The sequence below is a fragment of the Aquarana catesbeiana genome, linkage group LG08 (genome assembly GCF_042186555.1).
Source record: "Aquarana catesbeiana isolate 2022-GZ linkage group LG08, ASM4218655v1, whole genome shotgun sequence".
NCBI classification, from domain to species: Eukaryota; Metazoa; Chordata; class Amphibia; order Anura; family Ranidae; genus Aquarana; species Aquarana catesbeiana.
The window spans coordinates 46,994,277-47,120,088 of record NC_133331.1 but is presented as its reverse complement, the minus strand read 5'-3'; the positions used below and the strand labels follow the sequence as shown (position 1 = coordinate 47,120,088).

At 44.8% G+C, this 125,812-nt stretch overlaps 1 protein-coding gene across 1 annotated transcript; it reads right to left on the bottom strand.

The window, feature by feature from the left end:
• Positions 1 to 7,026: 7,026 nt before the first annotated feature.
• Positions 7,027 to 74,289, bottom strand: PDZD8 (PDZ domain containing 8). The gene is made up of 5 exons (XM_073595791.1): positions 73,516 to 74,289; positions 62,745 to 62,870; positions 38,633 to 38,735; positions 14,146 to 14,302; positions 7,027 to 10,148 (listed from the first exon to the last, which is right to left on the bottom strand). The coding sequence occupies exons 1-5, from the start codon at positions 74,217 to 74,219 to the stop codon at positions 8,020 to 8,022; spliced, it is 3,219 nt and encodes a 1,072-aa protein (XP_073451892.1). The 5' UTR covers positions 74,220 to 74,289; the 3' UTR covers positions 7,027 to 8,019.
• Positions 74,290 to 125,812: the final 51,523 nt, after the last annotated feature.

Sequence of the window (125,812 nt, the reverse complement as noted above, 5' to 3'; positions counted from 1 at the left end):
CATTTCTGATTTTCAGTCCTCAAGAACCTGAACAGGTACTGCTTTCATCTGCCCAATCATGGTCTGGTGAATGAAAGGAGTTCCCGTCACAACGTCACCATCTGCTGAGGAGCTATGAGGCCTGGGCATCAGAAACATTACCAGAGACTAGAAGCTCATGTATCAAACTAGTCAGCCCAACTGAACTCCACTTTGCTTTTAGCTTTATTGGGAAAGGGTGAGATCATGTTTTAACTGCCAATTGTGTCCCAGTTTCAGAGGTTCCATCTCGCTTCCTGCTGGGTGTCACCAGGACTGAAGAAAAGAGAATCCAAATGGGATACTTGGCAAAAAAAAAAAGTTCTAATCTTTCTCCTTTCCATCAAAACTGAGGAAACAAAATATCTTGGCTAGAGGTGGGCTTTGGCATGAACACATTTGTACAACATAAATGTCTAGAGACTCTTCCAAAAGTGTTTCTTAAAAAATAAAGGAAATGTGGTGTAGTCGAGAAGATTCCAGTTTTGAAGGCATGTGTAATGAAAACATCATCACAAATATAATACAGTAGTGACAGATGTTAGCAGTGGAAAGAAGATGAAGTGTAAAGAACTTTTAACTATCCACCACATAGGAGCGAGGAGGACAGAAAGAGTGAGGGAGAGAGGAGAGAAAGCGAGCGTGGGAGAGCGAGAGGGGGAGAGAGAGCGAGAGGGGGAGAGAGAGCGAGAGGGGGGGAGAGAGAGCGAGAGGGGGAGAGAGAGAGCGAGAGGGGGAGAGAGAGAGCGAGAGGGGGAGAGAGAGAGCGAGAGGGGGAGAGAGAGAGCGAGAGGGCCGGAGAGAGAGCGTGAGTGGGAGAGAAAACGAGTGAAAGCGAGCTGGGGTTTGGAGAAGAAGAAGAGAAAGCAAACGCGGGAGAAAGAAAGAAAAAGTGGAGCGAGAGAGAGAGAAAGAAAAATAAAGATAAAAGACAGAAAGGGAAGGGTGGGTGGGGGACTTGAAGAAATAGAACAGAGAGGAAGGGAAAAAGAGATGGAGAGAGAAGGAGAGTAAGTGGGGGGGAGACCGAGAGAGGAAAGACAGAAATGGAGACAGGCAGGAGAGGAAGAGTAAAAATCTGACCATAGACGGATCAAAATTTGGCAAGTGCAGCAGGGGCTGACTGAATTTAATCTATGTGTGTCTGTCTCTCGACTGCTGGCAAACGGTAAAGCCGGAAAACTTGGGCCACTGATAGGTGTATTCTGATGGTGGAGAGCCTCGCTGTCAGATTACAATGTCCATGTGGGGAACAGTTTCTCCCATCAACCTCACTTGCGTGGATGGAGGAAGTAAAATGAACCATCTATGGTCAACTTTAGAGAATGCATAGGGAGAGGCAAGGGATAAGTTGGGGGAGAAAATGAGAAAGAAAGGAGGTACCCTGTTTCCCCGAAAATAAGACCTAGCGTGATTGTCGGTGATGGCTGCAATATAAGCCCTACCCCCCAAATAAGCCCTACCCTGAAATAAGACCTACAAGGACTTTAACTAGGGCTTATTTGGGGGGTAGGGCTTATATTGCAGCCATCACCGACAATCATGCTAGGTCTTATTTTCAGAGGAAACAGTCTGACATGTGTAGAAGAGACACAGAAATTGTGGTAGTGAGATTTCTTTCTTTTTAGTGTTTTGACACACGCAGTGTAAGGTTTTTAAAGTGGTGTATGTATATATATATATATATATATATATATATATATATATATATATAAATTCTAAAAAACAGATCTTCATTTCTTTTCATGCAAAATTGAACTAAAACACAATTTTCTACTACCTCACCCATTAGAATTAAATCTGCCAAATAACAGTATAAAATGCATTGTTTTTTATGGCAGTTTTTATAAAGCAGTAAAAGTGACTTTCTGCAAACACTCACTTGTGGCGAATTAATCACCCTCATTTAAAACACATGCGCCTAGAAGATTTACCTGCAGTAATTGTTTGGTGAATTTCAGTCTCACTGCTATATAAGTATGTCTCTTAGTGTGAAGGTATTTTTCACCAATTTGTAAAACACCAGATGACCCTCCTTATAGTGCGCAGAAAATTACTCCATTGTGACAAAGACAGCCCAGCTCATAGTGACCGATTCTGATCATCAAACTACAATCGTTACAGCAGCTGCGGATGGGACTGGAGACACAGTATTGTCAAACCACTCAGACACAACAATATGAAAATAAAGATTAAAGTGCAAGAAATTAAATAATGTACAGTAGATTGTTACAAATTATGAAAACTAATAAAATGATGTATTATAAAACTAAAAATTAAAACACAAAATTATAAAAAAGAATCACATCCACCCATACATAAAGTATTACGCAGCTGTATATATCTGCAGTGTTTTCTGCCTCTACCGTAAAATGTATAATGACAGTGCCAGAGGGGACACCGACCTGTTATATTAGTAAAATCGGTAGAGATGTAGTATGATCTTTTTTTTAGTTTTCTGCATCAAGTACAGCAGACCTCAGAGAAGTTGGACATTCTGCTCTTAGAAACATGAGTATACCTCAAAGCAAGAAGAGACAAGCCCCAAAAGCCAAGTCCACCTTTCCAGAAAATAGCCAATGCAGGTAAGGGGCCCCAGTAGATATTAAGAAACAGTGAGGCTTTGTAAAATGTTCAATAATATTATTGCTATACCTGATGGCCATTTGGGTTCCTTCAGAAGCCTGGCGGAAACACCCCCAGTTAGCAACCCCCATGTCATGTCTTGCTTCTAGGATGTGAAAACCACTGGATGCTCAATGCCAGCATTACATGAGTGAAACCCAATGGTTTTCACGTACAAGCAACAAACCAGGACATGGGGGTTGCTATCTGGGAGTTTTTAAGCCAGGGGTCCCAAATGGCCTACTGATATGATAACATTGCTACTGAACATTTTACAAAGCTGCACTGTTTTTCAATAACTACTGGGACACCTTGAGGATATAGTATATTTTCAGGAAAAGGTGAACTAAGTCTTGAAGGTCTTTCAAGCATAAGGCAGCAGAAGTCATAAGTTGTCCCATAAAATATTTGTTATAAGTAGTCCCAAATTACTATGCTGTAGTAACCCCCCCCCCCCCCCCCCGAATGCCCTGGAATTGTTAGTGGGACTATACGTAGTAAAGTGGCTGATTATTTGTGCATAGGTTTCATTTCGGCAAAAACAAGAGGATTAACCAACTACCTCTATATCTATATATTGTATGTGCATAACAAGGGCTCCTTGGCTCCTTGGAAGGTGACAGACAGCCCTCCAAGTCTCCTTCATGGGGAGTGCTTGGTCTGTATGTGACGTAGATTGAGCAGCAATAAACAATTCAGCCTCATCCAATTACTGGATTCAGAAGCCAAAATTTAAGCAGAAGTTTTAGTTTTTCCAAGGAATTGGAAATATACAATCTATTGCTTTCATTGAATGGTAAATTTCAAAAGAAGAGAACAGGAAAATTTAGATGCATCTACAGGAAATTACTGTATTCGCAGGCAGGAGAGGCAGAAAAAAACCATCATACAGTCTTCTACCTTCTCCTGAACTGCCCCAGAACATCACTGCAAAACATCATTGACACCACAATAGTACCATCTTTCATGAGGAGTCGGAGTACACAGTGGGCTACTCACCCTGAAATGGGAACCTTGATAAGAAATGTAAAAAATCTATGAAAAGAAAAAACAAAATTTGTGCTACCCCCGTGAAGTTTTCAAGGAGTTTGGGGTTATATAGGATAAGAATTACTTTTACAGCTAAGGATTTGGTGGGTCGAAAATACAATATATGGCCAAAAGTTTGTGGACACCTAACCATCACTCCTACCTATATGGCTAAAAGAATGAAGACACCCCTTCACTTTCAAATTAGGAGTTCGGATGTCTCCAGTGAAGGGTAAATGTTAAGACATACAAAAAGCTTTTTTAGATAATTATGTACTTTCAACCTTGTGGTAGTAGATTGGTGAAGGCCCTTTACTGTTCCAGCAAGACTGGGTTCCTGTGCACAAAGCTAGCTACATAAAAACATGGTTTGTCCAGTTTGGTGTGAAGGAACTTGAATGTCCTGCACAGAGCCCTGACCTCAACCCTACTAAACACCTCTGTGATGAATTGGAACATGGATTGTGAGCCAGGTCTTCTAATCCAACATCATTACCTGAGGTCACAAATGGGCACCAAGACACATTTCAAAATCTTGTGGAAAGTCTTCCCAGAAAAATGGAAGCATTTAAAGCCACAAGGGGTGGCTGCTCCATATTAATGACCATGGGTATGGAATTGGACTTCCAACAAACTTATATAGGTCTAATGGTCCACAAACTTTTGGCCACATAGTGCAAGATAAGAATTACATTTACATGTAAGAGGTTAGGTGGAGCTTCAATAGAGGTTCTCACTTCTGTGGGACCCACTTGAAGAGCTTTAAAGGGAACCTGTAATAATGAAAGTGGACTGTGCAGATTGCTTTTTAAAGGTTCAGGCTCCAGGGCTGCGATTGTAAGGCAAGCTCCTGTATTCTGTGACTGGTTCCCTTGAATGATCCCACTCTGGTCACTCCAGACTTTTCCAGTTCATGTGAAGAGGACATGTGCAGTACAGTAAAACACAGCTATTAAAGGGGATTCTCGACTGGCTACTTTTTCTCATAGCACCACCCACATCACATTATTACTTGTGCGTTATACCTAAACGAGGTGCAATTTCTGCCCACGTTACAGCAGAGTTCTGGTCTAAACAAAAACCTATAGTTTGTAATGATGCAGCTGTTTGGATGTCCAAATAAAACCTATTAAAAAGGCTAATATTCTGAAGTTGACAGAAGTGATAATATTCAAAATTAGCTGATGTCCTGGACCATAAATCCAGAATAATGGTCCTGTCGCACATTGAACATCTCTGACACACTGAGGAGGGAGTGGTAGGGTGGGGGAGCTCTGAATATTTAATTTTTTAACATAAAAATTTCAAAGTGTTGTTTTTGTTAGTTTAGAGGGATCTTTAATGTGAGATTAATGGCAGTAAAGTGCACCTGTCATACTAGTAATGCAAGGATCTGTGGTAGGCTTATTTTCCTGTCCTATTTACATGTTCCCTGTGGAAGGCCACCACTGTACTGAAGGCTTAATGCACTTCTGTCTAGCATCTGCCCAGCTGAATAGGAGAGTTCTCTGCCTATAAAGCTGCGCAGTGCAAAGAAACAAAAAAGGCAAGCTAAGGAACAGAAGACTCCGCTCTCTTCATAAACCTCCATCTTCTGAAGACCTGCCTGATAAGGACCTCTCACACAGCAGGAATAAAGAACCAGAAATATCTGACACCAACAAACGAATACCACAAATGCCAAATCAAACATTCTTGAATACAAAAATGTATCAAAACAGTATGTAACAAAGTGTAACGTGCAAAAAGTGCCAAGTATAAAAACATTAATGGTTACAACGTTCATAAAGCAACTAAAAAAGTCCAAAGAAAAAACATAAGGATCCCAATGCAATCACAGTGATCGAAAGTAGCAGTACCACCTTCCGTGCATCAATCACCAGTATGTGACAATCCACCACTGAAGGGGATAATGAGCTTACCGGAGCATGCAGCCTCGGATACCGTAGCACCGCTTGAGTGTAACTAGAGTATGACGTTCAGAAGGCAGATCTAAGGGTCTCCCGATCATCTGGGAATGTCTTTGAGGATGAAACGCGTCAAATTTTCACGCTAGTAAAGCCATTCCAATCCATAGATTATGTCTTGCTGGATCTTGGAAAAAGACGTTTTTATCTTTGATATGATGAAAGTGTTCTACCTTTTTAAAAAAATCTACAGTTACAGTTTTACACTTTGTGGTGGCTTTCTTTGTTTATATAGTCCAACGAAATGCATGATACAACATTGTGAACGGTGGTCCTGTCGTGAGGCAAGGACATCATACTCTGCTTCCACTCAAGCGTTACTGACTCGGTGCTCCAGGTATCTGAGTCCACATGCTCCGGTAAGCACATTATCCCCTTCGGTGGTGGATTGTCACATATTGGTGATACTACTACTTTCGATCACTGTGATTGCACCAGGATCCTCATCTCTTTCCTTTGGACTTTTTTAGTTGCTTTATGGACTTTGTAACCATTAATGTTTTTATACTTTACACTTTATTTGTTACATACTGTTTTGATATATTTTGTATTCAACAATTTTTTGCATTCTTTAGCACTGCACTTTCACTTTATATATGCTTTCACAACGTTTTGTCGATTGTAGTGTGAGCACCTTCTTATATATTTAGATTTAGCGCGGTATTCCTTTCACATTTGATCAAATCAAACATTGCCATATTACAGTCACCTACCAGTTCAGAAGAGGCCTGGAAACTCAACTCCATACAACATTTTGTTTGGCTCTAGATACAACGAGGAAGGGATATAACCTCCTCATAAAAGAAAGGTCTTTTCTCTTACTGTCACATGTGTCACCTGAACAGGAAGTGTAGAAAAATCTCACTCACTCATGGTGACAGCAATATACTTCCGACCAAGATTCCTCACTCTTCCTCAATCGGTTAGAAATGTAATTGAAATGCATTAAATCTGTGTCACCTCACTGCCTGCTTTGTAACCCATCAAATCTTCTAAATGGGGACACAAATGGTAATAAAAAAAGTATAATTAGATAAGCTTCTCCATATGCTGCCTTTCAAGGGTGGATTGGGTGATGATGTAGCATCTGGTAGATTGGTGGAGGACATGACAATCCCAAATCAGTGCTTTTGGAGGACCAATGATTGGCAGCTTAAAATCTTTGCCCAATCACTACACATGGCCTCCCCTTTCACATCAATGTGACCACATCATTTAAAATATGTGGAGAGACCAGCCAAGGAGACATGGTGACCATCCCGTCATATCTGACCATGCAGCCAGTCTCTAATATCTATGGAAAGCTTTATTCTAAAAGCAGCCAATCATAAACCAGCTTTTAACTGATCTGACTACCTTCACATGAAATGGGATTGGTTTTTATGGGTTCATTTGGTCTTACATAGACTGCTCTCTTTACTGAACAGGCTGGTACTTCTCTAACCAGCCAGGGGAATACATACAGAATGACTCAATTGGAGTGGAACTATAACAAATCTCACATTATCCTAAATAAGAGCAGACTACTTTGCACATACCGTCTCATCTAAACTCCTCTTTTCTGACACAGAATCTGATTGGTGATCATGAGAAAAGGTTTAGATAACGAATAGCTACTGGGCAACAGGCCGCTTTCTGCATCTTTCTATGGAATGAGTTTTATATTAAATTGTCACTGGCCATCACACAGTGTGTAACATATCTGGGGCAGAATAGTTTGAGATGTCCCAGGAGATGAACACATATCAAATATTGAATATTTTCCCTTTTATAAGCCAACATATATGTGTATATATATATATATATATATATATATATATATATATATATATATATATATATATTTTGCCTTGTACAATCTCAGGGGGGTTTCCGTTCAGCTTCCTCCACAAACAAGTTATCTTTGGCGTTTGTGAGTGAAGAATGGGGAAGCATGGCATCACACAAAGCTCCTTGTGTCCCAACAGCCTCCAATATATCCTCCTCTGCCAGCAAAGGTTAATATATTGTAGAAAGTGTCCAATTCTCCCCTAAAATACATTTTTCTGAAGACATGGACAGACAGGCAGACATAGTAAAAAATGGCAGCTGCAATGTAAAGGATACATTTATCAGCTCTGGACAAACAGTGTCTAAATCGGCTTCCATCATCCTCCCTTTTGCCTAAAGTTGGCCTTGGGGCCATCAGTCTTCTAGCACCTGCATAACCCGGACAGCAGGCTGGATGAGCCTTCGCCGAATAGCTAGTGGTGTCAACGTCCTTCTTTAAGTCCTTCAATTCAGTGTAAGTGAAAGCAGGTCAAGGTGCAGATCTATTCTTCCTCTCGGGTTTTACAGTGTACAAGCAGTGAGAAGATGCAATTTTTTTGGCCAAGTTTAACTACTCTGTCTCAAGGGCTTCTGGCAGGTTATCCTCAGTAGGGTCACTAAAAGTTGCCTTCATCTCCAGTGGTACATCATCCTCCTCATTATCAGCAGCTTCAGACACCACCACAGAGTCTTCCTCATATTTTGCTGTTTTTCTAGGCTGAGCTAAAGACGAGTTCTCCAGAGACTCAATGTCCTCAATTCCCGCCCGATAATGAATCATGAGCAACGTGAGGGCCTGTAGTCTCTCACCAGACTTGGACAGTGCCGCAGACAAAAGGGCTTTCCTCCTGGCTTCTGTAGACTCTCGGTCTTCTTTAACAAGAGAATTGTTATGTTCCAGTTCCTGATCAATTTCGTTCTGGAGTTTATCCAACATGAACTCTAACTTTTGCATCCTTTCATCAGTTGGCAAACCACGATAGAGATCGCGGCCTATCTCCTTGACAGCTATAAAAACACTGTCATCCAATCCTCCCTCTTTGCGAGCTAATTTTGATGAGCTGCCACTAGACCGCTTGGAAGGACTGTTTGTCCCACCAGTCTCTGTGTCACTGCTTTCATTGTCTGAAGTGTTCGGCGTTTGCTTTGGAGAAGGCTCAACCAAATCACATCCTTGTTCTGGCTGTCTCGTTTTAGGTCCCGGTCTTAGGTTCAAGAGCCGGGAACTGGTGTTGATGATATGTCTGGTAATGCCTGCTGTTCTGTTCCCTACAGATTTGGACTCCAGGTCGCATCTTTTCTCTAGAGACACACAGAATGGGTTTTCAGTAAGACACTTTTCTTGACATTTCTTATGGCAGACATAACCACAGTTCATGCACTGTGATGCAGCTTTGGTCCACACCTTCCTCTTACAGTGATCACACAAGGTGGAATTCTGAAACTGAGTGTCTTGGAAATTATGCTTTGATTCAGAAAATTTCACAATGGGGGGAGGAAACTCTTCTTTCGGCAGCATGGTCACATCTTCTGTAAAAATGGCATCTTTCTCTTTCTCCAGCAGAAGGCTTGAGTTCTCAGACTCGCCTTCCATCAGATATTTGAAGTTCAAAGTGACATCACCATAGCACAGTTTCTCATTGAACCCCTTGTGCATGCTCAAACTCCTCAATGCAGTTCTGCTGACATTGGCTTTGGGTTCTGGAGCATTTAACCGGAATCGCGTATGGTACTCCAGAGATGAGGTGGAAAGGCATTCTAAGGAAATGTCTTCTAATTTAATGCTAACATGCCCGACACAACACAGGCTGCCAGTTTTAAATGTGTCCCGGCACCAAAGAGCTACATTCAAATATCTGTGGTGGTTTTCTATATCAAAAATGCAAGATGCCCTTGTCCATCGACCTTGCCGATTCCTGTACAAGGTCTCTGGAGATTCCCACACATACTGGTCTTCTAAGCTCTCCCTGGTACTGGTAGAACCTTCGGAGGTCCTGTCCTTTGCAGCCTCTGGCTTCAGGGAGCTTGGTTTCTGAATGGAGAGCTCTTCACCAACCTCTGTTTGTTTCCCAGACTTTTCAGATGGTTTGTCACCATTCACAGAGGGTGGAGGAACTTTATCCACTTTATCAATAGAGGGCTCAACAGGCTCCACAGTACTCTGAGTATCACATGTAGTTAGGGTTAGCTTAACTTGAGGTCTCGGGGGTACCGGTGGCTTGATGCCAGATCCTGATGAAGTTCTGTTGAGTTGGGTAGTTTCTTGGTTCTCTGGCGGACTTGCTTTCCCCGATTTTGCTGGAGCTTTTGCCGCTGTTTGGTTACTTGCTGTATTTGGTTTGCGGCTTAGAATAGGTGAGATAGACCCCAGAGATTTTGTTGAAAGGTTTCCTACAATCTGTTTTGGACTTTGATTTACTGACAGGAAATTGTCATCTTTAGTCTCCCCAGGAGGTCTCACTTCACTCGCCAGGTCTTCAAACTCAGAATCCAATTCTTTGTTTTCTGCATCTAACAAAAGACCTGCTGCATCATCATCAAAGGTCTGCGGGAAAGCTGACTCTTCCAATGTTCCCATGTTCTCCTGAAGGTTGCCTCCACCTTGGTTCTGACCGGCTGGCCTCTCGTAGAAGAGTTGCACTCTGTCCCCTGCTTGTTTGATGAGCTTGAATGCATGCACTGAGGAGGTAACCTTAATATCTGCGAGACAAAACAAGGAAAATGATTGGAGTAGCTTGGTAAAACAATTCTAGACAGCACTTATAACCATAACACTCATTTCACATGGAGGCATTTTTCAGGTGCTAAAGGGCTAAAAATAGCACCTGTAAAGCGCCTGAAAAACGCCTCCCCTGCAGCCCTAGTGCGAGAGCCCGAGTGCTTTCACACTGGAGCGGTACGCTTGCAGGACATTAGAAAAAGTCCTGCAAGAAGCATCTTTCGGGCGGTGCGGGAGCGGTGTATACACTGCTCCTCCACTGCCCCGCCATTAAAATCAATGGGCACCACTGCTAAAGCTCTTTGCAAGTGCTTTTAACCCTTTATTTGGCCGCTAGAGGGGGGTTAAAAGCGGCCCACTAGCGGCCGAAAATCTCCGCTATAACATCGGTAAAGCGCCGCTTTACCGCTAACGCCCCCCGTTCCAGTGTTAAAGTAGGTTTAATGAAACTGCCAATTACAACCGCAATTCCAAAAAAGTTGAAACACTGTAAGATCAACAAAAAACAGAATGCAATGATTTGCAAATCTCATAAACCCATATTTTTTTCACAACAGAAAACATATGAAATGTTTAAATGGAGAAAATGTACCATGACAGCCTCTTCCCACCGACAGTATGCAGATATGTGGCCTCACAGAAGTGGGTCTTTATCCATGAGGCTGCATGTATGTATGTATGTATGTATGTGTATATATATATATATGTGAATGTATGTACCACAGAGACCGGGCCCTCACAGAGAGTCCCGGGTCTCGTACTAACGATCGGAACCCCAGTTCCTTGTCACATGATCGCTGTGATAGCCTATGATTGGCTATCACAGCGAATGTATAGGCCGCCCATGTGTTTTCTCTCTCTTCTGAATGGAGAGAAAGATACATTGCATCTTTCTCTCCTTACAGGGGTGAAAGATTTAAACAAACAAAAGTGTGTAAAAAAATAAAGTATGATCATCCAAATTACATCCAAATTATGTCTTTTTAAGAGAAGGCCGAAATGCATACTGCATCTATGACAACAGCATGGCTTCCTAGTAGAAGAATCCGGGTGCTTAACTGGCCTGTCTGCAGGCCAGACCTTTCACCAATTGGAAATATTTGGCGCATCTTAAAACTAAAAAATGACAAAGACAACCCAGGACTGTTGAGCAGTTAGAATCCTAACTCTCCAGTAACCGGTCTCCTCAGTTTCCAGATGTTTACAGAGTGTTATTAAAATAAGGGGGGGGGGTGCTACACTGTGGTAAACATGGCCCTGTCCCAACTTTTTGGAGACGTGTTGCTGCTATCAATTTCAAAATGACCTTATTTTTTTTTCTTAAAATGGTACATAATCTCAGTTTAAACATTTGATATATTTTCTATTGTGAATAAATATGGGTTTATGAGTTTTGCAAATCATTGCCTTCTGTTTTTCTGAAGACTTTACACTGCGTCCCAACATTTTTGGAATTGTGGTGATTGTATCTCATTGCCACAATGCAGCAGTAAGTAATATCACTCAGCACTAGATTATAATTAAAGGATGAAACTCAAATTTGACCCAAATAGAAATACTGTATATACTCCAGTATAAGTCGACCCGAATATAAGCCGAGGCACCTAATTTTACCCCAAAAAACTGGGAAAACTTATTGACCCGAGTATAAGACGAGGGTGAGAAATGCGCAGCTACTGTAAGTGGAAAAGAGGGTCAACAATGCCCATTTGCAGCCTCACTGTGCCCATTTGCAGCCATAGGTCCCCCGAACTTCAAACTCAGTAGTTAAGAGTTCCTAGATGCCCCCTAGCTGCAGTCAAAATTTGGAGTCTCTGGACCCAAAGGGTCCCGAAATGACATTGCTGCAGATGGACACAGTTGACCAACTTTGAGGTCCCGTATCCCGGGGCCACTTAGTGCTAGGAACCCCAAATTTGGCACCAAGTGGGCCCAAGATACAGGGCCCCAAATATCAGTTCAGAAAATGTCAAGCACTGTTCTGCAGCAGAGAATGACATTTTCCGAACCGACTTTTGGGCCCCGTATCTCGGGGCCACTTGGTGCTAGGAACCCTACATCACCTTTATATAATGTTTTACATTTACGTGAGTAAAAGGCAAGAACATATTTTTTATAATATTTGTCCTAACTATAAGAAATAAAACAAATACAAATTCCCTATACATTCCCTATGAATAATAACTATGGATGTGTATAACTAGAATGGGACAGTTCTGGGGTGTAGGTATCTAGAGTATCCTCAGGGGAGTGGAGTACAACATTGAAACAATCAGGACGCAAATGCACTACCGCTAGTAAATACACTATATTACCAAAAGTATTGGGACACCTGCCTTTACACACATGAACTTTAATGGCATCCCAGTCTTAGTCCGTAGGGTTCAATATTGAGTTGGCCCACCCTTTGCAGCTATAACAGCTTCAACTCTTCTGGGAAGGCTGTCCACAAGGTTTAGGAGTGTGTCTATGGGAATGTTTGACTATTCTTCCAAAAGGCGCATTTGTGAGGTCAGGCACTGATGATGGCTGAGAAAGTCTGGCTCACAGTCTCCGCTCTAATTCATCCCAAAGGTGTTCTATCGGGCTGAGGTCAGGACTCTGTGCAGGCCAATCAAGCTCCTCCACCCCAAACTCTCTCATCCATGTCCTTATGGACCTTGCTTTGTGCACTGGTCCAAATCATTTGGTGGAGGGGGATTATGGTGTGGGGTTGTTTTTCAGGGGTTCCCTTTACTGGCCCCTTAGTTCCAGTGAAGGGAACTCTTAAGGTGTCAGCATACCAAGACATTTTGGACAATTTCATGCTCCCAACTTTGTGGGAACAGTTTGGGGATGGCCCCTTCCTGTTCCAACATGACAGCGCACCAGTGCACAAAGCAAGGTCCATAAAGCCAATAGCTGAGAGCTGACTGGAGTGTTCTAGCGGAGGGGCTGTCCCCCTGTCAAAACACAAAAGCACAGCAGGGGAGATTGCTGTGCTAACATCAGATTGTTAATACAGCGGCTCCAACTGGAGCGGTCAGTTAATTTTCAGGTTGAACGAAAAAAAAAATTGTGGTGTGTACTAGGCTTTAGACTGGGAACTGAGCGATCAAAGACCACTGATCACTCAGTTCTTGGTTTTCAGTGAGCAGAGAGCTGATGACTGTCAGTCACTGCCTCTCTGCTCTGTAGCGTCTGGCTATAGAGGAGGCAGGAGTGGCTGAGCCAGGTGCTACTCAGGCATCTGGATGGATCCTGAAATTCAAGTCGGGATCACGGCAGAGCAGCGTCAGCCAATAGACTTTAGCCCACTGTCTGAATACTTATCACATGAGCGCAAAACGAAATGCACTCCTGTGCCCACAGGAGAAGTATGGCCAACAGAGCTTTGGTCCTACTTCTCTTTTAAGTGGTTTGTACAGAGCCCTGACCTCAACCCTACTGAACACCTTTGGGATGACTTGGAATGTAGGTTGTGAGCCAGATTTCATCCAATATCAGTACCTGACCTCACAATGGGCACAATTTCCCACAAACACACTCCAAAATCTTGTGGAAAGCATTCTCAGAACAGTGGGGGCTGTTATAACCGCAAAGGAAGGCCAAATCCATATCAAGGATTATGGTTTTAGTATGGTTTGAGATATCCAACAAGGTCATACAGGTGTGTTGGTCAGTGATCTGCAGACTTCTGGTCATACAGTATGTATATAGTGACTAATTGATGCACCTTTTTTTTTTTCTCTGTCAGCAATCCAGAATATATGAAAGACAGACAGCCAGGAAATAGGCATTCCCAGCCAGGCCTCAGGTAGGGGTAGCTCCCAGTACCCAGGCAGGCAAAACATGACTACACTCATACGTCACCGGCAGAATAATGGTGGCATCTCCTACCTCGGCCTGTCCTCTGCTCTCTATGGGCTCAGACAGAAATTCAGGCCTACACTCAGAGGATAATTGACAGGACAATTGACAGCAACCTCCTTCTCATACCTCCAATTGCAATTATGCGATCGCCTTTCTTCAGGTCCACGCCCGCAGCGGGGGAATTTGGCATGACCGACTCCACACAGATATGTCCAGTGTCTCCATCTCTGGCCTGTACCAGGATCAGCCCAATGTTCTGTGATGTCCCTTTGATTAACACCACCTGGAACACGAACACAAAATGGAGAAGTCTTTTAAAGTGTTATAAATAAAAACCTGTAAATACTGAACACTACAACCAATCAGCAAAGTGAACGCTCCAAGAAAGGACTGAAACATAAAACAAATGCAGTGAAGGTTTTTAGGGCCATAGGAAAGACACGCAACAGGGACAGCAATCTGGATCGAGATCTTCCATCCAATCCAATTGCTGCCGGCTGATCTGACGACACAATATAAGAGTACCGATAGGTGGGGGCATGCTTCACCAAGAGTAACAGGTGGTTAGACCTCTGCCTTTTCCCAAGCCTGCCATGTCACGATCCTCTAGGAGGTTGTACTGTCATCGTGTGGCAAGGGTCTTCTTCCATTTCCTCTGAAGCAGGGGTCTCCAAACTTTCTAAGCAAAGGGCCGGTTTAGGGGGGCCGGACTGTGGACAGTGGGAGTAGAAAATGTCCGGACATCAGTGCCCCATCATTGATTTTAAATGGGAGGAATGGTGGCTTTATGTTGATAGCAATGAGAAGAAAAGTGTCCCATTGATGGTGTCAGTAGAGGGAACGGTGCTCCATCGTTGGTGGAATTGTACCCCAAGGGCCAGATTAAGGCAAGCAAAGGGCCACATCCGGCCCCCGGCACGCAGTTTGGAGACCACTGCTCTATAGAAAAAAGAAGAAAAGATGCTCCCTCACACTGAGATTTCCAATAACTGAACCAAATCTATGTTCCCAATTACTAGTGCTTCCACGGGTCAGAAGTACCGACTACCTCACTCTAGGGAAAGAGAAAGTTTTACAATGACCATACACAAGGATTGAAATGTTTGGTATCAATCGTTTGCATTGAGACAATCCTCTGCTTTCTCACCGATACCTGCAAACTGGGCCCTCTCCTAGATCTGTTGAGTGCAAATCCCCCCTCCCAGCACAAATCTTCTCCCCCCATGCAACTAATGGCTCATTCACAAGTGCAGCAGGCTCTGCTGCTGCCCGGAAAAGTGATCTGAGTGTGTTTGACGGGTGGTGAAGAAGCGATATGTTGCCTCCTCACCACCTGATGTAAACACATGATTGCTGTACAATGCATGCGATTGCAAAATGGTAGTACTGCAATTAGACGTTTAAATCAGGTGTGAGGTGGCAACACTGTGCCCGATGATCTTTGACTTCTCCTGTGTTGTGAAGGTAGATCTCCACCTTTTTAAGGTTGCCTACCTCTGACCTACACGATGCTGGACGTCCTCCAGCCATGAAACGAGGCGGACTCTATCTGGCTTGCTGCAGCTTTTTATGCACATTGTGAGAAGCTCACAGTGTGCAGTGAAATCAAGGAATTTCAGTACAGGAGGAGCCTGTACAAACTTGATTTTAATCATAATTTTTAAAAGGACAACTGTCATTTCTGTCCTGCAGCAGCTCCTCCTCCTGTGACCCGCTGTTGACTCACCAACAGTCCCATTGACTTTAATGGGAAGGCTGGTGAAGCGGCAGTGACACAACAAGGTGAGGGACGTGGCGGCAGTAGATGAGTGGACGCCCGCTAACAGGCTCTGCCATGATGGATCTGAAATGACAGGTGCTCTTTAAATGTAAGAACTCATTCTTGCTGGTAGTTAGAATCTTTCATTTCATTTTTACTGCTTGCCCTTCCTACTCACACTTAGAGCCTGGTACAGATGCATTTCTATTCAAACAATCATACAGTTTGTAGTGTACATAGATTTGCAAAACAATGGGACAAAGGAATATTCCTGAACTTTGCTTTATCTCATGGTTGCTGTGAAATTGTGTGAATGCATCAATGCAGTGCATGTTATCTCAGCTTGCAGAGCTTGGATTGAATGAGTTTACCAAAAATGTAAATAGTGCAGAATATACAGCCTTATGCTTAGGGCTGGGAATCAAAACGATTCAAAATTTAAGCAAATTGTTTTTTTTATATTTTTTTTTTCACCGCGCTGGTCCCGAGGCGCTGTGGGCATGAGTTTTTAGGCGAGGCCGCGGCTTCGGCCTAGTCCGCGGCTACGTCCGGACGCCGCGGACTAGGCCGAAGCCTCGCCTAAAAACTCATGCCCGCAGAGCCTCCGGAGCAGCGCGGACACCGCGCCGGGCCTGAAGAGTTGCGGGTAAGGAGTTTTTAGGTGAGGCCGCGGCTTCCGCTATTCGAATCGTGAATCGAGTTTTTTTTAAGAGAATCGAAGATTTTTTTTTTTTTTTTTAAGAAAATCTCCCAGCCCTACTCATGCTACATAACTAAGCTCCATTTCAGGCTGAATAAATGAAATGATTAATGTATCTTAAATAGAAACCTATCTTTAGATAAAAATTCTTTTGGAGTAAAAATCTATCAAACTAAATTTGATAAAAAAAAAATAAAAAAATAAATCAGGATTTAAAAAAAAAAAAAAAATCTGATTTAAATCCAAAAAAAAAATCAGAATTTTTTTGATTTGTTTTAAAAAAAATCATTGATTTTTATCCACCCCGATTTCCCCAACACCAGTCTGTTGATGGGGGAATCCCTTCTGTGGAGCCATTGTGTTCTACCCCCGGGGAAAACACAGAGATTAATGCTAGTGGCTACAGCCATTGGCAATAATCATATGTAAAAATCCCACATGCAAGTTGTACCCAAGCCAATCGATAGATAAATCGACTTGGGTGCAATTAGTCTGCCCATACACAGCTCAAATCTCGGTTGGTCCGTGCTGAACCAGTCGACTCTAACCATCTACGGCCACATTAAGTGTGCTGCAGTGACTTTAAAAATGAATTGCACTGAGATGCATGTAATGTGCGTTGCCAAACATTACTGAGATGCAGAAGTCTGAACTGGCCCTAAGAACGACCATAACGTCCACTGTCTGGACACCAGATTCTAGGAGCGGAGACTCCATCTACAGATTTCATATCAAAGGGATTTTCCTTCCACTAAAGTACATGAGACCGGCCATGGTCTTCCTGACGGTTTGCCGCGGAGGACGTAAGAGACGGACTCTGCCAGCCATTCTTGTTGCCGTATCACCAATTAACATCTTAAGAAATTGGAATTCTGGGAAATGAGAGCGAGGGTCCCGATCTGAGCACACGGGGAGTAATTATAGGGAGGATGCCCTGTATGAAGACAATCTGTCACTACACCCCCCCCCCCACCCAACCCGTACATAATTCACACCAAATCTTTTCCAGGAAGAGCCAGATCTCCGCCGCGTCCAATTCACTCAAGAAAACAACATCTACTTTACACAATTGCCACCAATCTCGTCTCCACACATGTCATGCTGCAGGAAAATGAAACGTTTAGCAATTATGAAGACATTTTAAATAAAAGCCAATTACAGGAGGCAAGTGAAAGGAAGCAGCTGGCATTTATCATGTTCAATAATCTGCAGACGGAGACCCTCCCCTCCCCCTTCTGCACTACGTGCCCCCATCCCAGAGAGAGCAATTTACAGAGCACTGCCAGCGGCTTCTAGAGGCCGGATCCTACAGGCAGCTAATGAGCGCACCGGCCACTTCCACCCAGAGCCGCGGAAGATATTGATCTCCGCTATATTGTGTCTGCATTCACATTACTCGTCAGTGGGAGGACAGAGGCACCAAATCGCCCTCCTCTGATGCAGCCAGGACTCCATCATCAAGGCGAGAAACAGGACTGTCATACATAAGGATGTGGTCACACCTGCTGGGAAGTGACACACAGAAACATACTATACATTCTATATGTACAAATGTATAGAACAGTCGGCAGGCCAGTGTGGTCAGGTGATGGGCCCAGAGGCGGCAGGTCAGTGTGGTCAGGTGACGGGCCCAGAGGCGGCGGGCCCAGAGGCGGCGGGCCAGGTGACGGGCCCAGAGGCGGCGGGCCAGCGGGGCCAGAGGCGGCGAGCCAGCGGGGCCAGGTGACGCGCCCAGAGGCGGCGGGCCAGCGGGGCCAGGTGACGCGCCCAGAGGCGGCGGGCCAGCGGGGCCAGGTGACGCGGCAGGCCAGCGGGGCCAGGTGACGCGCCCAGAGGCGGCAGGCCAGCGGGGCCAGGTGACGCGCCCAGAGGCGGCAGGCCAGCGGGGTCAGGTGACGCGCCCAGAGGCGGCAGGCCAGCGGGGTCAGGTGACGCGCCCAGAGGCGGCAGGCCAGCGGGGTCAGGTGACGCGCCCAGAGGCGGCAGGCCAGCGGGGTCAGGTGACGCGCCCAGAGGCGGCAGGCCAGCGGGGTCAGGTGACGTGCCCAGAGGCGGCAGGCCAGAGGCGGCAGGCCAGCGCGGTCAGGTGACGTGCCCAGAGGCGGCAGGCCAGCGTGGTCAGGTGACGTGCCCAGAAGCAGCAGGCCAGTGTGGTCAGGTGATGGGCCCCCAGAGGTTGTAGGCCAGAGCGGTCAGATGGCAGGCCCAGAGGCGACAGGCCATTGCGGTCAGGTAAAGTGCCCAAAGGCAGCAGGCCAGTGTGGTCAGGCGACATGAACAAAAGGCAGCAGGCCAGTGTGGTCAGGTGACATGAACAAAAGGCAGCAGGCCAGTGTGGTCAGGTGAAGTGCCCGGAGGCAGCAGGCCAGTGTGGTCAGGTCAAGTGCCCGGAGGCAGCAGGCCAGTGTGGTCAGGTGAAGTGCCCGGAGGCAGCAGGCCAGTGTGGTCAGGTGAAGTGCCCGGAGGCAGCAGGCCAGTGTGGTCAGGTGAAGTGCCCAGAGGCAGCAGGCCAGTGTGGTCAGGTGAAGTGCCCAGAGGCAGCAGGCCAGTGTGGTCAGGTGAAGTGCCCAGAGGCAGCAGGCCAGTGTGGTCAGGTGAAGTGCCCAGAGGCAGCAGGCCAGTGTGGTCAGGTGAAGTGCCCAGAGGCAGCAGGCCAGTGTGGTCAGGTGAAGTGCCCAGAGGCAGCAGGCCAGTGTGGTCAGGTAATATACACTGACAATCAACCTTCCACCAGGCACTTCAGCTGTGCCAAATGCCCAGTTGAAACACCCACATGTACCCAGCCTAAATGTTGGTCTGTCATCTCAAGTTTTCTAAAGGGCCAGTACATACCTACTACCAGGACCAGATTTAGGGTGGCATTACACTGACCTGCTGTGGTTTAGCCACAGCACAGTGTATCTGCGGTTTTCGTGCAGCTTTATCTTACAGTTTTACAGATAAGTAAATTTAAAAAACTGAACAATGAATTCATGAACGGAAATACTCTCTTCTCCATATAAAAAACAAAAACACCTCAAAACAACAAAACACCGGCCCTATGTGTTATAGATGAGGATAAGGCAATGCGTTCTATTGCCCCGTCCTAGGGAACGAACACTGATCCTCCACAGATACAATATAGTGTGTGTTGTCACCCTAGAACAGGAAGTGTGTTACTGGAAGGATCGTCAGGTAAAAATGAAAGTGGAAAAAGCCTATAAAAAGAATAACTTTGTTCTAGGGCTTAGTTATCTTTTAATGTGATTGTAACATTAATTTCTGGTGATGTCAGGGGCCGCAGTTGAGGCCTCCATAGCTCATAAGTTGACAGACACTGGCTTACATACTTACACGTGTATTGCATCCATCACAGACGTATTGCAGCATTATTACACACAATGCGGAGTTCCCCTGTGAGCTTCGGAGATCCTAGAGAACAAATTCCAAGCGAGGAGACACAAGGCAGAGCCACAGAGAGGTAAGTGGTCACATGACTCATATGTGAGCCATTGCAGGACTCAGGTCACGGTGTCAGTCCGAACAGCCGTAGGACAAAGACGAGGGAGCTCTGAGAACGGCTCGTGTCACCGTGGTCTGTCGATCGTTAAAGGGCAATGGTGGCTGGCAGCCAGGGGAGCAGCAGAGCCATGTCACGTCCACTTAGGAGAAACTGGCAGGAGATTGGCCCCAGGGTCCGGCTCACCATAATAGTATCAGTCACCTGACTAGAACACACAACCTCTAAACCAATTAGTTCAATTTCAGGAAATTGACAGTGAGCGCAGGACATGCGGATTTACACGATCGTCTCAGCCAGGGAGAAACAAAAGTTCTGGCAGGGAAAGGGTTACCGCACGGCCGAGGCACAACGGCCCCAACGCAGGAGTTGTGCACAGAAAACGCCAGTGCCTGTAATGACCCCCCTACATCCAGATGGCACAATATTCCAGTTTTTTTTTTTTTTTTTTTTTAAATAAAAGTAGGCACTTCTGACAATATCTATCTATAATCTGCTCCAGGCAATTTCTTCAGTTCTATTCAGCACAACTCACAGTAAATCCTTCACGGAAAATGTATTTATAGATATTCCCCCTCACTCCAGCATCATCCATTACCTTCCCTGGTGAGAAAAAGCTGAAGGAAGCATCAAATGTCACATTGTGTTATATTACAGGGGTTATGTAGGGTAGGGGGATCTCATATGGCGCCATATGGGAGATCCACCCAAATCACCCACATGTTACATACTGACCTTGAACATGTTTATACTAAAAGCCAGAGGATCAGCATGGCAGCTAAGCAACTTGTATTATCACTTATGGTAGCCTCAGTTTTATTTCTATAATGTGTGGCTGATGCACGGCACAGACACATTGGTGGCATTAGAGGAATCTGCTTCTCTCCCCCCAGGAGCACTGGTGGTATAAGTGGGCCCTTCTCTCTTCCCTCCTATAAAACTCCTCGGTTATTAGTGTGACCCGCTCCCCTCCCCCCTAGGAACACTGGTAGTAGTGTATGAGGAACCCTCTCTCTGGCCCCCTAAGGAATACCAATGGTATTAGGGGGACCCACCCCCTTCCCCCAAGAAACACCGGTGGTCTTAGAGGGACCCACTCCACTTCCCTCCCACAAGAAACACCGGTGGTCTTAGGAGGGACCCACTCCACTCCCCTCCCACAAGAAATACCGGTGGTATTAAAAGGGTCCCTTTCCCCATGCCCTAGGAACACTGGTAGTAGTGTACGAGGGATCCGCTCCCTTACCCCAAGGAATACCGGAGGTATTTGAGGGACCCACTCCCCTCCACCTAGGAACACTGGAATTAGTATACGAGGGTCACTCACCTTGGCCCCAAAAACACTGGTGGTATTAGAGGGACCCGCTCCCCTCCCCAAAAGAATACTGGTGGTATTGGAGGGACCTACTCTCCTCCCCCTAGGAACACTAGTATTCGAGAGACTCTCTTCCCGCCCCCAAGGAATACCAGTGGTATTAGAGGGATCTGCTCCTCTCTCCTCAAGAACACCAGTGGTATCAGGGGGACCTACTTTCCTCCTCTAAGGAAAACCAGCAACATTAAAAAGGACCTGCTTTTGTCCCCCAGGAGCACTGGAGGTATTATAGGGATCCACTCCTCCGCCTCAAGTCACTGGTGGTATTAGAGAGACCCACTCTTCTCTCCCCAAGAACACTGGTGGTATCGAAGCAACCCACTCCCCTCTCCTTAAGAACACTGGTGGTACCCGCTCCTCTTTCCCCAGCAACACTGGTGGTACTGGAGGGACCAGCGACTCTCTTCTCAAGAAGACAGGTGGTATTGGAGGCACCTACTTCCCTCCCTTTAGAACATCAGTGGCAATAGAGGGATCTGCTTGACTCCGCCAGGAACATTGATGGTATTATAGGGATCAGACTCCTCTCCTCAAAGAACAACGGTGGTATTCAATGTACTCCCCCCCCCCCCCCAGGAACACCAGTGGTATTAGTGGGATTGGCTCTCTTCCCTCCTATGGAACACCTCAGTTAGTAGCTGGTCCTGCTCCACTCCTCCCAGTAACACTGGTGGTATCAAAGGGATCCCTTCCCCCAAGAACACCAGCAGTATTAGCATTTGGCGGCGAGGAATGGACATATATTTGCGCCCGGAATCTGCCGCTCATCTATCCGACCCTGGTGAGACCTATTGGAAAAGCAATACTGGCTTCTGCAAGCTGCAGAGTAATTGTGTTACAGTATTGATTCCCAATAGCTCCGTCCGCCCAGCGCCATCACGACAAATGATGGCTGATCGTCCGGCCAGCGCCCTCTGCCAGCTGGCTGCCTGCGTAATGATCTGTGCCTGACAAGCCTTTAATTAGCCGCTAATTTCTGCCCTGCTCCTATTTACTTCACAAAACGAGTGTTTGAGGGGCTAAATATAGACGTTGCGTAGATTGTACGAACGCTAACCCTTTCCCAACCAGGAGAAAATCAGACCAGCTTACCAGTCACCCCTCAGACACCTGTTGGGCCCTGTCAGGTTATACTGCTGTCTCCCCGCTGGAAAGATTTCACTCCACTTCCGGTGAGGTCACTGCAACAGGAAGTAAAGGGATATCTTCCTAACATATGCAATACAAACCTAATAGAAGTTTTATTCTCTTCTCATTGCAACCAAAATAAAACTATTTTGGCTGCTGATTCTCTGCCACGCTTGTGCAAGAGATCCGACTCCACCCTAAATCTGTCCAGAGATTACTCCTGTAGGGGGCGCTCACCATGAACACAAGCATAGATTAAAGAGAACTTCAAAGAGAACTGTATTTCTTACTCATTATTACAAGGCAGAGAAGAGCGAAACCTGGAACCCCCCAGTGAAAAAGGGATATGGGCTACAGTGTTACCAGTTTAAAGGAGTGCTCTGAAAAAGCATAATATTGTTTTATTGGAAGGATACAGACAGTCATCTTCTCCAGAACTGGCAGAGAATGGGCGACACCCTCACATACTATGTATTTTGACCCCCCCCCCCCCAATGCATGCAAACTTGGTTCACTTTTGCCATGGTGAGAAAGAAGAGGAGGGGTGCACACTTGGCTCAGCTGTGCCATGCTGGAGATGAGGAAGGGTGCAAATGTGGCTACGCTCTGCCATGCTGCGTATGAGGGGTGCAAACTTGGCTCAGCTTTGGCATGCTGAGATGAGCGCACACTTGGTTCAGCTCTGCTCTGAGGATGAGGAGGGGCATATGCATGGATCAGGTCTGCCATGTTGAGTATGCGGAGAGCACAAATGCTTAGCTCATCTCTGCCATGCTAAGGAAGAGGAGGGGCACACACTTGGCTTAGCTCTGCCATGTTGGAGGTTGAAGAGGGGCACACACTTGGCTTAGCTCTGCCATGTTGGAGGCTGAAGAGGGGCACACACTTGGCTTAGCTCTGCCATGTTGGAGGATGAAGAGGGGCACACACTTGGCTTAGCTCTGCCATGTTGGAGGATGAAGAGGGGCACACACTTGGCTCAGCACTGCTATGCCGAGGATGAGGAGGGGGGGACACACTTGGCTAACCTCTCCCACGCTGAGAATGAGCACACACATGTGGCTAACCTCTCCCATGCTGAGGATGAGCACACACATGTGGCTCAGCTCTGCCATGCTGAGGATGAGCACACACGTGGCTCAGCTCTGCCATGCTGAGGATAAGGAGGGGCAGACACTTGGCTCAGCTCTGCCATGCCGGGGATGAGGAAGGGCACACATGGGGCTAAAATGTAAATCTATGTTGGTTTAATAACAGATCGAGATATGCGGCTCTACTAAAAACACAAATATTCTTACACCCATGAAAACAGAACACGGACAGTCCGGCAGAGAAGGAGACAGCGACCTTTCCATAGAGAAGTCTAATGAAAAGGAAGGCTGAGCATCACCAATGACAGGTCCTCAGCTGTAATCACATTCTGCTTCTCAATAATCGCTAATCATCAGATGACGCCAATAAAAATGCCACAAGTAGTTACAATTCTCTGCAGCAGATGGAAGGACGGAGAGAACCGAGACTCTCCATTAAAACACCTTCTGCCATCACTAAGCACTGAAATATCAGTAACCCCAACAGTACACCACATAGTTCACCAGATTCTTTGATGTTTTGTGAGGCCGCAGCATATGAAAAATGAAAGAAAACTGGACTGTGAAAAAGATTGTGCTATGTGTAGTGTAAAGAGAACCTGTATTATTGTATACTGTACGCTTGCCGCCTCGATCATTCTGGGAGCCCTTGTATGCCAGGCTCTTAAATGAAGAACGGCTGGGAAAAACCTGCCCATCTTGGGACCCACCACAATGTTCCAAGTTTATATAATGTAACAGGGACAGTAATGGTAATCAGCCACTTGTAGTCCTTGTACAGCAGAGCTCAGGTTGGGAGAGGAAGCAGCAGTATAAGGAACCAGTTAGTTCACGCTAACAAAGATTTGCTGATAGAAGAAAAGAGCAGACTGTCAAAGAGATGGGCTCATCAGTCTTCTGCTTCTCCTTTCACTGTCCAGTCACAGGTTTGGGAAGGAACAAGATCTGAAAGTGTTACTTAACTGCATAGAAATATCAGGCCCCCTGAGTTGACAGGGCCCCGCCCCAGTCGACCCGCACATCTGGGGGCTGAATATTAAAAATATACTGTAAATCCTCATATAGTCACTGCAAGAGGTTAATAGTATCTGGTAGATTGCCATCATGGCGGCCAGAAAGGGGTAGTGCCCCTATGTGCCATGTTAGCGGTTGAACAGAGGATGGGAATAGCCCAGGGGCACAGGCTTTGTATGCGGTTATCGGCTCAGTGAAACCGCCACATCCAGACCGACAGCAACAGCCGCTTCCCAGCAATGCTACAGGAGAGAATTATTCCGATGAATGATCAATCAGGAATCCATGTCAGGATCAATCTTGTCTGCCTGGGAGAAATATGAGGGGGAGATGCCAGAGTCACTAGACTTGGAGAGTAACATCGACACAGGAAGAAAGAACATTGCTGCACCGATCGGAGCGACTGATACTGGACTGAATGCTCTTGTATGTGTGCGACACCTGTGTGTGATGTCAGTGTATACCTGCCTGCATCTACAGAGAGATATCAATGTGTACACAGATATGGTATATTGGTGCTCTATACTGAAATACATACAGTATGTTGAACACAGCGGTGAAGGTGTTACAGTGAGGAATGGGTCTCGGCTCTCACTATATTGTAACGCAGTGGGCAGAAAGGTCCTAGTCAACAGTATTTAGTTAAGCAGCAGACAAATGGGCCTTAGCCAGCAGTGAATGGTAAAGCACCAGGTGGAGGGTCTCGGTCCTAGGTAGATGGTGAGACAGCAGTCAGAGGGGTCTTAGACCTAAGTAGATGGTGAAACAGCGGGCTGAGGGGTCTCAGTCCTTGGATAGTGAAGTGGTGGGGAGAAGGGTCTCAGTCCTCAGATGGCGAAGTGGTGGGCAGAAGGGTCCCAGTCCTCAGATGGCGAAGTGGTGGGCAGAAGGGTCCCAGTCCTCAGATGGCAAAGTGGGAGGCAGAAGGGTCCCAGTCCTCATATGGCGACGTGGTGGGCAAAAGGATCTCAGTCTTCAGATGGTGAAGCGGTGGGCAGAGGAGTTTCAGTTCTCAGATGGTGGGGTCTCAATCAGCAGTGGATAACGAAGTGGTGTGAGGTGGGCCTTAGTCCTCAGTCAAAACTAAAGTGGAAACCTGAGGGGTCTCAATCCTCAATAGATTGAGAAGCAGAGGACACTGGGTCTCAGTCAGCAATAGCTGGTAAAACAACGAGCAAAGGGGTTTTTGTCCACTGCAGTGAAGCAATGGGCAGAGGGGGCTTCAGTAGGCAGTACATGGTGAAGCAGTGGGCAGATGGGTTTCATTCGGGAGCAAACAATGATGCAATGTAGAAGTATTTAGGGGGAACAGAGGCCAGCCAGAAGTTAGACTTGGTCCTCATTAGATTGTGAAACAGAGGGCAGAGCAGTCACCTTTCTCAGCAGATGGTAAAGGGTGAGCAGAGGTCACCAGTAGATAATGGAGTGCGGAGGGGTCTCAGTCAACAGATAATGCAGCAGCAGGCGAAGATGGTAAAGCGGCAGGCTGAGGAGTCTTGGTCCTCAATATGTGGTGAAGTCGTTGGAAGATGGGTCCCAGTCAGCAGTAGTTGGTGAAACCACCAGCAGAAGGGTCTCTGTCAGCAGTAGATGGTGAAACTGTATGGGAAGGTCCCTTTCAGCAGTAGATGGTAAAGCGGTGGGCGGGAGGGTCTCGTCAGCACTAGATGGTGAAGCGGTGGGTGGAGGTGGTCTCAATCAGCAGTAGATGGTGAAGTTGTAGGTGGGAGGGTCTCGGTCAGCAGTAGATGGTGAAGAGGTAGGCGGGAGGGTCTTGGTTAGCAGTAGATGGTGAAGTGGTGGGCAGGAGGGTCTTGGTCAGCAGTAGATGGTGAAGCAGCAGGCTGAGAAGTTTCAGTCCTCAGTAAGTGGTGAAGTGGTTGATAGATCAGTCAGTAAATCGGTGAAACCACCAGCAGAAGTGTCTTGGTCAGCAGTAGATGATAAAGCAGCGGGCGCAGGGTTCTCAGTAAGCAGCTGGCGATGATGCAGCATAGAAATGGTATTTAGGGGGATCAGAGGCCATCCAGGGATTAGTCTCCCCCTCATACAGCACTGTGCGGACATTTCATACACTGACATTTAAAGATAGCGGAGATGTTTGATCAGGATTTCGCTACTGAAATTAAACACTTAAATGTCAGGATCTTCAAGTCTACACATCACAGAGGCGTCTAATACACTGCCGATTAACAGCATTCAGTAACACCCGCTGACTGCCATACAGAACATAGACTATTTCTATAATAACCCTCTAGGGCGATTCATCTGAGAAGGGTGGTGGGAGGGGGAGGAAAAAAAAAAAAAAAAAAAAAAAAGACAGTGTATGGGAGGAGAGAGAAAGAAATTGTGGACTTATAAATCCCCTACCTGGACTTAACTCCTATTCTCCTTTACATTATCCCTGAACTAGATAGAATTCCTGGACCCTGCACTCACCTCCTATCACATTTATATTACCTTATACCACAGACAATGTCCTCCCTAGAGTTATTCCTTCCACACCCTCCCTTCCCTCGGTACCCCCCTGACCTAATGACCTCCTACCCCCTTATATTATCTCTTACCCCTAAAATTGTCCCCGGGCACACCTTCTATCCACCTAATATTATCCCTTACCCCCAATGTCTCCGGGCACACCTTCTATCCACCTAATATTATCCCTTACCCATGATAATGTCAGCGGGCACGCCTTCTATCCACCTAATATTATCCCTTACCCCCAATGTCCCCGAGCACGCCTTCTATCCACCTAATATTATCCCTTACCCCTGATAATGTCCCTGGAATCACCAACTATTCCCTTTATAAAATAGGAGATATTCCTTACATGCGCGCCCCCCCAAATCCAACCGATCCTCCTCAATAGCTTTCGCAATGCCAAAATGTATTTGGCCCACAAATTTGGCTTATTTGAATTTCAGAGAGAAAAAGGGAGAGAGAAGCATTAAAGTGGTTCTAAAGCCAGAAGGTTTTTTACTCTCATGTATTCTCTGCATTAAAGGGAAAGTTCATCTTTAAAGAAACTCCTCCCTCCTCGCTGTACCGGATTCCCGCGATCCCCCCACTGGCAGACACCGGGACGCCGCTTCACTGGTCAGAGGAGTTGAAATCCTCCTGGATTGCTTAGTGCTGCCCAATTAGAATGCTTCCTATCCGTACACACAAAGGAACGGATAGGAGATTAAGCAGCAGGGATTTAAAATCCACGGACCAGTGAAGCGGCATCCCAGTATCTGACAGCGGTGGACATTGGTACAGCGGAACCAGGGGAGGGGGTCCAGAGTAAGTTCACCTTACAGATTTTCTGTAAAGGTGAACTTACACTTTAAGTTACAAAACCTTCTGCATGCAGTCCCCACCCCCTTATAGTTACCTGAGCCCAATCCAGCAATGTGCACGAGAACAGAGTCTCTCTTGGCTCTCTCCCTCCTCATTGGCTCAGAGACAGTAGTGAAAGCCATTGTCTCCTGCTGCTGTCAATCACAGCCAATAAAAAAAAAAGGAGAAGGGGCTGGGCCACATCCCGCTGTCTGTGTCAACAGATGCAGAAAGCGAGGCTCAAGAGTGAACCGTCTCAAGTGCCCCCATAGAAAGTGGCTTGCTATGGGGACACTTGGCAGAGCCAGTTCTCTCAGCGGGGGACCCCCAAAAGAGGAGGATCAGGGCTGCTCTGTGCAAAACTATTGCACAGAGCAGTTTGTGATTTTCAAGAAAAAAATTTAGTTTTAGAATCACTTTTGGGTCCAGAGGTGTCAAAACCCAGCCAGACCTCTGATGTCTCCTTAAAGAGAATTTGTCACCTGCACTATACTATTATATAGGGGGCTTGTCAGCTCTCTTGGAAAAGCCATAATATATATATATATTATATATATATATATATATATATATATATATATATATATATATATATATTAGTTTTTAAAGCACTCCCATTCCTCGCATGCACACATGCAAAAATGAGGAATGCGTCACACATATCAGCCTGAGCAAAAGCCCGAGCGGAAGTGGGAGCGGGTACCTGTTGAAACTGGGTACCACGCTACCCCCCCCCCCAAAAAAAAATTACGTGCCAAAAAGGGGGAGAGGAGTACTTAAAGCTGAACTTCCCCTTTTGGGTGGAGCCCTGCTTTAATTGCTCATTTAGGTTTAGGGGAACAATAAAGGATTTACTCAATCCTCCCTGCTGCTAGACCGGTCCCCACAGCACCCCCCCCCCCCCCCCCCAATGCTCCAGCAGTTCAGGATACTGATGTCACCAAGACCAAAGCAGGGTCCACAGCTCTGCACTGGATGTGATGATGGTGAAGGACAGTCCACCTCTGGAGCATGGGGGGAGCGCCATCTGCTGGGGGAGTGAAGGATCAGGTAAGTAAAATGTTCATCTTCTTCCCTAGACAAAACGAGCAATTAACCCTTGCATTGCGGGCACAGCCCCATTGCAAGGGATATCTTAGTTGGGCTTTAAGAGATGACATATTTGGTCTCTATTTACCTGGCAAACCTCATCTTTTATATTTTTTCAAATAATCTGGGTTTATACCATTTGCGTGGACTACAAATATGTGTGTGTTCATTAGCGATGCACTGAAATTTCAGCCATTGAAAATTAATTGGCTGAAAATAAGGTTTTCAATGTTGTGCCGAAATTAAAAAAAAAAAAAAAAAAAAAAAAAAAAAAAGTGCCGATAATGGCTGCTGAAAATGCCCTGGATTTTGCTGCGATTTTACCATGCTTATGGTGTTTTTTTTCATAGGGCATGCGACTCAAAAAAATGCAACATGGGTGCATTTTTGATGCGTTCTTGCTGCGTTTTTAATGCATTTCAATGGAGAGGTGCGTTTTTGGTGTTTTCCTTTTTCTAACTAACCAAATACGCACCAGAAATGCAGCAAGCAGGATTTTTAACACCACTTCAAATGTTGCTGATATAATGGCTGACAATAAATGATTGATAATTGAAAAGTCAAATAAATTTACTTACAAAACTACATATATGTTTTTTAAAAACCGTCAATTTGAGTTTCGGCCAAGTGCATCCTGAGATTTCAGTTTTGGCCCCGGAATTTTCATTTCGGTGCACCTCTAGTATTAATTACTGAACATGTACACTTTATAAAACAGCATTGCATTAATCATGTGACATAAACATTTACATTGGGGTTTTGTGCCATCTTCAGGCAAATAAAAAAGCTCCAGCAGCAAAAGAGTTAATGGCTGCGCTATTCTGTGTCTATTAGTTTAAATTGAATCTAAAAATAAAAATAAATGTGTTTCGTTCCTATCAAAAAAGAAAGTCATAAAGAATGGTCCACATCATAAAAATAAAAAGGTATGAGCAGAGCTGTATATACCATGTACGGTATATAGACAGAAAACCACTGGATACAGCTGAGTATTTTAGCATCAGCTGCCAGTGGATGAAGCGTGTGGTGAGGGCGCCCCCTGGTGTTCATGTTAGCTTGTTACATGTTAAGGAAGTTTGACCACTAAATAGAATTTTTAGGGCGCAGTGCAGAAGCGGATTCCCTCATGGGTGAAGGCTCTGGGCTAGGGTGTGGCAGAGGTGGAGTTACTGCAGAAAAGCTGAGATAAAGGTGGAGTGCAGTGACTTTTTGGGATTCATATGTAAAGTCTGAATTGTCTGACCGTCCCAAATTACACTAGCAGAATGAAAGGCAGAACACGATTGGCTGCTGTGGACACCACGCGCAGTTCCTTCTTTAGCCACTTTGAAAAAAAAAAACTCCCTGAATTATGCTCGTTATACTCACTGTGGAACCTAAAGGGGTTAATCCTTCACATTGTGTAAAAAGGCTGTTTGATTCTGCCTTCTCTTATCTTCCCCTTCTTCCACTGTCCCCAATCCATCTCCGGATAGAACAGAGCCTTTGCAATCACTCTGCATATGCTCAGTTTGGTATGTATTGCTTGGGTTTTTTTTTTTTTTTTTTTATTGGGATGGTGCATGTGATTGGCACAGGGTCAATCAGCACTGTCCAGACAGAGGGTCGGGGTCATGCAGCCTCATAGGACAGTCAAGAGTAAAATGAAAACTCCTCCTACAAGCTTTAACCAGACACTGATAGAAGTCACAAGACTGCTATATACTGCTGATGAGAAAGTGTACTCTGTGAAGAGAGGAGAACAACCATCTCTGTAGCACTCCACCAATCAGGCCTGTAAGGTAGAGTGGCCAGAAGGAAGCCACTCCTCAGTAAAAGGCACATGAAAGCCCACCTGGAGTTTGCCAAAAGGCACCTGAAGGACTCTCCAACCACGAGAAACCAAATTCTCTGGTCTGATGAAACAAAGATTGAACTCTTTGGCCCGAATGGCAAGCGAATGGCCTCATGTCTGGAGGAAACCAGGCACTGCTCATCACCTGGCCCATACCATTCCTACAGTGAAGCATGGTGGTGGCATCCTCAGGTGGGGATGTTTTTCTGCGGCAGGAACTGGGAAACTAGTCAGGATTGACGGAAAGATGAATGCAGCAATGTACAGAGACATTCTGATGCAAACCTGCCCAAGAGCACTCTGGACCTCAGACTGGGGCGAAGGTTCATCTTCCAACAGAACAACGACCCTAAGCACACAGCCAAGATATCAAAGGAGTGGCTACAGGACAACTCTGTGAAAGTCCTTGAGTGGCCCAACCAGAGCCCAGACATGAACCCGATTGAACATCTCTGGAGAGATCTGAACATGGCTGTGCACCGATGCTCCCCATCCAACCTGATGGAGCTTGAGAGGTCCTACAAAGAAGAATGGAAGAAACTGACCAAAAATAGGTGTGCCAAGCTTGTAGCATCATACTCAAAAAACACATGAGGCTGTAATTGGTGCCAAAAGTGCTTCACCAAAGTATTAAGCAAAGGCTGTGAATACTTATGTACATGGGATTTTTATTGGTTTTTATTTTTAATAAATTTGGAAAGATTTCAAACTTCTTTCACGTTGTCATTATGGGGTATTGTTTGCAGAATTTTGGGGAAAATTATGAATTTTATCCATTTTGGAATAAGTCTGTAACATAACAAAATGTTGAAAAAGTGAACCGCTGTGAATACTTTCCAGATGCAGTGTGTGTGTGTGTGTGTGTGTATGTATATATATATATATATATATATATATATATATATATATATATATATATATATATATATATCATTTCTGTCATATCGATGCATTTATAACCTGTTGTATTCCATTCTGTCCTTTGTGAGAGTGGAGTGGTTGTGTGTGACAAGTATAAGTTCAGACTGTAATGGAGTGAAAAGCAAAGAGCCCCCTTTTGTGCCCCTCTGATGTTCTTGCACTTTTCTACAATGGGCCCGATTTCCATCGCTTCCAAAATAAATTCCACCCAACCGTCTCCCCGCTTGTCCACTGAGAATTATTCACCGACCATCACTAGAATTGTGTCTACAGGTAGGTGGGTCTTGGCCCAGACATCAGGTCCCAAGGAACGAAGTGAAAGTAAAAACAGAGCGGTGCGCAGAGGGAGGGGCTTCTGGCTAATACAGGTAATACCAGACATGTACAGGTAATAGAGGTTATCTTGTCATGGGGGGGGGGGGTCACCTTTAAAAATGTACATGGTCTGACACATTCACTTATCTATAGCCCACATTTACCAAAATATCTGAAGGAAGAACTGGCTGTGACGTCCCCGAGCATTCTGATTTATACAGTTACACAACATAACAAAAACGCAGAATAAATACTTCGACTGATTGAGGAGATCCCATTTCCATCTAGTGGCGAGAGATGGAACTGCAGTCAATTAAACCACATATAAAATGCCTTAATACCTGATCACCCAAGAGCATTTTTATATCATCACCAAGGCGACTGGGATATTTCCAGCCCTGTTCGTCCCTCAAACGGTCATTGTGCAGTTTTGGATGTGATTGGTAGATGGGAGGCTCCACAGACCATTCTTATTTAGAGGTCCATGGGAAGTGAGTGGGTATAGCAGTGATGCAAAAGTGACCTTTGCTGCCCCCTGCTGACTGATGAAGTACCACATAGAAGATATGATTATTATTATTATTATTATTATTATTATTATACAGGATTTATATAGCGCCAACAGTTTACGCAGTGCTTTACAACATTAGGGCAGACAGTACAATTACAATACAATTCAATACAGGAGGAATCAGAGGGCCCTGCTCGTTAGAGCTTACAATCTAGGAGGGAGGGTCAAGTTATACAAAAGGGTAATAGCTGTGGGGGATGAGCTAATGGAGAAAATAGTGCAGTTGTTAGATGGAGGCAGGATAGGCTTCTTTGAAGAGGAAAGTTTTCAGGGATCGCCTAAAAGTGGATAAAGTTGGAGACTGACAGATTGGGGTAGGGAATTCCAGAGGATGGGCGAGGCTCGGGAGAAGTGCTGAAGGCAGATATGGGAGGAGGTGATGAGGGAGCTAGAGAGCAGGAGGTCTTGGGAGGAACGGAGAGGGCGATTAGGTTGGTATTTTGAGACTAGGTTAGTGATGTAGCTGGGGGCAGAGTTGTGGATGGCTTTGTAACTTATTGTTAGTATTTTGAATATGAATTTAATTCGTTGGGCGAGTGGTAGCCAATGGAGGGATTGGCAGAGAGGGGTAGCAGACACTGAACGGTTTGTAAGGTGGATGAGTCTGGCAGCAGCATTCATGATGGACTGAAGGGGGGATAGTCTGTTTAAAGGTAAGCCAATGAGGAGGGAGTTGCAGTAGTCAAGGCGAGAGATAACCAGGGAGTGACTCAGGAGCTTTGTGGTTTCATTGGTTAGAAAGGGACGTAGTTTAGAGATGTTGCGGAGGTTGAGGCGGCAAGCTTTGGAAAGTGATTGGATGTGGGGCCGCAAGGAGAGTTCAGAATCCAGGATAACACCTAACACCCTGACATGTGGGGACGGGTGGATGGTTTTGCCATTGCTGTTGACAGACAAGTCAGGGGAAGAGGCACGTGAGGGAGGAAATATTATAAGCCCGGTTTTGGACAAGTTGAGTTTGAGGAAGTGGTGTGACATCCATACAGATATGTCTGTTAGTAAGTTAGTGATACGGGAGGAGACTGATGGAGTGAGTTGAGGGGTGGAGAGAAAGATTTGTGTGTCATCAGCATAGAAATGATATTGAAAGCCATAAGAGGCTATCAGCTGACCCAGGGAAGAGGTGTAGACTGAAAATAAAAGAGGTCCAAGAACAGAACCTTGGGGGACCCCGACAGAGAAGGGAAGAGGAGTGGAGGAAGTAGAATTGTAAGTGACATGAAGGTGCGTTGGGATAGGTAGGATGAGAGCCACTGAAAAGCACAGTCACGGAGACCGAGGGAGTAAAGTTTTTTGAGGAGGAGGGGGTGGTCAACCGTGTCAAAGGCAGCTGAAAGATCCAGAAGTAGGAGTACAGAATAGTGTCCATTGGTTTTTGATGGATATGATGGCGAAAGGTGTCCACTAATCGCAGCCTCCCCTCCCTCCTAGTTCTATTCTTATAGATGTGGACAGACAGAACCAACACTGTACTGTAAGAAGTTCATAACCAACAGAGGAAAAATCATTCAGGCCCCTTTCACACTACCGCGACTTCAAAGTCGTGCGATTTTGCCACGATTTCAGGGAAAGCCTGTGTAATGCGCATCAAAGTCAGACCAAAGTAGTACAGGGACTACACTTTGAAGTCGGCACCACTTGAAGTCGCACATATATGAATGGTTATCATTGGAAATCAAAGGGAACGACTTGTCATGCAACTTTGCAGTTCCAAGTCGCAGGACAAGTCGCACAAGTGTGAAAGGGGCCTCAAGGCTACAATACATAGCACATAAACGATAAAAAAATTAATTTCCCTTCAGTCCCCTATTCAGCCACCAGCTAGGAGGACGTGTCTAATTCTTAAATACAGTGGATATAAAAAGTCTACACACCCCTGTTAAAACGTGATGTAAAAAAAATGAGCCAAAGATAAATCATTTCAGAGCTTTTTCCGCCTGTAGCCTCCCTGGCGGTTTTCCCGAGTGTGGCTCGAGGTTAAAATTCAGTACCATTAGCGGTAACCCTGAGCCACACTCGGGATCGCATCGCAGGATCCTGGTGTGGCTTTACTTACCTTGTCCCCGGGATCCTGCGATGTCCCCCGCAGTGTCCGTGGGCTCCGTCCTCCTCCAAAGCCTCTCCGTGCCAGGCTCCGTTCCCTGCGAGCAGCGCGACGCACGGGGGCGGAGCCTGGTGGCAAATTCAAAAAAGTGTAAAATCATAACACATACAGTACTGTAATCTTACAGATTACAGTACTGTATGAAATGATTTCACATCCCTTTTGTCCCCAGTGCTTTGGCCCATGCCCTGCATGCAGTTTTATGTTATATATACTGTTCTTTCTGCCTGGAAACTGGAGATTGTCCATAGCAACCAAAAAGTGTCCCTTTACATCAAAAGTGGCTTTAGATCAACTAGAAAACAGCGATAGTAAATTAGAACACTTGCAGAATTGAGCGATAGTGAATCGTGGGGAAATTTATTTTATTATTAATTTTTTTTTTTTTTTTAATTATTTATTTTTATTTATTATATTATAATTTATGTTTTTGTGTTTCAAACTTTATCAGACCCGGGATATCTACTAGACTCTTGTTTGGACAGATTTAAGTGTGTTATTGTTAAGAATTACAGGCCTGCAATATAAAACGCCAAATTTCCATGCAAAATAATTGTACCGCTTTCAGCACCTAAAATCCGAAATAATCATACCGCCAGGGAGGTTAATGTGACCTATAAACTGTACAACTCAATTGAAAAACAAACTGAAAACTTTTAGGTGGAAGTAAAAATAAAAATAAAACAAAATGATATTGCTGCATAAAAGTGTGCACACCTTACACTAATACTTTGTTGAAGCACCTTTTGATTTTTTTACAGCACTCAGTCTTTTTGGGTATGAGTCTGTCAGCAAGATGAAATTCCTCTTCATGTTCAGGTTTCTAGCAGAAGTCTGAAGGCTTTGTGACAATATTGACTGGTATTTGGAACGGTTCATAATTCCCTCTACCTTGACTAAGGCCCCTGTTCCAGATGAAGAAATACAGCCCCAAAGCATGCTGCTGCCACCACCATGCTTCACAGTGGGTATGGTGTTCTTTTGGTGATGTGCAGTGTTGTTTTTGCGCCAAACATATCTTTTGGAATTATGGCCAAAAAGTTCAACCTTGGTTTCATCAGACCAGAACACATTTTCCCACATGCTTTTGGGAGACTTCAGATGTGTTTTTGCAAAATTTAACCGGGGCTTGGATGTTTTTCTTCGTAAGAAAAGGCTTCCGTCTTGCCACTCTACCCCATAGTCCAGACATATGAAGAATACTGGAGATTGTGGTCATATGCACCACACAGCCAGTACTTGCCAGATATTCCTGCAGCTCCTTTAATGTTGCTGTAGGCCTCTTGGCAGTCTCCCTGACCAGTTTTTTTCTCGTCTTTTCATCAATTTCGGAGGGGCGTCCAGTTCTTGGTAATGTCACTGTTGTGCCATATTTTCTCCACTTGATGATGAATGTCTTCACTGTGTTCTATGGTATATCTAATGCCTTGGAAATTCTTTTGTACCCTTCTCCTGACTGATACCTTTAAGACCCCTTTCACACTGGGGCCGCCCATGCGTTAGTGGTAAAGTGCCGCTCGTTTTAGTGGCGCTTTACCGCTGTTTAAGCGGCGAGGTTTTAACCCCAAAAGAGGGGATAAAAACTTCTGTGTTGCGCACTTCCAAAGCGCTTTTCAGGCATTTCCGAAGCGCTGCCCAATCATTGCAATGGGCAGGGACGTTTTGGGAGCGCTGTATACAATGCTCCCAAACTGCCCTAAAGATGCTGCTTGCAGGACTTTTTCTTAACGTCCCGCAAGTGCACCGCCCGGGTGTGAAAGCACCCATTGCAATGAATGGGAGGCAGTTTTCAGGTGCTAGTGCTAAAACGCCTGAAAACTGCCTCAGTATGAAAGGGGTCTTAACAATGAGATCCCTCTGATGCTTTGGAAGCTCTCTGCGGACCATGGCTTTTGCTGTAGGATGCGACTAAGAAAATGTCAGGAAAGACCTACAGGAACAGCTGAACTTTATTTGGGGTTAATCAGAGGCACTTTAAATGATGGCAGGTGTGTACTGACTCCTATTTAACATGAGATTGAATGTGATTGCTTAATTCTGAACACAGCTACATCCCCAGTTATGCAACCACATTATTTGAATTTTTTTATTTTACTTATCCTTGTCTTACATCACAGAAACCTGACATTTTTATATCCATTGTAGGTGCCACTGCCGAAGCAAGGTTTGCTTTATGTACTATATAGATTACACACCAATCAGTCTGTGACATTCCAATCCATACTGCACTGCTATGAACATGGCTGTCCAAACAGGTCAGCAGACAGTTGTTTTTTCAGATTGTTAAAAGGCTCTCAGTGTCTTTATTGCTCCAGTTTTCTCTGTGTTTAATTATAATAGTGAGCAGGCTTTTAATTAACAATTCATGGAAACAGTCTGCCTAGCAGAATATTACACACTGATGAGAAGGGGAAGGGGGGCCACTGAAGCACCTCTCTCTCTGTACTCCAAAATATCCCATCTCCCCATGTCTCGTTCAATCATCTACATTTCTCCCCTGATCCCCCAAATCCCCCCCACCCCCATGTTTTTCTACTCCCCCCAGCTTCCCCATGTCCCTTCTGATGACCCCCCCAAGCTCCCTCTCATCTGATCCCCTAACTCACCCATGTCTCCTCCAAAACCCCCCTGGCTCCCCCGCATCTCCTCCAATCCCCCCAGCTCCCCCACGTCTTCTAAAACCCCCCCCCCCCCTCGGCTCCTCCATGTTTCCTCCAATCCCCCCTTGGCTCCCCACGTCTCCTCTAACCTCCCCATCCGCTCCCCCACGTCTCCTCTAACCCCCCCATCGGCTCTCCCACGTCTCCTCCAATCCCCCCCCCCCCCTCGGCTCCCCCACGTCTCCTCCAATCCCCCCCTCGGCTCCCCCACGTCACCTGCACCCCCCCCCCCCCTCGGCTCCCCCAAGTCTCCTCCAATCCCCCCCTCAGCTCCCCCACGTCTCGTCCAATTCTCCCCACGTCTTCTCCAATCCCCCCTTCGGCTCCCTCACATCTCCTCCAATTCCCCCCCCCCCCTCAGCTCCCCCACATCTCCTCCAATTCCCCCCCTCTCGGCTCCCCCACGTCTCCTCCAATCCCCCCCTCGGCTCCCCCACGTCACCTGCAACCCCCCCCTCAGCTCCCAAACGTCTCCTCCAATCCCCCTCCTCGGCTCCCCCAAGTCTCCTCCAATCCCCCCCCCTCAACTTCCCCACATCTCCTCCAATCCCCCCCCTCAGCTCCCCCACGTCTCGTCCAATCCTCCCCACGTCTCCTCCAATCCCCCCTTTCAGCTCCCCCACATCTCCTCCAATTCCCCCCCTCTCGGCTCCCCCACGTCTCGTCCAATCCCCCCCCCTTCTTCTCCAATCCCCCCTTCAGCTCCCCCACGTCTCGTCCAATCCTCCCCACGTCTTCTCCAATCCCCCCTTCGGCTCCCCCACATCTCCTCCAATTCCCCCCCTCTCGGCTCCCCCACGTCTCGTCCAATCCCCCCCACTTCTTCTCCAATCCCCCCTTCAGCTCCCCCACGTCTCCTCCAATCCTTCCTAGCTTCCCTGTGTTTCCTTCCAGCTCCTACACGTCTCCTGAGATTCCCCCAGATCCCCTGTGTGTCCTCTGCTCCCTTCAACTACTCCATGTCTCCTCCAATCTGCCAAAAGGACTGGAGTCTGTATAGCCCGATACATTCAACTGTCCCTCACCTCCAGACTGTAGATCCAAAACTATGGCTGCCACCTGCCAGGAACTGAGTGCAATACCCTGCGCTATACTTGGTAGCTTTATTAGAAAGTATGAGAGAGCCAAAGGGGGAGATGGAGAAGCTTTCCCACTCACTAGACACTCCAAGGAGCAGATGGGCAAACTGACATTTTTTTTCAATGACAAAAAGGGAACATAAGGACTCTTACCATTTTGATGGAAGTTCTGGTCTTCTCCTTCCAGGGGGCGCTGCTGATGTCCAGTGTGCATTGAATGTACGTTTCCTGGTCATAGGAGCCGAACATCAACAGCCTAAGGAAAGAATAAACTGCATGATCAGCACTATGCAGAATGCACTGAGGACATTGTACCAGCAGGTGGCAGCATCCTACATTACACACCATTATCCCCTATGATTATGAGAACTCATCTATTATTCATCTACAGTATTACACAGTTATATAGCTCTGACATATTCCATAGCGCTGTACAGAGAACACTGAGCCAGTCACATCAGTCTCTGCACCAGAGGAACTTACACTCTAATGTCCCACCACAGTCAAACACTATTGCTTATAATACATTTATATGGCTCTTACATATTCCACGGTGTTGTACAGAGAACACTGAGCCAATCACACTTCTACACTCATTTTATTAGGTACACCTTGCCAATACCGGGTTGGACCCCCTTTTGCCTTCATTCTTCGTGGCATAGATAACAAGGTGTTGGAAACATTCCTCAGAGATTTTGGTCCATAGTGACATGATAGCATCACACAGTTGCTGCAGATTTGTCGGCTGCACATCCATGGGGCAAATCTCCCGTTCCACCACATCCCAAAGGTGCTCTACTGGATGAGATCTGGTGAGTGTGGAGGCCATTGGAGTTCAGTGACCTCATTGTCATGTTGAAGAAACCAGTGGTGAGAGGATTGGAGCTTTGTGACATGGTGCATTATCCTGCTGGAAGGAGCCATCAGAAGATGTGTACACTGTAGTCATAAAGGGATGGACATGATCAGCAACAATACTCAGGTAGGTCGTGGTGTTTAAACGATGCTCAGTTGGTACTAAGGGGCCCAAAGTGTGCCGAGAAAATATCCTCCCCACACCATTGCACCACCACCAACCTGAACCATTGATACAAGGCAGGATGGATCCATGCTTTCATGTTGTTTACGAAAATTCTGACCCGACCATCTGATAGTCACAGCTGAAATCGAGACTCATCAGACCAGGCAACGTTTTTCCAATCTTCTATTGTCCATGTTTGGTGAGCCTGTGCCAATTGTAGCCTCAGTTTCCTGTTCTTATCTGACAGGAGTGGCACCCGGTGTGGTCTTCTGCTGCTGTAGCCCATCTACTTCAAGGTTCGATGTGTTGTGTGTTCAGAGATGGTATTCTGCATACCTTGGTTGTAACAAGTGGTTAGTTGAGTTACTGTTGTCTTTCTATCATTACAAACCAGTCTGCCCATTCTCCTCTGACATTAACCAGGCATTTTCCTCCACACAACTAGGGGTGCAACGGATCGAAAAACTCACGGTTCAGATCGTTCCTCGGATCAGGAGTCACGGTTCGGATCAACAAAAAAAAAAAAAAAAATCTCCCCCACTGTAATATCCACTATCTCCCCCACTGTAATAATATATTAGCAGGGCATGGCAGAGTATTGGCAGGGCATGGCAGAGTATTGGCAGGGCATGGCAGAGTATTGGCAGGGCATTGCAGAGTATTGGCAGGGCATGGCAGAGTATTGGCAGGGCATTGCAGAGTATTGGCAGGGCATTGCAGAGTATTGGCAGGGCATGGCAGAGTATTGGCAGGGCATGGCAGATTACTGGCAGGGCATGGCAGATTACTGGCAGGGCATGGCAGATTACTGGCAGGGCATGGCAGATTACTGGCAGGGCATGGCAGATTATTGGCACTGCTCCCTTCCGATCTCTCCCCTCCACTGTACAGATCTGTACACAGAAGGGAGAGAGGAACCAGTGTCATGACGCCGGTTTGTTACAAGTGATCGCTCCGTCATTTGATGGAGCGATCACGTGGTAAATGGCCGCCGGGTGTACCAACATGGCCGCCGCTTCAGAGCTAGGCCGAAGCCGCGGCCTTTCCTATGGCCGAGGCCACAGATCCGTACAGATCACAGATCGATGATGATCCGTTGCACCCCTACACACAACTGCCGCTCACTGGATATTTTCTCTTTTTCGGACCATTCTCTGTAAACCCGAGAGATGGTTGTGTGTGAAAATCCCAGTAGATCAGCAGTTCTTGAAAAACTCAGACCAGCCCGTTTGGCACCAATAACCATGTCACATTCAAAGTCACTTAAAGCGGAGTTCTGCCCACCGCTGCAAAAATTAAAAGCCAGCAGCTACACATACTGCACCTGCTGACTTTTAATAAATCGGACACTTATCTGTTCTGGAGTTCAGCGATGTCGGCACCACAGCTGATGTTTCCATCAGATGTCGGGTGCATGCCGCCTCTATTGCGAGTAAAGGAACCCGGAAGTAAAGCCTCATAGCGTCACGCTGGGAATCCTACTGTGCATGCGCGAGGCTCCACGCCTCTCTCCTACTGGCCCGGGGGCCGGGGAAGGAGGAGGGAGAAGGAGTGAGCCCAGGCGGTGTCATCAATACCCGAGGCTGAGGCTCCCGGAAGTGGAACAGGATACCTGGGAAAGACAGGTATCCAAGGGAGTACCACGAGCGGAAGTTCCACTTTTGGGTTGAACTCTGCTTTAAAGTGGACCTTCAGTCATTTCTTTCATCTTTCCATCTATTAAATCTTCTGCTCTTGTTGTTTTATCTTTGGATAGTAAAACATTTTTTTTCTGCCAGTAAATACCTTATACAGCCTACTTCATGTTTCCTGTCTGATCATTAGCCTAGGCTTATGACATCATGCACAGCTCTCTCTCTTTCTTCCCCATTCTGACGCTCAATTTGAATTTCAGCAAGTCATCTTCACCACATCTAGATGCCTAAATGCACCGAGTTACTGCCATGTGATTGGCTGATTAGCAATTTGTGTTACCAAGCAATTGAACAGACGTACCTAATAAAGTGGGCGGTGAGTGTAATGCCTAGCACAGACAAGCCGAATGTCTGGAGACATTGGCCGGATCAATAAAAACCGGCCGACATTCGGCTCGTGTGTATGTCAGCCAGTCCGACAAAAGTCGGCTTCTGTCTGACGGGCATGCTGAAAAACCAGCAGATGACTGGCTCCCAATCAGCACTCTCAGCCAATGGCTGAGATCGCTGATCGGAGTGTTCTGGTGGCGGGGGCGTCCGGACACAACAGCCTACCGGGGGAGATGGCTGTACTAACACCGGACTGTTAGTACAGCGGTTCAGACAAGAGCGTTCAGTTTTTGTTTTTTTTCATTTAACCCGCCGGGTAATTTTATTTTGCACTGTGGTGGTGGAATATGGAAGGTCGCTGGGACATATAGAATGGTGCCATACTTTGTGGTATGATGACATCAGGGAGGTGGAGATTTATTACATTGATAATATATGGTTATCTGTGCTGTACTTTGCTCTATTTAGAGATATTTTTGCAGACAAACATGACACTACACCGCACTTCTGTACACAAACCGCAGCTCCAATCTTCCCCGACGCACTTAGCGGGCAGGGCTGGGGGTCTGATATATATTAAAACAAATTGTAAAAACTCATTTAAAGATATTACAATAAAACGCTGTAAATTTCTAGAACACCACAGACTTGGGGACAAGGAAACAGAGAAAATTTACTGCAAAATCTGAGATAGTCAACATCCAATGTTAGCTCGCTTCCTTCTATGCATTGGGCAGTCACATGACCACTGAAATTTTGGGTTCCACGGGAATGTGGGATCTCCTTCTCAGAATCCTGGAATGTTGAAAGCTACTTCTGCTGAATACATATTAAGGAACAATTTGGTGTGCTGGTGATATGGGACCCGATGCCTTTATAGACCCAGGCCAACTCATGGGAACCCCTCGGATATCCACCCACATCCACACGCCAACCCTTCCGTCCCAGGTGCGGATGTGGGTGGGTATCTGGGGGGTTCTGGTGAGTTGGCCTGGGCCTAGAGAGGCGCCAATCCTTTTTGTGACTTATACTTTTTTTGCTATGACTGTTTTCAATAAATTATATTTTGGACGGTAGCTGGCGTGGTGTCTTTTTTGAACCATCTGATCCCTACAGCACTCCCAGTGATAAAACTAGGTCCCTGGTACTGTTTGCAGCTGGGGCTTCCAATATCCTTTTAGTGACACAAACCACATCCAGTAACATGTCCACCTGCAATTTCCTGAGCTCACTAACAGAAAAACACTGATCAGTCATAACATTATGATGAGCCACCTAATATTGAGTAGGTCCCCCTTTTGCTGCCAAAACGGTTCTGAACCATCGAGACATGGACACCACTAGACAAAGCATCACACCACCTCCGCCGGCTTGTCTTCTTCCTATAGTGCATCCAGGTACCATCTCTTCCCCAGGTAAACAATGCAGATTTGCTTGCAGTTAGTGTGTGTGTGTGTGTGTGTGTGTGTGTGTGTGTGTGTGTGTGTGTGTGTGTGTGTGTGTGTGTGTGTGTGTGTGTGTGTGTGTGTGTGTGTGTGTGTGTATGTATGTATGTATGTATATATATATAAGGTCAATGAGTTTCTGGACTCCTGACAGACCCTTGCATCTTTCATCCAGTGCTGCACTGACGTTTCTGGATTCTGAGTCATTGGGAAAGCAAAAGAATTGTCAAAAGATCTGCGGGAAAAGGTAGTTGAACTGTATAAAACAGGAAAGGGATATAAAAAGATATCCAAGGAATTGAGAATGCCAATCAGCAGTGTTCAAACTCTAATCAAGAAGTGGAAAATTAGGGGTTCTGTTAAAACCAAACCACGGTCAGGTAGACCAACTAAAATTTCAGCCACAACTGCCCGGAAAATTGTTCCGGATGTAAAGAAAAACCCACAAATAACTTCAGGTGAAATACAGGACTCTCTGAAAACATGTGGTGTCGCTGTTTCAAGATGCACAATAAGGAGGCACTTGAAGAAAGATGGGCTGCATGGTCGAGTCACCAGAAGAAAGCCATTACTACGCAAATGCCACAAAGTATCCCGCTTACAATACGCCAAACAGCACAAAGACAAGCCTCAAACCTTCTGGCACAAAGTCATTTGGAGTGATGAGACCAAAATTGAGCTTTTTCACCACAACCGTAAATGCTTCATTTGGAGAGGAGTCAACAAGGCCTATGATGAAAGGTACACCATTCCTACTGTGAAACATGGAGGTGAATCGCTGATGTTTTGGGGATGTGTGAGCTACAAAGGCAAAGGAAATTTGGTCAAAATTGATGGCAAGATGAATGCAGTATGTTATCAAAAAATACTGGAGAAACATTTGCATTCATCAGCCAGGAAGTTGCGCATGGGATGTACTTGGACATTCCAACATGCAATGATCCAAAACACAAGGCCAAGTTGACCTGTCATTGGCTACAGCAGAATAAAGTGAAGGTTCTGGAGTGGCCATCTCAGTCTTCTGACCTCAATATCATTGAGCCACTCTGGGGAGATCTCAAAACGTGCAGTTCATGCAAGACAGTCCAAGAATTTACAGGAACTGAATGATTTTTGCCAAGAGGAATGGACAGCTTTACCATCTGAGAAGATAAAGAGCCTCATCCACAAATAACACAAAGGACTTCAAGCTGTCATTGATGTTAAAGGGGGCAATACACGGTATTAAGAAGTGGGGTGTGTAAACTTTTGATCAGGGTCATTTGGGTAGATTCTGTTGCCATTATGATTTAAAAAGAGTAAACACAGATGATTGATAATAAATGGCTTCAGCCAAACACTAACCATGGGTGAAATAAATGTTTTTGTGTTATCATTCATATTCTCTGAAAAATTACCAAGAAATCATAAATTCTGCCAGGGTATGTAAACTTCTGAGCACAACTGTATGTTACTTATGTGCCCATTGTAGGTGCTTTTTGGCTGTGGACATGGGTCAGTATGGGCACCATGACTAGTCTGCAGCTATGCAGCCACACACACACACCAAACTGTAATACATTGTGTGTTTTGACACCTTTCTAGTGGAACCAACAAAAATCTTTTTGCAGCAATTTGGAGTTACAGAAGCTATTCTATTGGATCGGACTGCATGGGGGCAGCCTTCGCTCTCCACCTGCACCAATGAGCTTTGGCTTACCCCATCACTGGTTCACTGCTTTTCCTTCCTTGGACCACTTTCGGTCAGTCCCGACCGCTGCAGATCGGGAACATCCCACAAGAGCTGCAGTTTTGTTGTTGCTCTGACCCAGTCATCTACCCATTACAATTTGGTCCACCTCAAAGTCACTAAGATCATTTCGTTTGCCCATTTTTCCCGCTTTCAACAAGTCACCTTCGGGGAAAACATATTCACTTGCATCCTAATGTATCCCACCTAGTTTCAGCTGCCAGAGTCACTAAATAATCAATGTTATGGACTTGTCAGTGGTCATAATTTTATGGCTGCGTATGTTGGCGAAACGCTGAACCTCAGAGTGCACAGAGATTCAGGAGTCACAAAAATCTATTAGAGGCAGCTCTCAATCAACCAGAGTATTGCACGGGGTAGATTTACTAAAGGCAAATAGACTTTGCACTCTGCAAGTATAGCTGCACTCATTTTCCGCAGAGCTTAGTAAATGTGGTAAAAGCTCTGCCGTTTTGTATCATCCAATCATGTGCAAGCAAAAATGCTATTTTTTTTCTTTTATGTGTTTCTTGCAACTGAGTATTGGGTATTCTTTAAAAACTGAAGGGGCGTCGGCGGTAAAGCGCCGCTATCTTTAGCAGCGCTTTACCGTCACTTTTCGGCCGCTAGCTGGGCACTTTTAATCCCCACTAGCAGCGGAAAAAGGATTAAAAGCGCCAGCAAAAGTGGCAGCATTGGCCATTGATTTCAATGGCAGGGGCGTTTTAGAAGCGGTATATTCACCACTCCCGCAACGCCCTAAAGATGCTGCTTGCAGGGCTTTTCCCGTCCTGCAAACGCACCGCTCCAGTGTGGAAGCACTCGAGTTGTCACACTGGGGTGGCAGGGGAGGCGATTTTCAGGCACTATTTTTAGCCCTTTAGCATCAGTGAAAGTAGCCTTAGACCCCTTTTACACTAGAGGCATTTTTCAGGTGCTAAAGGACTAAAAATAGCACCTGTAAAATGTCTCCCCTGCCCCCCCAGTGTGAGAGCCCGCGGGCTTTCACACTGGAGCGGTGAGCTTGCAGGATGTTAGAAAAAGTCCTGCAGGCAGCATCTCTGGAGCGGTTTAGGAGCACTGTATACATCGCTCCTCCACTGCCCTGCCCATCAATTGGCAGCGCTGTCGTAGCACCTGTAAAGCGCTTCGGCAGCGGTGCTTTTTGGGTGCATTTAACCCTTTCTTCGGCCGCTAGCGGGGGGGGGGGGGGGGTTAAAAGCGCTAGTTAGCGGCCAAAAAGCGCCTCTAAGACTACAGTAAAGTGCTAAAACTAGAGTGTGAAGGGGGTCTTCGTAAATCCACCCCATAAAGTCCCTGGAGTAGTCTATAGAGCATTCGTATCGGATTATTAGTATTGGAGACCCACAAAGCTTCATTTAGTCCAGTAAGAATTCTATTTTTCACTGCATAGTAATCCAAATAACCGCGTTTGAGGGGGGTGAGAGCTCCCCCTTTCTTTATGGCAGATTCAAAAATTGTACTGGTGGCAAGAGATCTGGGCCACCAAACTGACAGCCACTGACATGCATATATAAGAAAAAAAAAAAAAAAGTCTAAAAAAGGTTTGGTATTGTGCAGTACAAATTTTGGGGTTTTCTGCTAGCACACAAGCCCTGACGAAGGGGGAGTTTTGAGCCCCTGAAGCACATTGACTTTTTAATTAACATTTGGGGGAAAAAAATACTACTTTTTACTTGACTGAATCGTACTATGTGGTCCTCCCAACCTTCTCATGTAAACTATCCCTGAGCTAACCCACGTGGACAATCTACGATGTCACTTCTCTACATGAAGGCTCAGCAAGTGGCCTTCATTCCATCAGTGATATTTCCATATGGCTTGAGGGATTGGCACCAAAACTTCATCTGTATCTAGCTGGATTAGAACACTTTTCTGAGAGTTTTCTAGAAGAAATTAAAACCTTCTAGTCCTCATCGTCATACTGCTTCATATTCATGCTGCCTATCTTGTAACGAAACTAAATCCAATCTGCTCATACAGCAAATGTCTTGTGCACCAAAATGACAGCCAAATAGAATAAATTAATTTTATCAAACCAATATTTCCTAAATTGTCTGCACAATGAACTTATAAATGCAATGATTGCTTCCATATACACTAGATTGTCAAAAGTATTGTGACGCCTTCCTTTACTTACACACACACACACACACACAATCTTTAATGACATCCCAGTCTTAGTCCGTGGGGTTCAATATTGAGTTGGCCCTCCCTTTACAGCTATAACAGCTTCAACTCTTCTGGGAAGGCTGTCCCCAAGGTTTAGGAGTGTGTCTATGGGAATGTATGACCATTCTTACAGAAGCGTATGTGAGGTCAGGCACTGATGTTGGACAAGAAGGCCTCTCAGTCTCCGCTCTTATTCATCCCAAAAGTGTTCTATTGTGTTGAGATCAGGACTCTGTGCACACCAGTCAATTTCCTCCACCCTAACCTCACTCATCCATGTCTTTGTGCACCAGTGCACAAAGCGAGGTCCATAGTCACGTTGGAAAAGGAAGGGGCCACCCCCAAACAGTTCCCACAAAGTTGGGAGCATGAAAATGTCCAAAATGTCTTGGTATGTTGATGCCTAAGAGTTCCCTTCACTGGAACTAAGGGGCCAAGCCCAACCCCTGAAATAACAACCCCACACCATAATCCCCCCTCCATCAAATGATTTGGACCAGTGCACAAAGCAAGATCCAAAAAGACATGGGTGAGTTTGGGGTGGAGGAACTTGATTGGCCTGCACAGAGTCCTGACCTCAACCCAAAAAAACACCTTTGGGATGAATTAATGCGGAGACTGTGAGCCAGGCCTTCTCGACAAACATCAGTTCCTGAACTCACAAATGCGCTTCTCGAAGAACAGTAAAACATTCCCATAGACACACTCCTAAACCTTGTGGAAAACCTTCCCAGAAGAGTTGAAGCTGTTATAGCTGCAAAGGGTGGGCCAACTCAATATTGAACCCTACAGACTAGGATGCTTTTAAAGTTCATGTGTGTAAAGGTAGGTGTCCCAATACTTTTGACAATATAGTGCATCTCTGAGGTCAGCCATGTGGACAATCTATGATGGCACTTTTCTACATGAAGGCATCCTCAGTAAGTGGCCTTCATTCTGGCACCGCTCCAGAGGGGCAGGGCCCTCCAACACCCCGTAGCAGCACCACTTTTCCCCCCCATTGGTAGACTCTTTCCCTTCAGGGCTTTCTGCAGCTCTAAAGGGAGTATCTCCCTGTCCAATTTTCATTGCCTAAACTCTTATCAGTAAATGGGGACACGTCCTTTAGTCCTATCTAGGACAAAACTCGTCAACATCATCTGATGCGCCACTCCCCTCTCAGCCACGTGGGATGGGCGCATGCCTCCCCCACTCGGATTGGAACACAGGACTGGGGTACATGCATCCTACTGATGGTGCTAAACTCGTATGGATACTGGGATTCAAGGCGACAGATTGCATTACACACACGAGACAAGTGAGCCATTCAAGTATAACCTCAATCACAACAGATTCTGGACTGTGAGTACATCCAACATACTGTGCGGGGCAGAGAAATATGCCGGGACCTGATTTACAGGTTCATGCCAGGTGCGGCGCGGCCTTCATTGTTCAACCATATTGCTATGCTGGAGTATTTGCTTTTCACTTCGCTGCTTTCCGTTTATCTATGTATACTGGATCAACTTCTGCTGCGGAGTTCTTATTGGGAATCTAATGGCCACTTCAACCATTCAATGTACAAGCACATGGCAAAGGTTGTTGTCATTTGGTTACTGGACCCTATGTGGGCCATTTGTCATGGTAGCCAGATCCGATATGCAGGTAGTCCGATCACGAGAGGCTAGGGGCCTGGGTGTGTGAGAACAATGCTGTTCCATTTTTATTGGCATGGGGGGGGGGGGGTGTACATTTGTTCAAATTAAATATATAAGGATGTGTTTCTGTATTTATTAAACTTTAATATATTATTATTATTATACAGAATTTATATAGCGCCGACAGTTTGCACAGTGCTTAACAAAATAAGGGCAGACATTACAGTTACATTACAATTTGGTACAAGAGGAATCAGAGGGCCTTGCTCAATAGAGCTTGCAATCTAGGAGGGAGGGTCAATTGATACAAAAGGTACTACCTGTGGGGGGTGAGCTAATGGAGAAAAGTAAAACAATGTATTAGTTAGAAGTAGGATGAGCTTCTTTAACCACTTGACAACTGGACACTTAAACCCCCTTCCTAACCAGACCAATTTTCAGCTTTTGGTGCTCTCACATTTTGAATGACAATTACTCAGTCATGCAACACTGTATCTATATGAAATTTTTGTCCTTTTTTTCACACAAATGGAGCTTTCTTTTGGTGGTATTTAATCACCGCTGGGTTCTTTATTTTTTGCGCCGTAAAAGAAAAAAGACTGAAAAATCTGTAAAAAAATACATTTTTCTTCATTTCTGTTATAATATTTTATTTCTTTCTTACATATCTTTGGTAAAATTAACCCAAATCGGTGGATATTATTTGGTCTTTGTGAAAGTTATAGAGTCCACAAGCTATGGTGCGAATATCTGAAAATTGATCACACCTGAAGTACTGACGGCCTATCTCATTTCTTGAGACCCTAACATTCCAGAAAAGTACAAATACCCCCCAAATGACCCCTTTTTGGAAAGAAGACATTCCAAGGGATTTAGAAAGATGCATGGTGAGTTTTTTGAAGTTGTCATTTTTTCCCACAATTCTTTGCAAAATCAAGGTTTTTTTTTTACTTTTTTTTTCCCACAAAATTGTCATATTAGCAGGGTATTTCTCACAGACCGAATATGCATAACACAGATTACACCCCAAAACACATTCTACTATTACTCCCGAGTACAGCGATACCACATGTGTGAGACTTTTACACAGTGTGGCCACATACAGAGGCCCAACATGCAGGGGGAGCACCTCCAGGCGTTCTGGAGCACCCAGGCCAATTCTGACATTTCTCTCCTACATGTAAAAATCATCATTTATTAGCTAGAAAATTACATAGAACCCTAAAACATTATATATGTTTTTCTAGCAAAGACCCTAGAGAATACAATGGCGGTCATTGCAACTTTTTATCTCGCACGGTATTTGCGCAGCAATTTTTTTAACGTGTTTTTTTTGGAAAAAAAACTGTTTTGTGCTTTACAAAAACCAAAACAGTAAAGTTAGCCCAATGTTTTTGCATAATGTGAAAGATGAAGTTACGCCGAGTAAATAGATACCCAACATGTCACCTTTCAAAATTGCACGCGCTTGTGGAATGGCGCCAAACTTTGCTACTCAAAAATCCCCATAGGCGACGCTTAAAAAATTTTTACTGGTTACATGTTTTGAGTTACAGAGGAGGTCTAGGGCCAAAATTATTGCTCTCGCTCTACCGATCGCAGTGATACCTCACATGTGTGGTTTGAACACCGTTTTCATATGTGGGCGGGACTTACATATGCGTTCGCTTCTGCATGTGAGCACACAGGGACAGGGGCGCTTTAAAAATTTTTTTTTTTTTTTATTGTTCATTTTACTTTATTTATTTTAGTTTGATGCTTTTTTCCAAAAAATATCCTTGTAATAGGAATATGGCATGACAGGTCCTCTTTACAGTGAGATATGGGGTCAATAAGACCCCACATCTCACCTCTAGGCTGGGAAGCCTGAAATTAAAAAAAAAAAAAAAAAAAAACAATCCTGGCTTCGATCGTAGCGGTGAGTCGGTAGAAGCGCGGGAGGGGGGGACATCCCCTCTCGCCTCCCGTAAGAACGATCAAGCAGTGGAACAGCTGCTATGATCATTCTCATGGTGTAGGGAATCGCCGGCTGAAAAAGCTGATATCTGAATGATGCCTGTAGCTGCAACCATCATTCCGATATCCCCGGAATATCCCCGGAATGAAGGACGTTGTATGACGGCCGGCGGGCGGGAAGTGGTTAAAACGCTTTTTTTTTTTTTTTAACACAAAGTTGTCCATTTATACAATATTTCTACCACATAACATGTACATACCAAAAATAACACCCCAAAATAGATTCTCATTCTCCTGCTCCTCCTGAGTACGGCGATACCACATGTGTGAGACTTCCACAGCCTGGCCACATACAGAGGGCGAGTACAGCTGAGCATGGCTCAGCATTGCAGGGTATTGCAGAGTATGGCGGGGGCATGGCAGAGTATGGCGGGGGCATGGCAGAGTATGGCGGGGGCATGGCAGAGTATGGCGGGGGCATGGCAGAGTATGGCGGGGGCATGGCAGAGTATGGCGGGGGCATGGCAGAGTATGGCGGGGGCATGGCAGAGTATGGCGGGGGCATGGCAGAGTATGGCGGGGGCATGGCAGAGTATGGCGGGGGCATGGCAGAGTATGGCGGGGGCATGGCAGAGTATGGCGGGGGCATGGCAGAGTATGGCGGGGGCATGGCAGAGTATGGCGGGGGCATGGCAGAGTATGGCGGGGGCATGGCAGAGTATGGCGGGGGCATGGCAGAGTATGGCCGGGGCATGGCAGAGTATGGCCGGGGCATGGCAGAGTATGGCCGGGGCATGGCAGAGTATGGCCGGGGCATGGCAGAGTATGGCGGGGGCATGGCAGAGTATTGCACCGCATTGCAGAGTATTGTGGGGGCATTGCAGAGTATTGCACAGCATTGCAGAGTATTGCACAGCATTGCAGAGTATTGTGGGGGCATTGCAGAGTATTGCACAGCATTGCATAGTAGTGAGGGATGGCTGAGCATGGATGGCTGGATGTCTCTGTGCAGCGATGTGGGCACTACACATACAGCCCACAGCGCTGCAGACATCCATCCATCTCCCTCCCCGCTCACTGTGTACCGATCGGTACACAGGAGGGGAGGAGAGGAACCGGCGTCATCAGATGACGCCGGTCTGTTTACATGTGATCGCGCCGTCATTTGACGGCGCGATCACATGGTAAACGGCCGCGATCAGCGGCCATTTACCGGGATCCGTGATGCGCTGGGTCCTCTGGACCCGGCGGTCACGGATGTGTTCGGGTGCGCGCCCCATAGTACGTCCTCCCAGAGTTATCCAACTGCCCTGCAGCCGTCATTCGGCTATGGGCCGGTTGGTAAGTGGTTAAAGAGATCGTCTAAAGATGGATTAGGGGAGAGTCGGACAGATTGGGGTAGAGAGTTCCAAAGGATGGGAGAAGCTCTGGAGAAATCCTGGGAGGTGAGCATGGGAGGAGGAAACAAGGGAGCTAGAGATCAGGAGGTATTGGGAGGACCAAAGAGAGCGGCTTGGTTGACATTTGAAGACCAGGTTAGTGATGTAGCTGGAGGCAGAGTTGTGGATGGCTTTGTAAATCATTGTTAGTACTTTGAATTTTATTCATTGGGCGAGTGGAAGCCAATGCAGGGAAGGTGGATGAGTCTTGCAGCAGCATTCATTATGGACTGAAGGGGGTATAGGGTATGTAAAGATAATCCAATGAGGAGGAGTGAGTTGCAGTAGTCGAGACGAGTGATAACCAGGGAGTGAATTAGAAGCTTGGTGGTGTCATTGGTTAAAAAGGAGCGTATTCTAAAGATGTTGCGGAGGTTGAGGCAGCATTATTTGGACAGGGATTGGCTTATGGGACTGAAAGGACAGTTCGGAGTCTAGGGTTACCCATAGCACCTTGGCATGTGGGGACGGACTGATAGTTGTGCCATTGATCTTGACACAAAAGTCAGGAGAAGAGGCACACGGGGGAGGAAATATGAGCTCAGTTTTAGATAGATTCAGTTTTAGGAAGTGGTGTGACATCCAGGCTGATATGTCTGTTAGTAAATCAGTGATGAGTGAGGAGACTGACTGGGTGAACTGAGGGGTAGAGAGATCGATTTGGGTGTCATCGGCATATAAATGGTAGTGGAAGCCATTGGAGGCCATCAGCTGACCCAGGGAGGACGTGTAGATCGACAATAGTTAGAGGTCGAAGGACAGAAACTTGGGGGACCCCCAATGGTAAGAGGTGTTGGAGAGGAGGAAGTGAAGTTGTAAGTGACACTGAAGGTGCGGTGAGATAGGCAAGATTCAAACCAACTGAGAGCACAGCCATGGGTACCAAGCAAATTGAGTTTTTTGAGGAGGAGGGGGTGATCAACTCTATCAAAGGCAGCAGAGAGGTCCAAGAGTAAGAGTACGGAATAACGACCGCTGGTTTTAGCTGTTAGTAAGTCGTTTGTGAGTTTTAGGGCACTTTCACACTGAGGCACTTGGCGCGTTAGCGGTAAAGCGTCACTAATTTTAGCGGCGCTTTACCATCGTCTTAGCTGCACTTTCCGGCTGCTAGTGGGGCATCTTTAACCTCCGCTAGCAGCCGAAAAAGGGTTAAAAGCGCCGCTGCCAAAGCGCTTTGGCAGCGCTGGCCATTGATTTCAATGGGAGGGGCAGTTTAGGAGCGCTAAATACAGTGCTCCCGCACCGCCCAAAAGATGCTGCTTGCAGGACTTTTTTCCTGTAATGCAAGCGCACCACCCCATTGTGAAGGCACTCTGGCTTTCACACTGGGGCTGTAGAAGAGGCAGTTTACAGGGGCTTTTCAGGTGCTATTTTTAGCGCAAAAGCGCCTGTAAAACACCTCAATGTGAAAGTGGCCTTAGGAGAGCAGTTTCTGTGGAGTGCTGTGGACGAAATAGACTGAAGGGGATCAAGAAGGTTATTCTTAATGAGGTGGTCGCTCAGTTGGTTGTAGACTAAATGTTCAAGGAGTTTGGAGGCAAAAAGAAGTAAGGAGATGGGTCTTAGGTTGTTAAAAAGTGGAACTTCCGCTCATCTGATTCCTCTCCCCCTCCGGTGCCACAATTGGCACCTTTCAGGGGGAGGGGGGTGCAGATACCTGTATTAGACTGGTATCTGCACCCACTTCCGGTAATAGACTCCTGTGGGAGTCACTCCCCCTCCCGCACCGCCCCGATGTCTCCTGGGAAACACACAGGTCCCAGGAGATAGCAGGGACCACTTAGGTCATGCAGCGCGACTCGCGCATGCGCAGTAGGGAACCGGGAAGTGAAGCCACGACGCTTCACTTCCTTATTCCCTCACCGAGAATGGCGGCAGCAGCAGCCGAGCTATTGCTCGGCTTCGGCATCGCCGGACTCCAGGACAGGTAAATGTCCGTTTATGAAAAGTCAACAGCTGCAGTATTTGTAGCCCGCTGGCTTTTAATATTTTTTTTTTCAGGTGGATTCCCTCTTTAAGATTGGTGGGGTCCACTGAGGCCTTTTTTGGTGTGGGAGTGACTAGTGCATGTTTGAGGGTTGGGGAAGATGCCAGTAGAGAGGGAGAGGTTGAAGATATGAGTTAAAGAGTGTAGGATAGAGTCAGAGGGCGACCATAGTATTTGAGAATGAACAGGGTCCAGCGGGCAAGGAGGTTAGGTAGGTGTTAGAAAAAAAGTTTATTGACTTCCTCTGTAGTAGCTGTGTTAAACATGAGGGAAGAACACTGTTCTCATGATCATTGAAACTCAATGAGGTGCGATCTTGCATGGAGCCCCAGACCGAGGGAGATTGACAATTATTTTGTGTCTCTTCCATTTGCGAATAATCGCACCAACTGTTGTCCCCCTCTCACCAAGCTACTTGGCGATGGTCTTGTAGCCCATTCCAGCCTTGTGTAGGTCTACAATCTTGTCCATGACATCATTGGACAGCTTTTTGGTCTTGGCCATGGTGGAGAGATTTGAGAAATTGGAATCCGATTGATCGATAGCTTCTGTGGACAGGTGTCTTTTATACAGGTAACAAGCTGAGATTAAGAGCACTCCCCTTAAGAGAGTGCTCCTAATCCCAGCTTGTTACCTGTATAGAAGACATCTGGGAGCCAGAAATCTTGCCAATTGATAGGGGATCAAATACTTATTTCACTCATTAAAATGCAAATCAGTTAATAACTTTTTTTGAAATGCATTTTCTGGATATTTTTGTTGTTATTCTGTCTCTCACTGTTAAAATAAACCTACCATTAAAATTATAGACCGATCATTTCTTTGTCAGTGAGCAAACGTACAATATATCGATATATCTACCAAATACTTTTTTCCCTCACTGTATATAGTTGGCACAGTGCGGATTTCTCTATTATCAATGTTAGAAAGAGTTTACATTTCCATTTCAATCTGCAGCCGCTGTGATTTTTTAGAACTGAACATTCAAACGTCCCGTCCCGGTATAACTGCAACCCAAACCACAGTTATAGATCCTCCAAAGATAATCTGGAGGACACCCTCCCAAGATAATCTGGAGGACACCCTCCCAAGATAATCTGGAGGACACCCTCCCAAGATAATCTGGAGGACACCCTCCCAAGATAATCTGGAGGACACCCTCCAAAGATAATCTGGAGGACACCCTCCAAAGATAATCTGGAGGACACCCTCCAAAGATAATCTGGAGGACACCCTCCAAAGATAATCTGGAGGACACCCTCCAAAGATAATCTGGAGGACACCCTCCAAAGATAATCTGGAGGACACCCTCCAAAGATAATCTGGAGGACACCCTCCAAAGATAATCTGGAGGACACCCTCCAAAGATAATCTGGAGGACACCCTCCAAAGATAATCTGGAGGACACCCTCCAAAGATAATCTGGAGGACACCCTCCAAAGAAAATCTGGAGGACACCCTCCAAAGAAAATCTGGAGGACACCCTCCAAAGAAAATCTGGAGGACACCCTCCAAAGAAAATCTGGAGGACACCCTCCAAAGAAAATCTGGAGGACACCCTCCAAAGAAAATCTGGAGGACACCCTCCAAAGAAAATCTGGAGGACACCCTCCAAAGAAAATCTGGAGGACACCCTCCAAAGAAAATCTGGAGGACACCCTCCAAAGAAAATCTGGAGGACACCCTCCAAAGAAAATCTGGAGGACACCCTCCAAAGAAAATCTGGAGGACACCCTCCAAAGAAAATCTGGAGGACACCCTCCAAAGAAAATCTGGAGGACACCCTCCAAAGAAAATCTGGAGGACACCCTCCAAAGAAAATCTGGAGGACACCCTCCAAAGAAAATCTGGAGGACACCCTCCAAAGAAAATCTGGAGGACACCCTCCAAAGAAAATCTGGAGGACACCCTCCAAAGAAAATCTGGAGGACACCCTCCAAAGAAAATCTGGAGGACACCCTCCAAAGAAAATCTGGAGGACACCCTCCAAAGAAAATCTGGAGGACACCCTCCAAAGAAAATCTGGAGGACACCCTCCAAAGAAAATCTGGAGGACACCCTCCAAAGAAAATCTGGAGGACACCCTCCAAAGAAAATCTGGAGAACACCCTCCAAAGAAAATCTCTCTTCTTGTTTGGGTGATTAGTTTATTGCTTTTTCCAGAAATGTACACAGTGCTTGAAGTCAAGCTACAGGCATCTTCTGCAAAATAATTTCATTTTTAGTGAGATACTTTCCTGTACACCTAAAGGAATGCCGGGGCTGATTGGTTTCTATTTACGAGATCAGGTGGCAATAACAAAGGCAGATCCTCAGCAGTTAGTTGAGTAAAGAAAAGCAAACAGCAATCTTTTCAGAACAGGAACTGGTACGGATAGGCAATTATGTTGTTAAAGCTGAACTTGGGGGAAGGTTATTAAAGTGATTGTAAAACTAGAAAGTTTTTCTTTTATGCATTCAGATAGGGTTTAACAAATGTGCTTGGAATCTAGGAGCCAGCTAAAGAAGTTAGGAGCTGGTTTATTTATTTATTTTTTTAAACAAATCTGAGGGGTGTTCCCGAAGGTGAACTTATCCTTTAACCCTTTCACAGCCAGAGCAGTTTTTGCATTTTTTGTAATCGTTTAAATAAAAAAAAAATCTTTTTAGGCCTGGAGATTACATAAAACCCCCAAACATTATATATTTTCTGAAAGCAGAGAATAAAATTGTAGTAGTTCCAATTTTTTTTAATATAAAAAACACAATATTACCTCAAAAAAATTCAGTAAAAAACACATTTAAAAAGTTAAAAGAAGTATGGTTTATTTTTTTTCAGATTCATACTTACCTAGTTGGATGCAGCATCGGTCCCCTGGCACCTCTAACACTGAGAACTGAGCGATCGAAAACAGCCGATCGTTCGGTTCTCACAGCTCCCCGAGCAGAGAACTGCTGACTGACGGTTACCGCTGCCCGTTCACTGGAGCGCTGGGCTGTTGGAGGGGGCGGGAGCGGCTCGCTGAGAGGCTGAGCCGGGTGTCGGTCCAGGGATCTGGGCGGATCCTGACTCCATGGTCGTGATGACAAAGATCCTGGACCAACTCTGACATCAGCAGAGAGCAGATTTCAGTCCGCTCTCTACTGAAAACGGGTCACAGGAGTGCAAAACAAACTGCACTCCTGTGATCCATAGGAAGTACAGCCAAACAAGCTTTGGCTGTACTACTTCTTGATTTTAGGGGGCATCAAAACTTATTAAAGTACAACATTTTTGGGTAAAATTGAAAACCTGGGGCTAGTAAATAGATACTCAACATGCCAATCCTTAAATTTGCATGCACTTGTGAAATGGTGACAAACTTAAGTACCTATATTTTTAATAGGCTACGCTTTAAAAAGCCCCCTTTAGGTCATCAGTTTAACATTACAAAGAAGGTCTGGTTCTAGAACTATTACTCTCACTGTGCAGTGATATGTAACGTGTATCGCAATAAATGTTTTCAGGCATAGGCACCCTGCCGCATGCGTTTATGTTTGTATGTGTGTATATGTGGGCCCCCCCATGTGCTTGGGTGTAACTTAAAATTTTTTTGCAATTAAAAAACTTTTTTTTTTCCCTTAACTGCTTGCTGACCAGCCACTGTCATTATACTGCGGCAAGGTGGCACAAGCCAATCAGCAGGTCTGGCGGACTCGATGTCCGCCGGCCACCCACGATTGTTCCCCACAGTGACAGAATGGGGATCTGCCTGTGGCAGATCTCCGTTCTGACAGGGGAGATCACGTAGATCCTGTCTTTCTGCTATGCAGAAAGATGGATCTGTGTGTTTGCCTAGGCAGCCCATCCCCCATACAGTTAGAAAACACACTGAGGGAACACATTTAACCCCTTGATCGCCCCTGATTTTAACCCCTTCCCTGCCAGTACAATAACAGTGCATATTTTTAGCACCGATTACTGTAATAATGTCACTGGTTCCCAATAAAGTGTCAAAAATGTCAGTTAGGGCCCTTTCACACTGGGGCGGGGTCGGCAGTAAAGCGCCGCTATTGTAAGCGGCGCTTTACCATCGGTATTTGGCCGCTAGCGGGGCGGTTTTACCCCCACTAGTGGCCGAAAAAGGGTTAAAAACCACCGCAAAGCGCCTCTGCAGAGGCGCTTTGCTGGCGGTACAGCCGTGCTGTCCCATTGATTTCAATGGGCAGGAGTGGGGAAGGAGCGGTATACACACCGCTCCTTCACCACTCCGAAGATGCTGCTAGCAGGACTTTTTTTCCCCTCCTGCTAGTGCACCACTCCAGTGTGAAAGCCCTCGGGGCTTTCACACTGGAGACAAAGCAGTGGCACTTTCGGGTCGATAGCGCCTGCAAACCACCCCAGTGTGAAAGGGCCCTTAGGTGTCCAATCTGTCCGCCGCAATTCTGCTAAAAATTGCTGACCACCGACATCACTAATAAAAAAACTAATAAATAAAAATGCCATAAATCTATCCCCTATTTTGTAGACTTTTGCGCAAACCAATCAATATACACCTATTGTGATTTTTTTTTTTACAAAAAATATGTAGCAGAATACATATCGGCCTAAACGGATGGATACATTTTTTTTTTTTACATGTACAGGAAATGTTTTACAGCAGAAAGTAAAAAAATATTTTTTTCCCCAAAATGTTCACTTTTTTTGTTTATAGCGCAAAAAATAAAAACCGCAGAGGTGATCAAATACCACCAAAAGAAAGCTCTATTTGTGGGAAAAAAAAGGACATGAATTTTGTTTGGGTGCAACGTCGCAGGACTGCGCAACTGTCAGTTAAAGCGACGCAGTGCCAAACCGCAAAAAATGGCCTGGTCAGGAAGTGGGTAAATCTTCCCGGGGCTGAAGTGGTTAACTGCATCCCTTTAGTCACGATTTCCTATAGGGAGTATCTCACCAAAAATTTTGTTGCAGGTGATGCCTGAAATCTGACTTGTATCTTAGTGCAGACTTCTGGGAAAATCAGTCAGCCAATCACACAAGCAGGAAACGACATTTCTAGGGAGCGTTCACTACATATTTTGTATACAGAACACTTCCAGGTTGCCATATTGCATTCTACAGAAAATAACAGCGGCTGCAGATTGAAAAGAAAAAAAGGTTTTTGTTTTTTAAATAACATTCAATTGCAATAGGACTTGATTTACAAATGTATACACTAAATTATTTTTTTTATTTGCTATTTTTTTCCCCCCTCTCAAAAGTGGAATTACCATTTAAGTCACGGTGGAGGAATTACGTGACACCGAGCCCTTATTATGCATGTTTCTGGCAATGATTCCACATTGGCCGCAGCAACTGGATTATTATTTGTTGAAGGTTAGCAATGTCATTTCTAAAGCAGATTTTAATTTTGTGGCCAGAGCTCAGCTGTAAAATCCTTGCAATGTATTTTGTTCATGAATAGGGAATTGCTTTTTTGACCCAACAAAACTGGAGTAATGCTTGAAGATGTCATGAGACTTTGTATGGCGCCCAGTCATGTGTGTATGATGCAGCTACCAAGCAATCGTCCATACAAGAGATGTTTGCACAGCACACACACACAGCCCGTGGATACAGGAAGGGAAACCACAATATTAGAGTGAAAACCCTCAAATATCCAGAAAAGAATCTCTGCGTGGGAAGAATTTTTATTTATGTGCATGAAGGTCACCATACATGACCCAGAACTGGCCTCTATCCTCCCTATGTGCAATCACTGGAGGAAGCCAGTATTTTCATTTTCTCCATCTCCTCCTGTTCTCCTCCTCTTCTATCAAGACTGCTGCTGCAGCAGTAGCAACTGCCGCCATGACCAAGAGCATAGAGGAGTTACAGAAATACCAGGAAGTCTACAGGAAGAGGACATCTGTTATGTTACAAATGACAGGAGTATCCATCGGCCAGAACAGAAATCACAGCTGCATCCAAACGATGTCCAAATTGCATCAAAGATCACATCAGAACCGCATCAAGCCACACTGCAACTGCCCCTTGAGGCTAGGTTCACACTGATGCGATGAAGGTTCACCCTGATGCGATGAAGGTTCACCCTGATGCGATGAAGGTTCACCCTGATGCGATGAAGGTTCACCCTGATGCGATGAAGGTTCACACTGATGCGATGAAGGTTCACACTGATGCGATGAAGGTTCACACTGATGCGATGAAGGTTCACACTGATGCGATGAAGGTTCACACTGATGCGATGCAGAAAAAGCACAGGAACCGCTGCGTTTCCTGCACAGCAACTGCTATGTTCATGCGATCTCCTTGGAACGCATGGTGCAGAGACCAGAGTGGAAAAAAAAAAAAAAAGGTGCCTGCACCCCTTTCATGCAGATGCGGTGCGATCTGAGCCATACAAAATGATGGCCTCAAATTGCATCGCACCTGATTTGCATAGAAATGCAAGTGCGAACCGGAGCTTAGGAATCGCACTGAAAAACGAATCGAAATCGCACTGTAATGCCCTGTACACACGATCGGACACTGATCGGACATTCCAACAACAAAATCCATGGATTTTTTTCCGACGGATGTTGGCTCAAACTTGTCTTGCATACACACGGTCACAAAAATGTTGCCGGAATTTCCGAACGTCAAGAACGCGGTGACGTACAACACATACGACGAGCCAAAAAAATGAAGTTCAATAGCCAGTGCGGCTCTTCTGCTTGATTCCGAGCATGCGGGGAACCTTGTGCGTCGGAATTGTGTACACACGATCGGAATTTGCGTGAACGGATTTTGTTGTCGGAAAATTTAAGAACCAGCTCTCAAATTTTGTGCGACGGAAATTCCGATGGAGCCTACACACGGTCGGAATTTCCAACAACAAGCTCCGATCGCACATTTTACGTCGGAAAGTCCAGCCGTGTGTACGCGGCATAACAGTGTGAACCGGGATTCACTCTGTCAATTTCTGTGGGGGCTTCAAAACAATTAGTCCCCAATCTGACCATAGCCATCTAGGTCATGCGACTGCAGTCTGCAGGAAAATTACATGGCGGATTCTCAGGTAATAAGGCAACTGACTTCAGGCAAGCAGCCTTGTATCGCCTCCTGAGACTGTGGTGCACATGTCTGCGGCACAGCGGTGTATTTTCTTTATCACAATCTAAGTGGTACAACCCAACTCACCTTCTCATTACTGCCTACATCATGAAAGGGTGTCGTGGGAGGGAGGGGGGGGGGTCAGAAACATTGATAGGCGATTTGTTTCCATCAGAACGACGGAACGCCATAAATCATATCACATATCAAATCGTAGGTGCACGCCACCCTTCTGTCTGAGGTCAGGGAGTGAATTATAAACGCTGTCCATGAAATTTTAATAACGCTGGAGACCAGACTCTACATGCAGGACAATGAGATCCCGCGCTCCGCCTGGGAGCAGATGGTAGCCGGCACGTGGCACCAGGTAACAGACACCGTTTGAAGAATAAGAGAGGCCTTATTAGCACAATGGATTGTGAAATCCCCCCCAAGCAACCGATACAAAAACACAAAAGGCGGTAATGACATTAGGAGCCATTATGGGAATGGCAACACTCTGCCAAAAATCAATATTAATCCTGTTACCTCCTGACACTCACCAGCTGAGGAGTTTACAGCCAGGCAGTGCTCTACAGTGTTTTAACTCCTACTGCACCATAAATCTGCCACCTCCACCCAAAACACCCGGGACTGAAGGATTCTTTTTACCTTTTGGAAACCCCAGTGTAAAGACTGTGCCCCTCCCACAATAGGGAGGTACCCTCACAGTAGTTTGTGTCTCTGCCCCTCCCACAATGGTGATATTTTTGCAGTAGTTTGTGTCTCTGCCCCTCCCACAATGGAGATTTCCTGCACTAGTTTGTGTCTCTGCCCCTCCCACACTGAGGAGATCTCCTGCAGTAGTTTGGGGCTCTTCCCCTCCCACAATGGTGAGATTGCCTGCAGTAGTTTGTGTCTCTGCCCCTCCCACAATGGATTTCCCACAGTTATGTCTCAGCTCCTCCTACAATGGTGAGATTTCCCCACAGTAGGTTGTGTGGTTCATATTAAGCCCCAGCCAATCCACATAAATCTGTTAGGAAGTTAGGCTGCGGGGCAGTTAGGTGTCGCTAACAGACAGGTTCTGAGCTTCGGATAGAACCCAGCAGGTGATCAGCCCCTTGTGTCACCTGCCCTGTCCAGTTTCTTCTTTCCCACTCAGCAGATGAGATGTACCCGTCTTACCCAACTGTCCCACATCCTAACCTCCTACAAGTGCCATAGTAACATGTATACAGGTAACCAATTTTGTAGGTCTACCGCCTCTCACAGCACAGATAAAATACGGGTGCTTAAAGTGTTACTAAACCCACAACAGTAAAATCAGTCTGTATATGCAGTAAAGAATGCTTGTTATACTCACTGTGGAACCTAAGGGGTTAATCCTCCACATTGTGTAAAAAGGCTCTTTGATCCTGTCTTCTCTGATCCTCCCCTTCTTCCACAGTCCCCAAGAGTTTTTTTTACTTTTCTGAGGAGTGCATTAGGTCAGCACAGGGGCCAATCAGCACTGTCCAGACAGAGGATCAGGGGTCCTGCAGCCTCATAGGACAGTCAGAAGAGAATAAAAACTCCTCCTACAAGCTTAAACCAGACACTGATAGGTCATATAAACTGCTAAATACCTTTTCTCATCATCAGTATATAGCAGTTTATATTTACTAAAATAATTGCATTTCCATGTTCTGTGTACTGTAGGAGACCAGATATAGTGAATGCAGGGTCCTGGGTTTAGTAACACTTTAATAGTGGAAGAACGTAATTGAATGTACCAGTGATGGGAGAAAGTGACACTTACCTGCTGCAGTCTATCACTGACACCTTCAGTCGCCCCTCTGCCAGCCCCAAATCCTGCAACGTCAGCGTTCGTTCCTCCGGTTCCTCTGTTACTGGATGTATCTGATACGGGAAAAACGGCTTGTACCTGTCAGAAGAAGCAAATTAGGAAGGTAGTCCAGGCAAAACGGTAACAAGACTTTATAGATAAATCTGATCTGTACAGTGCATCCAGAAAGTATTCACAGCACTTCACTTTTTCCACATTTTGTTATATTACAGCCTTATTCCAAATAGAATTAAATTCATTATTTTCCTCAAAATTCTACAAACAATACCTGATAATGACAACACGAAAGAAGTTTGTTTGAAATCTTTTATAATGTATTAAATATAAAAAATCCCATGTACATAAATAAGTATTCACAGCCTTTGCTCAATACTTTGTTGAAGCACCTTTGGTACCAACTACAGCCTCAAGTCTTTTTGAGTGAGTATGATGCCTAAAGCTTTTGCACCTGGCTGCAACCACCAATACTTTGGTGTGTGTGTGTCTAATATATTCACACACACACACATTTTATAGTTGCCCCCCTACTTTTGTCCCTGTCCCACCCCATGTGCCCCCCCAAATATGAAAGCTGGAGACGCCACTGTCTCTCACCGCCCCCCCCTGCATTTCTGCATCTAAAAGAAGACTGCCATTACTGTGCAGGCCTCACTCTGGGACAACAGGGACATTGTCACTGGCAGTGACAATCTGTATCTGATAACAGGCAAAGTAGCAAGTGACAAGCCCCATCTGAAGGCAGGCGACGGTGCAAAGCGACACGCACAGGACTCCCACTGATTCTGCATTATGGGGAGTTGAACTATTTCATTGTATATTACATAGGGCTGGGGAAAAATCGATTTGAATCTTAAATCGAGTTGAGAGGTCAAATTGATTCAAATTTTCAGCAAATCAATTTTTTAGATTTTTTTTCACCAGGACTGGCGCGGTGACACCGCGCCGGTCCTGAGGAGCATGCCAGCAGGAGTTTTTAGGCGAGGCCGCGGATTCAGCCTAGTCCGCGAGGCTGGACGCCGCGGACTAGGCCGAAGCCGTGGCCTCGCCTAAAAACTCCTGCCGGCAGCTCCTCTGGACCGGTGCGGTGTCCATCAAAAAAAAGAAACTCGATTCGAATTGTGAATCGAGTTTTTTTTTTTTTTGAGAAAATATTATTGAGAAATAACACGCTTCAATCATCCGGACACCATATTAACCATGGTGCCAGGATGATTGGAGCACCAACACCAGCCATTTCCCCTACAAATTGCCCGCAAAAATGTTGGCAGTGCCCCTCTCGAGATTAGACTCTGGATCCACCTCTGGCTCCAGAAGGCCTCTTTTGTACCTCTTGTGAATCAGTATCCTCTCTGCCCTCAAAAGAATCCTACCTTTTTCTAAATTGTGAAGGAAGAATATAGATCCACCTTCCTGTGTTGAGCAATCCCTTTGTTAATAGATTGTTTGGCATCCCCAATGTACAGGTCTTTGAATTTCTCAGTACACTTTACTACATATACCAAGTTACTTTGCTTGTGTCCGGGTGTTGGGTCTTTTGGATGTACAAGCTCGTGTCTCAGAGTCCTGCTGGACTTGAAGGACGCAGGCATGTACAATTTCCAGCTACACACAGATTGACATATTGCTCCATGAGGGAGATGTACTAAAATCGGAGCACTAAAAATCTGGTACAGCTGTACATGGCAGTCAATAAGGTTCTAACTTCAGCTTGTTCAATAAAAACAGAAGCAGATTGGTTACTATGCAGAGCGGCACCAGATTTTGCACTCTCCAAATTCAGTAAATCAACCCCAATGTGTTTTGCTTCTCCCCTCTGTTCAATGGTCCTGTCTTTATACCGGACCATGTACATGTTTTAATACCGGTCCAGTGGTTCTCAACCGGGGTTCCGCGAGAGGTCAACAGGGGTTCCGTGGCAATCCCACTGTAAGTCGCAGGCAGCTGACAGGAGGATCGCACAGACACAGGCAGAGATAGGCAGGGAAGCGGCTGGCACCCTATTGGCTGTAGTGCGCTGTTCCCCGCTGGCCCCTCCTCCCCTCCTGTCCTTCCCGAGTGGTTGTACGTGACATCATCTGGGGTGGACAGGATAGGAGGAGGAGGGGCCGAGGGGGAACAGGGCGCCACTGGAGGAGATAGGAAATGAGCTCTGAAGCCAGAAGAAGAAAGCAAGTACTGAAGTGTGCCCGTTGTGTCACCCCACAATGTGCCCAACAGTCTGTCCCATGTAATGTCCCCTGTCATGTCCCCTACCCCATGTAATGTGCCCTGCCCCATGTAATGTGCCCTGCCCCATGCAATGTCCCCTGTCATGTGCCCTGCCCCATGCAATGTCCCCTGTCATGTGCCCTGCCCCATGCAATGTCCCCTGTCATGTGCCCTGTCATGTGCCCTGCCCCATGAAATGTCCCCTGTCATGTGCCCTGTCCCATGTAATGTGCTCTGCCCCATGCAATGTCCCCTGTCATGTGCCCTGCCCCATGCAATGTCCCCTGTCATGTGCCCTGCCCCATGCAATGTCCCCTGTCATGTGCCCTGCCCCATGCAATGTCCCCTGTCATGTGCCCTGCCCCATGCAATGTCCCCTGTCATGTGCCCTGCCCCATGCAATGTCCCCTGTCATGTGCCCTGCCCCATGCAATGTCCCCTGTCATGTGCTCTGCCCCATGTAATGTCCCCTTGTCATGTGCTCTGCCCCATGTAATGTGCCCTTGTCATGTGCTCTGCCCCATGTAATGTCCCCTTGTCATGTGCTCTGCCCCATGTAATGTCCCCTGTCCCATGTTATGTGCTCTACCCCATGTAATGTCCCCTGAATGGATCAGCTCTGCAGGAAAAGAAAGCACAAGTTCCACATTAAATAGGTACGTTTTAATATTTATTCTTTTAATTAATGCTATTTCTACAAATAATTTTTGTTATCAACAGCTTGCTGATCATACCAATGTTCCGTGAGCCGTAGATGTGAACATTATTTCAGAGGTTCCTTGAGATCTCAAACTTTTTGCCAGAGGTTCCTCCAAGGTAAAAAGTGGTTCTCAACCAGGGTTCCGCGAGAGGTCCCCAGGGGTTCTGTGGCAATCCCACTGTAAGTCGCAGGCAGCTGACAGGAGGATCGCAGACAGGCATAGATAGGCAGGGAAGCGGCTGGCACCCTATTGGCTGTAGTGCGCTGTTCCCCGCAGGCCCCTCCTCCCCTCCTGTCCTTCCCGAGTGCTTGTACATGACATCATCTGGGGTGGGCAGGATAGGAGGAGGAGGGGCCGGGGGGGAACAGTGAGCCACTGGAGGAGATACGAAATGAGCTCTGAAGCTAGAAGAAGAAAGCAAGTACTGAAGTGTGCCCGTTGTGTCACCCCACAATGTGCCCAACAGTCTGTCCCATGTAATGTCCCCTGTCATGTCCCCTACCCCATGTAATGTGCCCTGTAATGTCCCCTGTCATGTGCCCTGTCATGTGCCCTGCCCCATTTAATGTCCCCTGCCCCATGTAATTTGCTCTGTAATGTTTCCTGTCATGTCCCCTGTCCCATGTTATGTGCTCTACCCCATGTAATGTCCCCTGAATGGATCAGCTCTGCAGGAAAAGAAAGCACAAGTTCCACATTAAATAGGTCCGTTTTAATATTTATTCTTTTAATTAATGCTATTTCTACAAATAATTTTTGTTATCAACAGCTCGCTGATCATACATGTTCCGTGAGCTGTAGATGTGAACATTATTTCAGAGGTTCCTTGAGATCTCAAACTTTTTGCCCGAGGTTCCTCCAAGGTAAAAAGGTTGAGAAACACTGGTCTAGTCTAAGCAGCCATAAACTAAGTGTGCTCCTGAGATAATGGTGTTTTCTGTCTTTAGACACTGTGGTTGTTGTTACCATCTGAGCCCGATAATTTTTATTTCAAAATTTAACATAATGCAAGAATATAAACAGTATCAATATATGTCAAAAAGTGGGTGCACCCTCAGACAGTAGTGTATTTAGGTTTTGTGCTGCCCTAGGCCTGACTAACCCCCTAATTTAAATATGACCCACCCCTTCCTGCCAAGGCCACCCCCCTTGCTGTTTACGACCCGCTCTGAAATTTTCGAGTGGGGACACTAGTTCTGGGGGGGCGGGCAATGGATTCCATTAATTTGCATAGATTTCCTCTCACTTCCTGTTTGGCTATGAGGCAGGAAGTGAAGGGAAATCTCTGCAATGGGACAGGGATGGTAAAAAATAAACTGACAGGGGCTATAACCCTCCCTTATTTTATCCAAAACAAAAAAAAAAAAAAAGTGTTGCCTATAGTTCTACTTTAAGCACAAATTTCTGATCATTTTATGGAGAGGACTACGAAGATATAACCATGCAGCAGAAAACATGCCACAGCGAGGAAGGTTTGTGGTCCAGGATGAGAGGACAGTCAAAATTAGAAGCGGCAATGCCCCCCCACCCCACCCACAGTTGCGGAATGCCAGCCGCCCACATACCGAAAGCAGTGCGGCCGCTTTATGCGGGCACTAGACTAATTTGCCTCTCAGCCCAGTCTGCCCCATAAGACTGCCGCTACATTAACAATGTAGCGCAAGCCAGCGGGGACTCTTTGCGTGCTGCTCCCCTGCAAAGTGCTGCCCTGGGCCTTGTCGGCCTAGGCCAGGATACAGCGTTGCCCTCAGATAAGATCGAGGGTCCGATTATAATAGTCAAAATACATGCAAATCAAGAGTATCTAGCCTGCCAAGCAAATAGAGCATCAGTTTACCAGAGACATTAGGCTTGAAAAGTGTAATCACCCCATTGCAGAAGTCAAAATAGAAGTATAATTATAGACTGTTATTACAATAAACTGTAGCTCAAACATAGCTCAGCTACATGAAGAGGTAAGGAAATGATAATCAAATATAAATAGTGATATAACTGCGCTAACCCAGTGAAAAAACAAAGAGCTGCTACACAAGAATGTGACAAATATTAAAATAAGATGGTATAAAAAATGTAGCGCTAAAATAAAGTGGGGCCAAAAAACATATATTAGAACAAATATAGTTCAGTGACTTGTGGATGATGACCCACTGTGATGTGGATGTAAACAACATATAAATGTAATAAAGTCCCACAGTGAAATAAGTGTGAAATCCAGTACAATGAAGAAATCTTCCGATGCGTAATTCATCAACACGAAAATCTTGAAGTGAAAAGAGGTTAAAACACTCTTACCAGAGCAGATGGATTCGGATGCCAGTGACACCGAAGAGCCATCCATCTCGATCTCTAAGCCTGTTTGATTCGGTGTCACTGGCATCCGACTATATTTGTTCTTATATATGTTTTTTGGCCCCACTTTATTTATTTTAGCGCTACATTTTTTATACCAAGGAAATGATAATGATGAGCATTATTCTCAGTTCCTCAAGGCACAATACCTCGCTCCTGAGTGGGTATTAAGATAAGTGAGGTTTTATGGTCCCCCATTAGCATCAAGAAAGAGAGAAATAGAAAGAAAAGAAAAAGAAAAAAAAAGGAGAGTGAAAAAAGAAAAAGAAAGAAAAGAAAAAGAAAAAGAAAAAGAAAAAGAAAAAGAAAAAAGAAAAAAAGAAAGAAAGAGAAAGGAGAGAAAGAAGAAAGAAAGAGAAAGAGAGAAAGAAAGAAGAGAGAAAGAAAGAAAAAAATTAAAGAAAAGAAAAAGAAAAAGAAAATAAAGAAAGAAAGATAATAATTGTTTGGAGATCTCCTCCGACAGGTCAGTGAACAATGCCATTTTGTACATTGGATAGGGGAAGTGGCATACTGGTTTGGGGTACTGGAGTTTGTAGCTTTACCTTATTTTGCACATGGAGAGGGTAAACTGGTTAAAGGTAGCAGTACACTAGGACAGTGGTGGCAGCTCCAAAGGGTTCTGACCAAGCCTGATCTTTTAGGTTGAAAAGATGACTGGGGTAATGGTCACTAAATAGGGATAGTGGTACACCAGGTAGGGGTATCTGCTCCGAGGTTCTGATCATACCGGATCCTGTTGTTGGGGGAGGTGACTCAGGAAAAGGTAATTGTACACCAGATAGGGTTAACGGCACCCCAGAAGGAAGTGCAGGGGTTTTGGCCTACCTAATTTTTTGGTCGTAAAAGGTGACCTGGAGAGGGGTGGTGGTCAACACAGAATGGTAGCAGTAGGCCAAACAGGGATAGTAGTACTAGGATTCAGGAAGGTGAAGAGATTAGGAGTACCGATATACCTGATGTAAATAGCAGTGCCAGGGTTTTGCTCATACCTGATCTTGCAGCTGTGGAAGGGGACCAGGGTAGGGGTCCTAGATTTCTGATAGATGTAGTGGCACTCTGAATAGTATGGCAAGCACCAGGGTTATTGCCATACCAGATCATGTGGTTGGAAAAAAAATTACCCAGATAAGGGTAGCAGAACACCTGTCAGCAAGGGGAAAGGATGTGGGGGGGGGGGTTGGAACTGGCCAGTGCTGGGGGGTTCTGGCAGTACCTGATCTTGTAGTTGGTGATCTAGTGCTGGGATTCCAGTGGTACCTGGAGACATTTAAGTCAGCCATAGACAAATCAAAATTCAGCAGGTTCAATAGGAACTGTCCAAATTTCAATCTATCTAGGGGGCAGCCTGGTTGTACTGAAGTCGATCTAATTATTGACTTAAGTACAACCAGCCTGTTGGGTTTTTGGCACAATCACTGACTATAGCCAACAGCAGTGATCATTGTATTCTGATGGCAGGGAAACCTCACGCTGTCAGAATACAATAACGCAGTGGGAAAGAATCCCCCCCCCCCCCCCATCAACTGGCTGTGTTGATGGAGGAATTGAGTGATTTTGAAAATTTCGTAATGTATGACCAGCCTTAGCAGTACATCAGTTCAGGAGGTTGAACTGGTCAAGGGGGGCTCTGTACCCGATCTTGTAGTTAGGGAAATGGAATGGAAACAGAACAAGGGTTCAGGCAAAAAATGGACACACCTGGTCCAAGGTGCTAATCCCGGCTCATCACCGTAGGCAATATCAAGAATTGAAGAAAAGATTGGTCGCACACTTGAATCCAAAAGATGCTGTAGAAATTTCTTTATCGTCATGAGCCAGACAAAATTGCAATGATGATCAGTTGACGCGTTTCACACGAAAGGAACCGTGCTTGAACAAGCATGGTTCCTTTCATGTGAAACGCGTCAACTGATCATCATTGCAATTTTGTCTGGCTCATGACGATAAAGAAATTTCTACAGCATCTTTTGGATTCAAGTGTGCGACCAATCTTTTCTTCTCTTCCAGGGAAAGGGAATGGGTTGGTTGTCACAGAACTGGATTGGGGTAGCAGTGCCCAGGTTTGGGCCATACCAGAACTTGTAATTGGGGAAGGTGAACTGGTTAGGGTTATCAGTACATGGGATAGGCCGGCAGTGTTGGGGTTATGATCGCACCCACTCTTGTGGTTGGAGAAAGCGACGCCGGATAGGGGGGGTAGCCACTCCAGGGCTCTGGTCATCCCTGATTTGTAGCTGGGGAAGGTGACTGTTAGAAAAGTTTTAAATGTTTATTGTGTGACTACTGTATTTAAACCTGGAGACTGATTTTTCAGATGGCTTCTGAGCACATGTTGTATTAACCACTTGCCACCCGCCCTATTACCAAATGACGGCGGCAAAGTGGTTTGATATTCCTGACCGGACGTCATATGACGTGATCAGGAATATCGAGCCGCTGCGCGCATCGCGGCGATCGTTGTTGCGGGGTGTCAGTCTGACACCCTGCAACACCGATCTAGGTAAAGAGTCTCTGACGGAGACTCTTTACCGCGTGATCAGCCGTGTCCAATCACGGCTGATCACAATGTAAATAGAAAGAGCCGGTGATCGGCTTTTCCTCACTCGCGTCTGACAGACGCGGTAGAGGAGAGCTGATCTGCTGCTCTCCTGACAGGGGGGGGGGGTCGGTGCTGATTGTTTATCAGCACAGCCCCCCCTTGGATCCTACCCAGGACCACCAGGGAAGCCATCAACACTGGACCACCAGGTATGCCCCTAGACCCCCAGGGAAATGCCACTGTGTGCCCAGGAAGCTGCCAATCTGTGCCCAGGCAGCTGCCAATCAGCACCCACTTCAATGCCTACCACTGCCAGTGCCACCAGGGATGCCCATCAGTGCCTCATATCAGTGCCGTGTATCAGTGCCCATCAGTGCCGCCTATCAGTGCCCAGCAGTGCCGCCCATTAGTGCCGCCTATCAGCGCCACCCTATCAGTGCCCAGCAGTGCCGCCTTTCATTGCCCATCAGTGTTTTGCCTATCAGTGCCAACCAGTGCCACCCATCAGTGCCGCCTATCAATGCCCATCAGTGCTGCATATGAATGCCACCCATCAGTGCCGCCTACCAGTGCCCATCAGTGCCGCATATCAGTGCCCATCATCAGTGCCCGCTCATTGGTGCCACCTCATCGGTGCCGCCGTATCAGTGCCTGTCAGTGCCGCCTTATCAGTGCCCATCAGTGAAAGAGAAAACTTACTTATTTACAATTTTTTTTAACAGAAACAAAAGCAAAACTTTTTTTTTTTTTTCAAAATTTTCGGTCTTTTTTTATTTGTTTAGCAAAAAATAAAAACCGCAGAGGTGATCAAATACCACCAAAAGAAAGCTCTATTTGTGGGAACAAAATGATAAAAATTTAGTTTGGGTACAGTGTTGTATGATCGCACAATTGTCATTCAAACTGCGACAGCGCTGAAAATTGAAACTTGGTCTGGGCAGGAGGGTGTCTAAGTGCCCGGTATTGAAGTGGTTAACTTGCTGTGTCTTTTGTTTTCAACTAACACTTTGCCATGTATGGTAACAGATTGTAAGAGAGGCGCTGATTAGCAATAAAGTATGTACTACAATGTACCAGGAGCTATCAGCGTTTTCTCAGCCAATAGAAGCATCATAGCTGTATATTCCAAGTATTAGGAGGGGGCTGTACATTCCACTGTGTGCGAGTTCTGCTTTGTCCTTTGACATGTAAGGATCACCCTATATGTACTGGTACATTTTGAATAAATCACCTTTACTTTGTGACACCTGGAGTTTGACTGATCTCGGGAGAAGAGTTTTCCTGTCAGTGACTCAAAAAGGGGTAACAAAGGGTAGTTGCAAGCCTGAAGTAGGAGGGGGGCTGCAGGAGTTCCCACAAAACCTGTGTGCCCTGTACAGGTGTAGTGACCACTGAAGATGGGTGGCAATAGACTGGGCGTAGATATAGTAGCAGTACAAGGGTTTGGGAAGGTGAATTAGTCAGGGAAGAGCCTGGCACTGTACCCGATCTTGTAGGAGACCAAGGGAAGGATCACAGTCACCAGGTAGGGGTAGCAGTTCATTTAATGGGAATGGCAGTGACAAGGTCTGGGCCAAACCTGATCTTGTGATTGGGGAAGGTGCATTGATTAAGGGTATCAGTGCACCAAATGAGTGTGCAAGGTTCCTACTGTGATGGAAGTAAAAATGCCAAGGTTCGGGACATTCCAGATATTGTAATCAGGGGGAAGGAGAACTGATCAGGTGTATTTGTACACCAGATGGGGCTAGCAGGTTTCAGCTGTACCTAATCTCATAGCTGGGGAAGGTGACCAGACCTGGATGGGATATTGGTACACCAGATGCAGGTGGAAGTGTTCTGGCCATTCCTGGTCCTGTAGTTGGAGAAAAAAACCTTTGTGGGGTATTGACAAGTTCCAGCTGTACCTAATCTTGTAGTCAGGGAAGGTGACCCTGATGGGCAATTGGTACACTAGATGGGGGTGGTAGTGTCATTGTCAGCCATACCTGAACTTGTATTTGGGGAAGGAGACTGGGGGCAGGGGGTTGACAGTACACTAGATATGACAGGAACACCGGGGTTTTGGCCATACCTGATCCTGTAGTAGAGAAAGGTGATCCTAGAGGTAAGGGGTATTAGTACACCAGATGGTGTTGTAGTGCTGGGATCATCCATACCTGATCTTGTAGTTGGGGGATGGTGAACTGGTTAGGGGTACTGGTATATTGGATGGGGCTGGTAGAGCCAGGGTTTCAGCTGTACCTGATTTTGTATTTAGGGAGGTGACCCTAGGAGGGGGAAGGGGTATCAGAACACTAGATGAGGTTGGGTAGTGCTGGGGTCAGCCATATCTGATCTTGTAGTTGGGGATGTGACTTTGGGGGGGGGGGGGTAATAAGTACATCAGATGGGGGTGGTAGTGCCGGGGTTTAAGCCATACCTGATCTTGTAGTTGGGGAGATGGCCCTGGGGGGGTATTAGTACACCAGATGGGGGGCAGTAGTGCCGGGACCAGCCATACCTGATCTTGTAGTTGGGGAGGTGACCCTGGAGCGGGAGGGGGAGTATTGGTACACCAGATGGGGGGCGGTAGTGCCGGGGTCAGTCATACCTGATCTTGTAGTTGGGGAGGGGACTCTGGGGGGGGGGTATTAGTACTCTAGATGGGGGGTGGTAGTGCCGGGATCAGTCATACCTGATCTTGTAGTTGGGGAGGTGACCGGGGGGGGGTATTAGTACTCTAGATGGGGGGGCAGTAGTACCGGGGTCAGCCATACCTGATCTTGTAGTTGGGGAGGTGACCGGGGGGGGGTATTAGTACTCTAGATGGGGGGCGGTAGTGCCGGGGTCAGTCATACCTGATCTTGTAGTTGGGGAGGGGACTCTAGGGGGGGTATTAGTACTCTAGATGGGGGGGCAGTAGTACCGGGGTCAGCCATACCTGATCTTGTAGTTGGGGAGTGTGTGCTTCTTGCGGATCACCCTCTTTAGCTGAGTGATGATGATGGAGGTGAGCTGCGGCATGGGTCGGCCCTCGAACTGGCTGTGGACCTGGAAGTCGATGAGCGGCTCCTCCAGGAAGCAGACTGACCAATGGCTGAAGGGCAGGCGGCTGAGCACCAGGCGGACTCGGCCCTGCAGACGGGCCAGCCGGACGGCCAGGAAGGCGTTTTTCCCGAACAGTAGCTCCACATCGATGGCCAAGCGGAAGCCTCCGGAATAGTCCAGCTCCAGCTCAAAGCTGAGCTCCGGGGGAAGGGATTCCGCAGGGGAGGGTCCCGGAGAGAGTAGGCGGATCCCACTGACCTCAGGCACCGCCTCCCCCAGGCTGAGTTCGCGGACACTGAGCCCCTCCAGCAGGCGGCCAGCTGTACGGGACAGCAGCAGTTCTTCCAGCTCCACCCGGATCTTGCGGAGCATCCAGCGGCGCAGCTCGGCCGTGTCACGGAGCTCCCGGAATAGAAAGAGGAAGATTGCATTGAGGAAGTGGCAGCTCTCCGCCCCGGCCTGGCCGGACACATCGTCCCTCAATGGAGGCTCAGAGGATGGGGGAGGGGCCCAGGCCGGCCGCCGGTACACTGACAGCAGCACAAGTACCGTCAGCAGGCAGCCGGCCAGAGCGGCCAACACCAGAGCCAGCACCATCCCGGCCCGACACTGCGGCCCCGCCCACACTGTACGCCTGGGGAGGAGCCGGTCCGATCACATGACCCATACACCCACTCTGTACGGCCGCAGGAGGGAAGTCACATGACTCCCACACTGAATTCTTACTGGATGAGAGCTCGAGAGGGCGGAGTAACGAAGCTCAGTTGACTTCCCTGTCAAAAGAAGGGTGGGGCGTAGGATGTCACATGACCCGTTTCCTGGAAGGTCACTGGAGGGGAGGCCGAGGACCCAGAGGTCAGCTGACTCATCCTACGAGCTGTCACCGGAACGCATACAGAGAGGGCGGAGACTGTGCATCAGCTGACTTAACCTTTAGGCCTATCATTGGCCGGCATATTAGAGAGGCGGGGCTGATTGGTGGAACAGGTGTTTCGTCAGATTAGGCGACCCGTCAGAATGTATAACGGAAGTGACGTTCCGTGCCGCCATCTTGCTACACCCCGCACTCCTACATAGTAAGGATACACTGAGAAGGGGGAAAGCGGACATCTTGTTACACCCACCAGAGTTTGCATTTTGCACTTATTTTTAACAGTAAACTGAAGTTATATAGTGAAATACACTACTTAGAACTCCGTCTGACTGGTAAGATGTTGAATTTTAAAAGCAGCGGCAAGCTTGCTTATCTCACAGGTTTGCTAATCTAACAGAAGTTCGCTTTTTTTAAAATTCAACATCTAAACATTCATACGGAGTTATAAGTACTGTATTTAACTATATAACCTCAGTTTACCAATAAAAATAATTGTAAAAAGCAAAACTCCGGAGGGTGTAACAAGATGTCCGCTTTCCTCCTTCTCAGTGTATCCTTAGTATGGAGGAGTGCGGGGTGTAGCAAGATGGCGGCGACGAAACGTCCCTTCCGTTACACATTCTGACGGGTCGCCAAATCTGACGAAACACCGGCGGGGTGACCCCCGTGACGATTTTACGCCCCGGGTTGGATTTCTGAGTCATCGGTCGGGGCGGGCTGAGCAACAGACGTCAAGAACGTGCTGCCATGGAGACGCCAGAAGCAGCAGTGGTGCGCGCGCTGCGCGTGTCCGACCGGGAGAGCCTGAGGGGCGTGAATGAGAGGGCGCGGCCTCAACCTGGAGGGGCGGGGTGAACAGGAGGCGACGTATCCCTCCTTGGAGCTGTGTCCATGGTAACTGACCCGCCCTCTCCCCCACAGCCATCCAATCAGAGGTTGGTTATAGGATATTATCTTTCCACCACTCCATTCATTTTGTCACCATGAGCTTCATATAAAGTCCATCTCTTTCCTTGTTTGCATCTATGCTGCTCCTTGCTGCATATTTGCCTTTGATGCCTGTGTCTCCGCTGGGGAGATTCACTCCTTTATCTGTCCTGGTGTCATCAAAACAGAAAGTGATGGGAAGTCTAACATGTCACCAGAAGAGGAACAGAGGGAAGAGTTGTTCTGGTGACACCAGGAAGGGATTTCCCCTCACTTCCTGTTGTGTCTCTGGCACAGGAAGCGACAGAAATCCCCCCCCCCCCAATGGGACCCAGGTGACCGAAAAAAACAGTGGGGTCTGCGACTGAGACAGAGGGGATCCCAGGATGTGTTCACCGGGGAATCCCATCTACAGACTGCAATGGGTGGGGGGGGGGTCCAAGTCCCCTACCCCGCTTAATACTCCTCCAATAATACCCCTCCCCATTATATGTACCCTCCCTACAGGTGATACTTATTTCCCTGCAACACCCCCTCCAGGTAACATTCCCCCCTCCTGACTATACTCACCCACTTCCACCCCCCACCTCTGGAAATAATACCCTCCCTTCAGGGTAAAGTGGAGTCGCACCCAAAAATGGAACTTCCGCTGATCCGCTCCCCCTCCCCCCTCCGGTGTCACATTTGGCACCTTTCAGGGAGGAGCAGATAGCTGTCTAATACGGGGATTTGCTCCCAGTTCTGGCAAAAGATCGCCGCAGTATTCACCGCAAACTACGCCATGTCTGCCCCCTCCCCCGCTGTCTTCTGGGAGACCCGCAGGTCCTAAAAGACAGCAGGGACCATTCAGAATGCGCAGTCAGTTTGCTTAGACCGACACCATATGCACATAGAGGCTCACATCTTTAACCACTTCACTACCCGACCATAGTAAAATGACGTCCACAGATGGGATCTCCCATCCTGGGTGGACGTCATATGACGGCCTGGGCTTCCCGGCTGTCTAGGGGGCACGGCGCGTTGCTCGGGACCCGCTCGATCGCCGCAATTACTAGTAAAAAAAATAAATAAATAATTTTTTTTTTAAAATGCCATAAATCTATCCCGTATTTTGTAGACGCTATAACTTTTGCGCAAACCAATCAATATACGCTTATTGCGATTTTTTTTTTACCAAAAATATGTAGAAGAATACGTATCGGCCTAAAATGAGGAAAAAATTAGTTTTTCAAAAAAAAATTGGGATATTTATTATAGCAAAAAGTAAATAATATTTTGTTTTTTTCAAAATTGTCGCTCTTCTTTTGTTTATAGTGCAAAAAATAAAAACCGCAGAGGTGATCAAATACCACCAAAAGAAAGCTCTATTTGTGGGAAAAAAAGGACGTCAATTTTGTTTGGGTACAACGTCGCACAACCGCGCAATTGTCGTTTAAAGTGCGACAGCGCTGAAAGCTAAAAATTGGTCTGGGAAGGAAGGGGGTGAAAATGCCCGGTATTGAACCGGTTAAACTGGCTGTAAACCTCAGACATGAAATATGAACAAAGCATATCCCTCTATAGTGTGTACTTTTCTCACTCCAGAGCACTAAGTGTCATTTCTGTCTGCTGCTTCGTTCCTTTGCTATCTGCACAAGGCTGGGTTCACACTGATGTGGCTGCGGGGCACAGCATGGGTGCGTCCCCCGTTCACCGATTCAGAATCAAATATTTGCCTGAATTCACACCTGAAACGGAGCCAAAGACGCACAGGACCCTTTTCCAATGCGGACGGCAGCCGCCCCGGAGGTGTGTGAACCGGATCCATCGAGAGCCGGACAAGCCGGTCACACTCCTCTCTCATGTGAATTGGATGCGGGAAAAGCCGCATCTAATTCGCATCAGTGTGAACCCAGCCTCAGTCACTTCTTTTCCTGACACCAAGAAAAAAATGGTGACGGGTGAGGCATCTCCAGCTCATGGGCAGACTCAGATCTGATCCTGTGTGCTGTGTGTAGGGGGGGGGGGGGTCCCTTCTCTCCAATCAGCTCTCAGAGCTCTCCTCACTGAGCTCTGCAGTGTAACTTCAGCTCTCCGCCTTCAGACCAGTGTTAATTTCATTGCCTAAAACAACTAAAACATTTTAGTACACTAAATTACTATTTTAGTCGACTACAATACAACTGAGGTGACTAAAATACAACTAAAACTAAAACAACTGAGATGACTAAAATACGACTAAAACTAAAGTGCCATTTTAGTCAAAAGACTAAGACTAAAACTAAATTGAAATGTGACTTCAAAATGAACACTGGTCTGTAGTGCATGTTCATACCTCAATACCTTAAATAATAACATATTCGATTTTTCACTCCAGCAGTATATAATGAGTTTGGAAATTGTAGAGAAAGGTTAACTAATGCATTACAATTTAATTACACCCATTAGATTTTAGACGACCAAAATGAGTTTTAGTCGACTAAAATGCACTGGAGATTTAGTCGATTAAATACGACTAAAAGTAAAACAATTGCAGAAGACTAAAATGGGACTAAAACTAAAATGCCATTTTTGGCCTAAAACTAAGACTAAAACTAAATGAAAATTTGCTGCCAAAAATGCTCCAGACAAGCATTATAAATTCTGGACTTTGAATGGTTGTAGAGAAGAGAGGGCCGCAGATAAACAGGTACAACTTCTGTAGGAGGATTTGTTTCTTCTCCGTGTATTACCTGAGGCCAGTCACTACACTGGGTATATGGAGGGTCTATAACCACTTTCAGAAGGGGAAAATTATTCCTTGCAGTGGAGGTGCAACTGAACTGGAAGGCTTAGCTGCTGGTTTTGTGTGGGGGAAGAAGTGCCTTTACTTACCTGATCCTGCACTCCCCCAGCAGATGGCGCTCCCCCCATGCTTCTGCAGTGGACTGTCCCTCTGTGCCCTCATATCCCATGCAGAGCTATGGATCCTACTCAGGTCTTGATGATGTCAGGACCTAGACCATTGGAGCATGGGGGAGAGGATGCTGCGGGGAGCGGTGCAGCAGCGCGGAGGAGCCGGAGGATCAGGTAAGTAAATCTGCTTTTCTGTGTCCTCTAGACATAAATGAAAGATTAACCCTTGCAGTGCAGGTACAGCCTTCCTGGAGTTGGACTTTAACTCCGCATGGAATAACCTTTGGACTTCACTCACATTATACTTCAGAACTTTTTTTTCACCATATTTTGTATTCACTGCACTTGCTTTTTTATCACTTATGGACTTTTGATTGAATGTTTTTTTCATTAGTCATCATCATTAGTTGTCATTTATTATTGTTGTTTATTTTTATATTTTAACACTATTTTTCACAATACTTTTCACTTATGATATTTGTCCAGCTCTGCACTGCTCTCTTCATGCTTATTTCTTGTGCCCTCGTATTGGGGTTATAGTGTCCAGCAGCAGGACCGCCTTCACGGTTGCTTCATCATTAATTATTTTTCATATACACACTTTTTGAGCACCTAGCGCAATTCTTGTTCTTTATATATCTTGAATGAAATATTACTTGTATCTCTCTATTTTGTGACTGAGCAATGTTCATAAGTAATAGGGGAGATTTGGGATGAAAACTGGGGAGTGCAAACTCTGGTGCAGCTGTGCAGGGTTACCAATCAGCTTCCAGGTTTAAGCCCATTTTCACATTGGGCCAATTTGGCATGCGATTTGTCATGTCAAATCGCATCCAAAATCGGCGGCTATTGCCTGAAAGGTGCGGCGCCGCATCGATTCCCAAAACTAGTTCCTGTACTACTTTTGGTGACTTCGGGGGTGATTTATATAGACATCTGTGCAGGAACCCGCAGAGATGTCTGTCAAATCGCCCCCCCCCCCCCCCCCCAAAGTCGGACTGCATTGCCGGTTTGAAATCGTGAGAGTTCAGCTGATTTCTAACCCGCATTTCTGTACGGGGCATGAGAAGCAGTGCTAGGACAAGGTCATCTAGAGCCCAGGGAGAACATGCCAAACTGCTCCCCCCCCCCAAGATGTATGAGCATTATGTGTCAGCAAAAATCCCCCCACAAAATCACTGAGCACTCATCTGCATGCTTCCCCCCTAAGCATAAATCACCTCCCAGTACAAATCTTCTAAAATATCAATGCCTAGTACACAACCCCACCCACTTCAAATCCCCCCCCCAGCTCAAATTGCCCCCAAATTTGAGTTCTTCAAGCACAAATTCCCCCCCCCCATCCATCTAAATCACCACTCTTGGCACCCCCCTCCCAGATTTTCCCTCCTAGAACAATGCTTACCCCAGGCCACCCCCAAATTCCCCCTTCCAACACAACCCCCCCTCCCCCCCTCACATGATGCATAGCTCCCAACTGTCCCTGATTTCGAGGGACTGTCCCCGATTTAGAGCAATGTCCCTCTGTCCCTCATTCATTTTTGGCGCCAAACCTCGGACAGACCCTCATTCTGGTGTTGGCGCCCCCTCCCCTCACTGAGCACGCCTTACGTGACGTTTGGGAGTGTTTTTGGTGCAGGGGCCCCTATATGTCTCACTCGGAGCAGACTATCCATCTTGTTGGTCCTCCCTGACGTCATTACTATACATTCTATATTTTACACCATATAAGGCCAACTACCAGGTAACTTAAACAGTCTTACGATCACAATTCTATGTTGTTGTTATCTTTCAAGCACAGAGTATTTGGCATAATGCTAATCATATATATTGACCCTCTCTAAAGAAGTCCCTCAAGACGTTTCTAGTCATTACTTACAACCAGGGGCGTTGCTAGGTCTACAAAAGATCTGGGGCTAGAGCCCATAGCAGCATAGTAAAGAAAGTCATAAGCTTGGGCGAGCATACATATGTATATACAGTAATATACGTGTGTGTGTGTATATATATCCCTAGAGAGCCCCCCACTTACATCAGGGTCCCCAGAGAGTCCCCCCTTACATCAGGTTCCCCAGAGAGCCCCCCTTACATCAGGGTCCCTAGAGAGCCTCCTCCTTACATCGGAGTCCTCAGAGAGCCTCCCCCTTTCATCAGGGTACCCAGAGGGCCCCCCATTTACATCAGGGTTCCCAGAGAGCCCCCCTTACATTAGGGTCCCCTGAGAGCCTCTCCCTTAGATCTGGGTCCTTAGAGAGCCTCTGCCTTAAAATCAGGGTCCCCAGAGAGCCTCTCCCTTGCATCAGGGTCCCCAGAGAGCCCCCCACTTACATAAGGGTCCCCAGAGAGCCTCCCCTCCCCTTTGGGGACTCCTGAAGAGACTCGGGGCTATTGGCCCCAGATTCAGGGCTATAGCCCCAAAAGCCACCCCCTAGCAACGCCCCTGCTTACAACTGTGCTTCAGGGACCAACACTCCATGGATAACTGTCCTCCCCTGGTGTGGTCATGTGGGGGCCGGAAAAGAAAGCCTTAAGGGGAGTCTCCAGCTCTCAGTGTTGCACTGTCACATGGTGGTTGTGAGTATTTTCTTGATAAGGGTGTATTCTCTATCTACACCCTTTTGGTATTTGCTTTCTTCCTTTTTCTTTTTTCTAAGACAGTGATACAGATCCTATATGCTTTATTTTAGATATTTACATTGCTGCTCCTGAAGAGTGGATATAAATACTTCACAAAACGCGTAGAGCCTCTGCATATGCAATGTTTAACCGACCATGTCCTCTGTATTATTTATATGTATATATTCATGAGTTTTAAATAATTCTGATACAATAGGAAGTTCTCAGGTTGTGTAGGCTCAATCCCTTTCCACTGTCATGTATTATCATGTTCCTTTTTTGTATATAAATTAATTATATCGTGACATTATTTATTTGTATGTATTTGTATGGTATGTATTAAAAGTACCTTGTCTTGACCCTTCACTTGTGACTACGTGCTTCACCCAAAGTCCCGCCTTGCCCCCTTTTATTTTGGTCATATAATTAGGGATGGAGGCATGAGACCATACCTGGTCTCTGCCTCATTTAAAGTCCCAATTTCCCTCCTTTCCCCATTTTTCTGCTCATTCCTCCTCATGTGTCCCTCATTTTGGTCTGATCTATATAGATCTATAAAAAATGCACTTTTTACCTATCAAATAGCGTTTTCCAGCCCTAAACCTTTCATCTGATTTCTAAATTGCTGCATTTGTAAATTCCAAAAGCCAATATAAAGGAAGAGTAGTGGTAAAAAAGCACTTTTGGGTTGAACCAATCTTTTTTTTTTTTTGTGCACTTCTCCTTTAAGGGGGCGTGGCAAGGGGTGTGTCCTATGCCTGCATACTTTTGCTGATAGGTGTCCCTCATTCCCATCTCTAAAAGTTGGGAGGTATGCATGATACCACAGTACCCGGGGCAGCCGTTCCTCCTGCCCACCTCTTGTCCAGGCCTATAACTGTAACGCATATAGACAGGAAGTGGCTGCAAAGAAGCTGCATGGGATCAACAACGCGAAGCTGGAAAAAAGGATGACAAAAAAGTGAAATGAAGGGTTTTATTAGAAAAATACAATTGCCTGTGTCATATGGTGCACAGAGCAGGCTAAACTCATCTAGTTTGTTTACATTTATTTTAGGCCCTTGGGATCCACGTGAGCTGCTGCTCATCATACATGTGATTTTCTTGCGTCTTTCCCAGCCGTGGGCCCCGGTGAGCGCCGATCCTTTCCTTTTAACGGTCTTTATTTGCTGGAAGCCTGCTGGGACGGATCTATTAATCCCTCATAAAATGTAAATTGCCCCCCCACGCCCCACACCCGCGCTGCGGGGAGATTCCCTGTCTGCCATTGGAAGGACAGAGGACTTCCACACACATTTCCAGCCTGTTCTGTGTACTTTGGCTGCAAGTCTCAGGGCGAGTTTACACAGTGACGCAGCGCTCAGCACATCCGCGGATTGTTTGTACAAAGTATCGGCTTTTTGTGTTCTTAGCCGCAGAGACGTCTCGCAAATGACAGCGAGAGGTCAGAGTTCAGGCAGAGAGGCGATTATTACCTCTATTAGTCTTGTCATTCATCTACGCTGAGACATCTATGACGTAGGATGATAGTCTGCTGACACGAACATTATCTATGTCTATCGAATGAACGGCACACAACAATACTCGGGAGGAACAATCGATTGACCGGGGCCTAAAAACCTGCTGGGATTGGCGATGGCTCACTTCAGAACAGTAATAAAGGGGAAACCTTCCAATGGGGACACTAGTTCTGGTGACTCTGGGGACACACCGGGTATTTCCTCTCACTTCCTGTTTTGGCTATGGAACAGGAAGTGAAGGGAAATCTCCCCAACAAGTCACAGAGGGGGAAAAAAAAATCTGACAGGGGTTATAACCCTCCCTTACTCTATCCAAAATGAAATAAAATTGCCATAAGTTACACTTTTAAGGAGTAGTAAAGGCAGAAGGTTGTTTCATGCATTAAGATAAAAAGCCTTCTGTGTGTAACAGCCCCCCTCAGACCCCCCGGTCCCTCTTTGTCCAGTGATGTTCACTACTGTCTCAGCTCTCCGAGAATCTCCTTGCTGATTGGCTGAGACACAGCAGTGGCGCCATTTGCTCCCGTTACTGTTAATCAAAGTCAGCTAGACAATCAGGGAAGAGAGGGGGCGGGGCTGGGGCGGGGCTCTGTGTCTGAATGGACGCAGGGAGTTGTGGCTCGGCTTGGGTGCCCCCATAGAGAGCTGCTTGCTGTGGGGGCACTGAACAGGAGGGAGGGGCCAGGAGCACAGAAGAGGGACCCGAGAAGAGGAGGATCTGGGCTGCTCTGTGCAAATCCACTGCAACAGAGCAGGTAAGTATAACGAGTTTATTCTTTTTATAGGAAAAAAAACAAGACTTTACAATCACTTTAACCTCTTCAGGTCCGCCCCATAGCAGTTTTACTGCTACAGGGCGGCACCTGCGTGCCTGATCACGTATATATACGCTCTTCCAGGTAGGGCATGTGCATGCGTACCGCCGGCGGCTCGCTCCAGCTTTGATCACACATAGTGGGAGCCCAGTGGCGGGTACCATGGACTTGATGTCTGCCAGCACCCGCCGATTGTTTAGTATACAGGCAGAACGGCGATCTACCTATATAAACAAGGCAGATCGCCGTTCTGTCAGTAGGGAAGGCATTGATCCTGTGTTCCTGCAAAGCAGGGACATAGATCTATGCCTTCCATTAGTAAAAGCACCTCCCACAGTACACAATAACACTAGCTAGGCTCACAGTTAACCCTTTGATCGCCCCATGATGTTAACCCCTCCCCAGCCAGTGTCATCAGTACAGTGACAGTGCATATTTTTTTAGCACTGATCACTGTAATCATGTTACTTGTCCCCAAGAAGTGTCAGTTAGTGTCCAAATTGTCCGCCACAATATCACAGTCCTGCTATACCAAAAATATGTAGCAGAATACTTATTGGCCTAAATTGTTGAAGAAATTAGATTTCTTTCAATTTTTTATTGGATAAGTAAAACATATTGTTTTTTTGTTTTTTTTCAAAATTGTCGCTCTTTTTTTGTTTATAGCACAAAAAATAAAAACCACAGAGGTGATCAAATACCACCAAAAGAAAGCTCTATTTGTGGGGAAAAAGGACATCAGTTTTATTTGTGTACAGAGTCGCATGACCGCACAATTTCAACTTTTTTTCTACATTTTTATTCATCTTGTTTTTTTTTTTTGTTTATAGTTTAACAGTTTTTTTTGAATTGGTGAATAACTTTTCAATCCTTTGTATCAGAATCAAAAGTTTAGTGACATTCTAAACATGACAAATTATAGAATAAAATAGCTCATTTTAATTTTGTTTTAAACTATCATCAATCAATGTAGATTACATTGTTATCTTAAAGTGGTATTAAAACCAAATGCAAACATTTATTATACTGCACCTTACCAATTCTTAGATGTGATTGCTGCATTTGTTTTCTTTTTAGGCCTTCTTTCTTCTATTTTAATCTGGTGATCTGGCCAGTAAATCTGTTGTTTTTCAACAGAACAATCTCTCCTGCAAAGTTAGCAGTTAGAGTGTTGAGACAAACCATTTACCACTGACAGGGGTGCTTACAATGATAAGCTTTTATTTATTTCTATAAAACCTTTATCCCAAAAAGAAAGAAAAAACTGTTGCTATAACTGCTAGTGTAACTGTAGCGTGAGCTGGAGTTTGGCTTCAGCTTGTTAGTATATCTAAATCTGCTTGTACATCTAGCACTCCCCTTCCACCAGACTGACAATGCTGCTGTCCAAAGGTCCCCCTGTGCTCCGTCATCCCAAGTGGGAGTACTCTAAAGCCGCGTACACACGATCGGATTTTCCGACGGGAAATGTGTGATGACAGGCTGTTGGCAGAAAATCCGACCGTGGGTACGCTCCATCGGACAATTGTTGCCGATTTTTCCGTGGACAAATGTTGGATGGCAGGTTTTATCATTTTCCGCGGACAAATGTTTGTTGTAGGTTTTTCCGAGCGTGTGTACACAAGTCCGTCAGACAAACGTCCAAAGTACAAACACGCATGCTCGGAATCAAGGAGGAGCAAGAAGCGGTCGGTCTTGTAAACTAGGGTTCGTGGAGAATTAACATTCGTGACGCGGCAAATTATGAAATCTCGAAATGCAGCGCATAATTCTCTTCTTCTTTAATGGGATAATAATGAAGCTGCTTTGCTGGTGATACTGATGGAGTTATTGCAAACAAATTTTCAAAGGCTTTTTTTTCTAGTGATATCAAGAATAATATTATTATGTTTTTTGTTTTGTTTTTTTTGGGGGGGGGCAAGTTACCACAACACCATTATCTCGTAGTTTTTAAGATCAAAGATACAACTATGTTGGTGTCCCTTGCCAATTTTACATTGTATTTTATAAAATGTAACTGCCTACTCCCAAACTGTCATTTGAAGTAAAACACATAGCCAAGTATTATTCTCCACAATTTTTTTTATTGTGCATTAAAAAAAGAAAACAAATAAAATTAGACATGCAATCTGCCAATAGAACTTAACCAAAAAGTGCATTCTATGCATCCAAAAATATAGAAAATATAACAAATCAAATCATTATTCAACCAAAAAATTAAATATAAAAGCCTCATGCATGTGTCCTGCTTCTTCATATAGGGGGTCAACAATGCCAAGAGTTGGTGAAAGTAGGGGTCCGTCATCCGGAGATAATTCCGAAAATCATCTGGATTATTCTCCTGGAGCTCCTGCAGCAAAAGCATATGGCGTAATTGGTCACGATTAATAAAGCAACCAATTTTTGGTCCAAGAAATCCTCCTCCTCCTGTTCCTGGACTGGACTTGGGTCAAAGCAATAACTCCAAGGCCAATAATAAATAACACGTTATCTCCTCCGATTCCGCAACATGTCTGGTTGACGAACGACCGTTCAGAAACAAACTGAAAATCGCAAACTGAAAAGCGCCAATCAACACTCACCAAACTTCTACTAACACGAAATTAGCAGAAGGAGCCCAAAGGGTGGCGCTAAAGAGCTGAAAAACCACATAGTACGTAGTATGTTTGTTGGCCGACAATTCCTTGCCATTTGTATGCAAGACATGACTGCTGAGGCGCAATGGGCTTAGGTTCCAATTAACGTAACACCAAGGGATCAAATCCCCCACCACCCTTGCCCTTTACCCCATTATAATAAGACACTTACAACAATTAGGTTGGAAAGGGCAAGGCCACAGCTTTATTAATTTCCAATACATAACATGTGAACATATTTAACCAGTGCCAGTCATAGTCGTACTGTGAACACTTAACCAAAAGAGGGAAGTGGGGTCTGTCCTTACCAAAAGTGCTGGACAGACGGCCTACTTCCAATTTTCCATTCGAGGGCATAGTCCATTACAGCACTTTAACTGCTGGCAAGGTCAAGAAAATGGCAGCAAGCTGTGACATACCATCGGAAAAAGGGGCGGGAGGGTGGGCAGCTCTTTCAACGACTTTTCCGAAAAGACCCAGAATTCCCTGGGGCACACGCTTTTCTGAGCTCAGGCCCATCCCACCTGTCCCCACCAATCATTTCCCTTATCATGTACCTAGCCATGCCCCCATCAGTCAAGGCTCTCTTTCCCTAGGGAGCGGCTCAAGAGTCCTTCAAAATCCAGGCACACGCCTTCGGACAAAAGTCTGAGGTTTTTGTCTGCGGAAAATCTGATTGTGTGTACGAGGCTTAAGGCTCAGTTCACACTGCTGCGACATGAAAGTCGCACGACTTTGCCTGTGACTTCCCTCCGACTTGATCCCACTTGGATGCTATTTAGGAACTTCTACAAGGGCTGAAATCGCACCCAAGTCAGACCAAAGTAGTTCAGGAACCTTTTCTAAAGTCTGAGCGAATTGTTTAGTGTCAGTTAAGACGGCTCTCATAGGGAAACATTGAATTTGACATGAGTTCTTCTTTTTTCCCCTATCCCCTTACAGGCTAATATAGCCTTTGTTTTCACTTCACATTGAATTTGACATGTCATGCGACTTGGGGTCTCACAAGTCGGATCCCATGTCGCAGCAGTGTGAACCAAGCCTAATACAGGAGGTGTGTTACTGGCCAGATCACAGGGTGAAAACAGAGGGGAAAAGCCTAAGAAAAGGAAAACTAATGCAGCCATCATATCTAATGATTGGTAAGCTGCAATATATTACATTTTTGGTTTTGGGTTTAATACTGCTTTAAGTAATGACAAAGTTATTGCCCAATAAACAGACCCATAGCAGAAATAGAAGAATATCTCTGCTCCATAGGATCTGTACTGGGTGAGTTGAACGTGTCGGAGGCGGAATGTCACTTCTTACTCCATGCAGATCAGACCTGCACTGTCCCCACTGGAAATCCTGTAATACTGAACTGCATGGCTCAGGCTCTGCAACAATCGCCATTTTATTCTCTAGGGTCTCTGCTAAAAAAAATATATAATGTTTGGGGGTTCTAAGTAATTTTCTAGCGAAAAATACTCATTTAAACTTGTAAGAAAAAGGTTCCAGAAAAGGCCTGTCAGTTGCTTACTTAACTTTTGTAAAAAAACAAAAAACAAAACAGGGAGATGTTATGAGACAACATATCTGCTGCCATCTACATTAACGTACAAGTACTGCAAAAAAATCAGGCTTACTATGTTTGTATGTTGTGTATCTGAATAAACTTGTTGTTGTTGTTACATTGACCTGAGCCACATTAAAGTGGAGTCTCACCCAAAAATGGAACTTGCGCTTTAAGTGATGGTGACCCCCTGACATACCACATTTGGCATGTCATTTTTTTGGGGGGGGAGCAGGTACCCTCTTTTTAGCAGCATCCAGCTCCCACTTCCTCCTCTGGCTCTGCGGAGCCGGAAGAAAGTTCACCTCTTCCCCCTCCCTCCGTGCAATCTTCTATGACACGTCACAGGTCCCAGAAGATTGCCCGGCCTATCACAGCGCGCAGCGTGGCTCGCTCATTCGCAGTGCGTGCCCGGCTATGGCTTCACAGTCACAATGCCGGCACCTAGGAGAGGAGCGGGGCTTTGTTCGCCATCATCGCTGGACTGTTGGACAGGTGAGTGTCAATTATTAGAAGTCAGCAGCTACACTTTTTGTAGCTGCTGACTTTTATATAGGTAGAACTTTGCTTTAAGCAGACTTAAGCCTCGTACACACGATTGGATTGTTGGCCAACAAAACCGTGGAATTTTGTCCGAAGTGCGTTGACCCAAACTTGTCTTGCATACACATGGCACACAATTGTTGGCCAACAAATCACGAACGTAGTGACGTACTACATGGTTTTTCAGCTCTTTAGCGCCACCCTTTGGGCTCCTTCTGCTAATTTCATGTTAGTAGAAGTTTGGTGAGTGTTGATTCGCACTTTTCATTTAGTGCTTTTCATTTCATGGTTTTCAGTTCATTTCTGAACGGCCGTTCTTCAACCAGCCATGTTGTAGAATCGGAGGAGATAACGTGTTATTTATTATTGGCCTTGGAGTAATTGCTTTGACATTATTTTTTTGATTGAATAATGATTTGATTTGGTATATTTTCTATATTTTTGGATGCATAGAATGCACTTTTTGGTTAAGTTCTATTGGCAGATAGCATGTCTAATTTTATTTGTTTTCTTTTTTTAATGCACAATAAAAAAATTGTGTAGAATAATACTTGGCTATGTGTTTTACTTCAAATGACAGTTTTGGGAGTCAGCAGTTACATTTAAAATAATATAATGTAAAACTGACAAGGGACACCAACATAATTGTATCTTTGATCTTAAAAACTATAGGATAATGGTGTTGTGGTAACTTGCCTGAATAAAAAAAAAAAACATAATAATATTATTCTTGATATCACTAGAAAAAAAAAGCCTTTGAAAATTAATTTGCAATAACTCCATCAGTATCACCAGCAAAGCAGCTTCATTATTATCCCATTAAAGAAGAAGAGAATATATTCGCTGCATTTGGAGATTTCATAATTTGCCACGTCACGAATGTTAATTCTCCATTACGAACGATAGTTTACAAGACCGACCGCTTCTGGCTCGTCCTTGCTTCCGAGCATGTGGGTTTGTACTTTGGACTTTTGTCAGACGGACTTGTGTACACACGATAGGAAAATCCGACAACACATATTTGTCTGCGGAAAATTTTAAAACCTGCGATCCATTTGTCCATGGAAAATCTGACAACAATTGTCCGATGGAGCATACACAGGGTCGGATTTTCTGCCAACAGCCTGTCATCACACATTTCCCGTCGGAAAATCCGATTGTCTGTGCGAAGCTTTAGTGAAGCAAAATTACGGAGACCTGGGTACAGTAAAAACCTGTCAGGGATTCTAACCTTTCTCAGCTCCATCCAAAACTAAAATAAAAGTTTAGTCCGGACACACACTATAAAAGTAACCTGGGTATCTGTGACTCCTGGAATTAGCTGTATATTATCTACCATAGAGATATATAGATCTACCTATATTGGGGGTTTCCTGCACACTAGGGGGTTAATGTAGGAAAGTAGCGGTCGGAAACAGAGCGCGATTCATGGTGGTGCACATAGACGGGCCATTAGCCAGGCGCGGGAATATATTGGCATGTTTCAGACAAATGATAGCAATCATCTTAATATAAGTGTTCCAGTTGAGTGGCGCTCAGGCTGTAATAATTCACAAATTGCTCCCAGCTGTGTACAGCTGTCAGACGGGCTCACTGGGGCCGATTGTCAGCAGATTCCTGTCTAAGAAATGTATTGGGAGCAGCAGAAGTCAAGCAAGAAACAATCGGCGCAGTATTGGGCGCCTGACAAATCGCCCAGAGTTTCCACGCAGCTTCTCGCATCAAGTGTTTTTTCTCCTGACGGGGGGTTAATTGGGGTCCTCCTCCCGGGTAGGGCAGGATGAGGGGGTCCCTGGCAGGGTGTTATCTCAGCTTGCAGGGAATGGTGGCCCTTATCCTGCAGAGGAGCACCGCCGCCTATTACCTCCAACTGTCTGAGATGGGAAAGGAGAACTTTCACAGCCAAACATTGGAATAAAAAGACGTGCCCCTTGACACTCCCCCCACTTACAAGAAACAACAAACCATCTACACACCATGTAGAAAAAGTGATAGCAAAGCAATAAGAAAAAGCTCTACAAAGTACTTCTACTGAAGCAGACCCTTAGCTTTTCCCTTTGAAGTACAAGCAGGCCCTTATTAGATGACCGTTAGCTCTGTGCACTGTGTATTATAAGCATTTGCCATATTCAACCCTTTTTTTACATCCTTTCTTACCTCTCAGTGATGCTGGTCTCCTGCATCCTATTTGCAGCCACTTCATTTCTACTTGTACTCCAGCGATGGCTGCATGGCATTTCTCAGGATGAGTTTTCCTGATGGTGACAACAGCAGTCCATGCCTGTGTAATGTGTGTTGTCATTTCCATAGAAAGCTTGTGTGTTGGGGTGACAATACAAAAAGCACAGTTTGGAAACAGGGACAGAGTGTTGTCACCCTACAATGGAGGGTGTTTGAGGAAGGACCTCTAGGCAGGATCATCAAGAATTATTTTATATATATTTAGAGTATCTCACAAAAGTGAGTACACCCTTTACATTTTTGTAAATATTTTATTCTATCTTTTCATGTGACAACACTGAAGAAATGACACTTTGCTACAATGTAAAGTAGTGAGTGTACAGCTTGTATAACAGTAAAAATATAAAATAATAATTTATGTTTATAATAAATAATAATTTATATTTTATAATAATAAATTTGCAACTCAACACACATCTCTCTCTCTCTCTGTCTCTCTGTCTCTCTCTATTCATTTATTTATTTCAGGTACTTATATAGCGCCGTCAATTTACGCAGCACTTTACATATATATATATATATACACACAGTTGTGCTCATAAGTTTACATACCCTGGCAGAATTTATGATTTCTTGGCCATTTTTCAGAGAATATGAATGATAACACAAAAACTTTTCTTTCACTCATGGTTAGTGCCATTTATTCTCAATCAACTGTGTTTACTCTTTTTAAATCATAAAGGCAACAGAAACTACCCAAATGACCCTGATCAAAAGTTTACATACCCCAGTTCTTAATACCGTGTTTTGCCCCCTTTAACATCAATGACAGCTTGAAGTCTTTTGAGGTATTTGTGGATGAGGCTCTTTGTCTTCTCAGATGGTAAAGCTGCCCAATCTTCTTGGCAAAAAGCCTTCAGTTCCTGTAAATTCTTGGGCTGTCTTCCATGAACTGCACGTTTGAGATCTCCCCAGAGTGGCTCAATGATATTGAGGTCAGGAGACTGAGATGGCCACTCCAGAACCTTCACTTTATTCTGCTGTAGCCAATGACAGGTCGACTTGGCCTTGTGTTTTGGATCATTGTCATGTTGGAACGTCAAAGTACGTCCCATGTGCAGCTTCCTGGCTGATGAATGCAAATGTTCTTCCAGTATTTTTTGATAACATACTGCATTCATCTTGCCAACAATTTTGACCAAATTTCCTTTGCCTTTTTTAGCGCACACATCCCCAAAACATCAGTGATCCACCTCCGTGTTTCACAGTAGGAATGGTGTACATAGGCCTTGTTGACTCCTCTCCAAATGTAGCGTTTACGGTTGTGGCCAAAAAGCTCAATTTTGGTATCATTACTCCAAAATAACTTTGTGCCAGAAGGTTTGAGGCTTGTCTCTGTGCTGTTTGGTGTACTGTAAGTGGATACTTTGTGGCATTTGCGTAGTAATGGCTTTCTGCTGGTGACTCGACCATGCAGCCCATCTTTCTTCAAGTGCCTCCTTATTGTGCATCTTGAAACAGCCACACCACATGTTTTCAGGGAGTCCTGTATTTCACCTGAAGTTATTTGTGGGTTTTTCTTTGCATCCCGAACAATTTTCCTGGCAGTTGTGGCTGAAATTTTAGTTGGTCTACCTGACCGTGGTTTGGTTTCAACAGAACCCCTCATTTTCCACTTCTTGATTAGAGTTTGAACACTGCTGATTGGCATTCCCAATTCCTTGGATATCTTTTTATATCCCTTTCCTGTTTTATACAGTTCAACTACCTTTTCTTTTGCTTTCCCCATGACTCAGAATCCAGAAACATCAGTGCAGCACTGGATGAAAGATGCAAGGGTCTGTCAGGAGTCCAGAAACTCATTGACCTTTTATACACACACATTAATTACAAGCAAACAGATCACAGGGGAGGATGGTTACCTTTAATAGCCATTCAAACCCCTTTGTGTCAACTTGTGTGCATGTTATCAGGCCAAAATCACCAGGGGATATAAACTTTCGATCAGGGTCATTTGGGTAGTTTCTGATTTAAAAAAGAGTAAACACAGTTGATTGATAATAAATGGCTTCAGCCAAACACTAACCATGAGCGAAAGAAAAGTTTTTGCGTTGTCATTCATATTCTCTGAAAAATGGCCAAGAAATCATAAATTCTTGCAGGGTATGTAAACTTATGAGCACAATTGTGTATATATATATATATATATATATATATATATATATATACTGTACACTCACCGGCCACGTTATTAGGTACACCTTACAAGTACCGGGTTGGACCCTCTTTTTGTCTTCAGTACTGCCTTCATTCTTCATGACATAGATTCAACAAGGTGTTGGAAACATTCCTCAGAGATTTTGGTCCATATTGACGCAGTTGCTGCAGATTTGTCGGCTACACATCCATGATGCAAATCTCCCGTTCCACCACATCTCAAAGGTGCTCTATTGGATGAGATCTGGTGAGTGTGGAGGCCACTGGAGTACAGGGACCTCATTGTCATGTTGAAGAAACCAGTGGTGAGATGATTTGATCTTTGTGACATGGTGTATTATCCTGCTGGAAGGAGCCATCAGAAGATGTGTACACTGTAGTCATAAATGGACGGACATGATCAGCAACAATACTCAGGTAGGTCGTGGCATTTAAATGATGCTCAATTGGTACTAAGGGGTCCAAAGTGTGCCAAGAAAATCTCCCCCACACCATTACACTACCACCACCTGAACCATTGATACAAGACAGGATGGATCCATGCTTTCATGTTGTTTACACCAAATTCTGACCCGACCATCTGAATTTCACAGTTGAAATCGAGACTCATCAGACCAGGCAATGTTTTCCCAATCTTCTATTGTCCAATTTTGGTGAGTCTGTGCGAATTGTAGCCTCAGTTTCCTGTTCTTAGCTGATAGGAGTGGCACCCGGTGTGGTCTTCTGCTGCTGTAGCCCATCTGCTTAAGGTAGGATGTGTTGTGCATTCAGAGATTGTATTCTGCATACCTTGGTTGTAATGAGTGGTTATTTAAGTTACTGTTGCCTTTCTATCATCTCAAACCAGTCTGCCCGTTGTCCTCTGACATCAACAAGGCATTTTCCTCCACACAACTGCCGCTCACTGGATATTTTCTCTTTTTCGGACCATTCTCTGTAAACCCGAGAGATGGTTGTGTGTGAAAATGCCAGTAGATCAGCAGTTTTTGAAATACTCAGACCAGCCTGTCTGGCACCAACAGCCATTCCATGTTCAAAGTCACTTAAATCCCCTTTCTTGCCCATTCTGATGCTCAGTCACCACATCTAGATGCCGAAATGCTGTGATTGGCTGATTAGCAGTTTTTGTTACCATACCAAGCAATTGAACAGAAATACCTAATAAAGTGGCCGGTGAGTGTATATATTGTGTTTTTGCTGGTTAGTATGGATATTATTTATTTTTTCCTGATACTGATAGAGACCCACAATAATCCACCACCTCCCAGTGATGTGATTTAAAATTATTCACATTTTGATATTACCATGTTAAAACTTCTATGAGATTTTACTTCAGCCCCGGAAGATTTTACCCCCTTCCTGACCAGAGCACTTTTTGCGATTCGGCACTGCGACGCTTTAACGGACAATTGCGCAGTTGTGTGACGTTGCACCCAAACAAAATTGACATCCTTTTTTTCCCCACAAATAGAGCTTTCTTTTGGTGGTATTTGATCACCTCTGCGGTTTTTATTTTTTGCGCTATAAACAAAAAAAGAGCAGCGATTTTGAAAAAAAAGCAATATTTTTTACTTTTTGCTATAATAAATATCCCCAAAAATATATAAAAACAAATGTATTCCTCAGTTTAGGCCGATATGTATTCTTCTACATATTTTTGGTTAAAAAATATCGCAATAAGCGTATATTGATTGGTTTGCGCAAAAAAGTTATAGCGTCTACAAAATAGGGGATAGTTTTCTGGCATTTTTATTATAATTTTTTTTTTATTATTAGTAATTGTCGGCGATCTGCAATTTTTAGTGGGACTGCAACATTGCGGCGGACAGAACACATAACTAAACCCAAAACTAAAAATCTGATATATTGCAGCTTACCAATCATTAGATGTGGTGGCTGCATTAGTTTTTTTTTTTTTAGGCTTTTCCCCAATGTTTTCACCTGGTAATCTGGCCAGTAACACACCTCCTGTATTAGAGTGCCTCCACTCTGGATGAAGGAGCACAGGGGCACGGCAGACAGCAGCATTGTTAACCTCAGAGAAGGGAGTGTTAGATGTACTATCAGATTTAGATACACTAACAAATTGCAGCAAAACTCCAGCTCAGACAGCAGTTACACAAGCAGTTACAGCAACGTTTTCTTTTCTTTTCAGATAAAGGTTTTACATGAATAAATAAAAGCTGATCATTGTACGCACCCCTGTCAGTGGTAAATGGTATGTCTCAACCCTCTAACTGATGCATTTGCAGGACAGCCTGTTCTTTTGAAATACAACAACAGACTTGCTGGCTGGATCATCAGATGAAAATAGAAGAAAGAAAGCCTAAAGCCTTTGCTTTTGGGTATAATACTGCTCTAATCACCAATGCAAACACACATCTCCATATGCAACAGTACGGCTGTGTACAGCCTGTATGGTGGGCTATATGCAGCATCTGCAGCTCCCCAGGGGGCGGGGAAACACACAGATTTTTACCCCCATCATTTTCTTTGCCTCTTACAGTCCATTTGCAAAAGGTCGTTACATATACACCCTCTCCTCCTCAGAGGGTGGCTGTGTGTTAAATACTAGTCATAGGTTGTCAGTGATGCAGTTGGATCGGTTTGGGAGAAGTAGTACTGTGCAGAGTCCATATATACAGAATAAGAAGAGATACTGAGAATTACACCCAGCATACAGGACAGGAGAAGTAGTATTGTGCAGAGTCCATATATACAAAATATAAACTGCTATTCAGAATTACATCCAGCATTACAGAACAATAACAGATACTAAAAATTTTACCCAGCATACAGAGACTGTAGAAGCTACTGCTGCCACAAAATTGGACCATCTGACAGTGTTTATAAACATTGTTACATGGTTGATATGGTTGAATAAAAGCACATGCCCAATCAGTTCAGTGTGTGTGTGTGTTGCTATAAGTTCCCATATCCCTATATGTTTTTTGTTCACTGGGAAACAGTTTTTGAAGTCTTTTTTATCTATAACTTTCTGGCAGAAGACCTCTCGTGTCATATAATATTAAATCACGTCTCGCCCAACTTCCTTGTGTGTCCTGTGTCTTCTTCGGAGACCTCAAGTTAAACAGTTTCTTCCCAATGCTAGGATTACCAATGAAATATTGCTATTATATCTGCTCTTAAGTGTCTCTTCTCCAGGTAGAATACGTTTAAAGGGGTTGTAAAGTGTAATGGTTTTTCACCTTAATGCATTCTATGCATTAAGGTGAAAAAACCTTCTGTGCAGCTGCCCCCCAGAGACCTTCTTTTTCTTACCAGAATCCAATCGTTCCAGTGACGAGAATGAGCCCAGCAGCTCCAGCCGCTGTCACTGTCTTCATTGGATAGATTGGTAGCAGCAGGAGCCGTTGGCTCCCACTGCTGTCAATCAAATCCAGTGACACGAGAGCAGGGGGCGGGGCCGAGTCCTGCTGTCTTTATCAATGGACGCAGCAGTGGGACTCATGAGCCCGCCCGCACGGGTGCCCCCATGGAAAGCCCCTCTCCATGGGGGCAACCGATGAAGAGGAAGGGCCAGGAGGGCCGCCGGGGCACCCCAGAAGAGGAGGATCGGGGGTGCTCTGTGCAAAACACTTGCACAGAGGAGGTAAGTATAACATGTTTGTTATTTTTTTAAAAAAGGAACCTTTACAATCACTTTAATGTTCGTAGTCATTCCTCATAACTGAGATTCTTCAGCCCCTTTTTTGATTTTGTTGCTCCTCTCTGGACTCTCTCCAGTTCAAACACATCCTTCCTGAAGATCGGTGACCAGAACTGGATGGCATACTCAAGGTATGGCTGAACCAGAGTTCTGTAAAGTGGAAGAATTACAATCTTATCGCTTGAGTTATTACTCTTTTAAAGTTGGAGTAAACTCCCATGCATGATTTGTACCTATAGATAAGCCTATAATAAGGCTTACCTATAGGTACAGTAAATATCTCCTAAACATGCAGCGTTTGGAGATATTTACTTTACATGCAGCCGGTGACATGCCGTTCCTTCAGAGCCATGTGCTGAGTCTGTGAACCCGAAAGGAAGACGGGCGAAGATGGAAGCGCCTTCAGCGGTGACAGTGCACAACTGGAGGGCTTCGTTCTAAGGTAAGTTTCACATAATGTGCTAGTATGGGATTGTATCAGAATCTCTGACCTCTTCCAGTCTAATGCGAACCTTCAAGACCAAATATAGCTGACATCCTTCCATATGTGGTGGCAGAGGCGTAGCTTGAAGCTTGTGGGCCCCCCACACTACCACCCACCACTTCCACTGTGTGTGCAGATACACCCACCGCACGCCAAGATACTCAAAGTGGCTTAAGAGTTTAGAGTTCCCAGAGTTCCTCCTTACATTAGAGGACACCCCTGGAGAATCAGAGGACATTGATCACTGCTGGAGAATCAGCAGTGATCGGGGAGGAGCCCCTTAGGAGGTGTTAATGGATTTGTTCTAGCAATTTCTGAAGGTTTCTCTGTCAGTGTTGGCAGGTGTTGGGGGAAGGTCAAGAGAGCGCACAGCTGCCCTAGTGTAATTCCATTTTAATGATACAAATGAAAAATCAAACGATAGAGGATCGCACTCACAAACATGGGACTTAGATCGCAAGAACGAGTGGTGATGGTATGAGAAGTCACTGCGGACTCTGTTTCCTCGTCTCGTCAGGCTGTGTCTGCTGTAGGGCACGTGCATGGTCCAGCCGGCGCTGCGTGACGTCACTTGCGGCCAGAGAGGAAGGACAAGGTGAGTGAGATCTCTCCTCTTTAGCTAACAAAAAACGGTTGCCAAGACTACATGTTTCGGAGGCGTGGCCTCCTTTTTCAGGTCACCTGAAAATAGGAAACAGAGTCCGCAGTGACTTCTCATACCATCACCACTCGTTCTTGGGAGCCAAACCAGTTATACAGGCCAGGAAGGAAGACATACATCCTGCTCTACATGCGATCTAAGTCCCATGTTTGTGAGTGCAATCCTCTATTGTTTGATTTTGCATTTGTATTATTAAAATAAAATTACACTAGGGCAGCCGTGCGCTCTCTTTTCCTTGTATATTTCAGATTAAGTCCGCCACCCAGTGGATCTTTGAGAAAGCTGCAGCACCTAGAGCAAGAGAACTTTTTCTATATAGACTGTGAACATTTGAGACTTGGTTGTGAGGTCAGCGCTGACTTTGGTTTTGTTGTGTTTGGACTGTTAGGGAAAGGTCACCTCCCGGAGGTGCATGTCTTTTACCCAGTCAGGGAAGTGGGGTAAGCAGACATCCCTGGGTGGGTGCAGAGAATCCCAGCTAGTGACTAGAAGACACTGAGCAGTGTCTTACCTCACCAGTGACATTGGTGCCATCGTGGCTACAGGACGGCACTCTCCTCCTCTTAACTCGCTGAGCTTGATTAGCATTCCATGTTGCCACCACACAGCTCAGACACTTCCCCATCCTGGGCTGTTCTCAACCATTCAGGAAATGGCTCACAGCTTCTCCCCAGCCAATGAGAACAGAGGGGTGTGGACTGTGGAAGGCATAGTGGAAGCCCAGTACTGGAGCGTGGCTGTGGGGCCCTAGGGCAGATCGGAGCTGGACTTTGTGGAGGATATGATAATATGACAGGGAGGCTGCAGGGGCCCCCTGGAGCTAGGGGCAGGGTTGCGATTTTGACCCCGGCAACCCCTTATGCTACGCCCATGTGTCGTGGGTTGTGAGGCAAAGTGGGTGCAAAGGTGGTAAAAGTCATTGGGCGCCAGACACTTCTTGGATGTAAAAGAGGTTTTATTTCTTTGACAGTCCTTTTTATATTTTGCAAGGGAAAGAGGGTTAGGGCTAGGACACCATTAAGTAGTTGCAATCTCAAATGACAGACTCTGAGACTTCAACAGGAGGACAGCCGTACAGGGAAAGACCCCAGCAGGGTGCCACTTCTGCATGTGCAGGATTGCTGTCTCCTATGGTAACAGTACTTAGTTCCTAACTCAAAGTAACAGTTCTCGCAGCTGTCCTACAACTTCTCCTTGTAGTTCTTCAGCCCCTTGAGCTCCTGGTCTCTCACTAGACCCTCTGATTCACTGACTCTGAATCCCATGAGCTCCTCGAGGCCTTTGCGGTGGTATCTCCCTCAAGCATCACCCACGCTTCCCTGCTGGGTCCCTAGCTTGGCACTTTGGATACCTCCAAGCTTCACCCCTGCTGACCAGCTCGGTCCCTAGCTTGGCACACAAGGCTGCTCTGCAAGTGTCACCTCCGCTGGTTGAGTCCCTGATTGGTCAATGCCTGAAGTTTCCTGATTCTCCACTGTGCCCGTTCGGTGAGAATACTGCTCCGGTACTTGCTTCAGTTACTCATTGTGGTCCCTGGTAAAGGCGATTGGTCCCTTAGTGGCTAAAGCTTCCCTTCTACCTCCGACCACGACAGGTTCTCTGGCCGGCAGAACTGTCACATTTGGTTGGACTGCAAGCCACAGTCCCAACCCTGTGCTGCTCTCTCTGGATAGGCCCTCACACAGCCTGGCAGCCTGAGGCCCCCAGGATAGGCCCAATCTCCAGCCTAGAAGCCCGGGGCATACGACACCCGTCCACCCAGAAGGGGGTGGCACACAAGAATCTGGATCACCTGACCTCACCCGAATATATAGGCTCTCCCAGCAGGCCAAGGGATTCAACAAAATCCCTGCCCATTGGCTGAGATACCCCATATACCTATAACCTGACCTTGAGTTGTCCTTCTCAATCTATTACCTCCAAGTGCCCGACCACCTGGTGGTATAAGAGGAAAGTAAAACCAGGCCAAACTTAGGGAGAAGTCAATGGATCCCTAATAATTAACTATGGTAGCTACTTCTGACAAGGAATTTGGCGAGGAGCTCCCTGACTAAACCCCAGGGTGCTACACAATGCATACTAGCTCATTATGCCTTTGTATTGCAGGGTTTTTTTCATTTCATTTTTTTTATTTTTTTTTTTGTCTGAGGATTACAATCTCTTTAATTCCCCCAATGAGTAACTTGCTTACATTCTTTTAGCTCCCAACTTTTCATTTTTCAATATTAAACCTGATCTACCATGGAGCTGCTCAGCCCTCCAGTTTATTAAAGTCCTCTTTGCTCTCTCTTTTGCTGTATCCTGTTGTGAAGGTATTCCCCTGCTTAGCCTGGTATCATCAGCAAACTCTGAGATTGAACTGTTTATTCCAACCTTTATATCATTTATAAAGAAGTCAAACAGAAAGAGGAGCCATATATCACCGCTCTCTGGACAAGCTCTTGTAAACAGTTTTCAATCCAGATACGTGCAATATCATCATTGCCAATAGACTTTAAAGCAAAACTCAACTGTATCTGAACACCACAAACTGAAAACACTATTTATTTCATTTTTTTTTTAATATTTAAAGCTAACCTTCTCATCCATCAACGTCTCCATGCTTGAGAAATCACTTTGACAAACACCCCCCCTAGCATTATTAGCTGCGGCAATCTTGAGTAAGAGCAGCTGATTCATATAACATTTACTTCCTGGAATGAATCTGCCCTTAGCTCAGGCATGCTGGCAGGAAAGTGTGCTTATTGGAGAAAGCCCCTTCTCTCCTCCAGATACAGTAGAAGAAGAAAATGCCTATGAGGACTCCTGGGATGTATGACATCATTTTGGCCTAGGCCAGAAACCAGGAAGCAAGTGAAGATATGTTAAAAAAGTTTAAAACAAACAAACAAACAACAAGTTTAAAACTGCAATAAGGTCCATAAGATCAATTAGGTTCAAGTATAACTAATTAGCTGTAAGTATAACTACTTGGACCTAAGCGCTCTTATGGGCCTTATTGTAGCTTTTTTCATGGTTCTTCTCCCCAGGAGTATATCCTAGCAGCTAAGGTCCACAGGACTGTTATTATCGTTGTTGTTCCTTCTGCAATTGTAACCCCTCCAGCAGGCGCCTAATCTTTTTTGCAGCTATAACAAGTTTAAAACAACCTGCGTATCTATTTGCTAAGCATAAGAAATAAAAAAAACAATATGTTGATTGTGAGAGAATTTAGTTCTGCATTCATTTTTAAATTAAGCAATCATGGGGTACCTTGAACTCTGAACTCCCCTTTCAGCCCCACATCCAATCATGCTGCCTCAATCTCTGCAATATCTCCAGAATACGCCCCTTTCTAACCAATGACACCACAAAGCTACAAATTCACTCTGTGGTCATCTCTCTCCTTGGTTATTGACACTCCTTCCTCATTGGCTTACCTCTCCGCAGTCTATCCCGTCTTCAGTCTATCATGAATGCTGCTGCCATGCTCATCCACCTTACCAGCCGCTCAGCGTCTGCCACTCCTCTCTGCCAATCCCTTCACTGGCTTCTGCTCACCCAACTAATACAATTAAAAAGACTAACAATCTAAAAAGCCATCCACAACTCTGTCCCCAGCTAAATCACTAACCATGTCTCAAAATACCAACCAATCTGTTCTCTTTGTTCCTCCCAAGACCTCCTGCTCTCTAGTTCCCTCCTCCTAACCTCCTCCCATACTTGCCTCCAGGACTTCTCCAGGGCCTCCCTCTCCAATCCTCTGGAACTCCCTACCCTAATCTGTCTGACTATCTCATACTCTGTCCACCTTTAGGGGAGGAAAACCCATCTCTTTAGAGAAGACTATCCTGCCTCCACTAACACCTGGACTTTTATTTTCTAAATCAGCTCACCCTCCATAGTTATCACCTTTTGTATCACTTCCCTCTCCCTTTTAGATTGTAAGCTCTAACAAGCAGGGCCCCCTGATCCCTTTTGTAGTTAATTGTATTGTAACTCTACTGTCTGTCTTCATTTAGTAAAGCAATGTGCAAACTGTTGGCGCTATATAAATCCTGTATAATAATAATAATCATAATAATGAATAAAAAGATTGGTAAAATCCCTACTAAAGGGAGCTAACAATACATCACCCCCCTCCCTTAAAAAAAAAATAAAAGTCAGCAGCTACAAATACTGCAGCTGCTGACTTTTAATAATCGGACACTTACCTGTCCCTGGGTCCAGCGATGCGGGGGAACGAAGCCCCGCTCGTCTCCCCCTCCACTCGGCGGTGCAGGCATTGTAACTGTGGGCGCCTGGCTGTGGCTTCACAGCTGGGCACCCACTGCACATGCACGAGCCGCGTGCCGTGACTGGCCGCGCAATCATCTGGGATTTGTCACGGGTCCCAGATGATTGCCTAATGGGAGGGGGCAGAGCTGATCTCCCTTCCTGCGCCGAGGAAAGTGACGTCAGGAGCCCAGTCGCCGATGGAGGCAGTTTAGGAGGGACCCCCTAGCAACAGGCATTAAAGAGGTGAGTAAAAAAAAGAAAATTTCTCCAAATTTTTTTTTTTTTTTTTCATGCACATTAATGATTTTTTTTTTTTTTTTGGAATATTATTATTATTATTATTACTATAATACAGGATTTATATAGCGCCAACAGTTTGCCCATCGCTTTTCAACGTGAGGGCAGACAGTACAGTTATAATAGATAAAAAAACTTTTTATTCATCCTCTTTGCTGTCAGTGGACATAAATGCGTTTTTAAAGCCGATGTTTGTGAGTACATTGACACTTTTCTATTAAGGCACTTAGACACTACATTGCGCAGTATGTCAAGTTCAATGTTTATATCTATGTGAGATTTGATTGATCCTTGGGAAGGAGACCATACCTGATGATCTTAACGATTGCGGACCTGGAGGAACCTCAAAGCCATATTTAAATAACGCTGGTTTGGCTGCTCTATTTGGGTAGCCCAACACATAGGGTAAGGGTCAGTATGTGTCCTCCCTATCGATAGTGGGGGCTTTGGGTATAACACCTATCGCTTTGGATTACTGTCACTGGAGCTATTTGGACTTTTTATATTATATGGACTTTATATTTATGTAACACCGTATCTCACTTGGTGGTTACTATTTTATAAAGCGCTGCATCTTTATAGTTAGTTAGTACAGTTACAATACAATTCAATACAGGGTCTGATTAGGGACAGAAATGATATGCCCCTACTATTATGATTGAATATAATGCATTAAAGTCTCTCTTCTTCAGGCCTGTGATCAAAGCCTTGACTTCGTTACCTCCTAGTCAATTAGCCCAAAAACACTCTTATGCCCCGTACACACGGTCGGACTTTGTTCGGACATTCCGACAACAAAATCCTAGGATTTTTTCCGACAGATGTTGGCTCAAACTTGTCTTGCATACACACAGTCACACAAAGTTGTCGGAAAATCCGATCGTTCTAAACGCGGTGACGTAAAACACGTACGTCGGGACTATAAACGGGGCAGTTGCCAATAGCTTTCATCTCTTTATTTATTCTGAGCATGCGTGGCACTTTGTCCATCGGATTTGTGTACACACGATCGGAATTTCCGACAACGGATTTTGTTGTCGGAAAATTTTATATCCTGCTCTCCAACTTTGTGTGTCGGAAAATCCGATGGAAAATGTCCGATGGAGCCCACACACGGTCGGAATTTCCGACAAGACGCTCCGATCAGACATTTTCCATCGGAAAATCCAACCGTGTGTACGGGGCATTAAAGTGTAACTAAAGGAGGCAACCTTTTTTTTTTGGATAGTGTGGAGAGGGATTAGTACACCTGTCAGTTTTTATTGCTCTCTGTGTCTCTGTTAGGGAAGATTCACTGTCTATTTGTCCTGTTTACTGTTATTATTGAAAGTGAAAATAAAAGAAAATCCCAAATTTTGGGTTGACACCAGAACAGTAATAGAGGAGAAATCTTCTAATGGTGACCCCCCAGGATTCCTTCACTTTGGGGAGATTTCCTCCCCCTTTCTGTTTTGGCTATGGGACAGGAAGTGATGAGAAATCTCCCCAATGGGGCACAGATGTCGGAAAAAAAAAAAACTGATAGGGGTTTTATTTCTCCCTCATACTCTATCCAAAATGAAAAAAAAAAGTTTGCCTTTAGTTAGACTTTAAGATTTGATTATTATTATTATTATTATTATTATAATACAGGATTCACATAGTGCCAACAGTTTGTGCAGCTCTTTACAAAATGAGGGCAGACATTACAGTTATAATATAATTCAATACAGGAGGAATCAGTTATAGATATATTTAAACTTTTTACAATAACCATCACTATTTACGGAAGTCAAAAACAAAAGATGTATCTCATTGATGGTTGTTCATTACTTTTCGGATGTATGGACATTTCAAAAGAAGTATCACTGGAGGTGTGAAGTGTGCCTCGTTTGTTATCTTCGAGTCAATTACCCCAACTTCTAAACTGATCTTTTTCTGTATAAACTAATCCTTTACAACAATCTTTACCCCTCATGTTTTCTTTTTCCAACTCTGTGTATAACTTTGTGGCTTTCAGAACAATTTCTAGAAATCTGTTAAAGAAGGGAACTAAGTTATCCTAAAAGCTTGCATCATAAGACAAATTGTTAGCCAAAAAAAAGGTAAAGGGCATCACTTAAACGCCAAACTTTCTGCATTAATCAATGGCGAACATGGCACAATACTCCACTGTTACTGATCTGTAAATCCACCACTAGAGGGAGCATAGTGAACAAAAAAAAAAAAAAAATCTGTGTTGCTGCATACATACATGCATGTGCTATATAAATCCTGTATAATAATGATAATTAATATTAATACTATGATAAATATAATATAATAAAAATAAATAAATATAGGGCCTCTTGCCTAAACAAGCACCAAAAAAACACCTAAAAAAGCCACGATTTTAGGCATTAAGGTTTTTTCTTTTAACTGATCTAAATGCCACTCATTGTTTTTAATGGGCATGTACAGACAGGTGCATAAACGTGCTCTGCATATAGATCAGTAAAAAAAAAAAAAAGAACAAAAAAATAAAAAATCTGCTTTGCTGCATATATACATACATACATACAACAAAGCTAGAAGAATTTTTCATGCGTGTACACATACGTGTGAACATGCACATTTATTATACAGCCCATCCTTGCATTTTTACGCAGGGTTTTTCTGCCAGGAATCCGATGTTCATACATCAGTACCGTGTGCAAGTACGTTAAACATCTGTAAATCCACCACTAGAGGGAGCAAGCAGTCACATCACTTCCCCTCCCTTTATAACCTTGTAACTGTAATGAATACAGGGATCTATATCTAGAGGCAGCAAACAGCCATCCAGGGCCCTCTTTAATATTGATTTGACCCTGGGCAAACATTTTCTTGGGCCCTCTCGAATCCACTTATCAACTATTTGCAGCCAGTGCGGGCTCAAGGGGAAGCTGCCTTGGGCCCCACAACAATGACCGGGCCTGGAGCAGCTGCCCCTTTTGCCCTGTGTTAAAGACAGCCCTGCAGCCATCCCCTCTCTTCATAACTGCTGCTATCAGCCACACAAGGAGTGCATTGTTTTGAATGAGTTATTCAACTCAAAAACCTGTTTTGTAAAAGAAGAGCAGTAAAGTGCAATCATTGTGTAGTGCAGAAAACAGAGCCTGAGTATGTAACAAGGAAATATGGCCGCCCCTGTAATTTTAGAATTGTACACTACACATACAAACAAGGTTTATAAGACTTTATAAACATTATAAGACATTATACATGTAAAGCGCTGCGTAAACTGTTGGCGCTATATAAATCGTGAATAATAATAACATTATCACACATTAATACCATTATTTACAGCTAGCTCTCTATGACACACACAGGTAAAAACCAAGACTCCACATTCCCTTTATGGTGTATTTGTCAATTGCTGATATTACAGTCGTGGAGTGGGGGGTATTTCAGTGTTATCTGGTTTAGTGTCAGGTGCAGGTGTTGTCACTATTAAGATTAATGCCTAATGGAAGGTTTAGGACTTGTTAAGGTTACAGTTAAAGTGGTAGTAAACCGCGGCAGTCTAAAAAAAAACCAAAAAAAAAGCCTGTAAGACAATTGGATAATGTGCTAGTATGCATTGCATACTAGCACATTATGTTATACTTACCTTAGAATGAAGCCCTCCAGCGGCACGCTGTCACCGCTGAGAGGGCTGACATGTTCCCCCTGGTCTTTTTTCCAGGTTTGCGGGCTCCGGCGATGTGAGTGGCCGGAGCCCTGATGAGGTCACTTCTTCGGTTTCCGGATCGAAGCTCTGAAGAGCGCATGCGCCAGCGACGTCACCGGCTGCATCCAGGATGAATATCTCCTAAACAGTGCACATTTAGGAGATATTCATTTTATAATAAGGCTTACCTGTAGGTAAAAATAACAAAGCGGGCTTTACTACCGCTTTAATGGGTAGAGATAGGTTAAAGGTCATGGAGATTGCTCCACCATCTATAAAGGCAACCTGTACTCCACCTGAAAGTTCTGCCTGACAGCTGACACCACAAGATGCCTGCTATGGCCTTCACTCACCAAATCCGCTTCTTCTTTGCACCTCTCTGATTTAGTTTTTGGGGGTGGACTTCATAGCCAACCACCATCCCGCTTCCTATACGAGAGCCCAGACTGGTGATAACGAGTCATCTTGTGGCAGAACTTCCCTAAAGTAGAAATGGAACCTTGTCTTTAGTTTTGGATAGAGTGGGAAGGATAAGACAAGGAATTCCTCATCCATTATGTAGATGAAGGGCAATCCACGGAGAGAGCCACGGATGGATCACAGTGAGGACACAAGGCTCACAAATCTTCACTCCTGCCACTCTCCACCATTAACTGAAAAGAAATGAATTCTGGGGGGAAGGGTAGAGGCTGCCAATGCCAAGCTTTCCTGTTGGAAACAAAGTTCTCTGGCTGTCATGTTCATCCCTTGGTTTTAATACTTTGAGGGCCCATTCACACCAGAGCGCAGTGTGAGCACAGGAACTTATTGCCATTGCTAGATTCTCGTGGGTACCATTAATTGTTAATGGCACCCCAAATGCATCAGGAAAACATGGTGCATTTGTGGCCACCAAACCGCATGGTACCACAGTACCACGCGGTTTGGTGTGGTGAGACTTTTAAAAGTCGTGCCTGGCTTACTTTTTTTGTGCGTTCCTGTACGTTTGGCAGCCCATTGAAATGAATGAGCTGTCAAAAACGTAACACGTGGGGAACACGCAAAAAATGTGCGAGCCAGCCCTGAGTCACTGACCCATTACAAGTATGCATGTAATGACCTTCGACTTTCCTGATACTTGTTCTGGGCCGCTGCTAAAGCCAGGGGATGGACATGACTGCCAGGCAACTAGCAATTTCAGAAGGAGCTCAGGGATAGCAGCTGCTGTTTTTACTTGACTGTAAAGGCCGAGATAGTCTGTATAAACACATACTGTAGACATATTAAAGATCGGTGCAGAATAGACGGGGTCTGCGAAGGGCCCTGGGAAGTGAGATAACCAGAACCTAAGAGGGGCCCCCAGGTATTGAGACAGCGAGCAGCAATGAGGTGCTGTGACAGCTCTGACCACAAGGTGTCAGTAACGCTCCACCCTGAGCAGCGCCCCCTCTCCTATTTCAGAGTGGAGTCAGTCTCAGTAGTTTTATGATATGATTCTCCTTTATTAGGAATCCCGCCGTGTTTATTGCTGAAGGAAATCACTGAACACGCCGTCATTTACGGCTCTCTGGCCTAAATTGCCTCCCAGGATCAGCCATCATAAAATCTTTATTTTCGCTGTAAAGCTAAGTGACACAAGCGGAGTCACTGCATCGCGTCCCTACGCCGTAGCACTGAGACTCGGGGTCATGGCCTGCGGAGCGCCAGAGGTCACGGGATCATGGGTACGGCCTGGATCCGCACCTGTGGCCCCCCCTCCTCTATACTCAGGGGCCCAAACCCTACCAACCTTCCCACTCTCTGTTTGTTTATGGAAGATGAGCGGCTCTGATTAGCCTTGTTATGTGGCCTGCCAACGGTTCAGTCTTGAGCAGCGCCCGGGGCCGGGGAAGCAGCTGACGGTGTCCTGCGCGGCAGGTGGTCATCTAGAAGCAACATGGCCGCTGGAGCTCCATAATGAGCTGATTATAGACAGGCACAGTGCTGTGGCCACCTGTTGTGTGGAAGCAAACAAACTGCAGGTGGTCGAATACATCATCACCAATAATCGTACACGTGTAATAATACTCAGGGGAGGCCTTTATGATCTTTATGTAAAACTACTCAGAGGGGGCCTATATGATCTGTAGGGCTCCATGTATATATGGATAAAACTGGAGGGGTGCAGGATCTGTAGGCCTCTGTATACATATGTAATAATACTCAGGGGCCCTGTATGATCTGTAGGCCTCTGTATACATATGTAATAATACTCAGGGGCCCTGTATGATCTGTAGAGCACAGTGTACATGTGTAATAATACTCAGGGGCCCCATATGATCTGTAGAGCACCGTGTACATGTGTAATAATACTCAGGGGCCCCGTATGATCTGTAGAGCACCGTGTACATGTGTAATAATACTCAGGGGCCCCGTATGATCTGTAGAGCACCGTGTACATGTGTAATAATACTCAGGGGCCCCGTAAGATCTGTAGGCTCTTTGTACATGTGTAATAATACTCAGGGGCCCCATATGATCTGTAGAGCACCGTGTACATGTGTAATAATACTCAGGGGCCCCATATGATCTGTAGAGCACCGTGTACATGTGTAATAATACTCAGGGGCCCCATATGATCTGTAGAGCACCGTGTACATGTGTAATAATACTCAGGGGCCCGTTTGATCTGTAGGGCTCTTTGCACATGTGTAATAATACTCAGGGGCCCCGTAAGATCTGTAGGCTCTTTGTACATGTGTAATAATACTCAGGGGCCACGTATGATCTGTAGAGCATTGTGTACATGTGTAATAATACTCAGGGGACCTGTATGATCTGTAGGGCTCTTTGTACATGTATAATAATACTCATGGGCCCCATATGATCCGTAGGGCTCTTTGTACATGTGTAATAATACTCAGGGGCCCCGTATGATCTGTAGAGCATCGTGTACATGTGTAATAATACTTGGGGGACCTGTATGATCTGTAGGCCTCTGTGTACATGTGTAACAATACTCAGGGGCCCCATATGATTTGTAAAGCATCATGTATATGTGTAATAATACTCAAGGGCCCCTATAAGCTGTAGAGTTCCGTGTACATGTGTCATAATACTCAGGGGCCTTTATGATCTGTAGAGCTCCATGTATATATCTAGCAATACTCAAAGGTCCTTGTATGATCTGTAGGCCTCTGTGTACATGTGTAATAATACTCAGGAGCCCCGAATGATCTGTAGAGTACCACGTACATGTGTTTTAATACTCAAGAGCCCCATATGATCTGTATACTCTTTGTACATGTCTAGCAATACTCAAGGCCCCCTCGTATGATCTGTAAAGTTCCTTGTACATGTGTAATAATACTCAGGGGCCCATATGATCTGTAGAGTACCATGTACATGAGTAATAATACTCAGGGGCCCATATGATCTGTAGAGTACCATGTACATGAGTAATAATACTCAGGGGCCCATATGATCTGTAGAGTACCATGTACATGAGTAATAATACTCAGGGGCCCATATGATCTGTAGAGCTTCATGTACATATGTAATAATACTCAGAGGCTTCAAATGATCTGTAGAGCTTCACGTACATGTGTAATAATACTCAGAGGGTTTGTATGATCTATAGGACTCTGTGTACATGTGTCATAATACTAAAGGACACCTATGATCTGTAGGGCTCCTTGTACATGTGTAACAATACTCAGGGGCCCAGGGGAAGTGAGGGAAATCCCTGGTAGTTTTTCTTCTACTTTCACTTTCAGTGATAATGATAGAAAGGGTATCTCCCTAATGGGGGCACAGACAGCAGTAAGAATCTGACAGGGGTTCTAATCCCTCTCAATTCAAAGCTATAAAAAAATAATAAAATAAAGTTTCGCTTTAAGTTATACTTTAAAAAGCAATGTATTAAAATCAGAGGTGTTGATTGCATACATTTGAAAATGAATGTGGAAGCCACACTGCCTTGTCAAGGCCCCTCTGCGTGGTGTGGTCCCCAACTCTAACCCAACAGAGCTCCCATTCTGCGGCATACACACTAATAGATTAAAGTGGTTGTAAACCCTCACATATACCCACTGACGTGACTATCTTCAGGTGATACACAAAGATTAAACAAATCCTCCTACAGAAGTTGTACCTGTTTATCTGTAGTCTTCTCTCCTCTACAGCTGGTCAAAGTCAAGAATTTACACTCTGCATTTCTGAGCTTTGGAAGGCGGGGGGCAGGGAGCTAATATCACTCTGCATAGCATATCCAAACCAAATCCCTCTGTTCTTTTTTCCCCCTCAGCTGATCCTCCTTTAGTCTGATATGCCTATAGACCTCTATTTAAAATATATAACTACCAAAAGATCTACACTACACTAAACCATTTATTCTACCTCTAAATTATTGCATTTATTTTAATAAGCCGGTATACCAGAAAAGTGGCAGTGAAAAAAGCCATTGTAGATTTGACCAATCATTTTCACACTATTCCCATAACTAGGGGTGAGGCAGATGTGAGTCCATTGCCCACCTAGACTACCCATATACTAATTAACGAGTGAGGTGGATGAAGGAATCTTCCCCATTGAGACAGAGGGATTGATCTACTAAAACTGGAGAGTGCAAAATCTGGTGCATTTCTGCATGGTAGCCAATCAGCTTCTAACTTCAGCTTGTTCAATTAAGCTTTGACAAAAAAAAAAACCCTGGAAGCTCCATCTATGGCCAGCTTAAAGGAGTATTAAACCCAAAACCAAAAATGTAATATATTGCAGCTTACCAATCATTAGATGTGGTGGCTGCATTCATTTTCTTTAGGCTTTTTCCCCTCTGCTTTCACCTGGTGATCTGGTGTCAGGGCTGGGCTCTGCTCTTCCTTCTCTGAGCTAGCCGCTCAGCTGTCGGCTAATTGCCAGATCCTATCTCTCCACAGTTACTCAGCTGTTGATGATATCCTGCTCGTCAGTCCTGCCTACTTAAGCCGTCCAGCCCAGAGGATCTCTGCCTTGGTCAAGATCACAGAGACTATCTCCTGCGTTCCTGTTTAAAGACTTGCTTGGCTGACATCCCTTCTGGCTCCAGATCCTGCTCGCTGTTCCACTACATTGATCCCTGACCCTCTGGCTTGGCTGACTAACCGCTCCGGTTACCAAACTTTGGCTATGTTTTGACTACGTTTGTTCTATTTACTTTTATTATTAAACAATTGTGATTTAACTGTACTTCTGTCTCGGTCTGATTTCATGGTTTCTGACATCTGGCCAGTAATACACCTCCTGCTGCACTGGCTCCCTCCTGCCTCCTAGGCCAGACCTCCTGTCTGCCGGGCATAGCTGTCTCTAAGACCCCTTTCACACTGAGGCGCTTTACAGGCGCTACAGTGCTAAAAATAGTGCCTGCATAGCGCCTGTAAAGAGCCTCTCCTGTCTCTCCAGTGTGAAAGCCGCTAACCCTAGGCATGTGCAGGGGGTGTGCCAGGTGTGCCTGGGCACACCCTAATCACTATGTGTGGTACCGATTCTCCCTACTGCCTGGGTTTCCCTCCTCTCCTCCTGTTGGCCCCACAGTGCTGCTGGCTTTCCTCCTCTGCTGCAGGCAATGTTTCAGGATGGAGAGTGGGGGAAGGGGCTAGTATATATGTAATTTACCAGCGCCTTCCTTTTGTACATGAACACAGTGAACACACTCACTAACTGTGTTCGTTCATAACTGAAACATAGTGAACTGTGTTTACTTTGCTTCAGTTTGTGAATGAACAGGAAGCTGCTCAGCACAGATCAATTTTTATTCATTCACTGTCCAGTGCAGCTAAAGCTGCAAAGAAAGGCATGTGTGTTTGAGCTCTAGGGGGCACACACTAATGCAATAGGCTGCGCACACCTATGCCATTAACGCCGACATAACACATATATGTGACTGCACTGGGCTTTTTGTTGTGGGGTCGCATATATGCGTATTTGTCTTTGTGCTGGGAGCGAGCCACTCAGCGTGCTCCCAGCACAGAGACCGGGGTCCCCCTGAGAGCGTTAGTACGTCACCTGGAACACCTGATTTTGGGTCACCTGATCACTGTTGTAGCCTCTGATTGGCTACCTCAGTGATCAGTCACTGTGAAGCCCGCCCCTGTGTTTCTCTCTTTGTGAATGGAGAAGAAAAATGCATTGTGGTTGATTTACTAAAGGGAAATAGACTGTACTTTTGAAAGTGCAGTTGCAATCTGCAATTGCTCCAGAGCTTAGTAAATGAGGGAGAGATCTGCGGACAGCCATCATCCAATCATGTGCAAGCAAAAATGCTATTTTTTTTATTTTCCTTGCATGTGATTGGGTATTTTTTGTAGAGTGAAGCTACACCACATTTACTTATCTCTGGAGCAACTGTACTTGCAGAGTGCAACTACGCTTTCAAAAGTGCACAGTCTATTTGCCTTTAGTAAATCAACCCCATTGCATCTTTCTCTCTCTTGCAGAGAGAAAAAAAATAATAAGAAGAAGAAAAAATAAGTAAGGGTCAAAGGTCAGGGTCAGTAAAATAAAAATTAGTATCAGTGTCAGTTAGTGCCTGTGTGTTTTAGGTATGACAAAAAAAAAAACCCAAAATGCACACTGTTGTTTCTGTTGTTTCTGGGTACTCAATTTTCTTGTGGGGGGGGACGGATGGACTGTGCACCCCCCCCCCCAGCCAGCCAGCCAACCCCGGTGCTCGATCAAATGATCGCCGCTTTGTTCGCTCATCACCCCGCCAGGCCCTCCCCGCCAGCCCTGCACTTATCCCATCCAGGTCGTGACTTCCCCCTTTGCATCTCCTCCCGGCAGTTGCTTCTCTTCCCAGCCAATCAGGACTTAGGACTCCCGGCCAATCGGGTCTCAGGCCCTGCTTCCTGATTGGCCGGGAGGAAACAGCGAATTAATTCGCTAATGTCACACAACTGGGTGGGCCCTGGGCACAGTGCTCTGTGGCCCGAGCCCACCCTTTTTGAAGCCAATTAGAGCCTCAGGCTGCAATCATGTGCTTAAAAAAAAAATCCATGCTTTCAGCGCCCTGCATGTAGATTAGGGGCTGGGCGCATGGATTTGGTGGCAGCCTGGGTACAAACAACAACTAACATACACATACTGTAGTACAATTTGATACAATTGTAATATGTTGGTAAGTATTTAAAGGAGAGGAAAAAACTCCTTGATGAAGGTGAGGGATAGCATGAAAACCTGAGCATCGGAGGAATTGCCCCATTTATATATAATATTTGCACATGGCTGTATATTCACACTGAACACAAATTTGCTTTTCTCATGATTAGATAATTGAAGTAATAATTTCACAATTTATTAAATAAAGATTCTTACATCAGCCTCTCCATCTCCCAAGACAATGTTCTGTTTTTACATGCATGCCCTTCACAGCTTATCACCTAACTGGTATTTCAGGTGTTGGGCCCCTTTAAGCGTTGCCTAAATATCAGCTGTGGTGGGAATCCTGTGTCCCGGGAAGATCTCCGTCAGTAATCAGCAGCAGCAGCATGTCAGCAGCATTTAAAATCTTTATTGGGAAGTTAAGTGTCATCGCCATTATTAGTTAATAACTATAATCATTGTGAGCTGCTCTGTGCGGCGTCTTCTGCGTTCCTGGCGGTGAGGAAATGCAGTTGTGCCAGGAGCCATTTCACCGCTGGGTGCCGGTAGGACAGGTATTGGGCGCCATTGGAGGTGGAGTACACGCTCCGCCCTGTCTGTGAACTCCTGGCCTCTGCTGCCACAAATACGCCATTTCCACTAATTGGCGCCAATAGGAAGGCTGGCGGGTAATAAAACTTAATTTCGATGTTTACTTTTTATTTCCTCCAAGTAAAACATTATCATCGGACTTTTAGCTCCGCCCCCTGCTTTCTAATGGTTTAACTTAGGAGATGATCCCATGATGGTGTCTCTCCATTCAGACACTTCGCAGCTGCTGGAAACTGTTCACAATTATCAACATGTCTAACCACTTACAGACCGGAAGATTTGCCCCCTTAATGATCAGGCCATTTTTTGCGATACGTCACTGCGTCGCTTTAACTGACAATTGCGCGGTCCTGCGTCGCTGCACCCAAACAAAATTGACATCCTTTTTTTCCCACAAATAGAGCTTTCTTTTGGTGGCATTTGATCACCTTTGCTGTTTTTATTCTTTGCGCTATAAACAAAAAAAGAACAACAATTTGGGAAAAAAAACTATATTTTTTTACTTTTTGCTATAATAAATATCTCCAAAAATTAAAAAAAAAAACTTACTGCAATCACAAAATGCATCTTTCTTTCTCTCTCCCTCCATCCCTCTTTCTTTCTTTTTCTTTCCTTCTCCCTCCATTTTTCTTTCTTTCTTTCTTTCTTTCTTTCTTTCTTTCTTTCTTTCTCTCTTCTTTCTTTCTTTCTTTCTTTCTTTCTTTCTTTCTTTTCTTTCTTTCTTTCTTTCTTTCTTTCTTTCTCCCTCTTTCTTTCTTTTATTCTTTCCTTTTCTCGTTCTCTCTCTCTCTCTCTCTCTCTCTCTCTCTCTCTCTATATCCTTCCATCCTTCTTTCTTTATTTTATTCTTTCCTTCTCTCTTTCTTTCTCTCTACTTCCCTCCACCGCTCTTTCTTTCTTTTATTCTTTCCTTCTCTCTTCCTTTCTACTTCCTTCCATCCCTCTTTATTTCTTTTATTATTATTTCATTTTCCTTTTTTTCTCACTACATCCCTCTTTCTTTGATTATTTCCTTCTCTCTTTCTTTCTTTTTCTCTCCCTCCATCCTTCTTTCTTTTTCTCTCCCTCCATCCCTCTTTCTTTCCTTCCTTGTCTCTTTCTTTCTTTTTCTCTCCCTCCATCCCTCTTTCTTTGTTTTTTTGTTTCTTTCTTTCTTTTGTTCTTTCTCCCTCTATCTTTCCTTTTCTCTTTCTCTCTCTCTTCCTCTGTCCCTTATTTTCTCTTCCTTTCTACTTCCTTCCATCCCTCTTTATTACTTTCATTATTATTTCCTTTTCTCTTTCTTTCTCTCTCCCTCTATCCCTTATTCTTCCTTTCCTTCTCTCTTTTTTCTTTTTCTCTCCCTCCATCCCTCTTTCTTTCTTTTATTATTTCCTTTTCTCTTTCTCTCTCTCTACATCCCTACACCTCTTTGTTTCTTTTATTCTTTCCTTCTCTCTTTCTTTATTTTTTCTACATCCCTCTTTCTTTCTTTTATTCTTTCCTTCTCTTTCTTTCTTCCTTTCTACATCCCTCCATCCCTTCTAATTTTTGTTATTATTTCATTCTCTCTTTCTTTCTCTCTATGTCCCTCTTTCTTTCTTTTTTTTCTTTCTTTCTTTCTTTCTTTCTTTCTTTCTTTCTTTCTTTCATTATTTCCTTTTCTTTTCTTTGTTTCTCCCTCCATCCCTCTTTCTTTCTTTTTCTCTTCCTCCACCCCTTTCTTTCTTTCTCTCTACTTCTCTCCCTCTTTCTTTCTTTCTTTCTTTCTTTCTTTCTTTCTTTCTTTCTTTCTTTCTTTCTCTTTCTTTCTTTCTTTCTTTCTTTCTTTCTTTCTTTCTTTTCTTTCTTTCTTTCTTTCTTTCTTTCTTTCTCCCTCTTCCTTTCTTTTATGCTCTCCTTCTCTTTCTTTCTTCCTTTCTACATCCCTCCATCCCTCCTATTTTTTTTAAACTATTATTTCATTCTCTCTTTCTTTCTCTCTATGTCCCTCTTTCTTTCTTTTATTCTTTCCTTCTGTTTTCTTTCTCCCTCCACCCCTCTTTTTTTCTTTCCTTCTCTCTTTCTTTCTTTTTCTCTCCCTCCATCCCTCTTTCTTTCTTTCCTTCTCCCTATCTTTCTTTTTCTCTTCCTCCACCCTTTCTTTCTTTCTTTCTTTCTTTCTTTCTTTCTTTCTTTCTTTCTTTCTTTCTTTCTTTCTTTCTTTCTTTCTTTCTTTCTTTTTCTCTCCCTTTATCCCTCTTTCTTTCTTTCATTCTTTCTCTCTCCCTCTATCCTTCTTTCTTTCCTTCTCTTTTTCTTTCTCTCTCTCGCCATCCCTTATTCTTTCTTTCATTCTCTTTTTCTTTCTCTCTCCCTCTACCCCTCTTTCTTTTTTTTTCTTTCTCTCTACCTCTATCCTTTTTTTCCTTCTTTCCATCCTTTTTTTTTCTTTTTCTCTACCTCTATCCTTTTTTTTTCCTTCTTTCCTTCTCTCTTTCTTTCTTTTTCTCTCCCTCCACCCCTTTCTTTCTTTCCATCTTTCTTTCTTTTTCTCTCCCTTCACCCCTTTCTTTCTTTCGTTCTTTCTCTCTCCCTCTATCCTTCTTTCTTTCCTTCTTTTTTTCTCTCTCTCTCCCTCTATCCCTTATTCTTTCTTTCCTTTTCTCTTTTTTCTTTTTCTCTCCCTCCACCCCTCTTTCTTTGTTTTTTTGTTTCTTTCTTTCTTTTGTTCTTTCTCCCTCTATCTTTCCTTTTCTCTTTCTCTCTCTCTTCCTCTATCCCTTATTCTCTCTTCCTTTCTACTTCCTTCCATCCCTCTTTATTTCTTTTATTATTATTTCATTTCTTTTTCTTTCTTTCTACATCCTCTTTCATTCTTTTATTATTTCCTTCTCTCTTTCTTTCTTTTTCTCTCCCTCCATCCTTTTTTCTTTCTTTCTTTTTCTCTCCCTCCATCCCTCTTTGTTTGTTTCTTTCTTTCTTTCTTTCTTTCTTTCTTTCTTTCTTTTGTTCTTTCTCCCTCTATCTTTCCTTTTCTCTTTCTTTCTCTCTCCCTTTATCCCTTATTCTTTCTTTCCTTCTCTCTTTTTTCTTTTTCTCTCCCTCCATCCCTCTTTCTTTTTTTATTCTTTCCTCTTCTCTTTCTCTCTCTCTACATCCCTACACCTCTTTGTTTCTTTTATTCTTTCCTTCTCTCTTTCTTTATTTTTTCTACATCCTCTTTCTTTCTTTTATTCTTTCCTTCTCTTTCTTTCTTCCTTTCTACATCCCTCCATCCCTCTAATTTTTGTTAATATTTCATTCTCTCTTTCTTTCTCTCTATGTCCCTCTTTCTTTCTTTCTTTTTTCATTATTTCCTTTTCTTTTCTTTGTTTCTCCCTCCATCCCTCTTTCTTTCTTTTTCTCTTCCTCCACCCCTTCTTTCTTTCTCTCTACTTCTCTCCATCTTTCTTTCTTTCTTCTCTTTCTTTCTTTCTCTTCTTTCTTCTTTCTTCTTTCTTTCTTCTTCTTTCTTTCTTTCTTTCTTTCTTTCTTTCTTTCTTTCTTTCTTTCTTCTTTCTTTCTTTCTTTCTTCTTTCTTTCTTTCTTTCTTTCTTTCTTTCTTTCTTCTTCTCCCTCTTCCTTTCTTTCTTTCTCCTCTTCCTTTCTTTTATGCTCTCCTTCTCTTTCTTTCTTCCTTTCTACATCCCTCCATCCCTCCTATTTTTTATTTAATTATTCTTTCTTTTATTCTTTCCTTCTGTTTTCTTTCTTGTTCTCTCCCTCCACCCCTCTTTTTTCTTTCCCTTCTCTTTCTTTCTTTTTCCTCTCCCTCCATCCCTCTTTCTTTCTTTCCTTCTCCCTATCTTTCTTTTTCTCTTCCTCCACCCCTTTCTTTCTTTCTTTCTTTCTTTCTTTCTTTCTTTCTTTCTTTCTTTCTTTCTTTCTTTCTTTCTTTCTTTCTTTCTTTCTTTCTTTCTCTTCCTCACCCCTTTCTTTCTTTCTTTCTTTCTTTCTTTCTTTCTTTCTTTCTTTCTTTCTTTCTTTCTTTCTTTCTTTCTTTCTTTCTTTCTTTCTTTCTTTCTTTCTTTCTTTCTTTCTTTCTTTTTCTCTCCCTTTATCCCTCTTTCTTTCTTTCATTCTTTCTCCCTCTTCCTTTCTTTCTTTCTCCCTCTTCCTTTCTTTCTTTCTTTCTCCCTCTTCCTTTCTTTCTTTCTCCCTCTTCCTTTCTTTTATGCTCTCCTTCTCTTTCTTTCTTCCTTTCTACATCCCTCCATCCCTCCTATTTTTTATTTAATTATTCTTTCTTTATTCTTTCCTTCTGTTTTCTTTCTTGTTCTCTCCCTCCACCCCTCTTTTTTTCTTTCCTTCTCTCTTTCTTTCTTTTTCTCTCCCTCCATCCCTCTTTCTTTCTTTCCTTCTCCCTATCTTTCTTTTTCTCTTCCTCCACCCCTTTCTTTCTTTCTTTCTTCTTTCTTTCTTTCTTTCTTTCTTTCTTTCTTTCTTTCTTTCTTCTTTCTTTCTTTCTTTCTTTCTTTCTTTCTTTCTTTCTTTCTTTCTTTTTCTCTTCCTCCACCCCTTTCTTTCTTTCTTTTTCTTTCTTTCTTCTTTCTTTCTTTCTTTCTTTCTTTCTTTCTTTCTTTCTTTCTTTCTTTCTTTCTTTCTTTCTTTCTTTCTTTCTTTCTTTCTTTCTTTCTTTCTTTCTTTCTTTCTTTCTCTCCTTTATCCCTCTTTCTTTCTTTCATTCTTTCTCTCTCCCTCTATCCTTCTTTCTTTCCTTCTCTTTCTCTCTCTCGCCATCCCTTATTCTTTCTTTCCTTCTCTTTTTCTTTCTCTCTCCCTCTACCCCTCTTTCTTTTTTTTTCTTTCTCTCTACCTCTTTTTTCCTTGCAAATCTTTATCACAGGTAATTTGGTGCTTTCCGGTTGGTTGTCTGCTCTGGCGGGCGGTGCTCAAAAGTGTGACCTCTCGTAAGCCACGTTGTTTCTCACTATCCTGGTCTGGGCTGTGGCGGCGTAGAGGAGGTTGGAATCCCCCTCTGGAGAAGAGGACAAAGCAATATAATTTTTAAAGGGATCTCCATGTGGGAACTTGTGTTTTTCGTTGGACATACTTTTATTTGGTAACTATACTGTACTGATGTATTGCACAATCAATGTAGCTCATATTCTTCTCTCTTTCTTTATTTTTTCTACATCCCTCTTTCTTTCTTTTATTCTTTCCTTCTCTTTCTTTCTTCCTTCTACATCCCTCCATCCCTTCTAATTGTTTTATTATTTCATTCTCTCTTTCTTTCTATCTATGTCCCCCTTTCTTTCTTTCATTATTATCTTCTCTTTTCTTTGTTTCTCCCTCCCTCCATCCCTCTTTCTTTCTTTTCTCTCCCTCCACCCCTTTCTTTCTTTCATTCTCTCTTTCTTCCTTACTCTCTACATCCCTCTTTCTTTCAATTATTCTTTCATTCTCTCTTTCTTTCTTTCTCTCTACTTCTCTCCATCCTTCTTTCTTTCTTTCTTTCTTTCTTTCTTTCTTTCTTTTTTTTCTTTCTTTCTTTCTTTCTTTCTTTCTTTCTTTCTTTCTTTCTTTCTTTCTTTCTTTCTTTCTTTCTTTCTTTTCTTTCTTTCTTTCTTTCTTTCTTTCTTTCTTTCTTTCTTTCTTTCTTTCTTTCTTTCTTTCTTTCTCCCTCTTCCTTTCTTTCTTTCTCCCTCTTCCTTTCTTTTATGCTCCCCTTCTCTTTCTTTCTTCCTTTCTACATCCCTCCATCCCTACTATTTTTTTTAATTATTATTTCATTCTCTCTTTCTTTCTCTCTATGTCCCTCTTTCTTTCTTTTATTCTTTCCTTCTGTTTTCTTTCTTTTTCTCTCCCTCCACCCCTCTTTCTTTCTTTCCTTCTCCCTTTCTTTCTTTTTCTCTCCCTCCACCTCTTTCTTTCTTTCTTTCTTTCTTTCTTTCTTTCTTTCTTTCTTTCTTTCTTTCTTTCTTTCTTTCTTTCTTTCTTTCTTTCTTTCTTTCTTTCTTTTTCTCTCCCTTTATCCCTCTTTCTTTCTTTCATTCTTTCTCTCTCCCTCTATCCTTCTTTCCTTCTCTCTTTCCTTTTCTCTCCCTCCATCCCTCTTTCTTTTTCTCTCTCCCTCCATCCCCTTTTCTTTCCTCTTCTCTCTCCCTCCACCCATATTTCTTTCTTCCTTTCTTTCTTTCCTTCTCTCTTTCTTTCTTTCTCTCTGCATCCATGTTTCTTTCTTTTATTATTTCCTTTTCTCTTTCTTTCTTTCTACATCCCTCTTATTGTATTCTTTCCTTCTTTCTTTCTCTCTACATCCCTTCATCCCTCTTTCTTTCTTTTTTTATCTCTCCTTCCGTCCCTTTCTTTCTTTCTTTCTTTCTTTCTTTCTTTCTTTCTTTCTTTCTTTCTTTCTTTCTTTCTTTCTTTCTCCCTCCATCCCTTTTTTCTTTTTTCTTTCCCTATATATTACCACATTTTCCACTATGTAAGTAATCTAAGACTCTATTTAACCACACCCCCTATTTAGCGTAATTGAAACCACTGCCATTTTCTCTTAGCGTGCTGCACTTTTTACCTCCTACTAGACCACGCTTACAAACGAATGCCCCACCCCTAATTAATATAATACTCCGCCTACAGACAAAAAAGTGTCCCTTAAAGTTTTTTTGAGATATGAATATGATATGAGATATGCATATGAGCCAGGTTGGGAGGAGCCATAATTCAGTTGGGGCATTGGAGCCAAAGACTCCACTATGAGGCAGTTATAGTCAGCAAGTGGAGGCCCTGGAAAGGTCTGGAGGACAGGGAGAGGTAGATCATCACCTAGAAGAGCCGGCTGTGGACATCCTGACTCTTATGGTAGAGAAGGCTAGATTGGGTTGCAAAAAGTCTTTTAGGCCAGGCCAAGTGTTCCCTGGAGTGAGACTAACCCTCTGGAGCACCTGGGAGAAGGGTACCCAAGTCAGAGGTGACTGCAGTGATCCTGTCTCAGAAAAACTACCTTTAAGGAGCAGAGAGATGGACACAGAGAGCCTAAGGCAAACCATGACCCTCTGGGTGAGACATCCTGACTCTTATGGTAGAGAAGGCTAGATTGGGTTGCAAAAAGTCTTTTAGGCCAGGCCAAGTGTTCCCTGGAGTGAGACTAACCCTCTGGAGCACCTGGGAGAAGGGTACCCAAGTCAGAGGTGACTGCAGTGATCCTGTCTCAGAAAAACTACCTTTAAGGAGCAAAGAGATGGACACAGAGAGCCTAAGGCAAACCATGACCCTCTGGGTGAGTACTGATGACCTCAGGAGGAGAGAGACTGAGTAGAAAAGATGGCTTACTAAAATGTACTATGTGCTGCTTCTACATGTGATTGTTCCGTTTTACCCAATATAATTGATTGACAAAATACTGTCAAGTGACCCCAGATAGTATGGCTATGTGATGTGACAGTAAAGCCATCTTAAAGTACCACCAGTAAAGACAGTGCAGCAGTCCTACGTTTTTGTGTGGACATTCTTTCCTTGTGATATAAAGTTTAATGGCCGGGAATGTCATGAGGAGGTCTCTGGCATGGAGAAGGGCACAAAATGGCAGACAGTTGAAACCTCAAGCAGGTGGGTTGTTGTTCTGGTAGAAGAAGTAGCCCCCTTACAAATAGAGAGCATGAATCTACCTATTGGGGGTACAGACAGCAATAAAAACTGACAGGTGTTCTAATCCCTCTCCACTATATCCAAAGCTAAAAAAAAAAGTCTTTTAGGTACATTCTAACCATAAATGAGGAACCTAGAATTATTTATCTCACTCTGGTTTGCATGGCCATACCTAATATTTGTTGCACAAGTATTGTTTACATGCGGGGGTTTCTCTGGGTTTCTTACTAATTTAAAGCGGATGTAAATCGCTGGACTTTTTTTTCTTCTTTCACACCCTGCAAGGTAAAGGCATAATGTGCTAGTATGCATGCCCTCCCATGCCGAGATCTCATAGCTGCAGCGGGCTCCTATCTTCACCCATCTTGCTTCCGGGTTTGCGGACTCCGGCTTTGTGACTGGCCGGAGCTGCGATGACGTCACTACCGTGCATGCGCGTGGGTGCCACCAGTTGTCAAACACACAGTTTGGCACAGTTGTGAACAAGCCCATTGTGGCTGAAACGTGTCTACCTCTGCTGTACTTTTTTTCTTTTATGGAGATACAATAAATTTGGACTGATTTAAAGAGCACATATAGAGTTGCGGATTGTCCTTTATCTATTCATCACATTTGCAGCTGAGCAACTTCACATCCTGCACCCGACAGCTCAGGAGGAGTTTCATTAACTTGGGGTAGTAACACCTTTCTTTGTTGTTTATGTCCATTGCACAGGGTTTGAAAGGAACGGCATGGCTGGATGTTCCTTCATGTAATGTAATGTAAATATCTCCTAGATGGTGCCCATTTAGGAGATGTATACACTACGTATAGATAAGCCTTATTATAGGTTTGCCTATAGGTAAAAGTTATAGAGGAAAGTTTTCTTTACTTAACTTTTTCAGATCCGCACTAATGCCGAATGATGGCTACAGTGCGGACCTGCTTTGCTGGGAGTATGTCTATTGACGCCGTCCCGTGACCGAGCAGCCTGCGCGCCTTCTGCAGGGTGCGCGCGGCGCGCTCTGTGATCAGCGAGTCTATGAGACTCGCTAGATCACAGATTGAAGTAAGGGGTCGATCCTGACCCCTTACCACATGATTAGCTGTCAGCCAATGACAGCTGATCATGTGATGTAAACAGAGTCGGTAATCGGCTATTTTTTCTCCTCGCGCGAGGAGAAAAAAAAAAACGATCACCGGTGGCCGTAAGAGGGACATCAGTCCCGATCACGGAGAGCTGCCGCCAGCTCCTCAGTGCCTACTTGTGCCACCTGCCAGTGCCACCTAGCATTAGACATCAGTGCCGCCTACCAGTGCCCACCAGCGCCACCCATCAGTGCCCACAGTGCCACCCATCAGTGCCCACAGTGCCACCTATCAGTGCCTCATCAACAGTGCTGCACATCAGTGCCACCTATTAGTGCCCATCAGTGTCACCTACCAGTGCCCATCAGTGCCAACTATCAGTGCCCATCAGTGCCATCTATCAGTGGTACCTATCAGTGCCCATCAGGGCCCATCAGTGCCATCTTATCGGTGGCCATCAGTGCTGCCTTATCTGTCCCCATGAGTGCCGCCTTATCTGTCCCTATCAGTGCCGCCTTAACTGTGCCTATCAGTGCCCATCAGTGCAGCCTATCAGTGCCCACCAGTGCAGCCTATCAGTGCCCACTAGTGCCGCCTCATCAGCGCATATCAAAGAAGGAGAAAAATTACCTGTTTGCAAAATTTTATAACAAACTATGAAACATGATTTTTTTTTCAAAAGTTTCCTTTTTTTTTTTTTGTTTGTTTAGCAAAAAATAAAACCCCCAGCTGTGATTAAATACCACCAAAAGAAAGCTCTATTTGTGTGAAAAAAAGGATAAATATTGAATTTGAGTGCAATGTTGTGTGACCGCAAAATTGTCAAAGTGCGTCAGCGCTGAAAGCTGAAAATTGGACTGGGAAGGAGGGGGGTTTAAGTGCCCAGTAAGCAAGTGGTTAAAGATGGGAGCTTTACAAACAACACATTATACAGAAATGTACAAAGGGCAGCAAAGAGACACAATGAGATACAACAAAAAACGAGAACATGAAAAATTGATTTTATTTGTACATCGGTCCTGATCTGATGTTACCAATGTGAAAATGTGTAAATATACCACAGCGCAAACAAATCCAAATGCTAAAACCTAATACACAGTGCTAGAGCACAATAATAAAAAAAGTGAGCAATAGTAAATGCAAATATTGATGAAGAAATGACCAAGCATGTGGCCAGTGAAAGTTCAATGGTGTGCAAATAAACAGAAAGTTCAAATGGCAGATATTCTTCACGGGTCCTGCTGTTGCTAAAAAAAAGTGCTGAAGTGCTCTAACATCCACACAGGTGATCTGTGCTTCACCTCTAAAGCCAGCCGCTGACTCCGGCACCCCAGTGACATCACGTCCAATGAGCGGTGGTATACAGGTGAAGTTGTGAGAGAACTCACGCTGCTTCCTGATGTTTTATTCTTTGTTTTACTATGGAACTTTGTAAACAAGTGTTTTACTGATAAATCAAGACATACTGCACTATGTGTACTCTGTTTGAGAACAACATCGCAGGAAGAACTACACCTTGGATTTGGCGTCTCATCACCCTTAGTTAAGCCTGTTTGACCCACACACAGTATTGCCTGAGGGGTCCATCTCATCTGGTGAGTTAAACCACTTAGGGGGTTAGACTCCATTGTCATCTTTTGTCATTCCTCACTTCCTATTGTCATCTATCACCCTCCATTGTCATCCATTATCATCCATAGTCCCTCATTATCCTCCGCCGTCCTTTTCAACAATTGATCTCTGTCACCATTTTGCAATGTCTATGGCTGGCTTTAGAGGTGAACTCAAATCTCAAATTATTTGCAGGTTTCAGCTGTAACTTTTCTTTACACCTTCTACACTGGTTTCATCTCTTGTTAATTGTTCTCATCCTCTTGGGGAATTAGATATAAATGATTCATTTCTCATTTTATTCAGGATTTTCCATTATCTGATGGCTTCATTATCGGCTTTTAGGCTTTAGCTGGTTGTGATCATCCGAGAAATGTATTATAAGACAGAATTTCTGTTTCTGCTTTCATGGAATCTCTTCATATCCATTCAGTTATCAGGGATGGAGGAAGGGTTCGGGTCCCATTGACTTTAATGGGGTTTGTTATTCGGGTCCGAACTTTCGCAGTGTTTGAAAGTTCTGGTGCGAACAGAACAGGGGTCAGTTCGGCCCATCCCTGCTGAGAATATGTGTAAAGGAAGAGATGGAAGTAGAGCCACCCTGGACAGTAAATTACAGACCACCATCTGGATGACGATGAAGATTGCTGGACATGGCTGCTGGGTCCATGTTTGGTCTGCTCAATATGGACAAGTTTGACTCTTATGGATGAAGCTGTATGTATGAGCAGAATAGGAGGACGGAGTTCAGAGGAAGTGCTACTTGTACCAGATGGAATATCTTTGCCAAAACTGAGACAGTGATTAGAAATTTTTACCAATATTGTCAGAATATACAGTAAAAATGTGCAAACACTACTGCAAAATCTGGATTAAGAACAAATAGGTAGGATGTGCTCTAAGGTTTAGTTCTCTGTTATGACTGGAGTGTTCCATTAATGCTCTGCTGTTTTAGCCAGAACCAGGGGTCTTACCTAGAGAGCTGTAATCCCAGCAGGCAAGGCTCCCAGGAGGAAATCTGCAGCATTATTTGAACCACGTCCTTCCAGGATTTCATCCAGAAGTTGGTCACACATGGTACACTATGATTATTCAAGCTTTATATGGATGTAAATCTCAGTGTCTACGTTGTCACAGAAGGCCCACCCCAATCATAGATAGTTTATTAGATCTAAGTAGCATTGTGTATTTCAGGTATTTATATAGTGCAAACAATTTACACAGCTCTTTACACATTGTACATGCACATCAGTCCCTGCCCTCAAGGAGCTTACAATCTGAGGTCCCTATCTTACATGCATACAGTGGGGACGGAAAGTATTCAGACCCCCTTAAATTTTTCACTCTTTGTTATATTGCAGCCATTTGCTAAAATCATTTAAGTTCATTTTTTTCCTCATTAATGTACACACAGCACCCCATATTGACAGAAAAACACAGAATTGTTGACATTTTTGCAGATTTATTAAGAAAGAAAAACTGAAACATCACATGGTCCTAAGTATTCAGACCCTTTGCTCAGTATTTAGTAGAAGCACCCTTTTGATCTAATACAGTCATGAGTCTTTTTGTGAAAGATGCAACAAGTTTTTCACACCTGGATTTGGGGATCCTCTGCCATTCCTCCTTGCAGATCCTCTCCAGTTCTGTCAGGTTGGATGGTAACCGTTGGTGGACAGCCATTTTTAGGTCTCTCCAGAGATGCTCAATTGGGTTTAAGTCACGGCTCTGGCAGGGCCATTCAAGAACAGTCACAGAGTTGTTGTGAAGCCACTCCTTTGTTATTTTAGCTGTGTGCTTAGGATCATTGTCTTGTTGGAAGGTAAACCTTCGGCCCAGTCTGAGGTCCTGAGCACTCTGGAGAAGGTTTTCGTCCAGGATATCCCTGTACTTGGCCGCATTCATCTTTCCCTCGATTGCAACCAGTCGTCCTGTCCCTGCAGCTGAAAAACACCCCCACAGCATGATGCTGCCACCACCATGCTTCACTGTTGGGACTGTATTGGACAGGTGATGAGCAGTGCCTGGTTTTCTCCACACATACTGCTTAGAATTAAGGCCAAAAAGTTCTATCTTGGTCTCATCAGACCAGAGAATCTTATTTCTCACCATCGTGGAGTCCTTCAGGTGTTTTTTTTAGCAAACTCCATGCAGGCTTTCATGTGTCTTGCACTGAGGAGAGGCTTCTGTTGGGCCACTCTGCCATAAAGCCCCGACTGGTGGAGGGCTGCAGTGATGGTTGACTTTCTACAACTTTCTACCATCTCCCGACTGCATCTCTGGAGCTCAGCCGCAGTGATCTTTTGGGTCTTCTTTACCTCCCTCACCAAGGCTCATCTCCCCCGATAGCTCAGTTTGGCCGGACAGCCAGCTCTAGGAAGGGTTCTGGTCGTCCCAAACGTCTTCCATTTAAGGATTATGGAAGCCACTGTGCT

Coding starts and splice junctions, on each gene's coding strand:
- PDZD8 (XM_073595791.1), bottom strand. CDS start 74,219: ATGGTGCTGGCTCTGGTGTTGGCCGCTCTGGCCGGCTGCCTGCTGACG. Junction 38,736..62,744: donor TCAGTGATAGACTGCAGCAG/GTAAGTGTCACT, acceptor TTCTTTCCTTAG/GCTGTTGATGTTCGGCTCCT. Junction 10,149..14,145: donor TCGCATAATTGCAATTGGAG/GTATGAGAAGGA, acceptor TTTGTCTCGCAG/ATATTAAGGTTACCTCCTCA.